This window comes from Thalassophryne amazonica, chromosome 2 (assembly GCF_902500255.1).
Source record: "Thalassophryne amazonica chromosome 2, fThaAma1.1, whole genome shotgun sequence".
Classification (NCBI taxonomy): Eukaryota; Metazoa; Chordata; class Actinopteri; order Batrachoidiformes; family Batrachoididae; genus Thalassophryne; species Thalassophryne amazonica.
Genome location: NC_047104.1, coordinates 109,882,860 through 110,027,038, shown reverse-complemented (window position 1 = coordinate 110,027,038; position 144,179 = coordinate 109,882,860). Strand labels below are relative to the sequence as shown.

Here is a 144,179-nt window from a genome sequence, read left to right as displayed (position 1 = left end):
GGGGAGGCTGAGGAGTGTGATCCCCCTATAGTTGGAACACACCCTCCGGTCCCCCTTCTTAAACAGAGGGACCACCACCCCGGTCTGCCAATCCAGAGGCACTGTCCCCAATCGCCACGCGATGCTGCAGAGGCGTGTCAGCCAAGACAGTCCCACAACATCCACAGACTTAAGGTACTCAGGACGGATTTCATCCACCCCAGCAGCCTTCCCACCAAGGAGCTTTCTAACCACCTCGGTGACTTCGGCCTGGGTAATGGATGAGTCCGCCTCTGAGTCCCCAGTCTCTGCTTCCTCTTCGGAAGACGTGATGATGGGATTGAGGAGATCCTCGAAGTATTCCTTCCACCGCCCGACAACATCTCCAGTCAGGGTCAACAGCTCCCCACGCGCACCGTAAACAGTGCTGGTGGAGAGCTGCTTCCGCCTCCTGAGGCGTCGGACGGTTTGCCAGAATCTCTTCGAGGCCGACCGATAGTCCTCCTCCATGGCCTCCCCGAACTCCTCCCAGACCCAAGTTTTTGCCTATGCGACCGCACGGGCTGCAGCACGCTTGGCCTGCCGGTACCTGTCAGCTGCCTCCGCGGTCCCATCTACCAACAAAGATAAGTAGGACTCCTTCTTCAGCTTGACGGCATCCCTTACTTCCGGCGTCCACCACCGGGTTCGGGGATTGCCGCCGCGACAGGCACCAGAGACCTTGTAACCACAGCTACGAGCGGCCGCATCAACAATGGAGGTGGAGAACATGGTCCACTCGGACTCCATGTCTCCAACCTCCCCCGGGATCTGGGAGAAGCTCTCCCGGAGGTGGGAGTTGAAGACCTTGCTGACAGAGGGTTCTGCCAGTCGTTCCCATCAGACCCTCATGATACATTTGGGCCTGCCAGGTCTGACCGGCTTCCTCCCCTCCCAGCGGATCCAACTCACCACCAGGTGGTGATCAGTCGACAGCTCTGCCCCTCTCTTCACTCGAGTGTCCGAGACACGTGGCCGAAGGTCAGATGATACGACTACAAAGTCGATCATCAACCTCCGGCTCAGGGTGTCCTGGTGCCACGTGCACTTATGGACACCCTTGTGCTCGAACATGGTGTTTGTGATGGACAAACTGTGACTAGCACAGAAGTCCAACTGAACACCACTCTGGTTCAGATCGGGGAGGCCATGCTTCCCGATCACCCCCATCCAGGTCTCACTGTCGCCGCCCATGTGGGCGTTGAAATCCCCCAGGAGAACAATGGAGTCCCCGGTCGGAGTGCTATCTAGTACCCCTCCCAGGACTGCAAGAAGGTCGGGTACTCTACACTGCCGCTCGGCCCGTAGGCCGAGACAACGGTGAGAGACCTGTCCCTGACCCGAAGGCGTAGGGACACGACCCTCTCGTTCACTGGAGTGTGCAATGCGACCCTAGCTCTCCGCCTCTCCCCGTGGGCAACGCCAGAAAAATTAAGCGTCCAGCCCCTCTCCAGGAGTTGGGTACCAAAGCCCAAGCTGTGAGTGGAGGTGAGCCCGACTATCTCTAGTCGGTATCTCTCAACCTCCCGCACAAGCTCAGGCTCCTCCCCCCCCCAGCCCAGGTGACATTCCACGTCCCAACAGCCAGGGGCTGTGAGCATGGGTCGGGCCGCCGGGCCACCCGCCCTTGACCGCCACTCAATCCTCTCTGCACCCGATCCCATGGCCCCCTCTGCAGGTGTGAACCCACAGGGGGGTGGGCCCACATCGCTCTTTCGGGTTATTATTAATAATAATAATAATAACAAAAAAAACACATCTGAACGTGCACAAGCCCAAATGTGCCAGTGCTGGTAATCATTAGGAACAATTACTCTGCTATAATTGCTGTAATTCGTGTCAAATTCTGCCAGAGTTTTGACACAAAGCAGAAAGATTGACCACATTACACCCATTTTGGCACCTCTTCACTGGGTCCCTGTCCCATTAAGATCAGATTTTAAGGTTCTGCTACTAGCCTATAAAATTGTTCATGGACTGGTACCTCCCTAACTAGCTGACCTAAATAAACCCTATGTACTAGCCCGGGCTTGCGTTCTCAAGGTGCAGGACTACTTAGTGTCCCTAGGGTGAATAAAAAATCTGCGGGTCACAGAGCTTTCTCTTATCATGCCGCTTGTTGTGAAAGTGTAGTGACACGGACCCACAACAGGGGGCGCAAATGAACGGTCAATAGATGAGCCAAAAAATAACAATTTAATGTTGTGAAGGTGCACAACGAACATACAATCTCAGAATATGATTACAGTCAATCCACAAAGGTGACGTGTGGGCAGGCTCGAGGATAGAAGACGTCTGTCCTGAGAAGAGCCGGAACCACACGATTTCCGCCGCCACCGAACCCGGTGAATACTGGAGCCGCCAAGTCCCGAATTCCCAGGTGATCACCGTCCCCGACTGTCGGATCTGGAACTGCTGGCGAAGAACAAAGACAGTCAAGTGTGGGTGTGTGTACACCCCGTAACAACAACGGTGGGAATGCCACCTCCACCTCTCACTCAATATTCTGTAGAGTACCGCAGTGATTCCTCAGGGGAAAAGCGTGCCGTCCTGCACTCACTCAGCTTCCACAGAAAGAGGAACCGGTACTCCTGCAAACACTCACAATATACAGATATATTGCAAAACACAAACGGCTGAGTCTATTACCTCCAAAGAAGTACGATATCTCGGCAACGAGGTGGAGATGACGTCTGGTCTTTATGGAGTGAGATGATGTAGTGTAGATGGGTGACAGCTGTCAAGAGATAATGAGTGACAGCTGTCACCCCCGGCTGTGTCCGTGGCGGCAGCACCCTCTCGTGCCTGACGCCCGCACTTCAGGCAGGGCGCCCACTGGTGGTGGGCCAGCAGTACCTCCTCTTCTGGCGGCCCACACAACAGGACCCGCCCCCTCAACGGGCGCCTCCTGGCGCCCGACTAGGCTTGTTCGGGTGACGGTGGTAGAAGTCGGCCAGGAGGGCCGGATCCAGGATGAAGCTCCTCTTCACCCAGGAGCGTTCTTCGGGTCCATACCCCTCCCAGTCCACCAAGTACTGGAACCCCCGGCCCATCCGACGGACCGTCCAAGCCGGCTCCCCGTCGATAATCCGAGCAGGAGGCGGCGCCGGTCCGGGAGCACAGAGGGGTGAGGTGTGGTGAGGTTTGATCCGTGACACGTGAAAAACCGGGTGGATCCGCAGTGAAGCCGGGAGTTGGAGCTTCACTGCGGCAGGACTGAGGACTTTGAGGATCTTGAATGGTCCGATATATCTGTCCTTAAGTTTCGGGGAGTCCACCTGGAGGGGGATGTCCTTCGTGGAAAGCCACACCTCCTGCCCGGGCTGGTAAGCAGGGGCCGGGGATCGCCGGCGGTCTGCATGGGTCTTCGCCCTCGTCCGGGCCTTCAACAAGGCAGAACGGGCGGAGCGCCACACCCGACGGCACTTCCGCAGGTGGGCCTGGACCGAGGGCACACCGACCTCTCCCTCCACCACGGGAAACAACGGGGGCTGATACCCCAAACACACCTCAAATGGGGAGAGGCCGGTGGCAGAGGACACCTGGCTGTTATGCGCATACTCGATCCAGGCCAGATGTTTACTCCAGGCCATCGGGTGTGCGGACGTCACACAGCGCAGAGCTTGCTCCAATTCCTGATTGGCCCGTTCTGCCTGTCCATTGGTCTGCGGATGATACCCGGACGAGAGGCTCACAGTAGCCCCCAGTTCCCGGCAGAAGCTCCTCCAGACGTGTGAGGAGAACTGGGGACCACGATCAGAGATGATGTCGATGGGTATCCCATGCAGACGGACGACGTGGTGGACCAGGAGGTCTGCTGTCTCCTGGGCTGTTGGGAGCTTCGGGAGGGCCACGAAGTGGGCCGCCTTGGCGAATCGGTCCACTATCGTGAAGATGGTGGTGTTGCCCTGGGACGGCGGGAGGCCCGTGACGAAATCCAGGCCGATGTGGGACCAGGGGCGATGAGGCACAGGTAGCGGCTGGAGAAGTCCTTGGGACCTTTTATGGTCTGCCTTGCCCCTGGCACAGGTGGTGCAGGCCTGGATGTACTCCCGGACGTCGGCCTCCATAGACACCCACCAGAAGCACTGCCGGACAACTGCCACGGTCCTTCGCACCCCTGGATGACAGGAGAGCTTGGAACCATGACAGAAGTCCAAGACTGCAGCTCTGGCCTCTGGTGGGACGTACAAACGGTTCTTTGGACCTGTTCCTGGGTCCGGGCTCCGTGCCAGGGCCTCCCGGACGATCTTCTCCACGTCCCAGGTGAGGGTAGCCATGATAGTGGACTCAGGCAGGATGGGATCTGGTGGATCCGACAGTGCGGTTTTGATCTCCTCTTCGTCTACCTGGGACAAGGCATCCGACCTCTGGTTCTTGGTCCCGGGGCGATAGGTGATCCGGAAGTCAAAACGCCCGAAGAACAGTGACCAGCGGGTTTGCCTGGGGTTCAGCCGCTTGGCGGTCCTGATATACTCCAGGTTCCGATGGTCAGTGAAAACCGTGAACAGCACAGACGCTCTCTCCAACAGGTGTCTCCACTCCTCAAGAGCCTCTTTCACCACAAGGAGTTCTCGATTGCCAACGTCATAGTTCCGTTCAGCCGGGGTCAACCTGCGTGAAAAGTAGGCACACGGGTGAAGAACCTTATCAGTCTCTCCGCTCTGGGACAGCACGGCTCCTATCCCTGAGTCAGAGGCGTCCACTTCAACCACGAACTAGCGGCTAGGGTCGGGCTGCACCAAAACTGGTGCAGTAGAGAACTGTCGTTTCAACTCCTTGAACGCGGCTTCGCACCGATCCGACCAGGTGAAGGGGACTTTTGGAGAGGTCAGGGCTGTCAGGGGGCTAACTACCTGACTGTAGCCCTTAATGAACCTCCTATAGAAATTAGCGAAGCCGAGGAACTGTTGCAGCTTCCTACGGCTTGTTGGTTGGGGCCAATCTCTCACCGCCTCAACCTTGGCCGGATCAGGGGCGACGGAGTTAGAGGAGATGATAAACCCCAGGAAGGACAAAGACGTGCGGTGAAACTCGCACTTCTCGCCCTTCACAAACAGTCGGTTCTCTAACAACCGCTGCAGGACCTGACGTACATGCTGGACATGGGTCTCAGGATCCGGAGAAAAGATGAGAATATCATCCAGATATACGAAGACGAATCGGTGCAGGAAGTCCCGCAAGACGTCGTTAAACAAGGCTTAGAACGTCGCGGGGGCGTTGGTTAGGCCGAACGGCATGACCAGGTACTCAAAGTGACCTAACGGGGTGTTAAATGCCGTCTTCCATTCGTCTCCCTTCCGGATCCGAACCAGGTGATACGCATTTCTAAGATCCAGCTTAGTAAAGATTTTGGCTCCATGCAGGGGGGTGAACACGGAATCCAACAATGGCAACGGGTATCGGTTGCAAACCGTAATCTCATTCAGCCCCCTGTAATCAATGCATGGACGGAGTCCGCCATCTTTCTTGCCCACAAAAAAGAAACCTGCCCCCATCGGGGAGGTGGAGTTCCGGATCAGCCCGGCAGCTAATGAGTCCCGGATGTAGGTCTCCATTGATTCGCGCTCAGGTCGTGAGAGGTTGTACAGCCTGCTGGACGGCAACTCAGCGCCTGGAACCAAATCAATGGCACAATCGTACGGACGGTGCGGGGGAAGGGTGAGTGCCAGATCCTTGCTGAAGACGTCAGCAAGATCATGGTACTCAACCGGCACTGCCGTCAGATTGGGAGGGACTTTGACCTCCTCCTTAGCCTGTAAACCGGGAGGAACCGAGGATCCTAAACACACCCGATGGCAGGTTTCGCTCCACTGAACCACCACCCCAGACGGCCAATCAATCCGGGGATTGTGCTTCAACATCCATGGGAAGCCCAAAATCACGCGGGAGGTAGAAGGAGTTACAAAAAACTCAATCTCCTCCCGATGGTTTCCAGACACCACCAGAGTTACTGGTTGTCTTGTGTGTGATTAAAGGGAGGAGGGTGCCATCTAGTGCCCGCACCTGCAATGGCGAAGGAAGCGCCACCAGAGGGAGCCCTACCTCCCTTGCCCATCTGCTGTCTAGCAAATTCCCTTCTGACCCCGTGTCCACCAGTGCTGGGGCTTGAAGGGTTAAATCCCCGCTCAGGATTGTAACTGGGAGTCGTGTGGCAATCTGTGTGTGTCCCACGTGAATGTTTTGACCCCCCCTTAGCCCAGTCTCTGAGGGCGGTTGTTGTTGTGGCCGTTTGGGGCAGTTTTTCTGTGTGTGCTCCTTTGAGCTGCAGAGAAAACACTCCCCGCGGATCAGCCTCCTCATTTTGGCCCTGTGCGTTTCCCTAACAATGTCAGCAGGGGGAGCTGTTGCCCCACGGAGCGCTGCGGCTGTGGAGTGTGGGGAGGGCGGCCCCTTTTCAAACCCGGAAGGGAGAGGGACGGCGCGTATCTGGCCACGTCCTTCGCCTCGCTCCCGACGGCGTTCCTCCAACCGATTGTCTAACCATATAACGAGATCGATAAGCCCATCTAAATCCCGCGGTTCCTCCTTAGCTACCAGATGCTTCTTCAGGACCGATGACAGTCCGTTTATGAAGGCGGCGCGGAGCTCAACGTTATTCCAGCCGGACCTCGCAGCCGCGATGCGGAAGTCGACTGCATATTCGGCTGCGCACCGGCGCCCCTGTCGCATTGACAGCAGCATTGTTGAAGCGGTCTCTCCTCTGTTAGGGTGATCACTGTTCTGAACTCCCCCACAAACCCAGTGTATGCTGATAACAACCGTGAGTTCTGTTCCCAGAGCGCCGTAGCCCAGGCGCGTGCCTTACCCCGAAGCAGAGCAATCACATAAGCTATTTTACTAGCATCTGACGCGTACATGATGGGACGTTGTGCGAAGACGAGCGAACACTGCATGAGAAAGTCCGCGCACATCTCCACACAACCTCGTACGGCTCAGGAGGGCTTATGTATGCTTCAGGGGATGCTGGGAGGGGTTGTTGAACCACCACTGGAACGTTCATATCCTGCACAGGGTCGGCAGGAGGAGGAGCTGCAGCAGCGCCCTGGGCGCTCGCCGCCACCTGCGCGGAGAGAGCCTCCACCCTGCGGTTCAGGAGGATGTTTTGCTCGGTCATTTGATTCAACCGAGCCGTAAAGGCGGTGAGAATGTGCTGCAGCTCACCAATCACGCCTCCTGCAGACGCCTGCGCTCCCTGCTCTCCCATTGGTCGTTCAACAGCCGGGTGACGCCCCTCGGAGTCCATGACGCTGGCCGAGATATCCTGTTGTGAAAGTGTAGTGACACGGACCCACAACAGGGGGCGCAAATGAACGGTCAATAGATGAGCCAAAAAATAACAATTTAATGTTGTGAAGGTGCACAACGAACATACAGACAATCTCAGAATATGATTACAGTCAATCCACAAAGGTGACGTGTGGGCAGTCTCGACGATAGAAGACGTCTGTCCTGAGAAGAGCCGGAACCACACGATTTCCGCCGCCACCGAACCTGGTGAATACTGGAGCCGCCAAGTCCCGAATTCCCAGGTGATCACTGTCCCCGACTGTCGGATCTGGTACTGCTGGCGAAGAACAAAGACAGTCAAGTGTGGGTGTGTGTACACCCCGTAACAACAACGGTGGGAATGCCACCTCCACCTCTCACTCAATATTCTGTAGAGTACCGCAGTGATTCCTCAGGGGAAAAGAGTGCCGTCCTGCACTCACTCAGCTTCCACAGAAAGAGGAACCGGTACTCCTGCAAACACTCACAATATACAGATATATTGCAAAACACAAACGGCGGAGTCTATTACCTCCAAAGAAGTACGATATCTCGGCAACGAGGTGGAGATGACGTCTGGTCTTTATGGAGTGAGATGATGTAGTGTAGATGGGTGACAGCTGTCAAGAGATAATGAGTGACAGCTGTCACCCCCGGCTGTGTCCGTGGCAGCAGCGCCCTCTCGTGCCTGAAGCCCGCACTTCAGGCAGGGCGCCCACTGGTGGTGGGCCAGCAGTACCTCCTCTTCTGGCGGCCCACACAACACCGCTCTTCTGTGGAATGATCTCCCTGCGTCAATAAAACAGCTTTCAAGTCCAGAGTTAAGATGCGCTTATTTTCCCTTTCGTATGGCTAACATACTGGCACAGTATGTTTCTATGCCTTTTACTCTTTAAATTCATTTTATTAGGAAACGGAGCATGCTACGGCCTCAAATTTATCTAAATTCTGGGTCTTTTAGTGAAGCTTAGGGCTAGTGGCAGGTGATTACCTTAGTATTTCTTCTGTTTTTCTTGTTGCTTAATGCTGACAAATTACGCTGCATTTGTTGTTTTTCTGATGCTTGATTCTGTTTTTTCTTTTCTGTCTATTTGAGGTGTGGTCCATCCAGAAATGGGTGTGGTATCTGTTCCGGAAACCGTCCGGTGCACCGGCAACATTTCCTGTATGTTCATTTTGTGAATTGTTTTGTAATTTGTGTCTGTAGCATGGCCCAAGCAGAGGGTCACCCCTTTGAGTCTGTTCTGCTTCAGGTTTCTTCCTCAGAGGGAGCTTTTCCTTACCACTGTTGCTCTGGGGGTTAGTAAGGTTAGACCTTACTTGTGTGTACAGGGCCGCTGCTAAGGTTTTGGAGGCCCTAAGCATAATTGGTCAGGGAGCCCCCCCCACCCCCCACCCCCCCCCCCCCACACACACACACAAGTTCTACTCAAACCGTTACTATTTAATGTTTTAAATAAAATATATATCATTAGTAATGCTAAACAAAAATACCAAAAACATTAAGATTTTTTGACAATTTTTTTTTTTTAACAAAATACCATGTTGTACCATTGTTCATAATAGGATAACAAGTGCATAAAATATGCATCAGTTTAGGTTTTCTGTTTAACTGTAAAACACTTCATTATATTATGTTATCTAGTATCCGGTGTATTCCATAATGATAGGAAAACTACATGAAACCATTATATTATATTAAATTATGGACACATACAAAAATACCTAAATATTAAAATGCTCAATACTACACATCAAGCAAAACAGTGGTGGCATTGTGAAACCATACACAACCACAACAAATGCTAAAGTTTACCAGCAGGTGTCACCCTTTCCTTACCCTAAGGGGGAATGGAGCACTCTACAGTGCACTCTACTCTCTCATTTATTGGACTGGAAATCGTCACATCTGGCAACCCTGGTTAGGCGGCACAGCGAACAGAGAAAGACGCAAACAGGGCTGTACCATTTCAGGGAATCTGGGCGGGGGTGGATGGGGGCTTTATATTAGGCAAAAAAACTGTTAATTTGCCCCAGTTAAGTAATGGGGTAGGGGCCTACACAATGTTTAAAGACAAAAACGATGGGCCGATTCATAAATAATTCATATTGATTTTGAAATATAATAATGTAATAATTTCAACACATTTTTCAGTCAGTTGGAGGCCCTGCAAACTAGTGCAACATGGTTGTTACTCCACGCAGGCTGCGTAGTCTGCTTATCAATCAATCAATCAATCAACATTTATTTATAAAGCGCTTTACAGCACCGACTGGTGTCCAAAGTGCTTAACATTATAAACACAAATTTACAAAAATAAAACACATATAAAATAAAATTTTAAAACAACACATAAAAAAGAACATAAAAATAACAGAACATGTCACCTCCCCACTAAGTGTTAAAAGCCAGTTTAAATAAATAAGTCTTTAACTTAGATTTAAAAAGTGCTAGGTCAGGAATAGTACGTAACTCAAGAGGTAGTTCATTCCACAGTCTCGGGCCAGCTACTGCGAAAGCATGATCACCCCAGCGTTTATATCTTGACCTTGGAACATCTAAGTAAAGCTGGCCAGACGCCCTTAATGTCCTACTGTAGGTGCGCAAAGTTAAAATTTCAGACAAGTAGGGAGGTGCAAGGCCATAAATAGCTTTAAAAACAAACATTAAAATTTTAAAATCAATTCTAAAACAAACTGGAAGCCAGTGGAGTGAGTACAGGATGGGTGTAATATGCTCACGTCTAAAAGTGTTTGTTAAAAGACGAGCAGCAGCATTCTGCACCAACTGGAGACGTGCAAGAGACGACTGATTAATGCCCGAATAAAGTGCATTACAATAATCAAGTCTGGAGCTGATGAAAGCATGAATGGCCGTCTCAAGATCACGTCTACTGAGAAAGTGCTTTATTTTAGCCAAAAGGTGAAGTTGGAAAAAACTAGCTTTGACAACAGAATTTATCTGTTGATCGAACCTCAAACAGCTGTCAAATATCACTCCCAAATTCTTGACAGGTGGTTTTACATAGTTAGCCAAAGCATCAAAATTTGGTGTTACCACATTTGGTATGCCAGTGCGCTCAAACACCATGATCTCAGTTTTACCATCATTCAGGTAAAGGAAGTTTTGGGACAGCCACTGCTTTACATCACGAATACAATTAAATAATGATGACAAAGCATCACTCCCATTAGTCCTCACAGGCAGATTTGCAGATCATCTGCATAACAATGAAAGGACAGGTTGTGCTGGGTTATAATTGACCCCAATGGCAGAATGTACAAAGAAAACAGAATCAGCCCAAGGACAGAACCCTGCGGCACTCCACAGCACAGAGGAGCAGTTGATGAGGAGAGGTCCCCAATCATGACAGAAAAGCTCCTTTCAGCCAAATATGATCTAAACCACTTAAGTGCAGTACCATGAATGCCAATAAATGTTCCAACCGGGAAACAAGTACTGTGTGATCCACAGTATCAAGGCTGCTGTGAGGTCCAACAGAACCAGCACAGCAGGATTCCCTGCATCCACCGACAAAGTGGACTCAGTGCTGTGTCGCGATCTAAACCCAGACTGGAATTTTTCAAGGATGAGATTGTCTTCTAAAAATGATTGTAACTGTAAAAAGACAAGCTTTTCTAAAACCTTAGATAGAAATGGCAGATGAGACACAGGTCTAAAATTGGATAAAACTGATGAGTCCAGGTGAGGTTTTTTAAGAAGAGGTCGAACCACAGCATGTTTAAAAGCAGCTGGAACAGACCCTGATCTAAGACAAGCATTGATAAAAGTTAGGAGACCCGCCCCAACAGTATTAAAAACCTCCTTCAGCACCTTAGCTGGAACAACATCTGAAGGACAACTTGTAGGTTTTATGTGTTTTACAACATCAGCGAGAGATGCAAAAGAAATGGGCTCAAACTGTTTGAGCACAGCAGAATGTGCACGAGGAGCAGACAACTCAACATTACAGCTCTGATCAGCGTTCTGTCTGACTGATGAAACCTTATCAATAAAAAACTGAAGAAACTCCTCACAGGTTGTGGTTGTAGCGTCCATCAAAACAGAGGTGTGTGGATTTAGAACTGAGTTTATAGTCTGAAATAACACACTGGGACGATGACAACTGCTAGAAATAATATGAGACAGATATTGTGCTTTTGCCTCCTTCACAGCCTTCTGATAGTCAGTTAGACTGTCCCTCAGAAAACCCAGAGACACCTGTAGTTTGTCCTTTTTCCATTTTCTCTCCGCCCGTCTGCAGCATTGCCTGAGGGCACGGGTCGTGGCATTTAACCAGTGGTCGGATTTTGATTTCCTGGATTTGCAGCGCTTCGGTGCAACAGAGTCCAAAATTAGTGTGCATGTGGAGTGGAAAGAAGAGAGGATGTTATCTGGGAGTAATGGAGAAACCAGTCCATTCATGGCATAAAACTGAGAGTCCATGAAGGCAGCAGCAAAGTCCCCCGCTGTCGAGGAGGTGACCAAACGGCGGCGAGAGACAGGAACAAGTGGCTTACTAGCAGATGGAGGAGAAATAAATTAAAAAATAACAGGAAAGTGATCTGAAATAGCAGCGTCTGATATGTCCTTAAGTGAAACTGAGAGCCCAAAAGAAATATCCAGGTCCAAGGTGTGTCCAAGATTATGTGTTGGTCCATCCACAACTTGTGTTAGACCAAAAGAGTTCAGGAGGCTTTTAAAATCATCAGCCAGCTGATTAGAAGGACAACAGATATGAATATTAAAATCACCACAGACCAAAAATGTATCATATTTTGGGATAAAATCTGCCAAAAACTCAGAAAACCTCTGAATAAAATCCTTATTAAATTTTGGTGGACGATAAACAACAGCACAGAGCACAGGACAGTCGAACTCCATCACAAACAACTGAAGTTCAAAAGTGGAGTAGACATTAGAAGATAAAAATCGGCATTTAAAGCTGTCTTTAAAAACCGTGGCCACACCACTGCCTCGACCTGATGCTCGCGGGGAGCTGAAAAATGAGCAGCCGGGGGGGAGGAGCTCAGAAAAGGCGCTATTTTCACCTGGTTTCAACCAGGTCTCCGTTAACAGGAGAAAGTCCAGATCACGACTGGAGAAAAACGGCGCACGTCAGTCTGCTGGGAGACACAACTGTGCAGGCGCAGGTTCAGCTGCATGCAGCCACGACTGCAGCTCCTCACAGGACGGAAGTGGAGACCCGGCACCCCGTACAACCGGCTGGAGCCACCGATAGCGAAAAGTCTGGGAACTCCGCACGTCGTAGCCGTCATATGGTGTGAAGAATCCGGCTATGAATTGTCGTGGAGCATGTCTGCAGGAAACAGCCAGGCACACTCTGAGCCGAACACGGACTCCTCCTCTCTTCCCGCGTCCTCTGCAGCGCAGACGCCAAGGCAACATGCCAAGCGGCCGGCGTAGAAAGTCCTGTACGGACGCTAAGACAGGCGGCAGGGGCAGCCGCGTCCCTGGCCGTCCGCCTGAGCCAGGAACAGTGAAATTCTCCAGCGAAGCCCGAACGCTGATAAGAGTCTGGCGATCATACACCGGGAGCGGTGACACATTCCATGCAACAAAGTGCAAAAACAAGAAAAACGACACTAAAAGAAGCGAGTGCCGACGGCAGGCCACATACAATGGCGCCATCTTCACTCATATGACTCAATGCTTATGCCGAACGGCGGCGCTGTGTGTGTAGCGCCTTGAGGCAACCTTGTTGTGATTTGGCGCTATATAAATGAAAATAAAGAAAAACTGAAATTACACAAATAAACTATTTAAACACCAAGCAGCCTTCTATTACACAACTTGCCAGCCTCTAGCATGTTCCCAACCTAACCCAAGGCATTTGCACATCACATATGATATAAACATTTTGGCTGGTTATCAAAATCGGCTTATGAGCCAATTATTGTCATTTGCAAATAAATCCTTGTGATCCCTGAATACTCGTTCAAGTCAGAGTGCACAATTTGCAAGGTCTTCTAACAACTCTAACACAGCCATTGTTAATACCATTTTCCTCACCACTTTGTGCATGCTTTTATATACACCCATATAATAATCGAAGTGTGCAATGCATCTGCGCATGCGTGGGTCAAACGGGGGCAAAAATCCCAACTACCACACTCACACTGCTCCCATTGAATTTCGTATACAGTAGCATTAGCGGACTGTAAAAGTTAAGGCTTACAGGGATTGTTTCAAAGGCTTTAAGCCTTAAGCGACGCATACAATAATGACATGGGCGCATTGTGCTGTTTTCAAATGCTCAAACGAAATTTATAGGCTTGAAAGTTGGCTGAAAACACACGATTGCAAAGCTCCGCCGAGTCCACACAAAGACGGAAAGAAGAAGAAATGTGATTGTAAACCTCCGTTCATTCTACACAATTTCGCCACAGGAAAGAAAGATCTATACGGACGTAAAAGACGGACTAAAATTGTAAGTTTCTTGCACACATTTATTTTGTCAGTATCCTGAAACTGTGCCGTCGTTTTCGTGCATCGGCTTATTGTAAAATTGACATGTTCTATAAACAAACTGCATGCATGCACATATCATTGTATGTCTATCAACTTTTCAAAACACACGTGACACCAAAGAGGTTATATGTGAGACCCACCTTCATAGTCGTCATTATGAAGCCGGCGGAGTAGCGATTTCTCATCCCTGCTTAGCAAATATTATGCAATATCCACAGTTTCAGTCTCTGGACTTCGTCTAACCATCCGTCAGTTGCCTTCAAGGGGTCAGAAATTTGTTTGTCTTCAACTATCAACAAGGACTGGTCATTTTCGACAGCGGCTCTCTATCTCTCTTCGGCACTAACGGTAGTTTCTGTAACAATGCAGCACACGCAAGGGCAGCCAGCTCTTCTTTCTGGTTCTGTCCACTGACGTACGTAGTCCTGGTTGTAACAGGCAATCCACGGAGCTTACAAAAACGCTTTAAATCATCAACTTTCCAGCGGTTGAAATGATCCAAATCACAGCACTCCTCGCTGCTTTCTGCCGCCATAGCTTGTGGGTTGGTAGTCGAAAAATTTAGCCTACCCATAATGCACAGCGCAGCCTGAGATGCGCACTTAGCTTACTGCAAACACATGGGTGTGTTAATTGTTCATAAGAGTGTCTGTGATGTGCACATCACTCTGATGACTTCACACTATTAACGGTTCCCAGCATGACCTTTATGTGACAGCAGTGGAACAATAGCTGTAGACACGTGCGTATGCCAGCCAGGATTTTTATGTGACACACCGCACATTTCTACGGTCATTTCACTTTTGATACATCTGAACGTTAGCATAGATACGGACGTACTCCACATTTTGGTACATACGCAGGCTTTGTACAAGAGGTCCCTGATCTTTATTGTGTAACCATTTGTGTTGGAATTGCCATCTTGAAGGATCTTTTCTCATTTTGTTGTCTCTGTAAATCACATAGCATGGGGCATTATCCGAAATTACTGTATTATCATAGGAGCAATCAAAAATTTTGTATTGTAATTCCATAGAAAATAATCTATTCTGGAATAAGTTTGAAATGTACTCGAATAACAGGAGTAAAATATAGAATCTGGATTTCTTTCCCTCCAAATATCTAGCAGTTCTAATCAGCAGCTACAATCTATAGATTGTAGCTTTACAGTTACTATGAGTTTGGTCAACACCAGTGGATCTGTCCATGCTTGGGTTAAATGCACAGTTTAGTTCTCCTCTGATTAAATGTAGCCCCTTAAGTGATGACAAAGTTAAAAAGAGATCATTGTATAATCTACTATCATCGGCACTGGGACAATAAATATTTGTCAAAATTACATTTTTTGACAAGAGGGAACCTTGGAGAATTAGGTATCTTCCTTTTATGGAATTTTGAACCTGAAATGGGACTAGCGTCATCACTCCTCTAGATTGGGATGTAAACAGTGCGGTAAATATGTTACCCCTCCATCCCCTCCTTACTGTCAAGTTATTTTCATCAAGAAGGTAAATTTTCTGCAGAAATACAATTTTAGAGTCCATTTCATTCTGTCTATTCATGACCTGCTTAATCTTTTGAATTCGCTGGAGGCCCCTACAATTCTAAGAGATTAATTTAAATTTACCTCCTTGGGACATTTGACAATTTGACAAAGTGAGTACTCAATATGGTTAACAATTTCTCTCTTATAGGCACATAGAATCGGTTGCACAAAAAGCAACCAACAATTATAACTCAAACATTTCTCCTCCCAACCATTTCAATTTCTGGAAAACCCTCCTTTTATCACCTCATAAGTGTGCGGGGAACTCTTGAGAGCCAAACCTCAGTTGACTAATTTACGCTTTTTATAACCCATTTTCTACTATCAAAATTATTAATAAGAGCAAAAAGAATAGTAATAGTAATGATCAGAGGTGGGACGAAGTCGCTGTCAAGTCATTCTCAAGTTATCAATCTGCAAGTCCCAAGTCAAGTCTCAAGTGAGCTTGCAAACAATTGGTGGTCATTATGACTCCACACTTGACTTGGGACTTGCTGAATCATGCCTTGAGACTGACTTTATGGTGACTTCGTCCCACCTCTGGTAATGACACCAGCAATAACTTTTGAGCCAGTAACAAATATAGGTACCAACAGAGGTAGCCCCAAGTCTTGTAAAATAACATCATCATATGAATATTATTAAAGTTAGAAGTTATAAACCTTCCAAACATAGGATTATTTTACAAAATCAAATTAGGAGTCATAATTAATGTTTGCAATTTCAACTGTATATATATATATATATATATATATATATATATACACACCCACTTTAGCAAGCTTTTTAAACAGAATAAGACCGTCACATTATTCACTGTCTTATTGCTTTCAAAAACACCTGAAATCCTGTTTCACTGCCGCACTTAGCTTGTTTTTCAGGAAGATAAAATCAGCAGTAATTGCGTTTCTCATCTCTGTCTTTCTAAAATCTGAAATGTCGGCTTTAAGTGAAAAGCAGGATTTCCAATTTCAGTGGCTCTGCACTCAGCTCTGGGCCGGAGTCCATCGGAGTTGTAGGTAGCATCAAACCTATGCTAGGTTTAGCTTAGCCGGGCCATCACTCTTGTTTTTACGCTGCTTGGTAGCCATTTGGGTTCCACTTCTTGTCTATTTTATATCAATCAATTTTTTCAATCAATTTTTTTATATAGCGCCAAATCACAACAAACAGTTGCCCCAAGGCGCTTTATATTGTAAGGCAAGGCCATACAATAATTATGTAAAACCCCAACGGTCAAAACGACCCCCTGTGAGCAAGCACTTGGCTACAGTGGGAAGGAAAAACTCCCTTTTAACAGGAAGAAACCTCCAGCAGAACCAGGCTCAGGGAGGGGCAGTCTTCTGCTGGGACTGGTTGGGGCTGAGGGAGAGAACCAGGAAAAAGACATGCTGTGGAGGGGAGCAGAGATCGATCACTAATGATTAAATGCAGAGTGGTGCATACAGAGCAAAAAGAGAAAGAAACATCATGGGAACCCCCCAGCAGTCTACGTCTATAGCAGCATAACTAAGGGATGGTTCAGGGTCACCTGATCCAGCCCTAACTATAAGCTTTAGCAAAAAGGAAAGTTTTAAGCCTAATCTTAAAAGTAGAGAGGGTGTCTGTCTCCCTGATCTGAATTGGGAGCTGGTTCCACAGGAGAGGAGCCTGAAAGCTGAAGGCTCTGCCTCCCATTCTACTCTTACAAACCCTAGGAACTACAAGTAAGCCTGCAGTCTGAGAGCGAAGCGCTCTATTGGGGTGATATGGTACTACGAGGTCCCTAAGATAAGATGGGACCTGATTATTCAAAACCTTATAAGTAAGAAGAAGAATTTTAAATTCTATTCTAGAATTAACAGGAAGCCAATGAAGAGAGGCCAATATGGGTGAGATATGCTCTCTCCTTCTAGTCCCCGTCAGTACTCTAGCTGCAGCATTTTGAATTAACTGAAGGCTTTTTAGGGAACTTTTAGGACAACCTGATAATAATGAATTACAATAGTCCAGCCTAGAGGAAATAAATGCATGAATTAGTTTTTCAGCATCACTCTGAGACAAGACTTTTCTAATTTTAGAGATATTGCGTAAATGCAAAAAAGCAGTCTTACATATTTGTTTAATATGCGCTTTGAATGACATATCCTGATCAAAAATGACTCCAAGATTTCTCACAGTATTACTAGAGGTCAGGGTAATGCCATCCAGAGTAAGGATCTGGTTAGACACCATGTTTCTAAGATTTGTGGGGCCAAGTACAATAACTTCAGTTTTATCTGAGTTTAAAAGCAGGAAATTAGAGGTCATCCATGTCTATGTCTGTAAGACAATCCTGCAGTTTAGCTAATTGGTGTGTGTCCTCTGGCTTCATGGATAGATAAAGCTGGGTATCATCTGCGTAACAATGAAAATTTAAGCAATACCATCTAATAATACTGCCTAAGGGAAGCATGTATAAAGTGAATAAAATTGGTCCTAGCACAGAACCTTGTGGAACTCCATAATTAACTTTAGTCTGTGAAGAAGATTCCCCATTTACATGAACAAATTGTAATCTATTAGACAAATATGATTCAAACCACCGCAGCGCAGTGCCTTTAATACCTATGGCATGCTCTAATCTCTGTAATAAAATTTTATGGTCAACAGTATCAAAAGCAGCACTGAGGTCTAACAGAACAAGCACAGAGATGAGTCCACTGTCCGAGGCCATAAGAAGATCATTTGTAACCTTCACTAATGCTGTTTCTGTACTATGATGAATTCTAAAACCTGACTGAAACTCTTCAAATAGACCATTCCTCTGCAGATGATCAGTTAGCTGTTTTACAACTACCCTTTCAAGAATTTTTGAGAGAAAAGGAAGGTTGGAGATTGGCCTATAATTAGCTAAGATAGCTGGGTCAAGTGATGGCTTTTTAAGTAATGGTTTAATTACTGCCACCTTAAAGCCTGTGGTACATAGCCAACTAACAAAGATAGATTGATCATATTTAAGATCGAAGCATTAAATAATGGTAGGGCTTCCTTGAGCAGCCTGGTAGGAATGGGGTCTAATAAACATGTTGATGGTTTGGATGAAGTAACTAATGAAAATAACTCAGACAGAACAATCGGAGAGAAAGAGTCTAACCAAATACCGGCATCACTGAAAGCAGCCAAAGATAACGATACGTCTTTGGGATGGTTATGAGTAATTTTTTCTCTAATAGTTAAAATTTTGTTAGCAAAGAAAGTCATGAAGTCATTACTAGTTAAAGTTAATGGAATACTCAGCTCAATAGAGCTCTGACTCTTTGTCAGCCTGGCTACAGTGCTGAAAAGAAACCTGGGGTTGTTCTTATTTTCTTCAATTAGTGATGAGTAGAAAGATATCCTAGCTTTACGGAGGGCTTTTTTATAGAGCAACAGACTCTTTTTCCAGGCTAAGTGAAGATCTTCTAAATTAGTGAGACGCCATTTCCTCTCCAACTTACGGGTTATCTGCTTTAAGCTACGAGTTTGTGAGTTATACCACGGAGTCAGGCACTTCTGATTTAAAGCTCTCTTTTTTAGAGGAGCTACAGCATCCAAAGTTGTCTTCAATGAGGATGTAAAACTATTGACAAGATACTCTATCTCACTTACAGAGTTTAGGTAGCTATTCTGCACTGTGTTGGTATATGGCATTAGAGAACATAAAGAAGGAATCATATCCTTAAACCTAGTTACAGCGCTTTCTGAAAGACTTCTAGTGTAATGAAACTTATTCCCCACTGCTGGGTAGTCCATCAGAGTAAATGTAAATGTTATTAAGAAATGATCAGACAGAAGGGAGTTTTCAGGGAATACTGTTAAGTCTTCTATTTCCATACCATAAGTCAGAACAAGATCTAAGATATGATTAAAGTGGTGGGTGGACTCATTTACTTTTTGAGCAAAGCCAACAGAGTCTAATAATAGATTAAATGCAGTGTTGAGGCTGTCATTCTCAGCATCTGTGTGGATGTTAAAATCGCCCACTATAATTATCTTATCTGAGCTAAGCACTAAGTCAGACAAAAGGTCTGAAAATTCACAGAGAAACTCACAGTAACGACCAGGTGGACAATAGATAATAACAAATAAAACTGGTTTTTGGGACTTCCAATTTAGATGGACAAGACTAAGAGTCAAGCTTTCAAATGAATTAAAGCTCTGTCTGGGTTTTTGATTAATTAATAAGCTGGAATGAAAGATTGCTGCTAATCCTCCGCCTCGGCCCATGCTACGAGCATTCTGACAGTTAGTGTGACTCGGGGGTGTTGACTCATTTAAACTAACATATTCATCCTGCTGTAACCAGGTTTCTGTAAGGCAGAATAAATCAATATGTTGATCAATTATTATATCATTCACCAACAGGGACTTAGAAGAGAGAGACCTAATGTTTAATAGACCACATTTAACTGTTTTAGTCTGTGGTGCAGTTGAAGGTGCTATATTATTTTTTCTTTTTGAATGTTTATGCTTAAATAGATTTTTGCTGGTTATTGGTAGTCTGGGAGCAGGCACCGTCTCTACGGGGATGGGGTAATGAGGGGATGGCAGGGGGAGAGAAGCTGCAGAGAGGTGTGTAAGACTACAACTCTGCTTCCTGGTCCCAACCCTGGATAGTCACGGTTTGGAGGATTTAAGAAAATTGGCCAGATTTCTAGAAATGAGAGCTGCTCCATCCAAAGTGGGATGGATGCCGTCTCTCCTAACAAGACCAGGTTTTCCCCAGAAGCTTTGCCAATTATCTATGAAGCCCACCTCATTTTTTGGACACCACTCAGACAGCCAGCAATTCAAGGAGAACATGCGGCTAAACATGTCACTCCCGGTCTGATTGGGGAGGGGCCCAGAGAAAACTACAGAGTCCGACATTGTTTTTGCAAAGTTACACACCGATTCAATGTTAATTTTAGTGACCTCCGTTTGGCGTAACCGGGTGTCATTACTGCCGACGTGAATTACAATCTTACCAAATTTACGCTTAGCCTTAGCCAGCAGTTTCAAATTTCCTTCAATGTCGCCTGCTCTGGCCCCCGGAAGACAATTGACTATGGTTGCTGGTGTCGCTACCTTCACATTTCGCAAAACAGAGTCGCCAATAACCAGAGTTTGATCCTCGGCGGGTGTGTCGTCGAGTGGGGAAAAACGGTTAGAAATGTGAACGGGTTGGCGGTGTACATGGGGCTTCTGTTTAGGACTACGCTTCCTCCTTACAGTCACCCAGTCGGCCTGCTTTCCCGGCTGCTCGGGATCTGCCAGGGGGTAACTAACGGCGGCTAAGCTACCTTGGTCCGCACCGACTACAGGGGCCTGGCTAGCTGTAGAATTTTCCACGGTGCGGAGCCGAGTCTCCAATTCGCCCAGCCTGGCTTCCAAAGCTACGAATAAGCTACACTTATTACAAGTACCGTTACTGCTAAAGGAGGCCGAGGAATAACTAAACATTTCACACCCAGAGCAGAAAAGCGCAGGAGAGACAGGAGAAGCTGCCATGCTAAATCGGCTAAGAGCTAGTAGCTGCGCTAAGCTAGGGGATTCCTAAAAACACGCAAAGTAAATAATGTGTAAATAATTTAGAGGTGATTCAGCAGAAGGAGTGCTTTAGTTAAGGCACGTAAAGATTACACTGGAAAAAAAATCGTAATCTAGATAACTAGATCAATCTAACTGCGCAGATTAAACAGCTAACAGATACAGCAAAACACCGCTGTGCTCCGGAACAGGAAGTGATACAATACCGCAGTGAGAGCCAACCACCAGTAGAGGCCAAGGTGTATATAAAGGTGTACTTACAACAAAGATTTGTTGATATTTCTTGAGTAAAAGCATGTATTTAAATTCAAAACAAGAGGTTTGATGGGAGCCTAAAATGTCCTACTCCATAACCTGCTCAACAGCCACCCCAAGGAAATTCATTTTATTCCTCAAAAATCTACACACAAAACCCCATAATGACAATGTGGAAAAATGGCTGTTTTGTTTTTTGTTTTTTTAATTTTTGCAAATTCATTAAAAACAAACAAATCACATAAATTTTCACAGCCTTTGCCACGAAGCCCAAAATTGATATCAGGTTCCACCTGTTTCCACTGATCACCCTTGAGATGTTTCTGCAGCTTAAATGGAGTCCACCTGAGGTAAATTCAGTTGACTGGACATAATTTGGAAAGGCACACACCTGCCTACATTTGAGGTCCCACAGTTGACCTCTGAGACAGGATTGTCTCAAGACACAAATCTGGGTTAGGGTGCAGAAACATTTCTGCTGCTTTGAATGGTCCCAGTGAGTATGGTAGCCTCCATCATCCTTAAATAGAAGAAGTTCGGATCCAAAAGGACTCTTCCTAGAGCTGGCCGCCAACTAAAATGAGCAATCGGGCTGAAGGGCCTTAGTCAGGGAGGTGGTTAAGAACCCGATGGTCACTCTGTCAGTGGACAGAGGAGAACCTTCCAGAAGGACAAGAATCTCTGCAGCAATCCACCAATCAGGCCTGTATGGTAGAGTGGTCAAATGGAAGCCACTCCTTAGTAAAAGGAACATGGCAGCCCACCTGGAGTTTGCCAAACAAAATTCTCTGGTCTGATGAGACAAAGATTGAACTGTTTGGCGTGAATGCCATGTGTCACATTTGGAGGAAACCAGCCACTATCCCTACAGAGAAGCATGGTGGTGACAACATCATGCTGTGGGAATGTTTTTCAGGAGCAGGAACTGGGAGACTAGTCAGGATTGAGGAAAAGATGAATGCAGCAATGTAGAGACATCCTGAATGAAAAATTTCTCCAGAGCGCTCTTGACCTCAGACCAGGGTGACGGTTCATCTTTCAGCAGGACAATGACCCTAAGCACACAGCCAAGATATCAAAGCAGTGGCTTCAGGACAACTCTTTGAATGTTCTTGAGTGGCCCAGCCAGAGCCCAGACCTAGATCCGATTGAACATCTCTGAAAATGGCTGCTCCCCATCCAACCTGATGGAGCTTGAGAGGTGCTGCAAAAAGGAATGGGCTAAATTGCCCAAAGATAGGTGCGCCAAACTTGTGGCATCATATTCAAGACGAATTGAGGCTGTAATTGCTGCCAAAGGTGCATCAAGTAATGAGCAAAGGGTGTGACTACTAATGTGCATATGATTTCTTAGTTGTTTTCTTTTTTTTATAAATTTGAAATAAAAACTTTTTCATGTTGTCATTATGGGGTGTTGTGAGTAGAGTTTTTAGGGAAAATGAATTTATTCTATTTTGGAATATGGCTATAACATAACAAAATGTGGAAAAAGTGAAGCGCTGTGAATACTTTCCAGATGCACTGAAAAATATATAAGCACTGGCCATATGTCTTCAGATATAACTGTACCCCTCAAGTGTTGATGATTACAAAACAGACTGTGAGGGGGCATTCACACTCTGACTATTAGCCCAGCATTTGCCAATAGAGAGTGAAAAGTTGTTTAATGTTGATCAGCGCCAAGGTCCGCCAGACTCCACAGGAGTTAAGTCAGTGTCACTCAGCTTATGCTGATGTTCATTGGGATCCTGAAAAAATTTTCAACATGCTTAAAATCTTTGACGTTCATGCTAAAATGCCAGCAAGGGTTGAGCTCCGCTACCACTATGTGACGTCCTCTAGTACACCAGTACTCTTCTGTTCCCCTCCACTGGCCAACGTTGGAGGCTTGACTGGGTGTACCTTCTCTGGATCACTTGGACATTAAGAAATAGAAATATGAATACAAATAGGGTGCCTCAGATGATCTGCAAATGTTGTCTCACATCATCTAACATACTGACTGCCATCACTTCTTCCTCCCAACTGCAGCTCTCTTTGGTTTCTCCCCATCATCTCGCTCCTTTTCATCAGTGCAATAACTGAAGCAGAGAATTTGTGGAAGCAAAAGAACTGCAGCGTGTATTTGCATGCAGCCAGAAACAGAATACAGGTGGCTCAGTATCTGCTGATTTATCTCAGTTCACTTTTCTTCAGCCCTAAGCACGGTGGGACACGCATGACAGCACACAGCCTTGCAGCTTTAATATGAAGAAAATATGCTGATGTTTGCCACCCCTGCAGCGTTTGCTTCCATTTGCATTTCAATGGCCGAGGCTCCACATGCAGCTTCAGAAACCGTAACGTCTGTCAGGTGCTCTGTTAAAGCGCTGTTCCAAAGTCCTTCCTGTCTTCGTTTTTCCTCGGATGCTAATAGAGACACTTTACTGTCAGAGTGATCAAGTAATTCAGCAGCGGTGGAATGTTGCAGAGTTGTCGCCTCTGCTCCGTATCTATAAACATTCATAATTACAAAGTGTGCTCGCTCGCACTGCGTGGCTGAGCTGAACATTGATTTGAAAATGTTGTAGGAAATGAAAATGTGTCTCTTTTTTGCAGCTACTTTGGGGTTTTTAGTGTCGTGTCTTTTTTTGTTTGTTTGTTTCTATGAGTGCATCGTTATTGTCTTTTTTTTTATTAATCTTTTCTGTTTATATCACTCCAGTATCACTCACACTCATACAATTAAAATACAAACAAATGCACACAGTGTTTAATATTCCAATGGACAATTGCTGATTTCCCCCCTAATTTACATGGTAATAACAAATGAAAAAGATCAGAGATTTCTGATGTCCTCCAATCCGGATCCAGATCACCTCCAAAATTCAGTGGAGTCTTCCATGCCCTAATACCAGTGATGCCGGTAACGCATTACTCTAATCTGACCACTTTTTTTAGTAACGAGTAATCTAACGAGTTCATCTTTCCAAATCAGTAATCAGATTAAAGTTACTTCTCCAAGTCACTGTGCGTTACTATTATTTTTGCATTGTGGGTCGATAGCAGCATTAAATTTGGTCCGTTGGCAGGAGGTCGGAGTTCGACTGAACTGCCCACTTTAAGCGGACTGTGAGCTTTTCATCCGTCCTCACATCTTAAAGCACAGTGACAACAGCACACCTGCACTGAGCTTTACAAAGACATTTTTATGCTTTTTTTTTCTCCTTTATTTAGAATTCTGAGCCGAGCCGCTCCGTATCTGCTCGTTAAAAACAGCTGATCCTCCGCGATGCGTCAACAACTAACACTATTTTCCACTCAAATGCACCTAAACTCTCTGAGGACCACATGATGTGAAAATGCAATAAAACTTTCTTACCTGTAAATCTGGTCATGTTTTCTGCATAAATAAATGTTATTCATTCTTTGTGCTCAAACACCAAAGCAGGGGCGAATCCAGATAGAATGGGGGCGTGGGGCAAGGATGTGCCCACCCCCCCCCCCCCCACAACACCCCTAGATTAAAGATCCAGTTTTGAAGCCTTTTTTTACTACAACTACTAATACTACTTATAATAATAATAATTTTGACAAGTAAAATGTTTAGAGAGAATTTAAATGTTAGAAAAATGTTAGAAAGAATTTAATAGTTACATTTATAAACAATGTAGGTTAGAAATTGCAAGTTTTACTGTTACAGTGCTGTCAACAGTTAAATATGAGGTCAAGAAAGAGGTCTTTATTTTACTTTTTATAAAACAAGTATTTATTTTCATTGAAGCCAAGAAAGGGTGACTATAAAGTGAGTTTGGGCAAAATAAGTATCACTGTCATGTTGAGGTGGCAGAGGGTTGTTGTCGACAGCTGGGGAAAGTAACTAAAAAAGTAACTAGTAATCTAATTTAGTTACTTTTGCAATTGAGTAATCAGTAAAGTAACTAAGTTACTTTTTCAAGGAGTAATCAGTAATCAGTAATTGGATTACTTTTTCAAAGTAACTGTGGCAACACTGCCTAATACCTATCTGTGGTGCAAATTTGATGAGAATCCGTGAAGTAGTTTTGAAGTAATCCTTCAAAGCCTATATAAAGTGAAATGTTGATACAGCATCCAGATCCAGATCACCTCAAAAATTGAATGAAGTCTTCCATGGCTTAATATACGAGGTCTGTTAGAAAAGTATCCGACCTTTTTATTTTTTGCAAAAACCATATGGATTTGAATCACGTGTGATTGCATCAGCCAAGCTTGAACCTTCGTGCGCATGCGTGAGTTTTTTCACGCCTGTCGGTTAAGTCATTCGCCTGTGGGCAGGCTTTGAGTGAGGAGTGGTCCACCCCTCTTGTCGGATTTTTATTGCGAATAAATGTCTGAACGATTTGGAGCTTTGCTGCATCAAATTTTTCCAGAAACTGTGAGAGACCTCCAGGTGGACACCATTCGGAAAATTCAGATGGCTTTCAGGGACGATTTTATGGGGATTACACACATTAAGGAGTGCTCCAGCCGGTTTAAAGACCGCCCACAGCGTCTGACAGCGCGGCGCACTCCGAGCACCAATCAACAAGCTGGAACCCCGCTGAATAAGGCTAGGTTTCAAACGTTTCACAAAGAATGCCTCCTTGACCCCTCTCTCAAACCATTTCTTCTCTCTGGCTAATATTTTAACTTCCTTGTCCTCAAACATGTGGTTAGTGTCTTTAAGGTGGAGATGAACTGCAGACTGAGGTCCACTGGCGCCCTTTCTGCGGTGCTGGTATAGCCTTTTGTGTAAAGGTTGCTTAGTCTCACCTATGTAGTGTTCATTACAGTTTTCCTGACATCTGATAGAATATACTACATTGCTCTGTTTGTAACTAGGGATCCTGTCCTTAGGGTGAACTCATTTCTGTCTCAAGGTGTTAACCGGTTTAAAGTAAACTGGGATTTTGTGCTGTCTGAAGATCCTCTGTAGTTTTTCCCCTACTCCTGCTAAATAAGGGAGAGACACTCCTCTTCTTCTTGTCTCTGTCTCCTGTCTATCTGGTCTCTTTGTTCTCTGGGACTTCTGCACTTTGTCCAGGGACCATCATGGGTACCCACATACTGTGAGGGCTTTCCGGACAAGTTGTTCTTTAGCCCTTCCCTCTGTAGTTGTGGGCACCTGTAGGGCTCTGTGTTGAAGCGTCCTGATCACCCCGAGCTTGTGTTCAAGGGGGTGGTTTAAGCCAAAGAGCAGATATTGGTCAGTGCGAGTTGGTTTTCTGTAAACCCCTGTCTGGAGCTGCCTGTTCTCTCCAATCGTAACATCACAGTCCAAGAAGGCTAAATGGTTGTTTCTGGCATCCTCACGTGTGAACTTGATATTGGCGTCCACCGAGTTGATGTGTTCTGTAAAGTCCTCAACTTCCTGTTGCTTGATTTTAACCCATGTGTCATCAACATATCTGAACCAGTGACTGGGAGAGATGCCCATGAAAGACGTCAAGGCTGTCTTCTCCACTCACTCCATGTACAGATTGGCCACAATGGGGGATACCGGAGACCCCATTGCACAGCCATGAATCTGCCTGTAGTAATTCCCCCTAAACAGGAAATACGTGGTGTTAAGACAGATCTCCAAGAGCTGGCAGATGTGGTCTGGTGTGAGTTTGGTCCTTTCAAGTAGAGACACATCCTCCAGCAGTCTCTGCCAGTCTCAGCTGTGAGGCAGATTCTTTTAACATGCTCTGAGGATTCCTTACCAAGCCACTTGATGAGGAGATCTAACTCCTGGCTGTACGAGAGGTCAACATCTCCAGTTGCGCTCAAGAATGATGACTGCCATGCTCTAAAACTTTCAGGGGTGTCATCAAACTTAAAGAGCCCTGTTGTGATTAGCTCTCTGCGTGCAAGGAACTTAGCAAAGTCTGCCATAGGTGGGTCACTACTGTGAGAAGCGTGGTTACTGTTTTGCTTGACATAGTCTCTTGGTGTGTCAAAGGTCTCATGTTTTACATATGCTTTCTTTAGCATGGGTGTGAAGGGAGTTCGCTCAGATCCCCTTGGAGTGAATGAATGCACCTTTGGTGCTGGTTGGACAAGAGGTGTCTCTTCATCAGCCGACTGTGACTTTAGCTGGGTTTGGTGTTCTCTGGCTGACGACTTGTGGTGGGACTGCACTTTTTACACTTCCTCCTTCGTTTTGATCAGCAGCTGCAGCAGCTTCTAGAACTTCTGCTTTTGCGATAGCAGCCACAGCTTCTTTCTCTATCTCCAGCATCTCCAAATCCGGAGCTAGATCTGCTTGTTTCTTTTTAATTTCTAATTGTTTCTTACTGTATGAGGCTTTAGCGTTTGTGGCTTCTGCAGAGGCACGTGCAAAGATGGCTGCTTCAAATACACTGGACTTTGAGGATGACCTGGAAGATGAGTGTTTGGAGCTGGAACTAGCTTTTGATGACGATTTGGCTTCAGAGTTAGCCTTTTTTGCTTGAGCTTTGTCCATCGCTGTATCATTTGTTTTATCTTCCAAACACTGCTGATACGGCTTTTCACTGTACTGTTATCACTATGTGTTAGATACACCATGTATGTTAACGCAGATCAACAGCAAGCCAAACTCGTATTTCATGAGTCCAGAAGCTGAGCGTCTTGCTCCTTTATTACGGTCCTTTTCACAGCTTACAATTTTCAGAATTGTCTTGAGAAGCTCAATGAAAAGCCAGAGTGAAACTAAAATTAAAAAAAGGAAAAAAACTGCATCAGCTCTTTGCTTAGAAAATAAAGCATCAAAAAGTGGCCAGAACATTAATGCAAAGTCAACCTTAGCTGCCACCAATAACAAACAGCAATTTTCATGATCTTTTCATGTTGATTAGAACATTAGCAGCATTGCTACACTAAAACTCAGTGCTCTAAGCTGAACAAGCTGGGATGTGGCTAATTCCTGGTAACAACACATTCACAAAACGATTTCTAAATGAGAGCCTATAAAACTTATAAAGTAACCAAAACACACATTGAACTTACAGCCGTTGCTTTCGAAGGTGTATTTAACGTTTAGTACATGGGAGGTAATGTCTGAGCATAGACAGACAGGCTTTCTGTGACGTTTTTCCTGTTGACTAGCTGCCACTCCTGCTACCCATAATGCATTGCGACTACTGACTACACCAAAATAAAATAGAGGTAAACCAATGCTGACTGAATGTAAATATTTTCTGTTTTTAACCAAATTACCTTTTTAACATGAATCATGACATACTTATCACTAAATTATGAAAAACAATTTTAACCCTTCATAAAACACATTTTTACTGTGGGCAGAACAGTCCATGTCTGCCGTATTGGTAAACAGAGCCATGCTGCGACACATTTACTCTCATGACGTCACATCCGTCGCAGCGAAAAAGTAGGTCAACTCGGAGGTGGTAAATTCAAATTCTCAGACGGGTAAAGAAACGTCTAAATCCTTGTTCAGTGTAATTTTATGGTAAAAAACAAAGACAACATGTAGAAAAAGCTTTTTTTATTCTTCAAGAATATGTAAAAATGTCATGGCATGGCTGGGACCCTTTAAGTGGTCTGAAGACATTTGGGTGTGCGTTATGGAACATTCCAACAACTACTAATGTAAGTGTAGCAAGATGAAAGTCCCGGGTCCCAATTGAAAAGATGTTCCTGCTAGCTTGGCTAACGGGGAGTTCCCCTTTGGCTGACCTGGTAGAGGAACGGTCTTTTGTGCGAGCCGTGTGGGTTCGATCCCCGCTGTCGTCCCGGCCACGAAGGTCCTGCTGCTTCAATCTGGCGTCAAGAACAGGATGTGGACCACAGAGTATGCTAACATGCACCTGTGACTTCGGGACAAAGTCAAATATGGTGGGGAGATGTGTAGCAGGATGAAAGTCCCGGGTCCCAATTGAAAAGACGTTCCCGCTAGCTTGGCTAACGGGGAGTTCCCCTTTGGCTGACCTGGTAGAGGAACCATCTTTTGTGCGAGCCGCGTGGGTTCAATCCCCACCGTCATCCCGGCCACGAAGGTCCTGCTGCTTCATAAGCAACAGGTTGGTCACCGTCGTCTGTGTCCCCGTATCCCATACTCAAGGTTCTTGAAATGGAATAATATCTGTTCCTGCTGGACATGTACCATTAATACAGATACAACATAGTGTTGCCAAAAGCTCTAGTGTTGTATAGTTTTGTGTCAGCTCCACTCTGGTGGTGTACAGAGGAAAACCTAACAATTTTTTGCCAAATAATAATGTCCATTACATTCAATGCCTCTAATTCAAAGAAAGAACAAAGCATCCTAACTGTGTCTCTTTAAGAATGTGACCTTCTTTGAATTTAGTCTTGTATGGTCACTACTACAATTTTGAAAAGTGTTTGCGTGAACTAGAGATGTGAAGAAAAGTGCAGAATAGTGGAGGTTTGGCAGTCAAGTTACTCTTGTCTTATCTGGTGAAGGTCAAAGCTGAGTAACAGCGCTCGCTCTTCTCTCTCTCACTCCATTCCCCCTGCTTCAAGGTAATGTCGCTCAGCGTCGCTCTTCCCTGCCGGCAGTCTGGCTGTCCCCTCTTGACTTCCATCAAATTGCCAGGCTGCTGCCGATATGTACCGGCCAGCACTCAGATCAATTCACTTTCTTCTGCTTTGACACTAATGAAAGAGGACCAGGCGCCTCCTCAAACACAACATAGAAGCACTGCCATTTATCAAACAAAAGCTTTGGAGAATCTAATTTGACTTCTCTGTACATGAAATACAAATACTGCAGTCTTTTAACAATGTGTCGGGGATATTCTTCAACGTATGCAGCTTTAGTGGTGCGTGTGGGACCAATTACACTGTCACTGTCACGGCCCATTAATCACTCACTGTTTTTCTGTCACATCAAATTCAGTCGTACTCTCAGAGGATCTCAATCAAATCGCCTGTCGATGGTAATTTACAGTCTGTTTCACGTAGGTTTTTCCGAGTTGTAAAATAATGCAACTTTTATTTGGACTCCTACATGAAGCCATTTTTGTTGTGCCAGCAATAGAATCTTTATTCTGGATTGTTTCCTCAAGGTAAGCAGAGGTCGCGCTGCCACTCTCGAAGGTAATAAAAGAGGCTCTGACAAACTGTGGCCTCTGACAATTGGAAATCCATCATGATTATCTGATCAGCATGACCCAGGGATTACATAACCTTGTTGTAGAATCAATTGGCCCCACACTGGAGAAGGAGAGGAATTGAACCAGTTTTGGCCCCTTGGATGCTGAGCCACACAGAACACTAAAAATCAATTAGAAAAATTAAAGGACAACAAAGCAAAGGTAAAGGAGCACTGCCGATTAATTACGACCTCAATTTCCATAAGTGACTGTAGTGGCAGGTCAGTCAGGGTGCTCAGTTAGTAATCATGGTGCTTGACCGCATGACATCCATCTGTGATGACCGAGCAATTTAACCATCTACACAAAGGAACAGCTGTCTGGTGTTATTCCAGAGCACCATCATCTGCGGTTGTCGGATAATGGAGGGACCAAGTGCCTCAGTAATTACGGTAAACACACAGTGAGAGAAAATGTGGAGAGAAAGGAGAATAATCTATTGTCATTATTGGACTGAGTCCAGGTGCTTAGCAGTAGGTTAACTGAGGTGAGTTAAAGGCTACAACGTGGAAGGAATGTAAAAGAGGATATCACCCTCACTGCACTGAGAACATTCGTACATCACTCAGAAAGGGACTTTACAAACAGTATGATGTATTGACATGCTTAAACTCCAGGTCCATTCATAGATTCCACAACCCTTAAACCTAAAGGCTATACATTTAAATAGCGTAAAACGGCCCGAGCTCGGTGACATGCCTTAGGGCTCCTTCACACATAGTATGAATATGTACAACTCAGAGCGACTCACGTCAGAACAGCTCGGATGAGCGAACCACGAAACATCGCGCCGACGGGCAGGCGTGCATGATGCCGCTGCGACAGTTCGTGATTGATTGATGATTTACCTCCAAACGCCGGGAACATCCACACCGACCACCCTGCACGTGGCAACCAGGAAGTCAAGATGAGATGACATCCATAAGTCCCATAAGTTTTATGTGATCCCAAGGGTATCCCCAAATATGGAACTGCCCTCAGGGGTTGTTAATTATAATCAGCATGATATTTTCCACCCAGCTACATATGTCTCAGTCCTGCCAGGGTTGTCTTTAATGGCATATACCCATCTTCTCCCCCACTGCATTTTTACTGTCCCTGAGTAGCTGTCAGTAAATGCTAGAGTGTACCTAAAGCTCGAGTGCTGCCTTTGTCCTTTCTTCTGGCTCTCTATTTCAGGTCTGAATGAATGTCCCTTTTAAGCATGTCTCACAATTTGGACTAGGTTTTTTTTTTTTTTTTTTTTACCCTTAATTTTCATGCCCTCAGTTACATTTTCTAACTTTGACAAATCTTCAAACTTACAGTGACCAAGAATTTTGTACAAAGTTTCAATATCATGACACCCATTGCATTCATTGTTGTCAACCTCTTTGCCACTGTTACCAGTACTAAGATAGCAAAGTCTAACACATTCTTCATTGTCAAATTTTGTACCATCCTTGTGGATGAGCCGGTTGCACCCCTTCTTGAAGGTGATTGAGGCTACTTTGGCTGTGGCTGCTTGGACAGAGAAGATGTCCTGTGGGTATGAGGGGATGTAGAGTGCTCCTTCCAGCATTGCCTTTACAATGTCTCGCAAGTACAGCCCAATTCCTATGAAGTTGAGACGTTGTGTGAAACGTAAATAAAAACAGAATACAATGATTTTCAAATCCTCATCAACCTATATTCAATTGAATACACCACAAAGATAAGATATTTAATGTTCAAACTGAGAAACTTTGTTTTTGTGCAAATATTTGCTCATTTTGAAATGGATGCCTGCAACACATTTCAAAAAAGCTGGGGCGGGGCAACAAAAGACTGAGGAAGTAGATGAATGCTCAAAGAACATCTGTTTGGAACATTCCACAGGTGAACAGGTTAATTGGAAACAGATGAGTGTCATGATTGGGTATAAAAGGAGCATCCCCAAAAGGCTCAGCCATTCACAAGCAAAGATGGGGCAAGGATTACCACTTTGTGAACAACTGCGTGAAAAAATAGTCCAACAGTTTAAGAACAATGTTTCTCAACATTCAACTGCAAGGAATTTAGGGATTCCATCATCTACAGTCCATAATATAATCAGAAGAGTCAGAGAATCTGGAGAACTTTCTACACGTAAGTGGCAAGGCCGAAAACCAACATTGAATACCCGTGGCCTTTGATCCCTCAGGCGGCATTGCATTAAAAACCGACACCATTGTGTAAAGGATATTACCATGTGGGCTCAGGAACACTTCAGAAAACCATTGTCAGTGAACACAGTTCGTCGCTACATCTACAAGTGCAAGTTAAAACTCTACCATGCAAAGTGAAAGCCAAACATCAACAACATCCAGAAACGCCGCTCATTTGAAATGGACAGACACAAAGTGGAAAAGTGTGCTGTGGTCTGATGAGTCCACATTCCAAATCAAATCAAATCAATTTTATTTATATAGCGCCAAATCACAACAAACAGTTGCCCCAAGGCGCTTTATATTGTAAGGCAAAAGCCATACAATAATTACAGAAAAACCCCAACGGTCAAAACGACCCCCTATGAGCAAGCACTTGGCGACAGTGGGAAGGGAAAACTCCCTTTTAACCTCCAGCAGAACCAGGCTCAGGGAGGGGCAGTCTTCTGCTGGGACTGGTTAGGGCTGAGGGGAGAGAATCAGGAAAAAGTCATGCTGTGGAAGAGAGCAGAGATCAATCACTAATGATTAAATGCAGAGTGGTGCATACAGAGCAAAATGAGGTGAATAAAAAGAAACACTCAGTGCATCATGGGAACCCCCCAGCAGTCTAAGTCTATAGCAGCATAACTAAGGGATGGTTCAGGGTCACCTGATCCATCCCTTACTTAGCAAAAAGGAAAGTTTTAAGCTTAATCTTGTCATGTATCATGTTTATGTTGGGGTTTTTGTTTGTTCCCTTTTGTGGCTGGGTGGTTTGTGTTTGGGTTTTTTGGGTCTGTATGTCTCTTGGCTGCCTTCACTGTGCTTGGTGGGGGCGGTGCTCGGTGAGTGGGTCACGCCCTGTTCTGGGCCTTTCTACACTTGTTCCGGGAGTATTTAGACGCCACTAGTTGCACCAGGTGTTGCCTGATCGTTGTGCCCTGTGCCAGTGCATCAAGCTCAGTACTACGTTTTGTTAAGCTGTCTCTTGGTGTTTTGACTGCCTGCCTGTGTTTTTGTCTACGCCTCTGCCTGATGTTTCGGTTTTGGTTGCTCTTCTTGGACTGTCTGCTTGTGTACCGAACCTTGCTAAGCACCTCAGTAAAAGCCTCTCTGAACCAGAACTGTTCCAGTGAGTCCTGCATTTGTCTCCTGCCTTCCTCGTCTGACAAGCGTGATAGAACGATCAGGCCAACAATGGAGACAGCGGACTCGGATCCATTCCAGCAGGCCGTTCGCTTCCATAGCCGCCAGCTGGCCCAACAAGAAGACCGCATCACTGCTTTAAGCACCAATATAGCCGACCTGGCCACAAGACAGGACGCCTTCATGTCCTCTGTCAGCTCTCAGATCAACCAGCTCGTAACCTCTCTGACGCCACAGACACCGTCTGCCTCTGCAACCACCAACCAGCCACCGATGGGACCGAGTGCGGCCCCGCCGGTACCCACTGCTGCTCCTGATGTCTGCAATCAGCTATCTCGACCTGAACATTTCTCTGGTGAATCCGGAGATATCAAACCGTTCCTAACACAATGTGACCTGCACTTTGAGTTGATGTCAGCCATGTTTCCGTCCGACCGGGTGAAGATCGCCTTCATTATTACTCACCTCACCGGCCGGGCCGCGGCATGGGCCTCGGCAGAGTGGAGCAGACAGTCCACGGCGTGTAGTACTCTCCAGGCGTTCCAGACCGCTCTCCGCCAAGTGTTCCAGCATAAGTCACCGGGCCGTGAGGCAGCCCATTCCCTGATGCGCCTCCGGCAGGGTAACAGAAGAGTTGCCGACTACGCCATTGACTTCCGCATCCTCGCGGCAAAGAGCGAATGGAACCCGGCCGCACTCCATGACGTGTTCTTTCAAGGTCTGTCTCCGCAGATCCAGGACCAGCTGATTGCCATCGACCTCCCGGAGCAACTCGACGAGCTAATCGTGTTAGCCATCCGCACCGATCGCCGGCTGGCGGATCGGCCCCGGCGGGACGTGCGAGCCTCGTCCCAGCACGCTGAGTCCGCTCTCCACGTCGGGTCCTCGGCGTCCTCCTCCAGCTCGCTCCCGGCTGCCGCTGATGAACCGATGCAGCTGGGATGAACCCGATTGACCATCGAGGAGCGGCAGCGTCGGAAAGATCAGGGCCTGTGCTTCTATTGTGGTCAGGCAGGGCATGTGGTCACGGAGTGCCATGCCAGGGGCGCCCCCGTGCGGTCACAACGGGTACGCCGGGTGAGTCAACATTCCATTCTTTCCGTCTCTCCCCGAAACATGGTCACTGCCAAGTTAATATCCAAGCATACGTCATGTTCTGTTCTGATTTTTGTCGACTCCGGTTCAGATGCTAATTTGATGCACTCCTCCCTCGCTAGGTCTTTGCACCTCAAACTTCACCGTCTTTCACGACCGTTGGGTATACATGCCGTGGACGGTCACGTACTGGGTCACATCACCCACCGCGCGGAGACCGTTCAATTAATCATAGCCGGTACTCATTCCGAAACAGTTTTCATGTCTTCGATGAAATGACTCACTCCGCCATTTTGGGGCATCCCTGGTTACATAAACATTGTCCATACGTAAACTGGTCCGACGGGCAGATCACTTCCTGGGGTTCCGCTTGTACCGGGCACTGTTTTGCTATGACCATCAGGGACGGCAAGGTCCCTAATCCTGAGTTGGCGGGTGTGCCCGCGGAGTACCACGATATTGCCGACGTATTCAGCAAGGTCAAGGCAAAGTCGCTGCCACCGCATCGTGCATACGACTGTGCCATTGAGTTATTGCCGGGCACGAGTCCCCCGCGGGGAAAACTGTTTTCTCTGACTGGTCCTGAACGTGTCGCTATGAACGACTACATCCGGGACTCTTTGGATACGATACGATACGATACACTTTATTGTCCCCTCAGGGAAATTTGTCTTGGACTCATGCTAGGTGCCTTACAAGAAAAGAGAAAACAAACAATACAGATAAAAACACAACCACATCCATAACAAATTAACATGACAAGAGTCAGGAGAAACACCATAAATATTGCATAATTCCAATTTTAAACATTATTGTTTAACAATTTAATAGACATGGGGACGAATGAATTTTTAAATCTATTCAGTCTACTCCGAGGAACTCTGTACCTTCTCCCAGAAGGAAGGAGAGTGTACTCTGCGTGAAGAACATGAACTGAATCCATCAGTATCCTCTGAGCTGCTTTCAAAACAGACTCTTCATAGAGTGAACTGAGGGACTGATATTGTTTCTTTCCGATTATCTTCATTGCATCATCAATTTGTCTGTTAAGTTTCGTTTTAAATTGTACAGAAAGATTGCCGTACCAGGCAGTCATGCCATACCTAACTAGGCTTTCTAACACTGCCTGGTAAAACAACAACATAATTTTCTGATTGACTCCATACAAACGAAGTCTACGAAGGAAATAAAGTCTTTGATTGAATCGGGAGCACAAACTGTCCACATGTGCAGTCCAGCTGAAGGTATTGTCTATGTGCAGCCCCAAGTACTTGTATGAGTTGACCTGGTCAATGGGAATACCATGTATGACCACAGGAGTATGGTCCCCAACAGTCCTTGGATCCAGAATCATTTCCTTGGTTTTATCGACATTTAAAACCAAGTGATTGTCATCACACCACTGCACAAAGTGTTTCACTTCAAGGAAGTACTTTGTTGGACTTGAATCTTTGTGCAGTAGGCTCAAAATAGCTGTATCATCAGAAAATTTAAAAACAAAGTTATTGCAGTAGTTATTTGTACAGTTATTAGTATAAAGAGTGAAGAGAACAGGAGAACTGACACAGCCTTGTGGTACACCTGTATTTGATGATTTGAGTACCGAAAGAGCTTGATTAACTCTAACTTGTTGTAATCTATTAGTTAAAAAGGAATGATACCATCTGATTAAAAGTGGGTTAACATTCATTTCCTTTAACTTGGACAACAACAGGTATGGCTGTAATGTATTAAAGGCTGAGCTGAAATCAACCAATAAAATCCGTGCATAAGCAGTAGGATCTTCCAAGTGCTTAAGTGAAAAGTGGGTTAAGCTGTTAATGGCATCGTCAGTGCCTCTACTCTGCCTATAAGCAAATTGGAATGGATCAAGTACAGGGTTAACAACCGTCTTAAGGAAAAATAGCATAATCTTTTCAAAGCACTTGCTTACAACAGATGTTAAAGCTATTGGCCTATAGTCATTATTTCCAAGTGAGCACAATTTTTTGGCGATTGGAACAATAATGGATCTTTTCCAGAGGGTTGGTACAGTATGAAGGTCTACGGACTGCTGGAAGACAGGACACCAAGCAAGGGCCAGTTCTTCTGCACATGCTTTTATAAGCATTGCAGAGATGCCGTCTGGGCCGGTGGATTTTTTTGTAGACACCTTCTTAAAGATTGATTGAACTCTCCATGAGTCGACTGCAATCCTAGTATTTTGATCAACAGGAAGATTTTCCAGAATATTCTTACAATCATCAGAAAAATCTTGTGTTTCAAACCTCAGAAAAAAATCATTTAACTCATTTGCTTTTCCTTGATCATCATTTGTTGCAAGTGTCTTTTTAGCTGGATTCGTGTTTGTTATTATCTTGATGTTATCCCACAGCCTTTTAATGTCTGATTCGCTAAAGTTCTTCTCAATAGTTTCCCTGTGTAATATCTTGGCCTTTTTCAGCAATGTATTAAGTTCTCTTTGCACCACTTTCACACTCATTCTATCTTTGTTCTTAAATGCTATTTTTTTTCCTATTAATACACTCTTTCACCTGTTTAGTTATATACGGCTTATTATTTGGGTACACTGTAACTTCTTTCTTACTCATAACACTGTCTACACAAAATTTAATGTAATCTGTTATTGCTTCAGTGGCTTCATTTATTTCCATTTCATGAAATATTTCCCAATGAGTGCAGAGAAAGGATCCTTTAAGTATCTCCATATTGTCTTTGTCCCATAAAATCACTGTCTTTGTTTGTGGCTTACTTCTTTTAAGAGCAGTCTTATAAAGCGGGATCAACTGGACAATATTATGATCCGAATTTGAAAGTGGAGGCTTTGATTTGGCAGTGTAAGCATTTTTCACACTGCCATAGCATTTATCCAACACTTTGTTTCCACGCGTTTCGCATTTTACATATTGTTGAAAACCAGGAAGAGATAATTCTAATTTACAATGATTAAAATCACCCAAGACAAACACTGGGGCCGCCGGTGTACGTTGCAACTGTTTATGAATGCATTCAGCTATAAGGCTTGCTGCTCTTACTGCATTCCCACTAGGTGGAACATAAACAACACAAATGATTATATTCCCAAACTCCCTCGGGAGATAGAAGGGCCTCAGTGACAGACACAATAATTCTACATCGCCGGGTTGATCCGCCCATCGTCGTCTCCTGCGGGGGCGGGGTTCTTTTTCGTTGAAAAGAAGGATAAATCACTCCGTCCCTGCATCGACTATCGCGGGCTTAATGATGTCACAGTAAAGAACCCTTATCCTCTGCCCCTAATTGCCTCCGTGTTCGACCTGCTAGAGGGCGCCAAACTCTTCACCAAACTCGATCTCCGTAATGCCTATCATTTAGTGTGAATCAGACAGGGTGATGAATGGAAGACCGCTTTTAACACCCCCACTGGCCATTATGAATAGCTAGTCATGCCTTTTGGTTTAACCAATGCACCCGCAGTGTTTCAAAACCTGATTAATGATGTACTACGGAATGTCTGGGAAAATTTGTGTTTGTGTACCTCGACGATATCCTGATCTTCTCCCCGGATGCGGAAACACAAGTCCGTCATGTCCGTACAGTGCTTGAGACCCTATTACGCAATCAGTTGTACATAAAGGCAGAAAAGTGTGAATTCCATAGGTCCTCAGTGACCTTTCTGGGATTCATCATATCGCCTGGGTTTATCCGGATGGACCCAGCCAAGATAGCCGCAGTGCGTGATTGGCCTGTACCTAAGAACCGCAAGGAAGTCCAGCGGTTTCTTGGTTTTGCCAACTTTTATCGGAAGTTCATCCGTAATTTCAGCTCGGTGGCCGCGCCTCTGCATAACAGCACGTCCGTACACCGGCCCTTTTCCTGGACGCTGGACTGCGAGGAAGCTTTTCGAAGCCTGAAAAGACGGTTTACCACGGCCCCAGTGTTGCTCCTCCCCAACCCCGCTTTACAGTTTGTAGTCGAAGTTGACGCCTCCGACGTAGGGATCGGGGCCGTCTTATCCCAGATCCAACCCTCAGACCAGAAATTACATCCCTGTGCGTTTTTGTCCCGAAAACTGACGCCGGCAGAGCGCAATTACCACATCGGAGACCGCGAACTGCTGGGGGTTAAGGTGGCCCTGGAAGAGTGGCGACACTGGTTGGAAGGGGCACAATTACCGTTTTTGGTATGGACCGACCATAAAAATCTAGAGTATCTCCGTTCTGCGAAACGACTCAATGCCAGACAGGCTAGATGGTCCATCTTTTTTAGCCGTTTCAACTTTGTGATATCCTATCGACCGGGTACAAAGAACGGTAAACCCGATGCGCTCTCCCGTCGGGGCGAACCTGTGGCTGTGCCGGCGGACCCTGGTCCGGTCTTGCCCGCGTCCTGCTTCCTGTCAGTCCTCACCTGGGACATAGAAACCAAGGTCCGGTCCGCAACGCGCGGTGACCCTGTGCCGCGGGACTGCCCTCCGGGGAGACTGTACGTCCCAGAGGCTCTTAGGGGGGAGGTGATAAGGTGGGCTCATAACAGCCGTTTTTCGTGTCATCCCGGAATTGGGAAGACAGCCACGATCATCCAGGGAAGATTTTGGTGGCCTCGGTTACTTCCTGATGTCACAGCTTATGTGGGGGCGTGCATTGTCTGCGCTATGCACAAGTCAACCAACTGCTCACCGTCCGGCAAGCTCCACCCATTACCCGTCCCCACCCAACCATGGTCACATATCTCGGTGGATTTCGTTACCGGGTTGCCACCATCCAAGGGGCATACTGTCAGTGGTGGACCGTCTGTCTAAGATGGCCCATTTCATTCCGCTACCGAAACTCCCATCAGCTAAGGAAACCGCAGAGGCCCTGTTGCACCATGTGTTTAGATTACACGGTTTCCCGCAGGACATCGTGTCCGATCGTGGGCCACAGTTCGTTTCACACTTCTGGGGAGAGTTTTGTCGACTCCTGGGAGTCACCTCGAGTCTCACCTCCGGGTATCACCCTCAGGCGAATGGGCAGGCTGAGAGGGTCAATCAGGAATTGGAAAAGGGGTTACGTATCCTCGCCTCCCAGCACCCTGCTTCCTGGTCGTCACAATTAGTATGGGTAGAGCTCGCTCACAATAGTTTACCGTCTGCCTCCTCTGGTTACTCCCCAATGCACGTGTCACATGGGTATCAACCTTCTTTGTTCTCTCCTACAGTCTTAACCACACGGGTGCCTTCGGCCCTTTCCTTAATCCGTCATTGTCGTCTAATCTGGGAGCGGGCCCGACGAACGTTACTGCGCTCTTCAGCGATCTACAAGGCTGCTGCCGACAGGAAAAGGACCCTAGAACCACATTACTCCCCGGGACAGCGGGTTTGGCTCTCCACCCGGCACCTTTCCCTCCATGGTCTGCCACGGAAACTTGCTCCTCGGTTCGTGGGGCCATTCCCCATCACGAGGGTGATCACTCCGGTCTCTGTACGCCTTCGTCTGCCCCGGACTATGAAGATACATCCCACCTTCCACGTCAGCCAGGTCAAGCCTGCTCGGTCCTGTGTCTTATGCCCGGTTTTTACTGTGCGCCGCCTTGTGGGGTCCCGGCGGCGTGGGCGGGGGGTGCAGTACTTGGTGGACTGGGAGGGTTACGGGCCTGAAGAACGCTCATGGATTCCTTCTCGTTTCGTTTTGGATCCTGGACTGATCGCGGACTTCCATGCTCGGCATCCTGGGTTCCCCGGGCCGTCAGGTGCCGGCCGTTGAGCGGGGGGTCCTGTCATGTATCATGTTTATGTTGGGGTTTTTGTTTGTTCCCTTTTGTGGCTGGGTGGTTTGTGTTTGGGGTTTTTGGGTCTGTATGTCTCTTGGCTGCCTTCACTGTGCTTGGTGGGGGCGGTGCTCGGTGAGTGGGTCACGCCCTGTTCTGGGCCTTTCTACACTTGTTCCGGGAGTATTTAGACGCCACTAGTTGCACCAGGTGTTGCCTGATCATTGTGCCCTGTGCCAGTGCTTCAAGCTCAGTACAAAAAATTTTGTTAAGCTATCTCTTGGTGTTTTGACTGCCTGCCTGTGTTTTTGTCTACGCCTCTGCCTGATGTTTCGGTTTTGGTTGCTCTTCTTGGACTGTCTGCTTGTGTACCGAACCTTGCTAAGCACCTCAGTAAAAGCCTCTCTGAACCAGAACTGTTCCAGTGAGTCCTGCATTTGTCTCCTGCCTTCCTCGTCTGACAAGCGTGATAAATCTTAAAAGCAGAGAGGGTGTCTGTCTCCCTAATCCAAATTGGGAGCTGGTTCCACAGGAGAGGAGCCTGAAAGCTGAAGGCTCTGCCTCCCATTCTACTCTTACAAACCCTAGGAACTACAAGTAAGCCTGCAGTCTGAGAGCGAAGCGCTCTATTGGGGTGATATGGTACTATGAGGTCCCTAAGATAAGATGAGACCTGATTATTCAAAACCTTATAAGTAAGAAGAAGAATTTTAAATTCTATTCTGGAATTAACAGGGAGCCAATGAAGAGAAGCCAATATGGGTGAGATATGCTCTCTCCTTCTAGTCCCCGTCAGTACTCTAGCTGCAGCATATTGAATTAACTGAAGGCTTTTCAGGGAACTTTTAGGACAACCTGATAATAATGAATTACAATAGTCCAGCCTAGAAGAAATAAATGCATGAATTAGCTTTTCAGCATCACTCTGAGACAAGACCTTTCTAAGTTTAGAGATACTTTGCAAATGCAAAAAATCAGTCCTACATATTTGCTTAATATGCGCATTGAAGGACATATCCTGATCAAAAATGACTCCAAGATTTCTCACAGTATTACTGGAGGTCAGGGTAATGCCATCCAGAGTAAGGATCTGGTTAGACACCATGTTTCTAAGATTTGTGGGGTCAAGTACAGTAACTTCAGTTTTATCTGAATTTAAAAGCAGGAATTTAGAAGTCATCCATGTCTTTATGTCTGAAAGACATTCCTGCAGTTTAACTAATTGGTGTGTGTCCTCTGGCTTCATGGATAGATAAAGCTGGGTATCATCTGCATAACAATGAAAATTTAAGCAATGCTTACTAATAATACTGCCTAAGGGAAGCATGTATAAAGTGAATAAAATCGATCCTAGCACAGAACCTTGTGGAACTCCATAATTAACCTTAGTCCGTGAAGAAGACTCCCCATTTACATGAACAAATTGTAATCTATTAGATAAATATGATTCAAACCACTGCAGCGCAGTGCCTTTAATACCTATGGCATGCTCTAATCTCTGTAATAAAATTTTATGGTCAATAGTATCAAAAGCTGCACTGAGGTCTAACAGGAAAAGCACAGAGATGAGTCCACTGTCTGAGGCCATAAGAAGATCATTTGTAACCTTCACTAATGCTGTTTCTGTACTATGAAACAGCAAACTGTACTATTTCAAATTGTTTTTGGAAATAATCAACATTGTGTCCTCTGGACAAAAGAGGAAAAAGACCATCCAGATTGTTACCAGCGCAAAGTTCAAAAGCCAGCATCTGTGATGGTATGGGGGCGTGTTAGAACCCATGGCATGGGCAACTTACACATCTGTGATGGCACCATTAATGCTGAAAGGTACATCCAGATTTTGGTGCAACACATGCTGCCATCCAAGCAACGTCTTTTTTCAGGGACGTCCCTGCTTATTTCAGCAAGACAATGCCAAGCCACATTCTGCATGTGTTACAACAGTGTGTCTTCGTAGTAAAAGAGTGCGGGTACTAGACTGGCCTGCCTGCAGTCCAGACCCTGTTGCCCATTGAAAATGTGTGGCGCATTGAAGCACAAAATACGACAACTGACACCCCGGACTGTTGAACAACTGAAGTCGTACATCAAGCAAGAACGGGAAAGAATTCTACCTACAAAGCTTCAACAATTAGTGTCCTCAGTTCCCAAATGCTTATTGAATGTTGTTAGAAGGAAAGGTGATGTAACACAGTGGTAAACATACCACTGTCCCAGCTTTTTTGAAACATGTTGCAGGCATCCATTTCAAAATGAGCAAATATTTGCACAAAAACAATCAAGTTTATCAGTTTGAACATTAAATATCTTGTCTTTGTGGGGTATTCAGTTGAATATAGGTTGAAGAGGATTTACAAATCATTGTATTCTGTTGTTATTTACACTTTACACAACATCCCAACTACACTGGAATTGGGGTTGTAGACCTCTGTGGGGAGGTTTTGGAAACCTTCTTGTGCATGCTTGAATTTTTTTCCCACCCACAGAGCACATCAGTCCCTAGTAGTCAGCCATTAGAATGAACATGTGTACGGAGCACCCATTGACTTCTCATTTGCTATAACATGATGGAACAACTTGAGAAAAGAAACTGCGTAAAATTGTGGCAAAAGCTTGCTGATACCCAAGTGAAAATCATTCACATGATTTAGCAGGCTTTTGGCGATGATGCCAACGAGTATAATGTAAATATATATAATTGTATAACTGCTTAAAAAATGGGTGTACATAAGTGGAGAGTGAAGCTTGTTCTGGTAGGCCATCCACAAGCCAAAATGACCAAGTGCTTGACAGAATATGAACTTTGGTCATCATAGATGACCATCATTATCTCAAACAAAAACTTGGGGATGAAATGGGGGTAAGCACAAGTGCATTCCATTCCAGTCTGATAGATGATTTGGGCAAAGCTGCTAATTGGGGAGCAGAAGCAGCTGTATCTGGATGTTTTGCCATTCTGCTCAGCTGATCCAGGCTTTCTTGGCCAAACACAACACTCCTGTGACAAAAGGGAGTTGATTTGAGTTGTGAGAAGACATCATGTAGAACCCGACAGGCTAGCTGGACACTATTCCAAGACACCTTCCAGAAAGGCTTCCAACAATGGTAGAAGTGTGTGCAGTCCCAATGAGACTACTTTGAATTATGATTTCAGATCCCCAGGTGAGTAATTGTATTTTTCATGGCCAAAGGTTGGATACTTTTTGAATGCACCTTGTACTTATATTTGTATATGTACTTTTGTTGCCTAAAAATAAATTAAATCAAATCAAATCATGATGACATAAAATCAAGCAGGTCAAACACAATATTTGCTATATGTCAAAGACAGTTTAGAATATTTATCATCTGTACATCTGAAGACAAGTGTTTTATTGAGTTAAGAAAATATGACAAAGTATTTTGTGTTTTAGGATTTTATGACAGTGAGACAGTGAACGGAAAAAAGAAAAGTTTTGGGCCAACTTTAAAAAAAGATTTAAGTTGGTGAAAATCAAATGAATTAGGCTGATTCAATTAAACTTCTTTAAAAAAGTAATATTGATTCCAACCTGTTTATTTAATTTTGACAAATTTTAATTCATTTGAGTGTTAGTAGTTGAAGCAATTTCTTCCTGTTTTTCAGTGGAAAAGATCAAATGTGTTGTGTGGGCCGCCCGAAGAGGAGGTACTGCTGGCTCGCCACCAGAGGGCGCCCTCTGGTTTCAGGCACCAGAGGGCGTAGTTGCCTCACAGGAGCCCCAGGAGCCCGGAGCTGACAGCTGTCAGAGATCAGTCATCATCCTCACTTTCCATAAAAGCCTAGAAGAGACACCACAACTCTGCAGAGTTATCAGCTTACCCGTCAGGTAACCTACTCAGCCGCTTTGTGCCATTCGCACATTTATTGCTACTGATTATTGCAGTCGTAACCTTTGGTATACTCGCAGCTTGGAGCTGGGTTTGTGGAAGTTGGAAGGAGTTGCTGTTTCCACTCCTCACTTTCCTTATCACTAAGTATACTGTTGGTACTGCACGTTCTCAGTGTTCCTGTTTTCTGGGAGTGGTGGATTCTTCCCTCAGGAGAGGAACTGAACTTTTTTTGCTGACTGTTTGCTGGGTGTACACACACCCACCTATAACCTGTGTCTGTTCCTGCCAGCAGTACCGGATCTGACAGCTGGGAGCAGTGGCCACCTGGGGACTCAGGACTTGGCGGCTCCGGTGTATTGCAGGTCTCTGTTGGCGGTGGAACCTCGTGGGTCCCGGCTCTTCTCTGGATAGGCGTCTCCTACCCTCGGGCCTGCCCACGCGTCACCTTTTTGTGTAGATTGATTGACAGACTAAAAGCATATTGGGTTGTTGTGCACATTTGCAGAATAAATTATTTATTCGGACTTCCTATTGGCTGTTCATTTACGCCCCCTGTCATGGGTCCGTGTACTTCACTTTCCCAACAGGATAACTCAGCCACGTCATGGACTCTGAGGGGCGCTAACCACCGTTTGAACCACCAATGGAACTGCAAGGTGCGCAGGCTCGACCAGGAGGTGAGTTGGGTGAGCTGCAGCGCATCCTCACAAACTTTATGGCTCGGTTAGATCTGTTGACCGAGCAGGATATTCACCTCACCCGCAGGATGGAGGCTCTCACCGCTCAGTTAGAGGCGCGTGCGTCAGACGCGGCTGCAGCCACCCCTCCTGTGGGCCTGTTGCTTAATAATGATGATCCAATGATAGTTCAAAGGTCTCCCCCCCCTTCTCCCGAAGCTTACATTAGCCCCCGGAACCGTACACGGGCTGTGTCGAAACGTGCGCGGACTTTCTGATGCAGTGCGCGCTCGTTTTTTCACAACGCCCCGTGATGTACGTGTCAGACCACAGCCGGGTGGCTTTTGTGATTAATTTGCTTCGAGGCAAGGCACGCGCCTGGGCTACGGCGCTCTGGGAGCAGAACTCACAGCTCCTGTTGACGTACACTGAGTTTATCAGGGAGTTTCGACAGGTGTTTGATCATCCATACAGAGGCGAATCCGCTTCAAATGTGCTGCTGTCAATCCGACAAGGGCGCCGAAGCGCCGCTGAGTATTCAGTCGACTTCTGCGTTGCGGCAGCAAGAGCCAGCTGGAATTCGGTAGCGCTCTGCGCCGCCTTTATAAGGGGGCTGTCTCCGGCCCTAAAGGAGCACCTGGTGGTGAAGGACCAGCCGCGGGATTTAGATGGGCTTATCGACCTGGTTATACGGTTAGACAACCGATTACAAGAACGTCGACGGGAGCAAGACGAGGGGCGTGACCAGGCACACGCCATCCCTCTCCCTTCCGGGTCTGAAGCAGCGCCGTCCTCCCCCCGCTCCAAAGCCAGAGCGTTCCGCGTGACAAAAGCTCCCCCTGCTGACGATGTTAGTGACACGAGCAGGGTTGAATTGAGATTGAATGACAGACAAAGGAGGCTGGCATGCGGAGAATGTTTTTACTGCGGCTCGAGTGAGCATTAGCAGAAAAACTGCCCCAAGCGGTCAAAACGACAACGCTTGCCTTTAGAGACTGGGCTAAGGGTGAGCCATCATACTCATGAGGGAAAAACACAAAAATCTGCACGAGTCCCAGTTATGATCCTCTGTGGGGATTTAACCCTTCATGCCCCAGCACTCATCGACACGGGGTCAGAGGGGAATCTGCTTGAGAGCAGATGGGCTAAGGAAGTAGGGCTCCCTCTAGTGGCCCTTCCTTCACCATTGAAGGTACGGGCACTAGATGGCACCCTTTTTCCATTAATAACACACCAGACACAGCCCTTAACACTGGTTGTGTCTGGAAACCACAGGGAGGAGATTGTGTTTTTTGTAACACCTTCTACCTCCAGAATTATTTTGGGTTATCCATGGATGAGTAAGCACAATCCCCGGATCGATTGGCCGACTGGGGTTGTGGCTCAATGGAGCGAAACCTGCCACCGGGAGTGTCTAAGATCCTCGGTCCCACCCGGTGCGACTGCTAAAGAGGAGGTCCATGTTCCCCCCAATCTTGCGGCGGTGCCAGCTGAGTACCATGATCTTGCTGACGTTTTCAGCAAAGATCTGGCATTCACCCTTCCCCCGCACCGACCGTATGATTGTGCCATTGATTTGATTCCGGGCGCTGAGTATCCCTCCAGTAGACTGTACAACCTCTCACGCCCTGAGCGCGAATCAATGGAGACCTACATCCGGGACTCTTTAGCTGTCAGGTTAATCCGGAACTCTTCCTCCCGTTAGGTGCTGGTTTCTTTTTTGTGGGCAAGAAGGACGGCGGACTCCGTCCATGCATTGATTATAGAGGGCTGAATGAGATTATGGTTCGCAACCGATACCCGTTGCCTCCATTGGATTCAGTGTTCACTCCCCTGCATGGAGCCAAGATGTTCACGAAACTGGATCTTCATAATGCTTATCACCTGGTTCGGATCCGGAAGGGAGACGAATGAAAGACGGCATATAACACCCCATTAGGTCACTTTGAGTACCTGGTCATGCCGTTCGGCCTCACTAACACCCCCGTGATGTTCCAAGCATTGGTAAATGACATCTTGCGGGACTTCCTGCATTGGTTCGTCTTCGTATATCTGGATGATATCCTCATCTTTTCCCCGGATCCTGAGACCCATGTTAAGCATGTACGTCAGCATGTACGAACCGGCTGTTTGTGAAGGGCGAGAAGTGCGAGTTCCACTGTACTTCTTTCTCCTTCCTGGGGTTCATCATCTCCTCCAACTCCGTCGCACCCGATCCGGCCAAGGTAGCGGCGGTGAGAGATTGGCCCTAACCGGCAAGCTGTAGGAAGCTGCAACAGTTCCTCAGCTTCGCAAATTTCTACAGGAGGTTCATCAAGGGCTACAGTCAGGTGGTTGGTCCCCTGACAGCCCTGACCTCCCCAAAAGTCCCCTTCACCTGGTCGGATCTGTGCGAAGCTGCGTTTAGGGAGTTGAAACGCCGGTTATCGACTGCTCCAGTTCTGGTGCAGCCCGATCCTAACCGCTAGTTTGTTGTTGAAGTGGATGCCTCTGACTCAGGGATAGGAGCCGTGCTGTCCCAGAGTGGGGAGTCCGATAAGGTTCTCCACCCTTGTGCCTCTTTTTCCTGCAGATTGACCCCAGCAGAACGGAACTATGATGTCGGCAATCGGGAGCTCCTGGCGGTGAAAGAGGCCCTGGAGGAGTGGAGACACTTGTTGGAGGGAGCTGTGGTTCCATTCACGGTTTTCACTGACCATCGGAACCTGGAGTACATCCGGACCGCTAAGCGTCTGAACCCCAGGCAAGCACGTTGGTCACTGTTCTTTGGACGCTTTGACTTCCGGATAACATACCGCCCCAGGACCAAAAACCAACGGTCTGACACAGTGTCCCGGGTGCATGAAGAGGAGGTCAGAGCAGAGCTGTCGGATCCACCTGACACCATTGCTGCGGTCCTGGACTTCTGTCACGGTTCCAAGCTCTCCTGCCACCCAGGGGTGCAAAGAACCATGACAGTGGTCCGGCAGTGATTCTGGTGGGCATCAATGGAAGCAGATGTCCGGGAGTATGTCCGGGCCTGCATCATCTGTGCCAGGGGCAAGGCAGTACACCAAGCAGAGAGAGGACTCCTCCAGCCGTTGCCGGTGCCTCGACGCCCCTGGTCCCATATAGGCCTGGACTTCGTCACGGGTCTCCCTGCGTCCCAGGGAATGACTACCATCATGACGATAGTGGACCGATTCTCCAAGGTGGCCCACTTCGTGGCCCTCCCGAAGCTCCCGACGGCCCAGGAGACTGCAGACCTCCTGGTCCACCACATCGTGCGTCTGCATAGTATCCCCACGAACATTGTCTCAGATCGTGGTCCCCAGTTCTCCTCGCAAGTCTGGAGGAGTTTCTGTAGGGAACTGGGGGCAACCGTGAGCCTCTCGTCTGGGTACCACCCACAGACCAACGGACAAGCAGAGCGGGCTAATCAAGATCTGGAGCAGGCCCTAAGATGTGTGACCTCCGCGCATCTGACGGCCTGGAGTCAACATCTGGACTGGCTCGAGTACGCCCACAACAGCCAAGTCTCATCAGCGACCGGCCTCTCCCCCTTCAAGGTGTGCTTGGGGTACCAGCCCCCATAGTTTCCGGCTGTGGAGGGAGAGGTTGAGGTCCCCTCGGTCCAGGCCCACCTCGGAAGGTGCCGTCGGGTGTGGCGAACAGCCCGCTCTGCCCTTCTGAAAGCCCGGACGAGGGCGAAGGGCCATGCAGATCGCCGGCCAGGAGGTCTGGCTATCCACAAAGAACATTCCTCTGCACACGGACTCACCGAAATTGACGGACAGATTTATCGGACCCTTTCCCATCATCAAAATCATCAGTCCAGCCGCAGTGAAGCTTAAACTCCCAGCTTCACTGCGGATCCACCCAGTATTTCATGTCTCCAAGATCAAGCCCTGCCACACATCCAACCTCTGCACCCCCGGACCAGCGTCGCCTCCTGCCCGCATCATTGACGGGGAGCCTGCATGGACCGTAAGAAGGCTCCTTGATGTTCGCCGGAGGGGTCGGGGGTTCCAGTATTTGGTGGATTGGGAAGGGTACGGACTCAAAGAGCGCTCCTGGGTGAAGAGGAGCTTCATCCTGGATCTGGCCCTCCTGGCCGACTTCTACCAACGACACCCCGACAAGCCTGGACGGGCGCCAGGAGGCGCCCGTTGGGGGGAGGGGTCCTGTTGTGTGGGCCGCCCGAAGAGGAGGTACTGCTGGCTCACCACCAGAGGGCGCCCTGCCTGTCGTCGGGTTTCAGGCACCAGAGGGCGTAGTCGCCTCACAGGAGCCCCAGGAGCTCGGAGCTGACAGCTGTCAGAGATCAGTCATCATCCTCACTTTCCATAAAAGCCTGGAAGAGACACCACAACTCTGCCGAGTTATCAGCTTACCCGTCAGGTAACCTACTCAGCCGCTTTGTGCCGTTCGCACATTTATTGCTACTGATTTTTGCAGTCGTAACCTTTGGTATACTCACAGCTTGGAGCTGGGTTTGTGGAAGTTGGAAGGAGTTGCTGTTTCCACTCCTCACTTTCCTTATCGCTAAGTATACTGTTGGTACTGCACGTTCTCAGTGTTCCTGTTTTCTGGGAGTGGTGGATTTTTCCCTCAGGAGAGGAACTGAACTTTTTTGCTGACTGTTTGCTGGGTGTACACACACAGACCTATAACCTGTGTCTGTTCCTGCCAGCAGTACAGGCTCTGACAGCTGGGAGCAGTGGCCACCTGGGGACTCAGGACTTGGCGGCTCCAGTGTATTGCAAGTCTCCGTTGGCGGTGGAACCTCATGGGTCCCGGCTCTTCTCTGAATAGGCATCTCCTACCCTCGGGCCTGCCCACGAGTCACCTTTTTGTGTAGATTGATTGACAAACTAAAAGCATATTGGGCTGTTGTGCACATTTGCAGAATAAATTGTTATTTATTTGGACTTCCTATTGGCCGTTCATTTACGCCCCCTGTCGTGGGTCCGTGTACTTCACTTTCCCAACACAAATGGGCTTTTACCTGTATTAGGCCAGGTGCAGGATAATCAGGATTTGCAGACAAGAAAAAGAAAAGGAAAATCTGCACACTGCTATAAAGCTCCCAAAATCTATTTATTGACAAAACAAAAAAAAAACGTTTCGACCACGAAGGTCTTCTTCAGTTGCCTGAAGAATATACGTATAGTTGCCTGAAGAATATATAGTTGCCTGAAGAAGACCTCAGGGTCGAAACGTTGCTTTTGGTCATTTAAAGGAGACCTGCATTGAAAAAAATGCAGTCAGATTTTTTTGAACAAAAAAATGACTTACATTTACACATGAGATCCTTCTGAATGTAATAAAGTAAATCTGCAAGCCCAGATCTGTCATTCAACGGAGAAATCTTCATTTGAAAATGACAAATTTACAGCTAACATTTAGCCCTCCGCAAATTGTCCCTCTCATCATGGACGCTGCAGAGACGTCACGGACAAGACCCTCTCCCAGCATGCATTGCGCCAATTGTAATTTGTGGATTTACATCAGTTTGCATCTGCACCTTTTTCTTGTCTTATACGGAAGGATCTACTTTTTTTAAAACTTCATATTGTCTTGCGGCACGTTTGGTGAGTACACATTTGTTTTATTTGTGCTTGAAAATTATTTTGTGGGACTTTTTCATACGCCCGTTTGATTGAGTGGTGTCGCAATGAAAATCTGTCTTTCGCCTCCGGTACCATCGCAGGATATGGAGGTGAGACCCGCAAAGAATCCCAGTCATTAAAAATACATAAACCTCTCTCAGCATCCATGGAGCTCTGGGGCTCCGATTGCCAAGACGTGCGGTGCTGTGGATTTTGCCGCAAGAAGTCTGTCCTTGCAGCAATATGTGTACCGGCCGCTTCGCATTAAATCAGCGAGCGTAATCTCAGGACTTGTGCCAAGTGTGCTGCAGCTCCATTCAGTAGACAGAGAGGTGATGCCGGTGTTGTGCGCTGAATCTGGCACAACACTGGCTGCAAAGCAGACACGGGCAGTGTGAGTGGCCCGCGTCGGCAGTTAACGAGCTCGTTAACGAGCCTGTAGACTTAATAAGCGCAGCGGGGGCAGAGAGCGGGAGAGGAAGAACGGCGCCTGCTGTCGATGTCGCCGCTGATCTGAGCATGCAGAGCTGTATCTCACATTCATTGCAGCTTACTTTTGGATGCTGAAACCAGGACGTGTATAAGTAACATTACTAACAGATAAAATCAATTTCAATGCGGGATCGGACTGAAGGCGGGAGTGCGTTGTCTTGTCCCTGACGTCATGGAAATGATACGGCTGTACAAACTGTTTTCACGGAGGGCTAAATTTTAGCTGCAAATTTGTCATTTTTAAACGAAGATTTCTCCGCTGAATTACAAATTTGGGCTTACAGATTTACATTACTGCATTCACAAGGGTCTCATAAATACATATCAGCTATTTCTTTCTTTACCGGTGTGTGGATTTTCTTTCCTTTTTTGTTAAAAGTCTAAATTTGACTTTTTCCATGCATTTCTGGAATGTAGCAGCTGCCCACCATATTGAAAAAAAAAAAATCAACGACTATTCTGTGAGTAGTGAGTATTTCTGTCTCGCAAATCTTTCACAGGGCAGTGTATAAATGGACCGAAAAGCTCAGAGCACAGAGGGAGTGTTGCTTCAGTCTCTGCACAGGACATCATTAAGACACGAAATATTCACACAGAAAATAGCTGTTGGCTACCACATTAATCTTTAGAATGGCATTCAAAGCAAATTTAGTCCTCTGTAATTTAAGCAGAGGAATTCATAGATGGGTTGGTGGCCCTATTAGGTTTAATTTAACCATGGCAGCAGGTGAGTTTTATCATGTGCAAGACAAGGGTCACATGACAGGTCTTGGGAAAAACAGCTGTGCTAAAGAGGAAAAGATGAAACTGATTACACCCATGCACAGGAGCAGCATATGTGGAGGAATTGGTTTCAGTCCTGTCTGTCCACCCGTTTGTGTTTGAAAAATATAGAGTTTTGAACAAATTTGGACCAAACTTGGTGACATGAATGACAGACCAATGTCAAAATTTGTGTGTAATGCTTAGATATAGGGGATATTTTTGAATAGGTATTCTGAGGAATTAGTATGATGAAAACTTTGCTTTAATAAAGAGATTTCACCTAGATTTCTGACTGACGTTTGACTTTGCCAGGGCAATTCTGGAATCCACTTAAGTGTGTACCACATCTGGTCCATATTGGGTTGAAAATCAAGTTACTTGGTCATGACCTTTGCCAAAATGAAATTTTTAATGGCAATTTTGGGGCCAGCTATCACTGACATACCAAGTGTGGTAGAAATCAGAAAAAAGACATGTGAAGAAGAGGCCTACAAGTAGAAAGACAGACATGATCTTGACCCCAATGACTGACCTCTGCCAGATTTGATCTTGCTGGGCAATTTTGGAACCCATCCCCATATGTGTGCTAAGTTCAATGCATATTGGGGTGAAAACCTAAATTCTGACCTTTAACCCCAATGATCTTTTGCCCAAAGATTGACCTTTGGCATGATGTTGCCCAGGCAGGTTTGGTGGACATCAGCATGAAAATCATGATTTTGTCTTTGAACCCAATGACTGTCATCCACACGTTAGGTGGCCAGGACGTGTGCACAGTATGTCTGATAATCGACTGCCAAAGACACTGATGTATAGCGAGCTAAAGGAAGGCAAGCAGCCTTGAGGAGATCAACCAAATGCTTCAAGAACACTCAAAAGGCCTCCTAAAATGCTGTAACATTAGCTGTGAATCCTGGGAAGATGCAGCACAAAAGTGTTCTTCCTGTTGTTCTGCAGTGCACAGTGGGATATCAGATGTGGAAATTAGGCAAGTGAAGGAGGCAGAGCACAAATGTTAGAGGAAAAGTAGGGCAATCACCGCTTTTCAGTCAAGCTCGCAAGTGGCAATCAAACGCCTGCCCACAGTGCAATAGACAGTTCAGAGTGAGAACTGGTTTAATCAGCCATGTTGACACAAAGAACCAGTAGAAAAATAAAGAAATAGAGAAATAAAGAAATAAAATACATTATGGAATGATGGGAGCCGAGGCCATCTTTGCTTTTTTACCTTTGACCCCAATGACCTTGACCTTTACCAAAAGAAAAAAAGTTTAAGGGTAATTCTTTGGTCAACTTTCATGGACACAGGAGGTTTGGTGGAAATTGCTCCAAGAAGAGGTAGTGGAGCAAACACACACAAACGTTTCTCAAATTTGAGTACGGTTTTTTTGTTAGAGTTAAAATCTTTAACAAAATCAGAAAAATCACAAGACCTGTTTTTTTTCTTTTTTTTTTTTCTTGTAAAATTACAGTGTTGAAAAAATAGAAAACTTGGGAAAAAAAAGCTCTGTTCACCAAAACACTCCTTTATGTTCAGGAGTAATAATATGTTTTTGGAGGAATGTCATTTAGGAAGAAATTACTCAGAAGCACCCATTTGTCAGAAAGAGTTAAATGTTGATCCAAGTAAATACTAATGTGATATATCGCAGTATTACTGTAAAATACACCTGGATTTGCACATTTATATATATATATATATATATATAGTAGTGTTCAGAATAATAGTAGTGCTATGTGACTAAAAAGATTAATCCAGGTTTTGAGTATATTTCTTATTGTTACATGGGAAACAAGGTACCAGTAGATTCAGTAGATTCTCACAAATCCAACAAGACCAAGCATTCATGATCTGCACACTCTTAAGGCTATGAAACTGGGCTATTAGTAAAAAAAAAAAGTAGAAAAGGGGGTGTTCACAATAATAGTAGCATCTGCTGTTGACGCTACAAACTCAAAACTATTACGTTTAAACTGCTTTTTTAGCAATCCTGTGAATCACTAAACTAGTATTTAGTTGTATAACCACAGTTTTTCATGATTTCTTCACATCTGCGAGGCATTAATTTTGTTGGTTTGTAACCAAGATTTTGCTGGTTTACTAGTGTGCTTGGGGTCATTGTCTTGTTGAAACACCCATTTCAAGGGCATGCCCTCTTCAGCATAAGGCAACATGACCTCTTCGAGTATTCTGACATATCCAAACTGATCCACGATACCTGGTATGCGATATATAGGCCCAACACCATAGTAGGAGAAACATGCCCATGTCATGATGCTTGCACCATCATGCTTCACTGTCTTCACTGTGAACTGTGGCTTGAATTCAGAGTTTGGGGGTCGTCTCACAAACTGTCTGTGGCCCTTGGACCCAAAAAGAACAATTTTACTCTCATCAGTCCACAAAATATTCCTCCATTTCTCTTTAGGCCAGTTGATGTGTTCTTTGGCAAATTGTAACCTCTTCTGCACATGTCTTTTATTTAACAGAGGGACTTTGTGGGAGATTCATGCAAATAAATTAGCTTCACACAGGCATCTTCTAACTGTCACAGCACTTACAGGTAACTCCAGACTGTCTTTGATCATCCTGGAGTTGATCAATGGATGAGCCTTTTCCATTCTGGTTATTCTTCTATCCATTTTGATGGTTGTTTTCCATTTTCTTCCATGCGTCTCTGTTTTTTTTTTTTTTTTTTCCATTTTAAAGCATTGGAGATCATTGTAGATGAACAGCCTATAATTTTTTGCACCTGCGTATAAGTTTTCCCTCTTCAATCAACTTTTTAATCAAACTACACTGTTCTTCTCAACAATGTCTTGATCGTCCCATTTTCCTCAGGCTTTCAAAGAGAAAAGCATGTTCAACAGGTGCTGGCTTCATCCTTAAATAGGGGACACCTGATTTACACCTATTTGTTCAACAACAATTTGTTCTCACTGACTGAATGCCACACTACTATTATTGTGAACACCCCCTTTTCTACTTTTTTTTACTAATAGCCCAATTTCATAGCCTTAAGAGTGTGCATATCATGAATGCTTGATCTTGTTGGATTTGTGATAATCTACTGAATCTACTGGTTCCTTGTTTCCCATGTAACAATAAGAAATATACTCAAAACCTGGATTAATCTTTTTAGTCACATAGCACTACTATTATTCTGAACACTACTATATATACACACTCAACAAAAATATAAACGCAACACTTTTAGTTTTTCTCCCATTTTGTATGAGATGAACTCAAAGATCTAAAACTTTTTCCACATACACAATATCACCATTTCCCTCAAATATTGTTCAGAAACCAGTCTAAATCTGTGATAGTGAGCACTTCTTCTTTGCTGAGATAATCCATCCCACCTCACAGGTGTGCCATATCAAGATGCTGATTAGACACCATGATTAGTGCACAGGTGTGCCTTAGACTGCCCACAATAAAAGGCCACTCTGAAAGGTGCAGTCTTATCACACAGCACAATGCCACAGATGTTGCAAGATTTGAGGGAGCGTGCAATTGGCATGCTGACAGCAGGAATGTCAACCAGAGCTGTTGCTCGTGTATTGAATGTTCATGTCTCTACCATAAGCCGTCTCCAAAGGTGTTTCAGAGAATTTGGCAGTACATCCAACCAGCCTCACAACCGCAGACCACGTGTAACCACACCAGCCCAGGACCTCCACATCCAGCATGTTCACTTCCAAGATCGTCTGAGACCAGCCACTTGGACAGCTGCTGGAACAATCGGTTTGCATAACCAAAGAATTTCTGCACAAACTGTCAGAAACCGTCTCAGGGAAGCTCATCTGCATGCTCGTCGTCCTCATCGGGGTCTCGACCTGACTCCAGTTCATCGTCGTAACCGACTTGAGTGGGTAAATGCTCACATTCGCTGGCGTTTGGCACGTTGGAGAGGTGTTCTCTTCACGGATGATGCGAAGGAGATGTGTTGCACTGCATGAGGCAAATGGTGGTCCCACCAGATACTGCTGGTAACCCCCCCCAATAAAACAAAACTGCACCTTTCAGAGTGGCCTTTTATTGTGGACAGTCTAAGGCACACCTGTGCACTAATCATGGTGTCTAATCAGCATCTTGGTATGGCACACCTGTGAGGTGGGATGGATTATCTCAGCAAAGGAGAAGTGCTCACTATCACAGATTTAGACTGGTTTGTGAACAATATTTGAGGGAAATGGTGATATTGTGTATGTGGAAAAAGTTTTAGATCTTTGAGTTCATCTCATACAAAATGGGAGCAAAACCAAAAGTGTTGCGTTTATATTTTTGTTGAGTATATATAATATGCCATCCCACCACAACAAAGGGGGGAAAAAGGGAACAGGCAGCTTGTGAAGAAGTGGCCATTGGAAAGAGATAAAGAGGAGAAAGATTAGAGGTCAGACAGCTGGAAATAAAGAATTACAGGCTGCAGTCAGTTGAGACTGATGTCCAGTCAGTATTCAGGTCAGTATCGTGGCTGCAGGGCTGCAAGACAATCAGTCCGTAGTTCCCGAGTGTTCCAAGGGCAACAAGGGCAAAATGAAAAGCTTTGCAAGTAATCTTTAAGATAATAGACTCCTGCTCTAACCAGGGGTGGATCAGTGGTGGGTTAGGCTAAAAGAGAGACATTTTCCTTCTTCATCTGGTGGATATGGTGCCACTTGCATCTTAACCTAGTCCATTATGGCGAGCAGCACATGGGCGGTGCAACGAAACAGCTTCAGTCTCTCTGATATCACTCTCAGGCTGGAGTTCATTGTCTCGCTCTGTCCCACTCTCTCCGTCTCACAGCCGAGATAGATGGAAAGTGTATAAAGAGGACCACTCACTTATGAGAGTTCATTATCTTACACACAGAGGCAGGCAGGAAGGGAGAGAGAGAGAGAGAGAGAGCGAGCTTCACTGGGACGCTGAGCCGCCACGGATCCCAGGGTGGAGGATTGTCCGAGTTCTAAAGAAGGGCATTGGGGGATGCTGGTCTAAACAAATACAGTTCAAGAGTGTCAGAACAAAAAAACAACAACACTATGTTCATAGCGGATAGACAACTCCACAACGCCAGAGAGGAAGGAGAAGTGCACTTTCTTGTTCAAGCAACTGTTCCAGTGTTATGGAAATGCTCATTTAAAAAGGTGAATTGTTGGTTTTGTGTCCTCCCTGACATGCACTTAAAGCGAGCAGCCGCAGAGTTGTTCTGTGTGTGTGTGTTCGACGAGTGTTACAGTGTTGGTGTCTGCGCGGGGATGTGTGTGAGTGTTTGTCCCCTATCAGTATGCTGCCAATTGTCACACTGGAGGCTGGTCTTTCAAATCAGCAACAAAAGCCTCTTTTCCCAAAATGTTCACTCCACAGATACACGGTGAAGCAAAGACAAAGCGTGAATAAATGAGGCAACACAAGAAGGATTTATTAACTCGTGTAAGCGGCGCTATCTCGAGAGGTGTGAAGAAAAGAGTATGATCAGGCAGCGTGGAGCATTCAGAGGCGGGTGAGTGTGCGGAAAGAAAGCGTGTTGCTGTAAGGAGAGAGGCCAAACGTTCCCATGGACGCTTGGTTTGTCTGAGCACAGTTGTTCCCACCGCCACAGCTATTCTGATATGGAGCCGAGTCCTAGCTGAGGTCCGTGTGGCTGTTGTTAAAGTGTGACCCAGTCCAGATGGCCTCTTCTCTCTCCTCTGTGTCTGCAACACACTGCTGCAGCTACGACACATGCACAGTGCAGCTAATAGCCCGCATGGACTGCTGACAGCAAATGAGACAGATGGAGAACATAGAACAGAGAGTAAGACAGGTGCTTCCTGTCTTACTGTAGTTCTAAGAACTGGACATTAACCAGTGACCTAAAGCGAAGACTGGATGTCTTTGGAACCTGGTCACTTGGGAAGATTCATAACTGGACTCATTTTGTGTCAAATCCACAGATTTATATGGAGGCTCAGATGAGTACTATTACTTGCATGGGGAGGCAATGGGGAGGTAATGGTCTAGTGGTTAAGTGTTGGGCTTGAGACCAGAGGATCCTTGGTTCAAATCCCAGCCTGACCAGAAAATCACTAAGGGCCCTTGGTCCTTAATCCCCGAGTTGCTCCTGGTGTGTAGTGAGCAAAGCACTTTGAGCATCTGATGCAGATGGAAAAGCACTATATAAATGCAGTCCATTTACCATTTTGTATAGTGAAGCTCCAACATTTTAATCATATGGCAAGTGTCTCTGTTCATAAGCCAGGTTAACCTGCGTTGTTGTGCCCTTAGTAGGTACAAAATCACAGGCACCAGCACGGAAGGCAGGCATTCAAACCACCAGCTTAAAACCTAAGGACTTTAGTGTTTGTTACCAGGCTCCGGTTTCATAAAGCAGTCTACTTAGGGAATAACCTTGTGTGTCTGATGATTTGCGGACATTCATGCTTGTTATACGGTCACAAATTGAGCTTTAAGATATTTGCCACCGTATAACAGCATGAAAACAGCATGTTTGCAAATCATCAGACACAAGGGGGTTATTCCCAGTATAACCCAATTCCATCATTTGCACAGTTTATTTTTCTGTAGGTAATTCAGTCGGTGAGGCTTACCGTCGAGGCAGCGTCGCTCCAACAGCAGTCAGGGCACGGAGTAATCCATCAAACGTGAAAATCCATCACATCCATCAAATGTGAAACGGTAATTCTGTATCAGAATCCACATTGATACTTTCGTATTGTACCTTAATTTCACCCATTTTGGCGGCAGCGAAGGTACGTGACTTTCTCTTGCTCTCAGTTAACAGTGCTAACACCTAGCAGTGCGCAGCTGGTGTTCTGTCAAATCGTGCATCTCACATAAATGATATTCAACAGGAATGACATCTTGTCAAAACACCGGTCAGGGCGCAGAGTAATGCATCCAAATGTGAAATGGTTGAATATTTTGCCACCGTTACCCTGACATTATACGGTCTGAAATCTCACATGATTAACTACGTAATCAGATTCGTGGAAAAATGTCATTGGATTAGAATCTTGTTTAGTCAACTAAACTCACTTAGTTGACTCATTTTTTGATGTTAGTTGTTGCACAAAGCACTTAGTCAACTAAAGTTTTGCGTTACAGAACTAAACTTTTTAGCCTGGTACAGAGGAGGCTAATCTTATTTTGTTGACAAAACTTCAGTGTCTTACCTCAAAATGGCAGCTATCATGTACCAGCACACCCTTACGTCACTTGTATTCCTCCAAAAGGAGAACTTCCACCGCTTTTGGCAGTGGTTGCAGCAGATGACGATCATGAAGTGGTTGTGACAGTTCTCACATTAGCCAGGCTGAGCAGCTTTGTGTGCACAAAAAGGCTTGACGGAAGTGTAGAAGAAGAACTGGTAGGCTAAGAGCTAAGCTAAATGTTAATAAAGCCAGTTAACGAAACAAAGGCTGGATAGTTCATGATAACGACCAACCCAGAAGTAAACAAAACTCTTGTTGGAGGTGTTTCTTGGCAATGGCGCTTGCGAGGCCATTATGCCTGTGAAAAGCATTGACTAATGTAAGACAGCTAATCTACAAGTTTAGTCGTCAATGTGAAACGGAGATTAGATGGATAATGTTGGGTGACTAACCGTAGTCGACTAAGTAAGTTTAGTAGACTAAAATATTAGAGTACTTTATGAAACCGGGCCCAGAACATCTCTTGGCATTAGTGAGTGAGGTTTTACTTCACTGTACAGCACCTTCTGCTGTAGTGAGGACCCCAGCAACAGGGGAAAGACCGGGAGATGCACATGTTTCATCTGGCTGCTGCAGGTAGATGGTTACTTTTGAGATCCTGGGATGGACCGGTTGTCTGTCTGAATGGTTGCCATGCCATGCCATGGTAGTTCCATGGTGTGGTGGATGTGGTGACACATGGCACCAATGCATGTTTCCAGACTTGTTGTGACTTGTCATGATGGAGGAGGAGATTCAAACAATCACAACATGAAGTCTGAGCTTCAACAATTATATGCAGATTGATGCTGTGTCAGGTGATTGAACTTCACCCAAATCTCTGACAGCAACAAAGCGACTGGCTGTCACAAAGGACAGCTTTGTATTTCATCCTCTGACCAACTATTCGTCTGACAGGTGTTCCTGTCTCCGTGCAATACACAGTAACACCAGCGCCCTGCACCCAGTCCATCTAGTCACTGATTAAGCATCCTGCCCTACAAGTGCAAGTGCGTCCATTATCACTGGCGGACACGTCGCTATGTGGTCAGTAACAGCTTTCCAACGACATATGGGACCCCCTCTGTCCCTCAGATTGTGCTGCTCATTTCTCCAAGATAATATATTTTCCCCCCATTTAATTTCTCACTGATGCTTCAGTCTTCACTCATCATTGGCATTCTGTGTCCCATATCTGAGCCATTCTACTCTAAATTTGAAAGCCCCATCAATTCTGTTGGAGATACTATCTTTGTAATCTATTACCTCACATAACATATTTCTCAAGCACAGTAAAGAGGAAAATAAAAGCTCATTAACAGCTGCAGCACTGTTGATATCGCCATGGCCACAATGTTCTATATCTATTGCTCTGTTCCAAGTCTGAAAAATAAAAGGCTTTTCCCACTGCGGTTGGAATTCAATGTCAACAGCTCGGGCAGGTTCTGCCAAGCCCTGGTACGTGTTATGAGGTCACAATCAACGTGGCCTTCTACAAAGTGGACAGAAAGAGCTGTTACAACTGTATGTTTGTTTGTTTCTTAATTGCTAAATGTATTTTCTGCTTGAAATTGTTGCGATGAATCAAACGTAATTAGTTTCAACTGCTAGCTATCACACCTTCATAGATACAGTATATGTACAGTAGTTGACTAAAACCTCACTTTGCTTAAAACATTCATGTACTCGAGCTGGAACTGATGTAAGTGAAAACACCATTTTTTTTATCAAGTAAATAAAACAAGTTATCTATACTCAACAAAAATATAAACACAACACTTTTGGTTTTGCTCCCATTTTGTATGAGATGAACTCAAAGATCTAAAACTTTTTCCACATACACAATATCACCATTTCCCTCAAATATTGTTCACAAACCAGTTTAAATCTGTGATAGTGAGCACTTCTCCTTTGCTGAGATAATCCATCTCACCTCACAGGTGTGCCATATCAAGATGCTGATTAGACACCATGATTAGTGCACAGGTGTGCCTTAGACTGCCCACAATAAAAGGCCACTCTGAAAGGTGCAGTTTTATCACACAGCACAATGCCACAGATGTCGCAAGATTTGAGGGAGCGTGCAACTGGCATGCTGACAGCAGGAATGTCAACCAGAGCTGTTGCTCGTGTATTGAATGTTCATGTCTCTACCATAAGCCGTCTCCAAAGGCGTTTCAGAGAATTTGGCAGTACATCCAACCAGCCTCATAACCGCAGACCACGTGTAACCACACCAGCCCAGGACCTCCACATCCAGCATGTTCACCTCCAAGATCGTCTGAGACCAGCCACTCGGACAGCTGCTGAAACAATCGGTTTGCATAACCAAAGAATTTCTGCACAAACTGTCAGAAACCATCTCAGGGAAGCTCATCTGCATGCTTGTCGTCCTCATCGGGGTCTCGACCTGACTCCAGTTCGTTATCGTAACCGACTTGAGTGGGCAAATGCTCACATTCGCTGGCGTTTGGCACGTTGGAGAGGTGTTCTCTGCAACTCTATGCGACCATCATTTGCATGAGGCAAATGATGGTCACACCAGATACTGACTGGTATCCCCCCCCCCCAATAAAACAAAACTGCACCTTTCAGAGTGGCCTTTTATTGTGGGCAGTCTAAGGCACACCTGTGCACTAATCATGGTGTCTAATCAGCATCTTGATATGGCACACCTGTGAGGTGGGATGGATTATCTCAGCAAAGGAGAAGTGCTCACTATCACAGATTTAGACTGGTTTGTGAACAATATTTGAGGGAAATGGTGATATTGTGTATGTGGAAAAAGTTTTAGATCTTTGAGTTCATCTCATACAAAATGGGAGCAAAACCAAAAGTATTTGCAGTTGCTGATTGTTCATTTAAATTACAGGAGTAATTACTGAAATCAAAATGTCGTTCTGCACAGTTGATGGTTGTTGCGACCGACCATTCACAGTAAAAACCAACAATGGTCAGAAAATTCGCAACAACGTCTTTGAGTAATATCACACAGAATACACTCAAATGTGTGCTTGAGTCATTTCACATTGATACGCTATTGCATTTGTATTCTGTTGCTAACAGGGTTGTCGGAAAAAATCGATTCACATCTGAATCGTGATTCTTGTTTATTACGATTCTGAGTCGATCCAAAATGTCCAAGAATCAATTTTTAAAAAGCATTTTATTAAACATTTCCTTGCTTACTCGCTGCGTGTACTGTTTGTCAGGCAACAGCTTCCGTACTACAGCGTCTACGTGAGGGGCGGGGGGGTCCGGCGTGCTTCAAACGTTCGTGAGCTGAAGCTTAGCATGGCGGATGAAGAGTTAATTCAGCCAGCACCGTCTTTGCTGAAGGCAAATGTTTGGGCGCATTTTGGATTTTATTATTTGCTGCGTAAGAAGGAGCTTGACATGACTTATGCAGTGTGCAAAATCTGCAAAATGAAAGTTAAGTACTTCGGAAACACTTCAAATCCGCAAGCCCACATGCTACGTCATCACCCAGAGCTAAAAGGAACGGAGCAGTGGTCTCTGCCGACTACTGACCAGCGCTTCGCTAAACTGCCAGTCAGCTCCAAACGAGCAAAGCAGATAAGTAAATTTACATCTAGAATCACTTGATTAACCTTGTAAAGCTGCATTTTGTTAAACATAAACATTTTTTAAGTAATATAACTATTTCTCAGAGCTCTTTGAATCGAAAATTGATTCTGAATCGAATCGACAATCAATAAATCTTACATGACAAGTTTATATTTATTAATTTTCATTTGTTTGTTTGATTGTTTTGGGGTTTACAACCTTGTTACATCTGGGTGTCACCTTTAACAATTGTGTCATCTACAAGAAATCCATTTTTCCACAAATTAGTGAAAAGGAAATATGGTACACGGGTATCAATTCCACCTTCAGCAGAGTTCTGAATTAATTAATTTTATGAGTCTTAACACTAGAACTACCAGGGTAGTCAATTTGATGGTTTTGAAAGTTTGACCTGTCATAACTCTGGTTAATTAAAACCATTCTGTTCATGGCATCCTGACTTTGCCTAAATCTTTGTCCTGTTTGTTCCTGTGTCTCTATTTTTAAAAAAGGAACAAGAAGATATAAGTATTTCTACCTCTAACTACCGCAGCTGCTATTTTGACGGCCCTATTATTTGCATTGTATTTTTTTTCCGCAGCTTAGTGTGGACGCAAGTGTCAGCTAGCAGCCACCGCTCTGGTGTACTGTTTGAGACGGAGACAGCTAGCAATTAATTCTAAATGGCTTCTAGATGACAAAGCATTGGAAATGCTACAAAATTTAGATGATGGGGATTCTGGGGGTGAGGGGGATTCGGACAACTCTTGGTCTGTCGTGACACCAGTGACAGTGAGTCGGAGAGTGAGTCTCCCCCGGCTAAAAAGAGACGAGTTGTCCCGTCTGCTGGAGGTAGGGTGATGACACATTTTTTTCAAGGTAGTAAAAGAGTAAGAATGCTACCCGTCAAATTGACGGCCTTGGCAGTTCTAGTAGTGTTAAAGTTCTGGAAGTCCTAGTGTTAAAATTGGAACATCCATCCATCCATCCATTTTCTTCCGAGGTCGGGTCGCGGGGGCAGCAGCTCAAGCAAAGCCGCCCAGACCTCCAGATCCACACACACCTCCCCCAGCTCCTCCAGGGCAACTCCGAGGCATTCTCAAGCCAGCTGTTGTGTGGGCCGCCAGAAGAGGAGGTACTGCTGGCCCACCACCAGAGGGCGCCCTGCCTGAAGTGCGGGCTTCAGGCACGAGAGGGCGCTGCCGCCTACAGGAACAGCCGAGGTGACAGCTGTCACTCATCAACTATGACAGCTGTCACCGATCATCTGCATCTCACCCGGGATAAAAGCAGGATGACACCTCCACCACATCGCCGAGATATCGACTTCTGTGAGAGGTAATATTCTCTGCCATCATTCAGTAATTTCAAGAGCTATTGTGTTGCAGCTGTCCACCAGAGGACTGGCGTGGGTCGCGACTGTTTCATCCTTCGTCTCGTCAGATAAGTGGTTAAACAGACGCTGCACGAGTGTGTGTTAAAGGTGGAGGTGGAATTCCCACCATTATTGTTACGGGGTGTACACACACCCACACTTGACTGTCTTTGTTCTCCGCCAGCAGTACCAGATCCGACACGCTGAGACGGTGGCCACCTGGGGACTTCAGGACTTGGCGGCTCCAGTATCCTTCGGGTTCGGTGGCGGTGGAAATCATGTGGTTCCGGTTCATCTCCAGACGGGCGTCTCCTATCGTCGAGCCTGCCCACACGACACCTTCATTAATTGACTTGTATTCATTCTGTAATCTGCTGTGTGTGGTTGTGACATTCACAACAGTAAAGTGTTCTAATTTAACTCCCTCTATTGTCCATTCATTTACGCCCCCTGTTGTGGGTCCGTGTCACTACACTTTCCCAACAGGATATCTCGGCCCTAGAAACTGGGCTTAGGGTGGGCCAAGAAATTCACGTGGGACACACACACATTTCCACATGGCTCCCAGTTACAATCCTTAGCGGGGATTTAACCCTTCAGGCCCCAGCACTGGTAGACACAGGGTCAGAAGGGAATCTGCTAGACAGCAGATGGGCCAGGGAGGTAGGGCTCCCTCTGGTGGCGCTTCCTTCACCATTGCAGGTGCGAGCACTAGATGGCACCCTACTCCCTTTAATCACACACAGGACACTACCAGTAACTCTGGTAGTGTCAGGGAATCATCGGGAGGAGATTGAGTTTTTTGTGACTCCCTCTACCTCCCGTGTGATTCTGGGGTTCCCTTGGATGCTAAAACACAATCCCCGGATTGATTGGCCCTCCGGGGTGGTGGTACAGTGGAGCGAGACCTGCCATCGGGTGTGTTTGGGATCCTCGGTTCCTCCCGGTTCCCAGGCTAAGGAGATTGAGTTTTTTGTGACTCCCTCTACCTCCCGTGTGATTCTGGGGTTCCCTTGGATGCTAAAACACAATCCCCGGATTGATTGGCCCTCCGGGGTGGTGGTACAGTGGAGCGAGACCTGCCATCGGGTGTGTTTGGGATCCTCGGTTCCTCCCGGTTCCCAGGCTAAGGAGCAGGTCAAAGTTCCCCCCAATCTGTCGGTGGTGCCGGTTGAGTACCACGATCTTGCTGACGTTTTTAGCAAGGATCGGGCACTCACCCTTCCCCCGCACCGTCCGTACGATTGTGCCATCGATTTGATGCCAGGCGTGGAGTTCCTGTCCAGCAGGCTGTACAACCTCTCCCGACCTGAGCGTGAATCGATGGAGACCTACATCCGGGACTCCTTAGCTGCCGGGCTGATCCGTAACTCCACCTCCCCGATGGGAGCAGGTTTCTTTTTTGTGGGCAAAAAAGATGGCGGTCTTCGTCCATGCATTGATTACCGGGGACTGAACAAGATCACGGTTCGGAACCGATACCCGTTGCCTTTGTTGGAGTCGGTGTTCACCCCCCTGCATGGAGCCAAAATCTTCACAAAGCTGGATCTTAGGAACGCATACCACCTAGTTCGGGTCCGGAAGGGAGACGAATGGAAGACGGCATTCAACACCCCGTTAGGTCATTTTGAGTACCTGGTCATGCCGTTCGGCCTCACAAACGCCCCCGCGACGTTCCAAGCTTTTTTTAATGACATCTTGCGGAACTTCCTGCACCGATTCGTCTTCGTATATCTGGACGATATACTCATTTTTTCTCCGGATCCTGAGACCCATGTACGGCATGTACGTCAGGTCCTGCAGCGGTTGTTGGAGAACCGGCTGTTTGTGAAGGGCAAGAAGTGTGAGTTTCACCGCACCTCTTTGTCCTTCCTGGGGTTTATCATCTCCTCCAACTCCGTCGCCCCGGATCCGGCCAAGGTCGCAGCGGTGAGAGACTGGCCCCAACCTACGAGCCGTAGGAAGCTGCAACAGTTCCTCGGCTTTGCAAATTTTTACAGGAGGTTCATTAAGGGGTATAGTCAGGTAGTTAGCCCCCTGACAGCCCTGACCTCACCAAAAGTTCCCTTCACCTGGTCGGATCGGTGCGATGCCGCGTTTAGGGAGTTGAAACAGCGCTTCTCGACTGCACCCGTCTTGGTGCAGCCCGATCCTAGTCGCCAGTTTGTGGTTGAAGTGGACGCCTCTGACTCAGGGATAGGAGCCGTGCTATCCCAGAGCGGAGAGACCGATAAGGTTCTTCACCCGTGTGCCTATTTCTCCCGCAGGTTGACCCCAGCAGAGCAGAACTATGACGTGGGCAATCGAGAGCTCCTTGTGGTGAAAGAGGCTCTTGAGGAGTGGAGACACCTGCTGGAGGGAGCGTCAGTGCCTTTCACGGTTTTTACTGACCATCGGAACCTGGAGTATATCAGGACCGCCAAGCGACTGAACCCCAGGCAAGCCCGCTGGTCACTGTTTTTCGGCCGTTCTGACTTCCGGATCACTTACCGCCCCAGGACCAAAAACCAGAGGTCGGATGCCCTGTCCCGGGTGCACGAACATGAAGTCAAGACCGAGCTGTCGGATCCACCGGAACCCATCTTACCGGAGTCCACTATCGTGGCTACCCTTACCTGGGACGTGGAGAAGACCGTCCGGGAGGCCCTGGCACGGAGCCCGGATCCCGGAACAGGACCAAGAAACAGACTATACGTCCCACCAGAAGCCAGAGCTGCCGTCCTGGACTTCTGTCACGGGTCCAAGCTCTCCTGCCACCCAGGGGTGCGTAGGACCGTGGCAGTGGTCCGGCAGCGCTTCTGGTGGGCGTCTCTGGAGGCTGACGTCCGGGCTTATATCCAGGCCTGCACCACCTGTGTCAGGGGCAAGGCGGACCACCAGAAGGCACAGGGACTCCTGCAGCCACTTCCTGTGCCTCATCGCCCCTGGTCCCACATCGGTCTGGATTTCGTCACGGGCCTCCCGCCGTCCCGGGGGCACACCACCATCCTCACGATAGTGGACCGGTTCTCCAAGGCGGCCCACTTCGTGGCCCTCCCGAAGCTCCCATCGGCCCAGGAGACGGTGGATCTCCTGGTCCACCATGTCGTCCGGCTGCATGGGATACCAACAGACATCGTTTCGGATCGCGGTCCCCAGTTCTCCTCGCAGGTGTGGAGGAGTTTCTGCCGGGAACTGGGGGCCACCATGAGCCTCTCTTCTGGGTATCACCCTCAGACTAACGGACAGGCTGAACGGGCCAATCAAGAGTTGGAGCAGGCCCTGCGTTGTACAACATCCGCACACCCGAGGGCTTGGAGTGAACACCTGGCCTGGATCGAGTACGCGCATAACAGCCAAGTGTCCTCTGCCACCGGCCTCTCCCCGTTTGAGGTGTGTCTGGGGTACCAACCCCCTTTGTTTCCTGTGGTGGAGGGAGAGGTCGGTGTGCCCTCGGTCCAGGCCCACCTGCGGAGATGCCGTCGGGTGTGGCGCACCGCCTGTTCGGCATTGTTGAGGGCCCGGACGACGGCAAAAGCCCATGCAGACCGTCGACGGCCCCCGGCCCCCGCATACCAGCCCGGGCAGGAGGTATGGCTATCTACCAAGGACATACCTCTCCAAGTGGCTTCCCCGAAGTTGAAAGACCGCTACATAGGGCCGTTCCGCATCCTCAAGGTCCTCAGTCCCACCGCAGTGAGGCTCCAACTCCTGGCCTCACTGCGGATCCATCCAGTTTTTCACATCTCCAGGTTGAAACCACATCACACCTCACCCCTCTGTGCACCCGGTCCGGCGCCGCCTCCTTCCCGTATCATCGACGGGGAGCCGGCTTGGACAGTACGCCGGCTCTTGGATGTCCGTCGAATGGGCCGAGGCTTTCAATATTTGGTGGACTGGGAAGGGTATGGACCCGAAGAACGCTCCTGGGTGAAGAAGAGCTTCATCCTGGACCCGGCCCTCCTGGTCGATTTTTACCGACGCCACCCGGACAAGCCTGGTCGGGTGCCAGGAGGTGCCCGTTGAGGGGGGGGGTCCTGTTGTGTGGGCCGCCAGAAGAGGAGGTACTGCTGGCCCACCACCAGAGGGCGCCCTGCCTGAAGTGCGGGCTTCAGGCACGAGAGGGCGCTGCCGCCTACAGAAACAGCCGAGGTGACAGCTGTCACTCATCAACTATGACAGCTGTCACCGATCATCTGCATCTCACCCGGGATAAAAGCAGGATGACACCTCCACCACATCGCCGAGATATCGACTTCTGTGAGAGGTAATATTCTCTGCCAGCATTCAGTGATTTCAAGAGCTATTGTGTTTCAGCTGTCCACCAGAGGACCGACATGGGTCGCGACTGTTTCATCCTTCGTCTCGTCAGATAAGTGGTTAAACAGACGCTGCACGAGTGTGTGTTAAAGGTGGAGGTGGAATTCCCACCATTATTGTTACGGGGTGTACACACACCCACACTTGACTGTCTTTGTTCTCCGCCAGCAGTACCAGATCCGACACGCTGAGACGGTGGCCACCTGCGGACTTCGGGACTTGGCAGCTCCAGTATCCTTTGGGTTCGGTGGCGGTGGAAATCGTGTGGTTCCGGTTCATCTCCAGACGGGCGTCTCCTATCGTCGAGCCTGCCCACACGACACCTTCATTAATTGACTTGTATTCATTCTGTAATCTGCTGTGTGTGGTTGTGACATTCACAACAGTAAAGTGTTCTAATTTAACTCCCTCTATTGTCCGTTCATTTACGCCCCCTGTTGTGGGTCCATGTCACTACACTTTCCCAACACCAGCTGTGAGATATAGTCCCTCCAGCGTGTCCTGGGTCTTCCCCGGGGCCTCCTCCCGATGGGACGTGCTCGGAACACCTCTCCAGCGAGGTGTCCAGATGTATTTGTGCATTTTATGATTACTTACAACATATTCCTGGTGATATTATTACATTTCTTTGGAGACTATTTACCCCCATGGTACTCCAACAGTAAATGTCATCTCAAGATTTTGCATCAACTTGTTTGGTCACTGTTCAATAAGAAGGAGTAGAATTAAGACCTATACAGGCCCCGAGGCCCACTGGTGTCAGTGCTTATCATGGATTCTGTAATGTAACACAGATGAGTCGGTGACATCAGTCCTTCTCAGGTTACTTCCTCAGCCAAGGCCGGCGCCAATTTACAGCTGGGTGGACTAGTATAATGCAAATTAAGTGTCTTGTCCAAGGACACAGACAGGTAGTACAGCCAGGTGCTGATCTACCTAAGGAAAAAAAAGTATGTTAGCTGGGCCCACTTACAGTAAACGAACTTTACTCAGAATGTAATTTAGGTTTTACAAGTGTTATTTAAATGGGCAAAAAAAAAAACCTGCATTCTATTGTTTACTGTATGTTATTAATATACACTCAACAAAAATATAAACGCAACACTTTTGGTTTTGCTCTCATTTTGTATGAGATGAACTCAAAGATCTAAAACTTTTTCCACATACACAATATCACCATTTCCCTCAAATATTGTTCACAAACCAGTCGAAATCTGTGATAGTGAGCATTTCTCCTTTGCTGAGATAATCCATCCCACCTCACAGGTGTGCCATACCAAGATGCTGATTAGACACCATGATTAGTGCACAGGTGTGCCTTAGACTGCCCACAATAAAAGGCCACTCTGAAAGGTGCAGTTTTATTTTATTGGGGGGGGGATACCAGTCAGTATCTGGTGTGACCACCATTTGCCTCATGCAGTGCAACACATCTCCTTCGCATCATCCGTGAAGAGAACACCTCTCCAACGTGCCAAACGCCAGCGAATGTGAGCATTTGCCCACTCAAGTCGGATACGACGACAAACTGGAGTCAGGTCAAGACCCCGATGAGGACAACGAGCATGCAGATGAGCTTCCCTGAGACGGTTTCTGACAGTTTGTGCAGAAATTCTTTGGTTATGCAAACCGATTGTTCCAGCAGCTGTCCAAGTGGCTGGTCTCAGACGATCTTGGAGGTGAACATGCTGGATGTGGAGGTCCTGGGCTGGTGTGGTTACACGTGGTCTTCGGTTGTGAAGCTGGTTGGATGTACTGCCAAATTCTCTGAAACGACTTTGGAGACGGCTTATGGTAGAGACATGAACATTCAATACACGAGCAACAGCTCTGGTTGACATTCCTGCTGTCAACATGCAAATTGCACGCTCCCTCAAATCTTGCGACATCTGTGGCATTGTGCTGTGTGATAAAACTGCACCTTTCAGAGTGGCCTTTTATTGTGGGCAGTCTAAGGCACACCTGTGCACTAATCATGGTGTCTACTCAGCATCTTGGTATGGCACACCTGTGAGGTGGGATGGATTATCTCAGCAAAGGAGAAGTGCTCACTATCACAGATTTAGACTGGTTTGTGAACAATATTTGAGAGAAATGGTGATATTGTGTATGTGGAAAAAGTTTTAGATCTTTGAGTTCATCTCATACAAAATGGGAGCAAAACCAAAAGTGTTGCGTTTATATTTTTGTTGAGTATAGTTTTTTTAAGGACTTACAAGGCAAAATTTGTGTCACGAGTGGTAAACAAACTGACCAGTGTCAATGTCAAAGACTGACAGAGGGTTGTTCAAGGAAAAATGCCCTCATCTAATTTACTTCAAAGCATTTTTTCCAATGTTGCACCAGTAAAGTAACAACAAAGTGGATTGGCAATATTATTTGGAGAGTAGAATGGATATTTGTGCATCTTCACTCCCATTCATTCTTTTCAGAAGTACTTTTTCAGTACAGGATTTCTCACAAACAAAGCAGTTGTCAAAGGCAAGTAGATCGCTGAGGCTTGACTGCTAACATTAGTAGTAGGATCATAAAAAATGCAGCTGTAAAAACGATAGTCTACTGCTTTCAGTTTTGAACATGAAAGTAGCCCTTATTCCTTGCTGAGTTCGATAACAGTGATTTCCCGAGAAGCGCGTCTGCGGGGCTTGTGTGTGTCTTTGGAGGACGTCGGCATGCTGCTCACCACACATCATCACAACTCATGAAAGCTTGCTTAGACCCCCATCACACATAACACGAATGAGGCCGAATGGCATCAGAATGACAAGTCGGCCGATGAGTGTCGAGGTGCAGTCTGAAAACGTCGGACAGCAGTCTCAGAGCCTTCTACATGGGTGGGCCCATTCGCACAGCTGCTTCGAATGTTTTGCACAGTCCATTCCAGGTGGGACATCCATTGAACGACAGTCTATGTGCAGTCTGAGAGCAATCCCACTGCAATCTACATATTCGTATGGCGTCATTAACAGCAGTCGGAAGAATCTGATCGTGGTTGGGGGAACTCTGATATGGATTAGGCACATCAGATCCTGCCGGCGTGTCCCGCTTGTGCCACGCACATGCACCTCCACTGGATCCCGTTCAGGGAGCACAAGGATATGTTGATATGCAACATGTATGTGGCATGCATTCATCATGTGCAGTGGATGTGAACATTGCGCAATCAAACAGTAAGCACCATCTGTCACTGCAAGCCCATGCATCATTGTGAGCATCAGAGGCTCGGTGCGAAGCCCACAACGCAGCTGAAAAGGATGTCACCCCCCTAATACACAATCTAACACGTATTTACCATCTAACTCTGTCAGAGGAATGACAGTGAACTGTTTCACCAGCCCATGACATCATAAATATACATGTGAACTCACCTCCAGTACAGCCTCAGATGCGTTTCACAGCGTAGGGCAGACAACAGCCAGGGAAGCCCCTCTCGTGCCAACTGCACGGTGTGCTGACGACATCGGCTTACAAATGCCCCATCCACTATGTCAGCCGCAGTCCTGCACCGTGCCGCACGCCAGTGAACCGACCGGTCAATGCGGCGCACAGTTCTTCCATGCACTCAGTTTACTGACAACACCAGCTCACATTATTATCTCATAGGTTGTAAATGCCTTTTAATTGCTAGCAAGCTAACAGTAACTTGAGGAAGATGTTACCACTCAAGGGAAATGAATGCCTGTTTGGGTAACCCTATTTGTCATCCCATGAGCTACTCGACCATAACTGATAGCTTAAATTCAGCACTCACAAGTCTGTTAGATTGAATTGTTCCATCTACTATAAAATCCTGTCATCCGAGAGTGCACATACCATGATTTAATGGTTGTTCACACAATCTCAACCACAAGTATAGGATGGAGCACAAAAGGCGTAGCTCGAAACTAAAACTTTTTCATCTTGCATGGTGTGGTGCTCTTGGAATATAAGCCTTCATTACTGGCTACAAATAGGGTTGATTACTCTCACTTAATTAGCAAAAACAAGCATAACTCAAAGTTCTTGTTTGACACTGTGACTATATTAAAGGGCAACCACCTGTAAGTCATTCATCATTTACTGCTCAAGAATTATTAGATTATTTTGAAGAGAAAACAGAGGATATGAGGTCAAAAATACCCCAGCATGCTTCAGTCACACTGCTGGGTCCTGCAACTGATGTAGGCACCTTCTCTGCTCGGAAGTCAAGATGTTCCAATTCTGACACTATTTTTTCTGGATTCGTTGCCGTAGCGTGTAAATGCTAAAAGGATAACTTCTGTTTCTATGTTTTCTATCCATAGTGATCAAACCTATTCTTAATAGACTTAGATCCATGTTCATTGATAAGTTGCAGACCGATATCAAATCTATCCTTCCGCTCTAAAATTCTTGAAAAGTGGTTTCACAGCAACTTGTGGATTATCTTGCTGATGATGTCTATAGGATGCATTTGTAATGTACCACTGCATAGAGACAGATCTTACCAAAGTGGTGAATGATCTTCGGCTTGCGATGGATTTGGATACCACCACAGTGCTGCTATTAGACCTTAATGCTGTGTTTGACATGGTCGATCATTACATTTTATTGGATAGGCTTGGGAGTTACTTTGGTATTACTAGCCATGTTCTGTAATGGATGACATCATAAATCCAGTCGATCTCATTGTGTCTTGTATTACGGCGTTACTTTATATCTTGTTCCAGTAAAAATATGGGGTACCACAGGAGTCTGTATTAGGCCCTCTCCTATTCTCTCTCTATATAGTACCTCTTGGTCAGTCACTCTTGACTACTTAGACTGGGACCAAATGTTATCCCGGCAGAGTATATTTGACTCAGCAAAATTTACTGTGTAGTCCCTATGTGGAGTCGCTGGATGTTAAATTTTTGTGATGAACTGTGGATCATACTACCCACGATAATCCATCTCAGGGACTTCCAATGTGGTCGTTCATTTTTATTTGCATATTTCAGCGTTCTTTGTTGTATTTTGTTCACCTGATTTTTGTTATTGTTAGTATAAAACTGAACCAGATGGTCACCCCTCTGAGTCTGGTCTGCTTGAGGTTTCTTCCTCAAATAGGGAGTTTTTCCTGACCACTGTATTAAGTTGCTTGCTCAGGGTGTTTGGTAAGGTTAGATCTTACCCTTGTGAAGTGCGTTGGGGTGACTTGTGTTGTGATTTGGTGCTGTATAAATAAACAGAAATTGTTTTCTTTGAATAATGTTTCACTTATGCCTGTGACATGTCGTAAGTACATTTTTCTGCTGCATCTGGATGTTCTTTGTCTTTACAGCTCGTATATGACCATCAAGCTAAAACACATTATGGCAAAGCAAATCTGCAGCAAACATTTTAATTGGGTAATTAAGTAGAACCAGAATGAAGCTTTTGCTGTCCCTGCTGAGAGCAGAATTGCTCATTAACCTGTAATTTTCTTGCGTGTGAGCATTAGTTATGTGTAAAGGATCTATAGAGAGACCAGTTAATTACATCTATTAGTGACACACACCCACAGCAACACACATTTATATGAACATAAGCACACACGTACGTGTCTTATCCTCTTTCTCCATGATGTTCGGGTGCAGCAGCGACTGACTTATAGCAATTTCATAAGGAAACAACTGCCCATTTTGCTCAAAGAAATGAAGAAATTAATGCAATTCTTCTGAACACATTTCTTCTCACTGGCTATGCCAGTGTTGACCTTTAAAGTCCAGCCTGCTAACCTTTAAAAGTCATTACGATTTAATGTGAGTCTAGTTTCTCAGAGAACAGCTGGCCGGTTGTGGGCTGCCTTTTGTTTTTACCAAGCTCCGTATCTGCAGGGATGATTATGATTATTTTATAATGATTATTTTATCATTTTTTCTTGATCAATGAACCTCATTGTTGAGCTCATTAGTGGTGTGGTTTGAGCACTTTGGCAACACAAATAAAAAGCACAGTGATACCTAAATATCACTGACTGCTTAATGCTGACAAATTATACTGTATTTGTTGTCTTTCTTCTGCCTGATTCTGTTTTTTTTTCTCTCTCTCTCTCTGTTTGAGGTGTGGCTCCATCCAGAGATGGGAGTGGGTGTCTTCTCCTGCAGACCTCCCATCCTGTGCACCAGCATGGACTCCCAAAATTTCCTATATATTCGTATTGTCAATCATCTCAGTAGCATGGCCCAAGCAGTGGGTCACCCCCTTGAGTCTGGTCTGCTTGAGGTTTCTTCCTCAAATCATCAGAGGGAGTTTTTCCTTACCACTGTCACCTCTGTGCTTGCTCTACGGGTTGGTAAGGTTAGACCTTACTTGTGTGAAGTGTCTTGAGGCAACTTTGATTTGGTACTATAAAAATGAAATAAATAAAAAAAATGACAGGTTGTCATCAATTATTAAAACAGTAAAGTAAGTCCTTTCAGCTGCTCCCTCGTTTACACTCAGGGTCACCACATCAAATCCAAGGTGGACCTGCATGTTGAACAGTGATGCCGGTAACATGTTACTTAGTAACGCATTACTCTAATCTAACCACTTTTTTTTAGTAACGAGTAATCTAACACAATCTTTCCAAATCAGTAATCAGATTAAAGTTACTTCTCCAAGTCACTGTGCGTTACTATTATTTTTGCATTGTGGGTCGATAGCAGCATTAAACTTGGTGCGTGGGCAGGAGGTCGGGGTTCGACTGAACTACACACTTTAAGCGAGCTGTGAGCTTTTCATCCGCGGTTTTCTGCAGCAGCTATGACTTGTCCTCACCTCTTAAAGCGCAGTGACAACAGCACACCTGCACTGAGCTTTACAAAGACATTTTTATGCTTTTTTTTCCCTCCTTTATTTATTTGTATTCCATGTATATTTTTGTACTTTATTTTTGCGTAGGCTTACTGTATACAAGTGCTAAATGCACAGGGTTTTGTACTGTACAAGTGCTACGTGTAAATGCACAGGATTTCTGTTTTTGCACTTTTTTTACTATGTACAAGTGCTAAATGCACAGGTTTTTTTTGTTTGTTTGTTTTGCAACATGCATTTAGCCTACAATGAACAATAAACATTTAGTTCTTCAGCTTCATGTCCTGAACATTTCATTTTCTATGTTGTAGTGGTTTTAATTTTGATTGATTAATCGATTTAACAACATAGTTTAGTTTGGAGCACAGATTGAACTGTTTTGAGGTGATAGTTTGATTTTGATAGAAGAGTCTGGGGATTTGTGAATCTAGTTGGAATTTTTTTGATTTGTGTTTAAGGTTTTTAGAAAATGGGTCGAGGTTTCAAAAAACGTGTTTCAGCAATTGGGAAAAACTGTAAATGCAAGTCTTGACAATATAATGTTTACATTAATTTTCTAATTTTCTAAAGCATTAATTTTCTATTTGCCACCTTTAAATGTAAAGTATAGAAGGTTGAGAGCTGAACTGTTACACAGTCCAATCACCATCACAAAACAACTAAATAATATCCTGGAGTGAATCATTTTCAATCAATCAATCAATCAATCAATCAATCAATCAATCAATCAATCAATCAATCAATCAATCAATCAATCATTTTTATTTATATAGTGCCAAATCACAACAAACAGTTGCCCCAAGGCCCTTTATATTGTAAGGCAAGGCCATACAATAATTACGTAAAAAACCCCAACGGTCAAAACGACCCCCTGTGAGCAAACACTTGGCGACAGTGGGAAGGAAATTTTGAACTTACATGTTCAGCTTTTGTTTTGTTTTGTTTTTTTGTTATTTTTTATTATGAGGATCAGAACCAGGTCACCACTAGAGAGCAGCAGTGCTCTCTCAGCTCATCAAAAGCAAAGACTGATGTAAATGTCAAATTGGTTGTTCACAGAAACTCAGATTTCCGCAGACAGCTGGGTTTGCTTGAGGGCTGTGTTGGGGCTCCTATGCAGGTTTGTAATATTTGGCACAGCACACAGGTTTTTCAGAAAAGAAATGAGGTATCAGAAGTACACAGATGAGGATAAACTTTTACAGTGATGATTAAATAAATACTATTTGGGATGACAATATAAAAGTTGAAAGCACAGAGTAATCATGGAGAAACTGCAGCAGACGAGACAACACAAGCAATTTACTGTGAAATATTCTCCTACAAGCCCATAGAGCACTAAAATATACACTACTAGATTCATATTAAAGCTGTATTTCTTTAAATGCATTAACGTGTAGACTAAACCATTTGCTCCCAACACAGATCCGTCTGTGTTGGAATCACATTTTTGGTCTGAGTCTCTTGGTCTGATACAGATTACTAACAGATGTTGTATCAAAGTGAACACAACAGTAAACTTTATCTCTCTGGCCTGTTCTGATTCACATCACAAATTAGTGCTGTATCGCTGTGTGTAATACTTACATAACATTAAGTGTGTGCACAGATCAACAACCGAGTTTATGGTTTCCAAAAAAGTCTAATTCAAACCAGGTTTTAAACAGGAATTACAGGCAGAAACGTGACATATCAGTGGAACAATGAAAGTTCACGACCACACTTAAACATGTGGTTTAAAGCACACAAACCCACTTGTAGCCACAAATATTCAAGGACATGTCTCATATTGTTTGACGTGCCGTACAATAACTCAACATCACAGTATTCATCATGCACATGTGATTAGGATCAGTGGTCACTGAAGGACTTTACTGCTACTTAAACGTCTTGTTTAAATGCATTTTTGTAAAACTTTGAACTTGACATTTGTACGTGGGTGACGTGAGTCTGAGTAAAGACAACAAGAGCAAGTCACACAACCATTCAATAAGACAAACAAGAGCAATCAGAGATTTCTAATGTCCGCCTCCCTGGATCCAGATCACCTCCAAAATTCAGTGGAGTCTTCCATGCTCTAATATCTACCTGTGATGAAAATTTGGTGAGAATCCGTGAAGTAGTTTTGACGTAAGTAGTTTTGACGTAAGTAGTCTTGACGTAATCCTCCAAAGCCTATATAAAATGAAATCTTGACCCAGATCACCTCCAAAATTTAATGGAATCTTCCATGCCCTAATATCTACCTGTGGTGAAAATTTTGTCAAAATCCGTGCAGTAGTTTTGACATAATCCTGTTAAAAGACAGACAAATAAATAAATAAATGCAGATGATTTTATTGCATCCTTGGCGGACTTAATAACAGCACAATGGTCATCACAGACCTGAATAATGAAACGCTGTGATGATTTAAACTTTTAAAGCACCAGTCGACCGCGATCAGGTGTGATCCTGATGTGAGACCTGAATGAATTGATCTGATGATCTGTCGGTGTGCTGATCACTACACTGACAGATTACACAGACAGCGACTGCACTTTAAAAGTTTACATCATCACAGCGCTTCTGTGTGATCAGAGCAAGACACCAGCATCCTCTGAGAAACGCTCCTGCAGCAGAAAAACCACAGACGGACTTGCTTTAAAACACTATGTTTCCAGCCAAGACAAGGAATTAAAGTATTTTCAGATGTCATTTTCGAAAATCAGGAGCTTTATGTGGATACGTGTCCGTCAGGCTGTGATGGTGAACTGGACTGAAATGAACAGGTAAGAGTTTATATATACTCCGTGTTTCAATGAAAAAGTCTTTTGCATGAGGACTGCAGGTTTCAGCCAATTATTGACCAGCATTAATGGACATATTTAGACTTATGAGTAAATTACAAGAAATGTGTGCCAACAATCACAAATCCTACCTACAACTTATGTCTCCTGCATGTGCAGGATGTATGAGTCATACGCTGGCACTCACTGAAAATTTTCAGCATGACCAAAATTTTTCAAAGAGCTCAGCGTATTAGGATATACTTCAGCGACCTTCAACATGCTCTTAACTTATAAAAAAACTTACCCTTATTAGACTTATGCCAGCGTTTTTTTAATACGATTGGCATACGCTGGCTAAATCGTCATGGTGTGACAGGGCCTTAATGGTCAACTTCCATGAACAACTGGAAAAGGTCCACAGCACCACAGCAGGCCTTGAACTCCTCCTTGCTGTAGATAAGACTGAGCTCTTTCTTTAGCTTGCTTCTGCTGAGTAGGCCCTCAAGGTGCTCCTGAGGGCATCTTCAGGAAACATGGTGTGGTAATATGTGAACCCGTCTCCCTGCAGCAGAGTGTCACTGATGAGATGGTTGGTGAAGGAGAACCGTTCCCTCAGCGACACCTGGAGAGGGGTGATTGGGTGGAAGAGCCTTCCCAATCTAAACCTAAATGGTTGTTTGTTATTGGACTTCTGTGCTAGTCATGGACTGTCCATAACGAACACCATGTTCGAACATAAGGATGCTCATAAGTGTACATGGTACCAGAGCACCCTAGGCCGAAGGTCGATGATTGATTTTGTGATCGTATCATCTGATCTGAGGCCGCATGTTCTGGACACTCGGGTGAAGAGAGGAGCAGAGCTGTCAGCTGATCATCATCTGGTGATGAGTTGGATCAGAGGGTGGAGGAGGACTTTGGACAGACCTGGCAAGCCCAAACGGATAGTGTGGATGAACTGGGAACGTCTAGAGGAGCCCACTGTCTGACAGCTCTTCAACTCACACCTCCAGCGGAGCTTTTCTAGCATCCCTGTGGAAGTTGGGGGCATTAAACCAGAATGGGCAATGTTCAAAGCTTCCTTTGCTGAAGCTGCAGTGGGGAGCTGTGGCCTGAAGGTCTTAGGTGCCTCAAGGAACGGCAACCCTCGAACACCGTGGTGGACACTGGTGGTTAGGGAAGCCATCCAACTGAAGAAGGAGTCCTTCCAGTATATGTTATCTTGGAGGACTCCGGAGGCAGTTGCAAGGTATCTACATCCCCGAAGGCAAAGCAGCAGGTGTGGGAGGAGTTTGGAGCAACCATGGAGAAAGTCTTTCGGTCTGCACCAAGGTGCATCTGGCGGACTGTGAGGCACCTCAGTAGAGGAAACGAGGGAACCATCCAAGCTGTCTACAGTAAAGATGGGACTCTGTTGACCTCAACTGAGGATACAATCTAGCGCTGGAATACTTTGAGGAGCTCCTGCATCAAACCGAAGCATCCTCTACAGTAGGGGCAGAGCTGGAAGCTGATGGAGGATTTTCATCAATTTCCCTGGTGGAAGTCACTGAGGTAGTCAAACAACTCTGCAGTGGCAAAGCCCAGGGGGTTGATGAGATCCATCCAGAAATGCTGAAGGCTCTGGGTGTGGAGGGACTGTCTTGTATGAGACGTCTCTTCAACACTGCGTTGAGGTCTGGGACAGTGCCTAAGGAGTGGCAAACTGCGGTGGTGGTCCCCATATTTAAAAAGGGGACCAGAGAGTCTGTGCCAATTACAGGGGCATCACACTACTCAGCCTCCCTAGAAAAGTCAATTCCAGGGTGCTGAAAAGGAGGGTTCGGCTGATTGAACCTCAAATTGAAGAGGAACAATGCGGGTTCCGTCCTGGTCATGGAACAACTGACCAGCTCTTCACTCTCACAAGGATCCTGGAGGGTGCCTGGGAGTATACCCATCCAGTCTACATGTGTTTTGTGGACTTCGGGAAGGCGTATGAGCCGGTACTCTGGGTGATACTGTGGGAGGGGTAGTATGGAGTGAAGGGGTCCCTTTTCAGGGCCACCCAATCTCTGCACTCACAAAGCGAGAGCTGTGTTCCGGTGCTTGGCAGTAAGTCGGGCTTGTTTCCGGTGGGGGTTGGCCTTTGCCAGGGCTGCGCCTTGTCACCAATCCTGTTTGTGATATTCATAGACAGGATATTGAGATGTAGTCAGAGGGAGGAGGGTTTCCAGTTTGGTGGGCTCAGGGACTCATCACTGCTTTTTGCAGATGATGTGGTCCTGTTGGCTTCATCGGTCTGTGACCTCCTACACTCACTGGATCTGTTCGCAGCTGAGTGTGAAGCGGCTTGGATGAGGATCAGCACCTCTAAATCTGAGGCCATGGTTCTCAGCAGGAAACTGATGGATTGCCTACTCCGGGTAGGGAATGCAGTCTTGCCTCAAGTGAAGGAGTTCAAGTACCTTGGGGTCTTGTTCACAAGTGAGGGGACAATGAAGTGTGAGATTTGCCGGAGAATCGGCGCAGCAGCGGTGGTGTTGCATTCACTTTGCTGTACTGTTATGACGTAAAGGGAGCTGAGCCAAAAGGCAAAGCTCTCGATCTCCTGATCAATCTTCAATCCTACTCTCACCTATGGTCATGAGGGTTGGGTCATGACCGAAAGACCTAGATCGCGGCTGAAATGGGCTTCCTTAGGAGGGTGGCTGGTGTCTCCCTTAGAGATAAGGTGAGAAGCTCAGTCATCCGTAGGGAGCTCAGAGTAGAGCCGCTGCTCTTTTGTGTTGAAAGGAGCCAGCTGAGGTGGTTCAGGGATCTAGTAAGGATGCCCCCTGGGCACCTCCCTAGGGAGGTGTTCCAGGCACGTCCATCTGGGAGGAGACCCCAGGGAAGACCCAGGACTAGGTGGAGAGATTATATCTCCATACTGGCCTGGGAACGCCTCAGTATCCTCCAGTCCGAGGTGGTCAATGTGGCCCGGGAAGTCTGGGGTCCCCTGCTAGAGCTGTTGCCCCACGACTCGATCCCGGATAAGCGAATGAAGATGAGTGAGTGAGAGTAAAGCAGCTTTTAGCACCAAAACAACCAAAGTTTAACCTGCTCCCATTAAAAAAAGCTTTACTCTGTCATTTTCACCAGTTTAAAACATTTCTTGTGTTAATGTGATGTCTCATGGATCAACATTCTAAGTACAAATATAATGTTCTCTTCAATTAAAATGATGTTACAAGCGTAATGGTAAAACTATACAATCCATTTTTTGTGAAGATTTACAGCAAAAAAAGTACAAAACAAAACAAAATTACCTGCATGCACCACAAGAAGGCATATGGCTCACACCAGCCGACCTGTTATCACAATAAAAATGGAGGCTGTCAACCTGAGAATACTGATTTCTTTTTTAATACAATCTCACCTCTTCTGCGATCTTCTGATGGTTCTCTGGACTCAGGACCTGATCTCTTTTTTGTTTGATGGGAGCTGCTGCTCTCCAAACTGGTTAGCTCAACCATCGACAGGAGAGAAATGTCTGCATTTGACAAAATATTTACAAAAATAACAAAAAATAATGAGGATTGATAATAAAGGCAGAAAGTGAATAATAATAATAATAATAATAATAATTGTAAGAAAATTATTATTATTATTATTATTATTAATAATAATAATAATAATAATAACCTTATCAGTTGGATGTCCTGTTAATGAATGAATGAATGAATTTATTCGGCGCACACACACAAATCTGAAAGAACAAAAACATAAAAATAACATGAATATTATATAAACAAAGCCTGTGAGTCCGAAAGGGTGTGGGCAGAAGCAAAGCTTATCACCGCCCACCCCAGCTAGTACAAGTCCAACAATTATAACAGTCATAATAACATAAACACAAATTCACAACACACTACATATCAACACACAGACATACACCTCAATATTCAATTACACTTCAATTCATGTATAATTATATTATGTATATATATATATATATATATATATATATATATATATATATATATATATATATATATATATATATAAAGCGCGAAATCACAACAAATTTGGCCCAAGTCACTTAATCAAATAAGGACTAACCTTACCGACCGCCAGAGCAAGCACTAGGCAACTGTGGTGAGGAAAAACTCCCTCTTAGGATGAAACCTCAAGCAGACCAGGCTCTAGGGCAGGGGTGGGCGTCGAGGGCCGAGACACTGCAGGTTTTCCGTGTAACCAATCACCTCAGCAGGTGGGTTGCTGATGAGCTTCTGCTCTGAACATAAACACCTGGTTGTCAATGAAATCACCTGCTGAAACACCTGATCTTTAATGAAATCACCTGCTGAGGCGAATGGTTGCATGGAAAACCTTTAGTGTCTCGGCCCTTTATGGCACATGATTGCCCACCCCTGCTCTAGGGGATGACCCTCTGCTTGGGCCGTACCATATATACGTACATATATACATTAACATACACATATATACATTTATACACACACATATACACACTCACATATATACCTATATACATACCCACTAACATAAATAAATATATATATACATATACCTACATACCTACACATACATATACATACATATATACATATACACACACATAATATATATATATATATGTTGTGTGGGCCGCTGAAGAGGAGGTACTGCTGGCCCACCACCACCAGAGGGCGCCCTGCCTGGAGTGCGGGCTCCAGGCACCAGAGGGCGCTGCCGCCTAACAGGAGCAGCCAGGGTGACAGCTGACGCTCATCATCCTTGACAGCTGTCACCACTCAACAGGATCAGCATTGGTATATCAGCCAGACGACGTCTCCACCTCTTTGCCGAGATATCGTTCTACCTTGAAGGTAACGTACCTCAGCTGGTTGTGAGATAATAACCCTTTGTTGCTTGAGCGTTTTTTGTGAACTCTTTATTCGACGAGAGGAGGAGGTGGTTTTCCACCGTACGTATTGCTGGGTGCACACGCACCCACTCCTAACTGTGTTTGCTCCTCGCCAGCAGTACCAGATCCGACACACGGAGGCAGTGGCCACCTGGGAGTTCGGGACTTGGCGGCTCCAGTATTCCCGGGGTTCGGTGGCGGAGGAAATCGTGTGGTTCCGGTTCGACTTCGGACTGATGTCTCCTATCTTCGAGCCTGCCCACATGACATCTTGTATTTGACTCACTATTGTAATCTGTTGTTGTTGTTGTGCATTTTCACAACAGTAAAGTGTTGTATTTGGCTTTATCCATTGTCCGTTCATTTGCGCCCCCTGTTGTGGGACCGTGCTCCTACACTTTCCCCAACAGGATATCTCGGCCAGCGTCATGGATCCCGAGGGGCGTCAACCGGCTGTTGAACGGCCAATGGAAGAACAGGGCGTGCAGGCGTCCGCAGGAGGGGTGATCGGTGAGTTGCAGCGGATCCTCACCGCTTTCACGAATCGGTTGGATTTGATGACCGAGCAGAACGTCCTCCTGAACCGCAGGGTGGAGGCTCTCGCCGCGCAGGTGGAAGCGCGCCCTCCGGGCGCCGCTACGGCTCTCCCTCCCGTCGACCCTGTGCGTAACAGTGACGTTCCACTGGTCGTTCAACGACCCCTCCCACCTTCCCCGGAAGCATACATAAGCCCTCCAGAGCCGTACGGAGGCTGTGTGGAGACGTGCGCGGATTTCCTTATGCAGTGTTCGCTCGTCTTCGCACAGCGTCCCGTCATGTACGCGACTGATGCTAGCAAAGTAGCTTATGTGATAAATCTGCTTCGTGGTGAGGCACGCGCTTGGGCTACAGCGCTCTGGGAGCAAAATTCACGGCTCCTTCAGACATATGATGGGTTTGTGAGGGAGTTCAGAACAGTGTTTGATCACCCAAATAGAGGAGAGACCGCTTCAGCCGTGCTGCTGTCAATGAGACAGGGGCGCCGGAGCGCAGCTGCCTATGCAGTCGACTTCCGCATCGCGGCTGCGAGGTCCGGCTGGAATAGCACTGCCCTCCACGCCGCCTTTGTAAACGGACTGTCATTGGTTCTAAAGGAGCACCTGGTGGCTAAGGACGAACCGCGGGATTTAGACGGGCTTATCGATCTCGTCATACGATTAGACAATCGGTTAGAAGAACGCCGTCGGGAACGAGACGAAGGGCGCGGCCGGGCACGCGCCGTCCCTCTCCCTTCCGGTTCCGATCGCGTTCCGCCCTCCCCACGCTCCACGGCCCCCGCGCCATGTGTGGTCACAGCTCCCCCTGCTGACGAAGCTATGGACACGAGCAGGGCCACATTTAGGGCACCAGATAGACAGAGGAGGCTGGCCCGCGGAGCGTGTTTTGTTTGTGGCTCGATAGAGCATCAGCTAAGAGACTGCCCCGAGCGGTTAAACACCAACGCCCGCCCCTAGAAACTGGGCTAGGACATTCACGTGGGACACACCCACATCGCAACACGACTCCCAGTTACAATCCTTTATGAGGATTTAACCCTGAAGGCCCCAGCACTGGTGGACACGGGCTCTGAAGGGAATTTGCTAGACAGCAAATGGGCCAGGGAGATAGGGCTCCCTCTGGTGGCGCTTACCTCGCCTGTGCAGGTGCGGGCACTAGATGGCTCCCTACTCCCTCCAATCACTCACAAGACACCACCAGTAACCCTGGTGGTGTCTGGAAATCACCGGGAGGAGATCGAGTTTTTTGTAACTCCGACCACCTCCCGTGTGATTCTAGGGTTCCCTTGGATGTTGAAACACAATCCCCGGATCGATTGGCCGTCCGGGGTAGTGGTTCAGTGGAGCGAGACCTGCCATCGGGTATGTTTAGGTTCCTCGGTTCCTCCCGGTTCCCAGGCCAGGGAGGAGGTCAGAGCCCCGCCCAATCTAGGGACGGTGCCGGTGCAGTACCATGACCTTGCGGAGGTGTTTCGCAAGGATCTGGCGCTCACCCTTCCCCCGCACCGCCCGTATGATTGTGCCATTGATTTGGTTCCAGGCGTTGAGTTTCCATCCAGCAGGCTGTACAACCTCTCACGACCTGAGCGCGAATCAATGGAGACCTACATCAGGGACTCTTTGGCTGCCGGGTTGATCCGGAATTCCACCTCCCCGATGGGTGCGGGTTTCTTTTTTGTGGGGAAAAAAGATGGCGGACTACGTCCATGCATTGATTACAGGGGGCTGAACGAAATCACGGTTCGTAACCGATACCCCTTACCCTTGTTGGATTCTGTGTTCACGCCCCTGCATGGAGCCAAGATATTCACCAAGCTTGATCTTAGAAATGCGTATCACCTGGTTCGGATCCGGAAGGGAGACGAGTGGAAGACGGCATTTAACACCCCGTTAGGTCACTTTGAGTACCTGGTCATGCCGTTCGGTCTTACAAATGCTCCTGCGACGTTCCAAGCATTAGTTAATGACGTCTTGCGGGACTTTCTGCACCGATTCGTCTTCGTATATCTGGACGATATACTCATCTTTTCTCCAGATCCTGAGACTCATGTCCGGCATGTACGTCAGGTCCTGCAGCGGTTGTTGGAGAACCGGCTGTTTGTGAAGGGCGAGAAGTGCGAGTTTCACCGCACTTCTTTTTCCTTCCTGGGGTTTATCATTTCCCCTAACTCCATCGCTCCTGATCCGGCCAAGGTTGCGGCGGTGAGAGACTGGCCCCAACCCACAAGCCGTAGGAAGCTGCAACAGTTCCTCGGCTTTGCTAATTTCTACAGGAGGTTCATTAAGGGCTATAGTCAGGTAGCTAGCCCCCTGACAGCCCTGACCTCACCAAAAGTCCCCTTCACCTGGTCGGATCGTTGCGATGCCGCGTTCAAGGAGTTGAAACGGCGCTTCTCGTCTGCACCTGTTCTGGTGCAGCCCGATCCTAGTTGCCAGTTGGTGGTTGAAGTGGATGCCTCGGACTCAGGGATAGGAGCTGTGCTCTCCCATAGCGGGAAGACCGATAAGGTCCTTCACCCGTGTGCCTATTTTTCCCGCAGGTTGACCCCGGCCGAACGGAACTATGACGTCGGCAATCGAGAACTCCTTGCGGTGAAAGAGGCTCTTGAAGAGTGGAGACATCTGTTGGAGGGAACGACCGTGCCATTCACGGTTTTCACTGACCACCGGAACCTGGAGTATATCAGGACCGCCAAGCGGCTGAATCCCAGGCAAGCCCGCTGGTCACTGTTCTTCGGCCGTTTTGACTTCCGGATCACCTACCGTCCCGGGACCAAAAATCAGAGATCGGATGCCTTGTCCCGCGTACATGAAGACGAAGTCAAAACGGAGTTGTCGGATCCACCGGAACCCATCATCCCGGAGTCCGCTATCGTGGCCACCCTCACCTGGGACGTGGAGAGAACCGTCCGGGAGGCCCTGGCACGAAGCCCGGACCCTGGAACCGGGCCGAAGAACAAACTATACGTCCCACCAGAAGCTAGGGCTGCAGTCCTGGACTTCTGTCACGGCTCTAAGCTCTCCTGTCATCCAGGGGTGCGAAGAACCATGGCAGTTGTCCGGCAGCGCTTTTGGTGGGCGTCCCTGGAAGCCGACGTCCGGGATTATATCCAGGCCTGTACCACCTGTGCCAGGGGCAAGGCCGACCATCGCAAGGTATCGGGATTGCTACAGCCGCTGCCCGTGCCTCATCGCCCCTGGTCTCACATTGGCCTGGATTTTGTCACGGGCCTCCCGCCGTCCCAGGGCAACACCGTCATCCTCACGATAGTGGACCGATTCTCCAAGGCGGCCCACTTCGTGGCCCTCCCGAAACTCCCAACGGCCCAGGAGACAGCGGACCTCCTGGTCCACCACGTCGTCCGGCTGCATGGGATTCCAACAGACATCGTCTCCGATCGCGGTCCCCAGTTCTCCTCGCATGTCTGGAGGAGCTTCTGCCGGGAACTGGGGGCCACGGTCAGTCTCTCTTCCGGGTATCATCCCCAAACCAACGGGCAAGCAGAACGGGCCAACCAAGAGATGGAGCAGACCCTGCGTTGCGTGACAGCCGCGCACCCGGCGGCCTGGAGTACCCATCTGGCCTGGATCGAGTATGCCCACAACAACCAAGTGTTGTCAGCCACCGGCCTCTCCCCTTTTGAGGTGTGCCTAGGGTATCAGCCCCCGTTGTTTCCGGTGGTTGAGGGAGAGGTCGGTGTGCCCTCGGTCCAGGCCCACCTGCGGAAGTGCCGTCGGGTGTGGCGAGCCGCCCGTTCTGCTTTGCTGAAGGCCCGGAGGAGGACAAAGGCCCATGCAGACCGACGGCGGGCCCCGGCCCCTACGTATCGTCCAGGGCAGGAAGTGTGGTTGTCTACCAAGGACATACCCCTGCAAGTGGACTCCCCTAAACTTCAGGAACGATACATAGGACCCTTCAAAATTCTCAAGGTCATCAGTCCAGCCGCAGTGAGGCTGCAGCTTCCGGCCTCGCTGCGGATCCATCCCGTCTTTCACGTGTCACGAATCAAACCACATCACACCTCACCCCTCTGTACTCCGGGTCCGGCACCACCTCCTGCCCGGATCATCGATGGCGAGCCGGCTTGGACTGTGCGCCGGCTCTTGGATGTCCGACGGATGGGCCGGGGCTTCCAGTATCTGGTGGACTGGGAGGGGTACGGCCCCGAAGAACGCTCCTGGGTGAAGAAGAGCTTCATCCTGGACCCGGCCCTCCTGGCCGACTTCTACCGCCGCCACCCGGACAAGCCTGGTCGGGCGCCAGGAGGCGCCCGTTGAGGGGGGGGTCCTGTTGTGTGGGCCGCTGAAGAGGAGGTACTGCTGGCCCACCACCACCAGAGGGCGCCCTGCCTGGAGTGCGGGCTCCAGGCACCAGAGGGCGCTGCCGCCTAACAGAAGCAGCCAGGGTGACAGCTGACGCTCATCATCCTTGACAGCTGTCACCACTCAACAGGATCAGCATTGGTATATCAGCCAGACGACATCTCCACCTCTTTGCCGAGATATCGTTCTACCTTGAAGGTAACGTACCTCAGCTGGTTGTGAGATAATAACCCTTTGTTGCTTGAGCGTTTTTTGTGAACTCTTTATTCGACGAGAGGAGGAGGTGGTTTTCCACCGTACGTATTGCTGGGTGCACACGCACCCACTTCTAACTGTGTTTGCTCCTCGCCAGCAGTACCAGATCCGACACGCGGAGGCAGTGGCCACCTGGGAGTTCGGGACTTGGCGGCTCCAGTATTCCCGGGGTTGGGTGGCGGAGGAAATCGTGTGGTTCCGGTTCGACTTCGGACTGATGTCTCCTATCTTCGAGCCTGCCCACATGACATCTTGTATTTGACTCACTATTGTAATCTGTTGTTGTTGTTGTGCATTTTCACAACAGTAAAGTGTTGTATTTGGCTTTATCCATTGTCCGTTCATTTGCGCCCCCTGTTGTGGGTCCGTGCTCCTACACTTTCCCCAACATATATATATATATATATATATATATATATATATATATATATATATATATATATATATATATATATATATACACACACACATACATACATATACACATACATGCACCTACATAAATATACATACATTCAAATATACACATACGTACCCATTTCTAATTTAAACAGTCCCTGTAAATCAAATCATATTATTATCTTTTTGATACCTAGACATGATGTTCTTTTTGAGCAGTTTCTTGAATCATGCTAAGGTACCACACATTCTAATCTATGTTAAACATTTGTTTCATTTCTTCACCCCAACCACAGACACACAAAAACCCTTTACATTTGTTCTTACTGATGGTTTCATAAAAAGTGCACAACCTCTTGAACTATAACTGGGTTCCCTCAATCTGAACAGATTCTGGACACGTCTCGGTAAGGCTTGGTTTTTCGCATGAAACAAAGTTTGAATTGTGATATAATCGACCAAATCTCTGAATTTTAATAAATTTAAAGACACAAATAAAGAATGAGTTGGATCACGATAATGTTTATTGCAGATAACTCGTATGGCTCGTTTTTGCAAAAGAAATATTACATTGATGTTTGATTCGTGTTTCCCCACGAATCAACACAATATGTCATATATGGTACCATCAGAGAACGATATAAGGTAAGTAACCCTTCTTGTGGCAGTGCATCTTTGGCTTTATACAGAATGACAATAGTTTTTGACAATTTTGATTTAACATAATTTATATGTGATTTCCAGCTAAGTTTATTATCAATTACAACACCTAAAAATTTGTTCTCTTTTACTAGCTCAATTTCCTTGTTGTTTGTGGTTAAAGTTTTACATTTGGGTGCCTGTTTATTTCCAAATATAATACATTTGGTTTTCCCAAGGTGGAGTGACAACTCATTAGCATCAAACCAAGCCTTAAACTTTTCCAGTTCTTTCTCCACCATGTCCAGAAGCTGTTCAAGATTATCACCACTGCAAAACACAGTGGTATCATCTGCAAAAAGGACACATCTCAGTGATCTCGACACCCAACTTATATCATTTATATACAATATAAACAACAAAGGACCCAACACTGAACCCTGCGGCACCCTACATGTGACTTCCCTGAGCTCAGAGTTTGTATTATTAAACTGAACATACTGAAATCTGCCATGTAAATAACTAGTTATCCATTCATATGCCAGACCTCTGATACCGTATTTCTGCAATTTAGTTAATAATATTCCATGGTTAATCGTGTCAAACGCTTTCTGCAAATAAAAAAAAAACACCTACTGTGTATTGTTTATTGTCAATTGCAGTTGCTATATTTTCCACAAAGTCCATCAAAGCCTGTGATGTAGTTTGAAACTTTCTGAATCCATATTGTTCTTCACTTATTATGTCCTGCTTCAATAAATAATCATTCAATCTTTTAAAAAATATTTTTTCCAAAATTTTGGAAAATTGTGGCAGGAGTGATATAGGTCTATAATTAGAAAAGGTGTGTTTGTCACCAGTTTTAAATAGAGGTATTACTTTGGCTATTTTCATTTGAGAGGGAAATTTACCAGTACTAAGAGACATATTGCAAATGTAACTGAACGGTTTTACTATACAATCAATACTTTTTTTAATAAAGCCATATCCAAATTATTGAAATCAGTCGATTTCTTACTTTTTGAACCATGAACCAGATAAAGTATTTACCTTTCATCAGTACCACCAATAAACATTGAAACAGACTTGTTAAATGTTGAATTATTTACCCAGAAGTTATTAGTCGATGAATCAATTTTACTTGCAAGATTTTTACCCACATTAATGAAGTATTCGTTAAAGTTGTCAGCAATGGACTTGTTATTATCAACTGTGATGATGTTATTAATATGAAAAAATGAAGGATAATCTCTAGTAGTTCTATTCTTATTTATTATTTAATTTTAAATGTTCCATGTATTTTTGATGTTATTTCTACTTTTGACAAGTAACTCACTGTAATATCTTTTCTTATTGAGTCTCATGATGTTGGTTAACTTATTCTTATATGTTTTATATTTACTTTCAGCTTCCTTAGTTCGTAGATTTATGAATTGTTTATACAGTAAGTTTTTCTTTTTACATGCCCTCTGAAGTCCCTTAGTTATCCATGGTTTATTGCTGTATTGACTTTTCTACACTTTGTCAACAAGAGGACAGTGTTTGTCATATAACCTGGAAATAATGGAAATAAAAGCATCATATGACCTGTCAACATCAACAACAAAAACATCTGACCAGTTCTGACTTGATAAATCCTCCCTTAAATTTTCAATTGATTCAGGTGTTACTTTTTCTACTCATGATTTTAGTATTACTTTGATACTTATAACAGACCTCCAATGCAAAAACTGAGAAAACAGGCAAATGATCAGTAATATCACTGACCAGTAGTCCTGCACTAAGATTACCGGATACAGCGTTGGTTAAAATATTGTCGATAAGAGTTGTTGACTCCATAGTTATTCTGGTAGGATGAATGATGGTTGGAAACAGTCCCAAACAGTACAAGGTGTTTATAAATGAGGTGATTTGTGGATGATTGTGAGGATTTAAAAAATCTATATTGAAATCTCCACAGACAAATAAGTGTTTATTTCTGTTAATTTTGTTATACATTCCCAAGACAACGTCTTCAAAGGTGTCAATATTTGCCCCAGGAGCTCTGAAAATGCAAGTAACAATCATGTTTTTGGAGTTTAGAAATGTAATTTCTACGGTAACACATTCCATGATGTTGTCCACTGAAAATGACATGTTGCTAACTAATTTACAGTTGTAATCTGATCGTACATACAATGCAACACCTCCGCCCCTTCTCGTCTGCCTATTAAGCAGGAACAGTTCGTAACCATCAAGATATACTAGATCTTTATTATCCTCAGTTCACCATGTTTCTGAAATTGCAATAACTGAAAAACTTTTTTTGGATGTTTTCAAACAATCATTAATACTGGACATATTATGAGAAAGACTTCTACTGTTGAAATGTATAATTGAAAAATCTTCATCGTTGATTTTATAATCTTTGAATTGTTCTGTGAAATATTTGCACTGTTGCATGATATTCTCACAAAAAAAAAAAAAGAATCTGGATCATTGGCAAAGCTTCTGGGGAAAACCTGGTCTTGTTAGGAGAGACGGCATCCATCCCACTTTGGATGGAGCAGCTCTCATTTCTAGAAATCTGGCCAATTTTCTTAAATCCTCCAAACCGTGACTATCCAGGGTTGGGACCAGGAAGCAGAGTTGTAGTCTTACACACCTCTCTGCAGCTTCTCTCCCTCTGCCATCCCCTCATTACCCCATCCCCGTAGAGACGGTGCCTGCTCCCAGACCACCAATAACCAGTAAAAATCTATTTAAGCATAAAAATTCAAAAAGAAAAAATAATATAGCACCTTCAACTGCACCACAGACTAAAACAGTTAAATGTGGTCTATTAAACATTAGGTCTCTCTCTTCTAAGTCCCTGTTAGTAAATGATATAATAATTGATCAACATATTGATTTATTCTGCCTTACAGAAACCTGGTTACAGCAGGATGAATATGTTAGTTTAAATGAGTCAACACCCCCGAGTCACACTAACTGCCAGAATGCTTGTAGCATGGGCCGAGGAGGAGGATTAGCAGCAATCTTCCATTCCAGCTTATTAATTAATCAAAAACCCAGACAGAGCTTTAATTCATTTGAAAGCTTGACTCTTAGTCTTGTCCATCCAAATTGGAAGTCCCAAAAACCAGTTTTATTTGTTATTATCTATTGTCCACCTGGTCGTTACTGTGAGTTTCTCTGTGAATTTTCAGACCTTTTGTCTGACTTAGTGCTTAGCTTAGATAAGATAATTATAGTGGGCGATTTTAACATCCACACAGATGCTGAGAATGACAGCCTCAACACTGCATTTAATCTATTATTAGACTCAATTGGCTTTGCTCAAAATGTAAATGAGTCCACCCACCACTTTAATCATATCTTAGATCTTGTTCTGACTTATGGTATGGAAATTGAAGACTTAACAGTATTCCCTGAAAACTCCCTTCTGTCTGATCATTTCTTAATAACATTTACATTTACTCTGATGGACTACCCAGCAGTGGGGAATAAGTTTCATTACACTAGAAGTCTTTCAGAAAGCGCTGTAACTAGGTTTAAGGATATGATTCCTTCTTTATGTTCTCTAATGCCATATACCAACACAGTGCAGAGTAGCTACCTAAACTCTGTAAGTGAGATAGAGTATCTCGTCAATAGTTTTACATCCTCATTGAAGACAACTTTGGATGCTGTAGCTCCTCTGAAAAAGACAGCTTTAAATCAGAAGTGCCTGACTCCATGGTATAACTCACAAACTAGCAGCTTAAAGCAGATAACCGTAAGCTGGAGAGGAAATGGCGTCTCACTAATTTAGATCTTCACTTAGCCTGGAAAAAGAGTCTGTTGCTCTATAAAAAAAAAGCCCCCCGTAAAGCTAGGACATCTTACTACTCATCACTAATTGAAGAAAATAAGAACAACCCCAGGTTTCTTTTCAGCACTGTAGCCAGGCTGACAAAGAGTCAGAGCTCTATTGAGCCGAGTATTCCTTTAACTTTAATTAGTAATGACTTCATGACTTTCTTTGCTAATAAAATTTTAACTATTAGAGAAAAAATTACTCATAACCATCCCAAAGACGTATCATTATCTTTGGCTGCTTTCAGTGATGCCGGTATTTGGTTAGACTCTTTCTCTCCGATTGTTCTGTCTGAGTTATTTTCATTAGTTACTTCCTCGAAACCATCAACATGTCTATTAGACCCCATTCCTACCAGGCTGCTCAAGGAAGCCCTACCATTAATTAATGCTTCGATCTTAAATATGATCAATCTATCTTTATTAGTTGGCTATGTACCACAGGCTTTTAAGGTGGCAGTAATTAAACCATTACTTAAAAAGCCATCACTTGACCCAGCTATCTTAGCTAATTATAGGCCAATCTCCAACCTTCCTTTTCTCTCAAAAATTCTTGAAAGGGTAGTTGTAAAACAGCTAACTGATGATCTGCAGAGGAATGGTCTATTTAAAGAGTTTCTGTCAGGTTTTAGAATTCATCATAGTACAGAAACAGCATTAGTGAAGGTTACAAATGATCTTCTTATGGCCTCAGACAGTGGACTCATCTCTGTGCTTGTTCTGTTAGACCTCAGTGCTGCTTTTGATACTGTTGACCATAAAATTTTATTACAGAGATTAGAGCATGCCATAGGTATTAAAGGCACTGCGCTGCGGTGGTTTGAATCATATTTATCTAATAGATTACAATTTGTTCATGTAAATGGGGAATCTTCTTCACAGACTAAGGTTAATTATGGAGTTCCACAAGGTTCTGCGCTAGGACCAATTTTATTCACTTTATACATGTTTCCCTTAGGCAGTATTATTAGACGGCATTGCTTAAATTTTCATTGTTACGCAGATGATACCCAGCTTTATCTATCCATGAAGCCAGAGGACACACACCAATTAGCTAAACTGCAGGATTGTCTTACAGACATAAAGACATGGATGACCTCTAATTTCCTGCTTTTAAACTCAGATAAAACTGAAGTTATTGTACTTGGCCCCACAAATCTTAGAAACATGGTGTCTAACCAGATCCTTACTCTGGATGGCATTACCATGACCTCTAGTAATACTGTGAGAAATCTTGGAGTCATTTTTGATCAGGATATGTCATTCAATGCACATATTAAACAAATATGTAGGACTGCTTTTTTGCATTTGCGCAATATCTCTAAAATTAGAAAGGTCTTGTCTCAGAGTGATGCTGAAAAACTAATTCATGCATTTATTTCCTCTAGGCTGGACTATTCTAATTCATTATTATCAGGTTGTCCTAAACGTTCCCTGAAAAGCCTTCAGTTAATTCAAAATGCTGCAGCTAGAGTGCTAACAGGGACTAGAAGGAGAGAGCATATCTCACCCATATTGGCCTCTCTTCATTGGCTTCCTGTTAATTCTAGAATAGAATTTAAAATTCTTCTTCTTACTTATAAGGTTTTGAATAATCAGGTCCCATCTTATCTTAGGGACCTCATAGTACCATATCACCACAATAGAGCGCTTCGCTCTCAGACTGCAGGCTTACTTGTAGTTCCTAGGGTTTGTAAGAGTAGAATGGGAGGCAGAGCCTTCAGCTTTCAGGCTCCTCTCCTGTGGAACCAGCTCCCAATTCAGATCAGGGAGACAGACACCCTCTCTACTTTTAAGATTAGGCTTAAAACTTTCCTTTTTGCTAAAGCTTATAGTTAGGGCTGGATCAGGTGACCCTCAACCATCCCTTAGTTATGCTGCTATAGACTTAGACTGCTGGGGGGTTCCCATGATGCACTGAGTGTTTCTTTCTCTTTTTGCTCTGTATGCACCACTCTGCATGCACCACTCTGCATTTAATCATTAGTGATTGATCTCTGCTCCCCTCCACAGCATGTCTTTTTCCTGGTTCTCTCCCTCAGCCCCAACCAGTCCCAGCAGAAGACTGCCCCTCCCTGAGCCTGGTTCTGCTGGAGGTTTCTTCCTGTTAAAAGGGAGTTTTTCCTTCCCACTGTTGCCAAGTGCTTGCTCACAGGGGGTCGTTTTGACCGTTGGGGTTTTTCCATAATTATTGTATGGCCTTGCTTTACAATATAAGGCGCCTTGGGGCAACTGTTTGTTGTGATTTGGCGCTATATAAATAAAATTGATTTGATTTGATTCTGGCAATGTCGACGTTTCGCTTGGTCAGATGTTCATTGATGAAAACATTTGACCCTTTCAATTTTCTTTCTTGTTTTAACAGTGCGGTTTTGTGTTTTCTGTTAATAAATCTCACGATGACGGCTCGTTTGTCACCGTCATCTCTCCAGGGCAGAGGGTGGCACGCTTCAATATTGCTCAAATCCATCTCTATACCTTTGGATTGAAGGAAGTCAGCCACCTGTTGCTCCACAGAGCTGACCTCCTGCTCACTGGGCTCCCCTCCGCTCTCATCTATCACCGCCCGTGCATAGGACCGTGGTTTGATGTACAAACCTGTGATGATGATGTCACTAATTCTGGTGTATTGTTCCAATTAGGCCACTCGATTTTCCAAATGAACCAGACGCCGGTCTTTCTCGGTGTTCTGGAGCCATAACGCCTTTACCTCCTCCACCAGATCCATGACTGATTTCTGCTGCAGTTTCACAACAGAAATCTCCTCCGATAAAAAGTCCAGAGACTTTTTAATGTCATCACCCTCCTCTGCCGTCAGAACCTTCTTAGGCCCCATGGTCGACTTGTGGGCTGCTTGTTGGCAATCGCCGAAGTTATCTGCCTGGGTTGTTGGTCACCGCGAGCCAGGATGAATCTGCGCTGCGCTGGTGGCGTGCGGCCTCGGTGTATCCGCGCTGATGGATCCGCGGTTGCTGCTCGAGGCCTCGTGGAAGCTGCGCTCGTGACCCGCGGCTTGCGTGGTGGAAAAAATAAATCCTCTTTCCTCTTGCTGCTGACCTTTCCACAAAAGCCTCACTGCTTTCGATCTTATTTCATCATAGTGTCTCCAAAGTACATTCCCATCAGGAAAAAAGTATATTTCCAGTGTTTCGTACGATATTCCAGCGCCATGGCCCTGCCATCTGCGCACCGAGCCGAACTGCATCAACTAGCTTACAGCTGCATCCTGCATCCTGTTAACTGGAACTGCAGCCATTGACATGGACCGAATCAATGGTTTTCTTTTGTAGTTTGGCATAGATGAGGTCCACATGTGGCATGATGCAATTCAAAACTTGCAAGAACTTGAAGTCCAGAGGATGTTAGCCTGCTCCACTTAGCATAACATAGAAGCCCCAGGTGTAAGATTAATAACTTGCCTGCTACTACTGTAAGTCGGGGCAGTCAGTTCCACTTTATCTCCCTTTTCTCTTCCAGTGAACACCTTGAGAACTGTTTATTTTGTAATGAAATAGCCAAGTTTTCTGCGGATCCACTGGTGGACACCGGTAAGACAGAGAAAGGGATTCTTCTTCTTTCGAGCTTACTAGCGGTTTGCAAACAAAGACGGTGCATTACCGCCACCAACTGCCATGTACGATCATTGCGCATGAGGAAATGACCTGCTGTGGTGATGACATGTATATGATTGAGAGTGTTAGTTGTCCAGCCACATGAGGAAAAGAAACACTAAAACAATACAGTTCGCTGCCAATAAATAATGGGGGTGTCTGGGTCACAGTTCTGTGCGCCCCAAAGATAAAATTGAGGCGGCCAATCAGAGAGAAGCAGCAGGTCACATGATGGGCAAAAGTTCAAGGCTTGGCATTGACTGCTGTCAACCCATCTTGGATCTGCTGTGATGACCGTAAGTGAAAACAAGGGAGCAGCTGAAGGAGGTAAAAGCATAGTGTTTGAATTAAGTAAACACTAACAGGATCGATTGTTGAAGTAGTTCCCTGGCTCAGACTCCTAGAGTCGGGCTCCATAGCACAACCCAATACAACGCAGCAAGCCCAATTTGCATCTGCTGTGAAGACAGGGGTTCGTACCTCTGCTGTTCATTTATTCATGCATTCATTTTCTCCCACTTACCTGGGTCCAGGCCACAATGGCAACAGATAAAACAATGTATCCTACACTTCCTTATCCTCAGCCAAGTCTTCTAGCTCTTCCTGGGAAATACAATCCCTCCAGTGTGTCCTGGATCTTATCTGGGGCCTCCTCCCATTTGAACGTGCCTGGAAGACATCCTTAGATTGACAACCTGAACCACCTCAACTGGCTGCCAAGAAGCAACGGCTCTACTCTGAGTCCCTCCTGGATTGTCAAGCTTCTCACTCTATACCTCTTCTGCTGTCTGCTGGAAAAACTGTAGCAGTTTTTCTCTTTGTTTTACATCAGCAAGTTTTCTCATAAATGCCCAGTGCAATGTTGAAATCTTCTTCACTGTTATTACCGTACTGTCAAAAAAGAATCACTTTGTGACAAATGTGTTCATTTTTCTTCTCCCTTACTGCTGTATCAGGTAATAACAAGTGGAAAATGTGCAATAGAAACTGTAAGTCATAATTATCCTTTATTCTGAACAGGAAACCTCACCACAAAGCTGAATTTAACTTCACAACACAGACACCAAACACACACACACACACACACATCGGGGACACTTAAGACAGCGGCACAAACAAATGGAGATATGAAGCTGTTCAGATGGCTTCCATATGGGTTCTTCACATTATTTTTCCTCTAAGAATTCATGGGAAGCACTATTGTGCCCTTTTCACGTGAATTTCAAAATAAACATCAGGCTAGAGAGGAGGTTAACAGTCCTTGTGCAATTCATCTTCATCTCTTCTACAGTTATGTTACATTTGAATCAAGGTAGGAACACAGGCATTTGAAAATCACTGATCTGTCCTAATCTCCGTGCGTTCCTTTATTGTAGCAGCTGAAAGACACAAAGGACCATGCACAATGGAAGGATTACTTCCTCAATGTGTATGAAATCATGTGAGTCTTCCTATAATGTGAATTATATCCTGTACAAAAAAAAGTGTTATAAATCAACTGTCAAATGACCTGAGTGACCTTGTTTCCAATCCAAACTTTTATTCTGCGTGACGTCATGCTTTCCTGTGGTGCAGAGGGGCCAAGAATCCTCCTGTATCTACATTAATGTGTCTTTGCTTTTGGAAATTGGTCACATTATGTCATTTCATAGATCATCATGTTACCATCTGCTGTTGACAACAGCAATGAGCGATTCTGAAAGTCCCCTTTCTTGTCCATCCTTGAGTCCAGTCACACGGCTGTTCCAGAAGTCAGTTGATGAAGGATTCTGCTGTCAACTGTCCAACAACAAAAATACCTGTGATAACACACTCTTTGATAATGTCTGTTTGTCCAGTTTCCCTTTGGATGCTGCCCCTGGGCCTCTGGCTCTGCCAGCTGCTGATGAAAGTGCTTCATCGTAGCTTCCATTTTCTTCTTATCGTGGACTTCCACTGAGGTCTGTTTGTGTTTTTTTTGTTTGTTTGTTTGTTTGTTTTTCCCAAATGAGCAGGTTTGACCTTTAGATCTTAGTGGTGTCGGTGCTCTATCTCCAGGAGATGACTGTCCTTGTTCTCCACAATTACCAACAACTGTTGATGACCAAGAAAAGTCATCTCCAAGAGAAAAAGCAGCAACACCACAAAGATCTACAGGTTGAGTTTCATCTCTCTAAAAGCTGAACTGGTGAGTGACTTGGTTTTTCAGATGTTCCAGCTCTCTGTGCTGTTTCCTGGATCACAGCCTCGGTCTGGTTTTCTTTCATAATCCTACAGCTTCTGAGCTCTGCGTAGGTCTCTTCCAACTTATGTTTTGCTGATCCATTGTCTTCTGTATCTTCTCTACTTCAGCTGGGTCCTTGCAGATGTTCTCTTCCTGTTCCTGACTAACAGCAAAAGGATCACCTTCATCAGGTAGACAATGGTCACCTGCCTTCTGTGGGAAACAAAAAAATGATCAGTGATTATTATACTAAAGATGCACCATGGATCCTGATCGGCAAGCACTGGTCAGTCTTCTCTTCCTGAAAGTAGCCATCTATCTGCTGCAGTCTGGTGGCATGTGGCCATGTCCTTGGCCTTGTCCAATTCTTGCGGTCCTCAGTACTGAGGTACCTGCATACTGGATCTGGTTCAGGCGTGACTCCCTCTGAAGCATGATCAGACAGTGGTTTCCTCAACTGGTTTTACCAAAGTCTTCTTTCCAAATTGAACTGTGACAACTAATAATACACAGTATTATTATTCCAATCCAATTCCAATTATTCTCGTCAATAGTTTTATATCCTCATTGAGGACAACTTTGGATGCTGTAGCTCCTCTGAAAAAGAGAGCCTTAAATCAGAAGTGCCTGACTCCATGGAATAGCTCACAAACTCGCAGCTTAAAGCAGATAACCCGTAAGTTGGAGAGGAAATGGCGTCTCACTAATTTAGAAGATCTTCACTTAGCCTGGAAAAAGAGTCTGTTGCTCTATAAAAAAGCCCTCCGTAAAGCTAGGACATCTTACTACTCATCACTAATTGAAGAAAATAAGAACAACCCCAGGTTTCTTTTCAGCACTGTAGCCAGGCTGACAAAGAGTCAGAGCTCTATTGAGCCGAGTATTCCTTTAACTTTAACTAGTAATGACTTCATGACTTTCTTTGCTAATAAAATTTTAACTATTAGAGAAAAAATTACTCATAACCATCCCAAAGACATATCATTCTCTTTGGCTGCTTTCAGTGATGCCGGTATTTGGTTAGACACTTTCTCTCCGATTGTTCTGTCTGAGTTATTTTCATTAGTTACTTCCTCCAAACCATCAACATGTCTATTAGACCCCATTCCTACCAGGCTGCTCAAGGAAGCCCTACCGTTAATTAATGCTTTGATCTTAAATATGATCAATCTATCTTTATTAGTTGGCTATGTACCACAGGCTTTTAAGGTGGCAGTAATTAAACCATTACTTAAAAAGCCATCACTTGACCCAGCTATCTTAGCTAATTATAGGCCAATCTCCAACCTTCCTTTTCTCTCAAAAATTCTTGAAAGGGTAGTTGTAAAACAGCTAACTGATCATCTGCAGAGGAATGGTCTATTTGAAGAGTTTCAGTCAGGTTTTAGAATTCATCATAGTACAGAAACAGCATTAGTGAAGGTTACAAATGATCTTCTTATGGCCTCAGACAGTGGACTCATCTCTATGCTTGTTCTATTAGACCTCAGTGCTGCTTTTGATACTGTTGACCATAAAATTTTATTACAGAGATTAGAGCATGCCATAGGTATTAAAGGCACTGCGCTGCGGTGGTTTGAATCATATTTATCTAATAGATTACAATTTGTTCATGTAAATGGGGAATCTTCTTCACAGACTAAGGTTAATTATTGAGTTCCACAAGGTTCTGTGCTAGGACCAATTTTATTCACTTTATACATGCTTCCCTTAGGCAGTATTATTAGACAGCATTGCTTAAATTTTCATTGTTATGCAGATGATACCCAGCTTTATCTATCCATGAAGCCAGAGGACACACACCAATTAGCTAAACTGCAGGATTGTCTTACAGACATAAAGACATGGATGACCTCTAATTTCCTGCTTTTAAACTCAGATAAAACTGAAGTTATTGTACTTGGCCCCACAAATCTTAGAAACATGGTGGTCTCAGAGTGATGCTGAAAAACTAATTCATGCATTTATTTCCTCTAGGCTGGACTATTGTAATTCATTATTATCAGGTTGTCCTAAAAGTTCCCTGAAAAGCCTTCAGTTAATTCAAAATGCTGCAGCTAGAGTACTGATAGGGACTAGAAGGAGAGAGCATATCTCACCCATATTGGCCTCTCTTCATTGGCTTCCTGTTAATTCTAGAATAGAATTTAAAATTATTCTTCTTACTCATAAGGTTTTGAATAATCAGGTCCCATCTTATCTTAGGGACCTCATAGTACCATATCACCCCAATAGAGCGCTTTGCTCTCAGACTGCAGGCTTACTTGTAGTTCCTAGGGTTTGTAAGAGTAGAATGGGAGGCAGAGCCTTCAGCTTTCAGGCTCCTCTCCTCTGGAACCAGCTCCCAATTCAGATCAGGGAGACAAACACCCTCTCTACTTTTAAGATTAGGCTTAAAACTTTCCTTTTTGCTAAAGCTTATAGTTAGGGCTGCATCAGGTGACCCTGAACCATCCCTTAGTTATGCTGCTATAGACTTAGACTGCTGGGGGGTTCCCATGATGCACTGAGTGTTTCTTTCTCTTTTTGCTCTGCATGCACCACTCTGCATTTAATCATTAGTGATTGATCTCTGCTCCCCTCCACAGCATGTCTTTTTCCTGGTTCTCTCCCTCAGCCCCAACCAGTCCCAGCAGAAGACTGCCCCTCCCTGAGCCTGGTTTTGCTGGAGGTTTCTTCCTGTTAAAAGGGAGTTTTTCCTTCCCACTGTCACCAAGTGCTTGCTCACAGGGGGTCGTTTTGACCGTTGGGGTTTTTCCGTAATTCTTGTATGGCTTTGCCTTACAATATAAAGTGCCTTGGGTCAACTGTTTGTTGTGATTTGGCGCTATATAAATAAAATTGATTTGATTTGATATTAAACACAGATACACACCACGTTAGCTCATTGGCAAACACAGCAGTAAAATAACACAAAATGAAAGTAAACTACAGACAAAATACCTCATTGGATACATGCTATAAAAGGAAATCATCTTTGACCTTTCTTATCTTCGTGTATACTCGTACACATTTCTCTTCTTCATTTTTAAATTGTACATAACTCGTTTGACCATCACATGCACATTGTACACACTGCCTGCAGCTTCTGACTAACTGTGCCAGCTCACTGTTGCAAGATGAGTTTGTGAGAAGGCTGACGGGCTACTTTTTAAGTTTCACGGATGTAAACAAGAAGACATCCAATATGGCGGACGTTACCGGTAACCGCTAACGTTTAGTACTGACTCGGTACACTGTTGGCTACTGATAAGCCAGTTTTGAGTTTAAGCACCACAGGGGCTGCTGGGTAAATTCAAATGTTATCACAAACACAAAACGAACACACGAAAAATTAATAAATAAGAAATAAAACCCAAAACACTGTCATCAAAAGCAGTAAATCGCAGTATTAGAAGTCACAGTTTATATTATATATTTATAAACCAGTAAGGGAGCTATGGCTCACCCTTATTGTGTTCACAAACACAAAACAAATGCACGAAAAATAAATAAATAAAAATACTGAGTTTTGAGATGCTTACATACCATTTTTGTCCACAGTGTAACATCTTGTCTCTTTAGGCGGGAGCGGGCCACGGCCTCAACTTTATCTAAAGTCTTTTAGTGAAGTTTTGGGCTGGTGGGTGGCCGGCGATCACCTTAGTATTCTTCTGTTTTTCTTGTTGCTTAATGCTGACAAATTATACTGTATTTGTTGTCTTTCTGATCTGTTTGAGGTGTGGCTCCATCCAGAGATTTGACTCCAGTCTGCTTGAGGTTTCTTCCTCAAATCATTAGCAGGAATTTTTCGTTACCACTGTCGCCTGTGTGCTTGCTGTGGGGGTTGGTAAGGTTAGACCTTACTTGTGTGAAGCACCTTGAGGTAACTTTGTTGTGATTTGGTGCTATATAAATGAAATAAATTGAAATTGAATTCTTACCAGCACTTGTGTGCTTTGACCTGTGAACCAGAATTGTTTGCTAGCTTTCTGCATTCATAAACAGGAGCTAAGATGTATGATTTTAGGGTTTACAAACATTTACAAACACCGTTAAATTTACTTTACCAGCAAAAACAATATTAGCAGACTGAAAGTTAATGGAAACAATTGGTCCACTGATGGTTTTCAAAGTTAGCTGAAAAGCTCATCCGTTAACAAAAACATTAGCCTTGCTAATTAGCGATTAGCAGAACTGTGCCCACCACTGCTCATTTGACAAAACGTCATTCCAGCAGCACCCAATGATTCTCCAGAGTGACCTGTTCCAGTCATCCTCTTAGTGTCCTCTTACCACTGCACTTAGCAACATACTCAACTTTAGTTTTTGTTGATCTGTACCGCAAACTCTTTCTCTTTCTACATGATATCAACACACCAAAGCTGCACTTGACCGCTCCTTTGTGGGGGGTATGGTTATGGTTAGACTTAAGGTTAAAAATAGTAAGCAAAATTTAACCGTGTCACGAAAATGTGATGCATCTCATGACGTTATCACAACAAAAAAGGTGAATAAATATGAGACTGGACCTCCACATTGAAAGGAGCCAGCTGAGGTGGCTCGGACATCTTTTCCAGATGCCCCCTGGACGCCTCACTGGAGAGGTGTTCCGGGCACGTCCCATTGGGAGAAGACCTCGGGGAAGACCCAGGACATGCTGGAGGGACTACGTCTCTCGGCTAGCTTGGGAATGCCTCGGGGTTCCCCCGGAGGAGCTGGGGGAGGTGTGTGTGGATCGGGAGGTCTGGGCGGCTTTGTTTGAGCTGCTGTCCCCCACGACCTGACTCCAGATAAAGCGGAAGAAAATGGATGGATGGATGGATGGATGGACTGGTTTTTGACTGTGTGACATCATCATATGACTTCTGTGTGACTTCATTATGCATTCTTATGAATCATAAATTTTGCTGATCAACATATGCTTTAGATCATCCATCTAGGCTTCTTGCTTTTTGAGATGTACAAAACAGGTGTCTTTTAGACCGTGTTTTCCTTCCTTATCATCTGTAGACATCTATCCAAGTAATATTCCCACCATGTTTGATCCATCTAGGTTCTTGGTTGGTGAGATATACAAAAACAAGATGCACCGCGTAAACGTTCACCACTAGTTTCCAATTTCACAAAATTTTACCTTGGAACAAATTTTCAAGGTCAAAGTCCTGTTATCATAAGATAAATTACATGTGATCAAATATCAGGAGTATGTATTTAATTCATGCACTTGACTTGAGGTTTTTGTGGTGTTGTCAGGGGTTTTTTTTTTTTTTTTGGTTTCTGAATTCTTTTTCAGATCATTTTCACAGAACCTTGGTTATTTCTGCTATGCACAATTTGTCATTGCTTTTTGGCACTTTGTTTCTGACTGATAAGATAGACAAACAGGCATAAAATTGGAACCTCTATCCAATTTTGTTGGTGTAGGTAAATGCATAACAGAAAAATGACAGTGACTGAGGCACTTTTGATTAAGATATAATGTAAAATATACATTAAATGGGGGTTTCAGTGTTAAATTTAAATGGCCACAAAATCTGTAATCTGGATCAGATCTGGATCAAACTTTGTCAGGTGATAGTGAGTGCCAGACAACACCTTACTTTCAAATATGAGAGTGATTGGAGCATGTTTGATTAAAATATAACGTTAAATATACATTAAACGGGGTTTTCAATGTTAAATTTAAATGGCTACAAAATCTGAAATCTGGATCAGATCTGGATCAAACTTTGTCTGTTGATAAATTTTAGTTTTTTTTATTTAACCTTTATTTAACCAGGAAAGTCCCATTGAGATTACCAATCTCTTTTTCAAGGGAGTCGTGGCCAAGACCGCGGCACAGATCACACCAATTCAGGACATTACAAACAATTTCATAACAATTTCATAAGAGTATTTAAAAACTTTACAATCCATGGCTTTCGTTTCCAAACCTTTGAGCAAAAGTTTAAACTGGCCTATTGAAAGCAGTTTCTTTAATTTCCAGTCTTTTTGTAAATTGTTCCATGTTGTGGGGGCAGCACCGCTGGACTGATAATATTGCACACCGGGCATTTGTCCGCTGGCCTGATGGCCTACTGGCCTGCGGATTTTTTTTTTTTTTTTTTTTTGTAGCAGCTACGACTCGTCATCACCTCTTAAAGCGCGGTGATAACAGCACTGAGCTTTACAAAGACATTTTTATGCTTTTTTCCTCCTTTATTTAGAATTCTGAGCTGAGCTGCTCCGTATCTGCACGTTAAAACAGCTGATCCTCCGCCACACGTCAACAACTAACACTATTTTCCACTCAAATGCACCTACACTCTCTTTCTGGGGAGCGCATGATGTGAAAACGCAATAAAACTTTCTGACCTGTAAATCTGGTCATGTTTTCTGCATAAATAAATGTTATCCATTCTTTGTGCTCAAACGCCAAAACAGGGGCGAATCCAGATGGAATGGGGGCGTGGGGCAAGGATGTCCCCCCCTCACAACACCCCTAGATTAAAGGTCCAGTTTTGAAGCCTTTTTTTACTACAACTACTAATATTGCTTAAAATAATAATAATTTCGACAAGTTAAATGTTTAGAGAAAATTTAAACGTTAGAAAAATGTTAGAAAGAATTTAATTGTTACATTTATTAATAATGTAGGTTAGAAATTACAAGTTTTACTGTTACAGTGCTGTCAACAGTTACATATGAGGTCAAGAAAGAGGTCTTTATTTTCCTTTTTTAAAACAAGTATATATTTTCATTGAAGTCAAGAAAGGGTGACTATAAAGTGAGGCAGGGACCACTACGGCCAAGTGAAGGTTAACTTCAGCTTTAACTGATGAACAGCAACCTAACTTGTTCATAAATCAGACATCTGTGTGTGAGAGAGACATTCTGATCTTCTGGTCAGACGTCCCTGAGCCTGGTTCTGCTGGAGGTTTCTTCCTGTTAAAAGGGAGTTTTTCCTTCCCACTGTAGCCAAGTGCTTGCTCACAGGGGGTCGTTTTGACCGTTGGGGTTTTTCATAATTATTGTATGGCCTTGCCTTACAATATAAAGCGCCTTGGGGCAACTGTTTGTTGTGATTTGGCGCTATATAAAAAAAAAAGTTGAAGTTGAAGTAAAGTGCTGTCTAACTGGGTCACTCAGATATGAATTAAGGTTGGATATTATTTTCGTTCGTGCTAACTCTGCCAGTCACGTAACCTAGCCTAGCAATGTAACCTGTGCAAATGGTGTGCATGGCTAGCTACCATGCTGTCGCCGCCAGGTTGTTTCTTTATTCTTTATTCTATTTGTGTGACGGTCGTGTGTCGGTCATACGTCCCTGTCTAAAATGTATTTTCCCAAGTCCTGGCATAATTTCACCTACCTAACATTTTACTTTAAATTGAGAGTCATTCTCTAAGTTGATTAGCAACACAAATTGGTAATAAAAGAAATCCTTGATGTTACTTGTAGCTTGTAGTGAGATAGACAACTGTCTCCATCTTGTGGCCTTTTTGTGTATTGCAGTTTCAAAAGTTCAACCTTTGTATCCACTCATTGATCCAGTCATCCAGTCATTTCTTGCTTTATATGATGACTTTTATCACACAAGTAATTATATATTATTTATAGTATAGCCTACAGTATTTCTATAACAAATGTTTTTATATAATTTCTATTTCTAAATTTAAGTAACAAGGCTGAATGAAATGACGGCTTATTATGTCTAAAAAGTAATGTGACCTACTGTCAATAGATCGTACTTTTGATAAGCCTATGATAACTGTATTTCGGGAGAACTTTTCATAATGCTTCTTATAGTGTTAAAATGTATGTCTCCTGGTGCACATTGATCGGTTAAGGGACGAAAAAAGAAAAAAAAAAAAACACACTGTCACAGCAGGCTTAATTTTTTCGATACCTGAAAAAATGCCCGGCCTGAAAAATTTCCCCAGTCCAGCCCTGGGGGGCAGAATACTGAAATGCCACCTTACCAGCTTCTGTACGGACACTTGGTACAGACAATAGCAGTGCATCTTGTGAGCGCAAAGAATACAGTCCAACCGCTTTTGGTTGAATATATTCACACAAATATGAAGGGAGCAGGCACAGAATACCCTTATAAATAAAGGCATACCAGTGAGTGAGTCTACGATTATCCAATGCTGGCCAGCCCACACATGCGTAAAGTTCACACTGGTGTGTGCGAGGCTTACAGTTTGTAATAAACCGCAACGAAGCATGATAAACAGAATCCAGTCATTTCAATACTTGAATTGGGGCATTAATATAAATGAGGTCACCATAATCCAGAATGGGTAAAAATGTTGCAGCTGCAAGTTTCTTTTTTGCATTGAAGGAAAAACATAGCCTATTTCTGAAGTAAAAACCAATTTTCAGCCTCAATTTCCTAACCAAATGTTCAACATGTCTTTTAAAGCTAAGACTGTCATCAACTAAAATACCTAAATATTTAAAAGATTTAATTCTTTCAATTTCTGTCCCTTGAAGAGTGACAATTGGAAGATTTATCTGCAGATTGCTCTTTGTTTTGGAAAATAGCATCAACTTGCTCTTATTTGCGTTTAAAGAAAGATCCAGTTGTAGAAACATGTTTTGAACTATATTCAAAGCATTTTGGAATGTAAAAACACTAGCACTAAGAGTTTTTGCAAAACTATAGATAACCATATCATCAGCATAAAAATGGTAATTAGTGCCCACAAGATCCTGGCCAACAGTTCACATAGATAGTAAATAGGAGTGGCCCCAAAACGGAGCCTTGGGGCAGTCCTTTAGTTAATGAAAGAATATTAGAACAAATATTATCTGATTTAACACATTGGGACCTGTCAGTGAGATAATTACAGATCCATCCAACTGCCTTTTTTCAATATTGATCAATCTCTCTTTGAGTAAAATATGATTTACAGAGTCAAAAGCTTTTGACAAATCAATAAAAAGCACTGCATAATGTTGCTTATTGTCAAGAGCTGTCAAGATATCATTGATCACCTTTAATGTTGCTGTTATGATACTATGACCTTTCCTAAAACCTGACTGGAATTTCTTTCAGCTGTTCATTTATTAAGGATTCCAATTTTTTTTGATGAGATGCAAAGTTTTGAAATTGGCCTGTAATTATTTAATATTGTTGGGTCACCACCTTTGAATAATGGTGTGACAAAAGCAGATTTCCGAATTTTGGGAATTTATATAAAGGATAAATAAAATAAAGGATACCATCTTACATAATGCTCTCAAATATAAAACAAATTTGATCTTTTTTTTTGACAGTTATGAATTTTTTAACATTCTTTCAGTGATATTCAGTGAAATATTTCCAATATTTTTCCTGACTTTGACCTTTGACTTATGACCTTGAAAACTGAATTAGTTCTTGCCTTCAGTAAAAGTTTCATAACTATATGTGAAAAATTGTGGGCTCCAGGCTGTTCACAAACAGACAAACTAACAAACAAACACACAAGGGTGGAAACATAACCTCCTCCAACTTTGTTGGCGGAGGTAAAAAGGTGTCTTTGGGATCATACTTTACTCTGAGCTTTGACCAACCTACTCCAAAATCTAATCACCTGTACATATCTATCAAAGTAATATTCTCACCAGGTTTGAAGGAAATCTGTCCAGCCATTTTTGATTTATCTTGTCTGCAGACACACATGCCAGTGAAAACAGTAACCTGCTTCACCGCTTCCCCAACACGCAGGGCAACAAGGTTTGACACATGACTTAAAATTATATAAAAACGCTAAATTTGGTGTCATCAATGAATTTCTATAAATTTGCTGTGTTCCAGGAGTAGTCGCTTAAGTTGATACCGCACAGAGCATGTCTGTCTCACAGTGAGACACATTCTGCTGAGAGGAGCAGGACCTCATGTGGCAGCTGTTGTTCTCACGTCTAAAGGTGTTGCAGAGACATGACACATATGAGCATCAGCAAAAATGAAGTTGGCAGATTTCTTTATGAGATATTTTCCTCTTGGGGCACTCTGGGATTCAAACCAATTTCTTTCTTGATGTGCAAACCCTCCCCTGGTAAAACAAACTTTCTGCTTTCAAGAGACTTTCCATTTTTGTATGCTACAAGATGATGTACCATCCAAAAAGTCAGAACATGTTGACACCTGAATGTCTTAGTTATTTCCTGTGAAACGTATTTTGTTTGTTGTTGTTGTTGTTGTTGCAGACCTACAGGAAGCAGGACGGGGTTTCTGTTTCCTCCATCTGTGTGTTGTCGGGCCCCTAATGGCAGAAGCAGAAGCTGCTCTGCATACTTTCACTGGTAGAGACATTACATTAATGTCCTCCTCTGCCGTCGATGGACATTCTGGTTGTATTGTCTCACGGTGATACAAAGATACTCCATGTGCGTTGTTTTACTAATCCACAGCTCTGCTCATTGTATGTTTTAATCCCGTCATTCTGCTATAATTACCTCCACCACTGAAGTTGGATGAAGATTATGTTTTCACCACTGTTTGTTTGTTTGTTTGTGAACAGCCTATAACCCACAATTTTTCATATGTAGTTACAAGACTGTTACTAAAGATTCATATCTTGATAAGCAAGAACTGATTCAATTTTCAAGGCCACAAGTCAAAGGTCAAAATCTTGGAAAATTGGGAAAAATCCCTATACTTTAACATTGAATTAATTTTCAAAAATTCATAACTGTCAAAATCAATTTTCGTTCATATTTGACAACATTATGTAGAATAGTATCCTTTATCGACTGACAAAGTTTGTTCTGGATCTGATCCACATTACAGATTTTATTGCCATTTAAATTTAACATTGAAAACCCCATTTAATGTATTGTTTACATTATATCTAAATCAAACATGCCCCAATCACTCTCATATTTGAAAGTGAGGTGCAGACTGGCACTCACTATCACTTGACAAAGTTTGATCCGGATCTGATCCAGATTACAGATTTTGTGGACATTTGAATTTAACATTGAAAACCCCATTTAATGTATACGAGGTCTATCAGAAAAGTATCCTACCTTTTTATTTAAAAAAAAAACTATATGGATTTGAATGACGTGTGATTACACCAATCATGCTTGAACCCTCGTGCGCATGCATGAGTTTTTTCACGCGTCGGTGACGTCATTTACCTGTGGGCAGGCCTTGAGTGAGATGTGGTCCCGCCCTCTCGGCTGAATTCCTTTGTTTCACACGCTGCTCGAGACGGCGCGCGTTGCTTTAGCAAAATTTTTTCTGGACCTGTGAGGAATATCCGAGTGGACACTATTCGAGAAATTAAGATGGTTTTCGGTGAAAAGTTTAACGGCTGATGAGAGATTATGGGGTGTTTCTGTCGGTGTAAGGACTTCCCACGCAGCGGGACGTCGCGCAGCGCTTCCAGGCGCCGTCGTCGGCCTGTTTCGACCTGAAAACATCCTAATTTAAGGCTTAATTCACCCAGGACGTCGTGAGAGAACAGAGAAGATTCAGAAGAGGCCGGCATGAGGACTTTATGCGGACATTCCACTGTTTAAGGACATTTTGTAATGAAAGACGTTTCCGTGACAACTCGGCGAATCTGTGTGCGCCGCGACAGGAAAAACACCTCCGTGTTGAAAACCATTTGTAAAATTCAGGCGGCTTTTGATGGCTTTCAACAAGTGAGTAACTGAGAAATTGCTTAACAGCTTGGGCATGTTCCAACTTGCCCGTTAAGGTTTCCAACGGAGGTGTTTTTCCTGTCACGACCCCCCGCGGTCGGGTCCGGCCCGACATGCGACTCTGCCCGCACATTCTTTCATTAAAAAATGTCCATTAACAATGGAATGTCCGAATAAACTCCTCATGCCGACTTCTGAAAGTTCTTTGTTCTCTGACGACTTACTGGGTCAACAGAGCCTGAAATGTGGAAGTTTTCAACTTGAAACGGCGAGACACTGCCGCCTCGAAGCGCAGATCGCCGTCAGGCGCCGTGGGCCGTCCTTACGGCAACACTACCAGACCAAAATCTCTCATCAGCTGTTAAAATTTTTACTGAAAACCAGCTGAATTTATAGAATGGTGTCCACTCAGTTGTGCCTTACAGTTTTGAAAAAAATTTGATCAAACAAAGCAGCAGTCTCTGAGCCATTCCTAAACAATGAAAAAAACAACGAGAGGGTGGGCCACTCCTCACTCAAAGACTGCCCACAGGCGAATGACGTAACCGACAGGTGTGAAAAAACTCTCGCATGCCCGCGAGGGTTCAAGCATGTCTGATGTAATCACATGTGATTCAAATCCATATGGTTTTTGAAAAAAATAATAAGGTCGGATACTTTTCTAACAGACCTCGTATTTTACATTATATCACTAGCAGTAAATCAACAGGGAAACAAAGAGATTACTAAGCCCTGTGCGTCACTACAGGTGGTGATGGAAGGTGATGGTCTAGTGGTTAAGCAAGTGGGCTTGAAACCAGAGGATCCTTGGTTCAAATCCCAGCCTAACTAGAAAATCACTAAGGGCCCTTGGGCAAGGTCCTTGATTCCTTAGTTGCTCCCAGTGTGTAGTGGGGCCCTTGCATGGCAGCAGCCTAACATCAGGGTGAATGTGAGGCATTGATGTGTAAAGCGCTTTGAGCGTCTGATGCAGATGGAAAAGCACTATATAAATGCAGTCCATTTACCATTTAGGAAAGATAGTTCCATACTACACCAGTATGCCAGCAGGGGTGGTGGCCAAGTGGTTAGTGTGTTTCAGTGTGGAAGGTTCCCGGTTCTATCCCCACCCCTGCTACATTTCTCCATGTAATGTGGAGTTGCTCCAGGAAGGGTATCCAGCATAAAACGTATGCCAAATCAGCATACAGATATCCACCTTGGATCTGCTGTAGTGACCCCGAATGAAAACAAGGGAGCAGCCAAATGGATTTAATCGTATACACCAGTATGCTAGCCATACGAGAGGGAGAATAGATGCGTCTTTATTCTGAATTTGAATATCTCTATGAAATTTGACAGTTTTTATCTCTGCAGGGAGATAATTCCACAAGACAGGCACATGAGAAGGCCCTGTGGCCTGCTGACTTTTTTTTTAATCTTAGGGAAACAAAGTAGCCCTGCCCCCTGGGAACACAGAATGCGGGCCGGTACATAGGGTGCAATTAAGTCAGCTCGGTAGGGAATAATTTTATAAGTTAGTAACAGAACCTTAAACTCAGACCTCACAGAGACAGGAAGCCAATGAAGGGAGGCAAAAGTCACTGTATTGTGTTCAAGCTTTCTGTTTCTTGTTAAAATTGTGACAGCAGCATTTTGAACCAATTTGAGACCCCAAATGCTGGACTGCGGTAAACTGAAGAATAGAACATTGCAGTAGTCCAGTCTAGAAGAGACAAATGCATGGATCAAAGTCTCTGCATCAGCCATAAACAGGATGGGATGAATCTTCACTACAAAGGTGGAAGAAAGCAGTAATGTGATTTTTCTGATGTGCAGGTCAAAGGACACTGTGGGGTCGAAAATCACCTCAAGGTTCCTCACTTTGTCAAGTATCATGTATGACACACGAGTCTAAGTTAAACATTAGCTGGTCAAACTGATGACAATGTCTTGCTGGACCAAGGACCATCATTTCACTCTTCTCCGAATTTAAAATTAAGAAATTTCTAGAATCCAGCTTTTCACTGAAGCAAGGCAATCCTCTAAAGTCTTTATATGTACGAAATTACCAGCAGTTATTGGCATGTACAACTGAGTATCATCAGCAAAGCAGTGAAACGTATTCTCATAACATTGCGGTATATGCCCAAGGGGTGCTATATAAAGGGAGATGAGCAGGGGGCCTAAGACGAATCCCTGTGGAACCCCATATTTCATCAGAACAAGGTTTGAGGTGATGTTACTGTACAGGACACAGTGAAAGCAACTGGTTAGGTAGGATGTCAACCATACAAGGACATTCCCAGCAATTCCAAAGTGATTCTCCAAACTATCGAGTAGTATATGATGATCCACCGTGTTGAGCACAGTGGTAAAATCTAACAGTAGCAGAACCGTGGTGGTGTCACTCTAAATCCATTGAAAGCAGAAGCACATTAAACAATTAGAGCTGTCTCCGTGGAATGATGTGATCTAAATGCAGACTGCAGTGGCTCAAAGAGGTTATTCTCAGTAAGGTGGTCCATAAGCTGTTGTGAAACTACTTTTTCAAGGAGTTTGGAACAAAATTATAGATTTGATATTGGCCTATAATTTTTCAGGAGACCAGGGTCAAGGTTCGATTTCTTAAGTATTGGTTTAATCACTACAGATTTAAAGCATTTAGGAACAGATCCTGAAGTTATTGACAGGTTAATAATTCCAGTACAGTAGGCCCAAGTGTAGGCCACAGTTCGTTAACAGTTTAGTTGGTATAGGGTCAAAAAGACATGTGCATTTAGCAGAAATTACAAGTTTCATCAGTGTTGGTACTATGAATGATGTGCAGAGTGGAGGCAGAATCTGAATGGACTGGGATCATGTGTAGACCTGCAACTGTGCTGATTAGCACATGATCCCAGTCCTGACCTGACCTCAAGATGTAGGATGCACTGGTCCATCATAACATTTGTCCATCTTTCTGTCCAGTCATCTATCCATCCATCCATTTATTCATTCATCTATACTCTGTGGATTTGCGCTATGCATCTTAGAGTGTGCGCCATAGAGCATCAAGATAGGGCCCATAATGGTGAAATGTTGCAAGACTTCCTTGTTTTCTAAATAATCTGAACCAGAAGCTTTATTTATTGCCAAAAAATTACAGCTCAACTTAGGTCTAGATAAAAATCTGACTATGTGCTGAGTTTTTTTTTTTAACCTTTTTAATAATGGAGTTAAACTTGGCATCACAAAGCATGCGGCACTGCCTGTCTGTGACATACTGACTCTGTTGTTCACTTATAAACTCGTGTAACAGAAAGGTTAATTAAAAAGCAGCGGACATCAGCATTAATCTTGAAAACCGAGGGTGGATTTAATAACGCCAGCTTTTGCTATAAGTGTCCTTCCTACAAATGTAAGTGATCTAAAAACCATTTGGTGTCATGTTGGTACAACGAAGGAGATGGATTAGAACAGTGCAATCAAAAGATACTTCGGCAGAGTCAGAGGAAGGAGGGCTTCAGGAGAGGAGTGTCTTAAAAAAGAGGGAGGAGAGAGAAATGTGAGGCAGACATAAAGAAATGCAAAGTTCCCATCAAAATCTGCACAAATATTTAAAGCAGGATACTTCACGAGGTAAGAAAATGTCCATCTTTACAGCAGTCAAACCTTATAGAAAATTAGCAGATGAAAAATGTTTTAGTGCATGTATCATTAAAACAGGTTCAGTAATGTCTGGATTTAAGATTAATTTTTACACTACAGCTTTTTCCACTTTTTTGCTTTCATGTGAGAAATAATACTTCAATGTAATATATTTTGACCAGTTCTAAATAGTGTGAGTTATTTTACAAATGCTCCATCTTTACTGTAAAACTTTGAAAAGTTAAAGTGAAAACATGAAAACCTTGCGTGGGTGTCTGGATTTGTCCGACGATGCAGAACTGTTTGAGCGCTCCCCTGACATTTGCTGATAGGGAACACAGATGTGTAATCTGACCACGGCTCCATCCAGCTTTGTTGTAGACACGGAGATCTCAAAAAAAACAAAACAAAAATGTCTACTATTCTCCCAGATTCTTTATTGGAGGAGGTTATGTTTATTTGGAGGTTATGTTTTTACCCCTGTTTGTTTGTCTGTTTGTCTCATTATGAACAGCCTGGGGCCCACAATTTTTCATATACCGTTATGAAATTTTTAGTGAAGATTCATATCCTGATAGGCAAGAACAGATTAAATTTTCAAGGTCATAGGCCAAAGGGCAAAGTTAGGAAAACTTGTAAATTTGGGAAAAAAATCCCTATCTTTAACATTGAACGAATTTTCAAAAGTTCATAACTGTCAAAAAAGATCACATTTCTTTCATATTTGAGTGCATATGTAGCATGGTATCACTCTCATATTTGAAGATGAGGTGTAGTCTGACACTCACTATCACCTGACAAAGTTTATTCTGGATCTGATCCAGATTACAGATTTTGTGGCTATTTAAATTTAACACTGAAAACCCCATTTAATTCATACATTATATCTTAATCAAACGTGCCCCAATTACTCTCATATTTGAAGATGAGGTGTGTAGTGGGGCCCTTGCATGGCAGCAGCCTAACATCAGGGTGAATGTGAGGCATTGATGTGTAAAGCGCTTTGAGCGTCTGATGCAGATGGAAAAGCACTATATAAATGCAGTCCATTTACCATTTAGGAAAGATAGTTCCATACTACACCAGTATGCCAGCAGGGGTGGTGGCCAAGTGGTTAGTGTGTTTCAGTGTGGAAGGTTCCCGGTTCTATCCCCACCCCTGCTACATTTCTCCATGTAATGTGGAGTTGCTCCAGGAAGGGTATCCAGCATAAAACGTATGCCAAATCAGCATACAGATATCCACCTTGGATCTGCTGTAGTGACCCCGAATGAAAACAAGGGAGCAGCCAAATGGATTTAATCGTATACACCAGTATGCTAGCCATACGAGAGGGAGAATAGATGCGTCTTTATTCTGAATTTGAATATCTCTATGAAATTTGACAGTTTTTATCTCTGCAGGGAGATAATTCCACAAGACAGGCACATGAGAAGGCCCTGTGGCCTGCTGACTTTTTTTTTAATCTTAGGGAAACAAAGTAGCCCTGCCCCCTGGGAACACAGAATGCGGGCCGGTACATAGGGTGCAATTAAGTCAGCTCGGTAGGGAATAATTTTATAAGTTAGTAACAGAACCTTAAACTCAGACCTCACAGAGACAGGAAGCCAATGAAGGGAGGCAAAAGTCACTGTATTGTGTTCAAGCTTTCTGTTTCTTGTTAAAATTGTGACAGCAGCATTTTGAACCAATTTGAGACCCCAAATGCTGGACTGCGGTAAACTGAAGAATAGAACATTGCAGTAGTCCAGTCTAGAAGAGACAAATGCATGGATCAAAGTCTCTGCATCAGCCATAAACAGGATGGGATGAATCTTCACTACAAAGGTGGAAGAAAGCAGTAATGTGATTTTTCTGATGTGCAGGTCAAAGGACACTGTGGGGTCGAAAATCACCTCAAGGTTCCTCACTTTGTCAAGTATCATGTATGACACACGAGTCTAAGTTAAACATTAGCTGGTCAAACTGATGACAATGTCTTGCTGGACCAAGGACCATCATTTCACTCTTCTCCGAATTTAAAATTAAGAAATTTCTAGAATCCAGCTTTTCACTGAAGCAAGGCAATCCTCTAAAGTCTTTATATGTACGAAATTACCAGCAGTTATTGGCATGTACAACTGAGTATCATCAGCAAAGCAGTGAAACGTATTCTCATAACATTGCGGTATATGCCCAAGGGGTGCTATATAAAGGGAGATGAGCAGGGGGCCTAAGACGAATCCCTGTGGAACCCCATATTTCATCAGAACAAGGTTTGAGGTGATGTTACTGTACAGGACACAGTGAAAGCAACTGGTTAGGTAGGATGTCAACCATACAAGGACATTCCCAGCAATTCCAAAGTGATTCTCCAAACTATCGAGTAGTATATGATGATCCACCGTGTTGAGCACAGTGGTAAAATCTAACAGTAGCAGAACCGTGGTGGTGTCACTCTAAATCCATTGAAAGCAGAAGCACATTAAACAATTAGAGCTGTCTCCGTGGAATGATGTGATCTAAATGCAGACTGCAGTGGCTCAAAGAGGTTATTCTCAGTAAGGTGGTCCATAAGCTGTTGTGAAACTACTTTTTCAAGGAGTTTGGAACAAAATTATAGATTTGATATTGGCCTATAATTTTTCAGGAGACCAGGGTCAAGGTTCGATTTCTTAAGTATTGGTTTAATCACTACAGATTTAAAGCATTTAGGAACAGATCCTGAAGTTATTGACAGGTTAATAATTCCAGTACAGTAGGCCCAAGTGTAGGCCACAGTTCGTTAAACAGTTTAGTTGGTATAGGGTCAAAAAGACATGTGCATTTAGCAGAAATTACAAGTTTCATCAGTGTTGGTACTATGAATGATGTGCAGAGTGGAGGCAGAATCTGAATGGACTGGGATCATGTGTAGACCTGCAACTGTGCTGATTAGCACATGATCCCAGTCCTGACCTGACCTCAAGATGTAGGATGCACTGGTCCATCATAACATTTGTCCATCTTTCTGTCCAGTCATCTATCCATCCATCCATTTATTCATTCATCTATACTCTGTGGATTTGCGCTATGCATCTTAGAGTGTGCGCCATAGAGCATCAAGATAGGGCCCATAATGGTGAAATGTTGCAAGACTTCCTTGTTTTCTAAATAATCTGAACCAGAAGCTTTATTTATTGCCAAAAAATTACAGCTCAACTTAGGTCTAGATAAAAATCTGACTATGTGCTGAGTTTTTTTTTTTTAACCTTTTTAATAATGGAGTTAAACTTGGCATCACAAAGCATGCGGCACTGCCTGTCTGTGACATACTGACTCTGTTGTTCACTTATAAACTCGTGTAACAGAAAGGTTAATTAAAAAGCAGCGGACATCAGCATTAATCTTGAAAACCGAGGGTGGATTTAATAACGCCAGCTTTTGCTATAAGTGTCCTTCCTACAAATGTAAGTGATCTAAAAACCATTTGGTGTCATGTTGGTACAACGAAGGAGATGGATTAGAACAGTGCAATCAAAAGATACTTCGGCAGAGTCAGAGGAAGGAGGGCTTCAGGAGAGGAGTGTCTTAAAAAAGAGGGAGGAGAGAGAAATGTGAGGCAGACATAAAGAAATGCAAAGTTCCCATCAAAATCTGCACAAATATTTAAAGCAGGATACTTCACGAGGTAAGAAAATGTCCATCTTTACAGCAGTCAAACCTTATAGAAAATTAGCAGATGAAAAATGTTTTAGTGCATGTATCATTAAAACAGGTTCAGTAATGTCTGGATTTAAGATTAATTTTTACACTACAGCTTTTTCCACTTTTTTGCTTTCATGTGAGAAATAATACTTCAATGTAATATATTTTGACCAGTTCTAAATAGTGTGAGTTATTTTACAAATGCTCCATCTTTACTGTAAAACTTTGAAAAGTTAAAGTGAAAACATTGCGTGGGTGTCTGGATTTGTCCGACGATGCAGAACTGTTTGAGCGCTCCCCTGACATTTGCTGATAGGGAACACAGATGTGTAATCTGACCACGGCTCCATCCAGCTTTGTTGTAGACACGGAGATCTCAAAAAAAACAAAACAAAAATGTCTACTATTCTCCCAGATTCTTTATTGGAGGAGGTTATGTTTATTTGGAGGTTATGTTTTTACCCCTGTTTGTTTGTCTGTTTGTCTCATTATGAACAGCCTGGGGCCCACAATTTTTCATATACCGTTATGAAATTTTTAGTGAAGATTCATATCCTGATAGGCAAGAACAGATTAAATTTTCAAGGTCATAGGTCAAAGGGCAAAGTTAGGAAAACTTGTAAATTTGGGAAAAAAAATCCCTATCTTTAACACTGAACGAATTTTCAAAAGTTCATAACTGTCAAAAAAGATCACATTTCTTTCATATTTGAGTGCATATGTAGCATGGTATCACTCTCATATTTGAAGATGAGGTGTAGTCTGACACTCACTATCACCTGACAAAGTTTATTCTGGATCTGATCCAGATTACAGATTTTGTGGCTATTTAAATTTAACACTGAAAACCCCATTTAATTCATACATTATATCTTAATCAAACGTGCCCCAATTACTCTCATATTTGAAGATGAGGTGTAGTCTAGCACTCACTATCACCTGACAAAGTTTGTTCTGGATCTGATCCAGATTACAGATTTTGTGGCTATTTAAATTTAACACTGAAAACCCCATTTAATGCATACTTTACATTATATCTTAATCAAACGTGCCCCAATTACTCTCATATTTGAAGATGAGGTGTAGTCTAGCACTCACTATCACCTGACAAAGTTTGTTCTGGATCTGATCCAGATTACAGATTTTGTGGCTATTTAAATTTAACACTGAAAACCCCATTTAATGCATACTTTACATTATATCTTAATCAAACGTGCCCCAATTACTCTCATATTTGAAGATGAGGTGTAGTCTAGCACTCACTATCACCTGACAAAGTTTGTTCTGGATCTGATCCAGATTACAGATTTTGTGGCTATTTAAATTTAACACTGAAAACCCCATTTAATGCATACTTTACATTATATCTTAATCAAACGTGCCCCAATTACTCTCATATTTGAAGATGAGGCGTAGTCTAGCACTCACTATCACCTGACAAAGTTTGTTCTGGATCTGATTCAGATTACAGATTTTGTGGCTATTTAAATTTAACACTGAAAACCCCATTTAATGCATACTTTACATTATATCTTAATCAAACGTGCCCCAATTACTCTCATATTTGAAGATGAGGTGTAGTCTGGCACTCACTATCACCTGACAAAGTTTGTTCTGGATCTGATTCAGATTACAGATTTTGTGGCTATTTAAATTTAACATTGAAAACCCCATTTAATGTATACTTTACAATATATCTTAATCAAACATGCCCCAATTACTCTCATATTTGAAGATGAAGTGTAGTCTGACACTCACTATCACCTGACAAAGTTTGTTCTGGATCTGATCCAGATTACAGATTTTGTGGCTATTTAAATTTAACATTGAAAACCCCACTTAATGTATACTTTACATTATATCTTAATCAAACGTGCCCTAATCACTTTCATATTTGAAAGTGAGGTGTAGTCTGGCACTCACTATCACCTGACCTAGTTTGATCCGGATCTGATCTGGATTGTGGATTTTGTGGACATTTGAATTTAATATTGAAAACCCCATTTGGTGTACATTTTGCATTATATCTCAGTCAAAAGTGCCTCAATCACTCTCATTTTTCTGTTATGGATTCACCTACACCACCAAAATTGGATGGAGGTTCCAGTTTTACTGGCTTATTCTCATTGCTCAACTTTGAAATCCTTAAAGAAAAATTCTTCCTAGAAAGACAAGACTTTTTCTCATATTTACAAATGTGGAACATTGTTAATAAAAAGAGAACACATCTAGCTGGAGCAAGTACGTATATTCTGTAAGTAATCATATTATGCAAGAACATATTAATAACTATGCTTTGTAATTTGGAGATTCAGAAAAATGTGGCTCAACTTCATACAGGTCTCTTGTTTTTTTCACAGCAATTTGTAGAATTTTGTCATGTGATGCAAATGTCAAAGATGAGCAGAGCTGTCAGTGGTCTGATTACCTATAATGGGCCTCATAAAAGAACATTTTCATAAGATTTTCAAGTGTACCATGTCAGACTCAGGAAACAATCACAGCTTCAGATAATTGTGTAAATGAGTTGTCAACACTCTGAATTCCACCACTGAGGACAGTGAAATAGTATCAACAACATCCCAACAATACTGTACAGTGGAACCTCGGTTTTAGAACTTAATTGGTTCCTAAATGTTGTTCTTAAGCAGAGTTGTTCTTTAACCAAAACAAATTTCCCATAAGAAACAATGTATCCATCCATCCATTTTCTTCCCCTTTATCCGGAGTCGGGTTGCGGGGGCAGCAGCTCAAGCAAAGCCGCCCAGACCTCCCGATCCACACACACCTCACCCAGCTCCTCCGGGGGAACCCCAAGGCGTTCCCAAGCCAGCCGAGAGATGTAGTCCCTCCAGCGTGTCCTGGGTCTTCCCCGGGGCCTCCTCCCAGTGGGACGTGCCCGGAACACCTCTCCAGCGAGGCGTCCAGGGGGCATCCGGAAAAGATGCCTGAGCCACCTCAACTAACTCCTTTCGACGTGGAGGAGCAGCGGCTCGACTCCAAGCTCCTCCCGAAACAATGCAAGAAACAATGTAAAATGTATTAATCAGTTCCTAGCCCCAAAAGATACTGTTTTTACCTTTTTTAACAGCAGTTCATGCATAAAAGGCAGACAAAATACAAATAATATGCATAGTATCTTACGCAACATAGTATACTGTACAGTAATTGTAATAAAATAGACCATTTAATTTCACCTTACCTGTAAAGAAGAGACCATAAGAACATAAGGTAACTGAACTTCTGAACAGATCAGACACCTGTGTTGCAGTGAAACTCTGGTCGGATTTAATGTTGCACGCTAACAGCATTAGCACTTTATCTGTCGGTAGCTTCACCTGTTAGCTTCACTTAATGTATGATGATTGGAAAAATATGTGGCTCATAACTTTTAATGTCCACAACAAAGTAAACCATGAGGAGAACCACCACACAGTACCCAAAAACATTTCATTTTCATTTATTTATACTGTGTCAAATCACAACAAGCTGCCTCAAGGCGCTTCACATAAGTAAGGTCTAACCTTACCAACCCATAGAGCAAACACACGGGCGACAGCAGTAAGGAAAAACTCCCTCTGATGATATTGAGGAAGAAACCTCAAGCAACCCAACACGGTGCATGACTGCTGCGGCGAAGGTGTTCGTGAACCAAGACTTTGTTCGAAAAGTGATGCATTTTTTGTTCAAAAAATATGTTTGTGAACTGATTTGTTTGTAAAGAGAGCCGTTCAGAAACCGAGGTTCCACTGTATAAGGCTCTGACCATCAGGCCCATATGTCAGAAGTTGTAGCTCAGGACACTGACAGCAGAGATGTCCAACTTTCCCAGTTCTACAACAGAACAGTTTGCCATGTTTAACAACATAAACAGTGGGGGTTAAGGGACCTGCTAAAAGTAGAAAATCTTAATAAAGAAATTCTTTTAGTCCCATGTCAATGGAGCACTGAAAGGAAGAAACGGTTAGAAATGCAAATGTATTTTTAAAAAGTCTCACCGCAGCACAGTGAGTAGTAACCGGAAAGAGGCCAAGCATACGACTCCATCACGGAGATCAACGAAATAATACAATATTTGGTTTTATCGCTTCAGGTGAAAATGCTGAAAACTTTTGTCATACATCCAGTTTGTTCTTTTGCAGCAATTTGGTGCAAAATGTCATAATATAGAGTATATGTCAGTGTCTTGGTGTTTCTTCTTTTGGTATCTCTCCCTTTATCTTCACACCACTGAGGCTCTGCTGGACTCCACCTTCATCTGAGTTCCTGGTGTGAAAAGTCAAAGGTCAAAGGTTAGACGTAGCGGCAGAGTGCCAGAATGTCAACGTGTCTTCTGCTTGTCGTGGGAATCACTGCAGCTGCTCTGGTTGCAGCTGAAGGTATACAGAGTCCTGATGGTCTCCACACACACACACACACACACACACACACACACACACACACACACACACACACTTCAAAACGTGACAATATGCACGCTTGAAAAAGCCGATGTGCACTACTTAATTAAATGCTTGGTATTTCTATAGCAGTTTTCCATCTGATGCAGACGCTCAAAGCTCTTTACAGTGATGCCTCAAGTTCACACAAACACACACACACACACACACACACACACACACAATCACACACACTAATGCTTTGCAAGTCACTCAGATGCACTCTGGGAGAAACCTGGGGATTAAGGAACTTGTTCAGGGCACCTTAATAATTTTCCTGTGTGTGAGGATTGGTCACATGCTTGTTTCTCTGACCTTTAGGTCATCACCTCCCAAACTACAACATTTGACCAAATGAAACTTGAAGTGCTTAAAGTGTTAAGAGTTTATTACAGTGCAAGGTTGTTTTCTGAACATATTATACAAATGCTCGATGAGCAAAGACCTACCCAGGTACCAGCGACACCTGCTGTAGGTGCAAACAATCACCTGCAGACCATACCCAAACGTTCTGGACCTGTATTCACGAAGCATCTCAGGGTCCTCTCAAAGAGCTCCTAACTTAGCCTAAAGATTCCTGGCAAGGAATCTTAGCATAAGAGTGATCCAGGACGTGTCTGAGAGCAAGTCTGAGCAAAGAGTGGACAGAAACTCTTAGCTTTCTAAGGAGGCGGGGTTGACCCCATTGATAGGTATGATGCAGTCTTCTCAGAGCTCTAAATGGTTGTATCAAAAAGGGAAAGAGAGAAAGAAAAACAAATGCGCTCCACGCTCTTCGTTACGAATGAGCAGTAAAATCAATGATCATATAACCTGAACTGCATTAAGAAATGTGTAATTGTGAAAATAATTTAATGTCATGATGATGAAATTCAGCAAAATTAACCCTCTGGGGCCGACGCTGTCGTATACGATGGCTGGGACCAAGCTTTACTAAATTATAAATAACTTTTTAATGATATAAAACACATGGACCATTTTGTATATATTGTTCAAAATGTGCATTTGTGTTCATTGTTTGAACTTTTTTTGTCCAGTCTTTCACACAAGACCTCAAATTACCTTTACAAAATGTCAAAACAGTTGTTTATTATAGTTTGCTGTGTGTTTTGAATAAATGTGTGTGGAAAATAATTTTCCGCTTTTTTTTTTCCTTTATTTCTGATTGTAAACCTTTATTACACTTATAAAACACAACAAAAGCATATATATTATGAAAGAACAGGTTGCCCTGAAAAAACGAGACATAAAACTTGATTGTGAGATGCAGGGAGAGCTGTTAACAGCAGTAATAATAATAATAATAAAACATTTATGCCAGGCGAGTGAACTGTCCAAAAAATGCCCTCGGACCCCAGAGGGTTAAATGAATTGCTACACAGTTTCAAAATGTTTGAACATACCTCATTCACATGCCAATTATTATATTGATTAGCTTATCATTATGTTTACTCCATGCTGGTAATTGTGCACAAGCAGCGAGTGTGAGAAGCACGTGCCCGTGACCTTCGATCCCTCAGGCGTCACTGCATTAAAAACAGACATCATTGTGTAAAGGATCTTACTGCATGGGCTCAGGAAACTTCAGAAAACCATTGTCAGTTAACACAGCTCGTCTCTACATCGACAAGTGCAAGTTAAAACTCTACCATGCAAAGTGAAAGACATACATCAACAACATCCAGAAACACCGCCGCCTTCTCTGGGTCCAAGCTCATTTGAAATGGACAGACGCAAAGTGGAAAAGTGCTGTGGTCTGATGAGTCCACATTTCAAATTGTTTTTGGAAATGTGTCCTCCAGACAAAAGAGGAAAAAGACCATCCAGACTGTTACCAGTGCTAAATTCAAAAGCCAGCATCTGTGATGGTATGGGGGTGTGTTAGTGCCCATGGCATGGGCAACTCACACATCTATGATGGCACCATCAATGCTGAAAGGTACATCCAGGTTTTGGAGCAACACATGCTGCCATCCAAGCAACGTCTTTTTCAGGGACGTCCCTGCTTATTTCAGTAAGACAATGACAAGCCACATTCTGCACGTGTTACAACAGCATGGCTTCGTAGTAAAAGAGTGCGGGTACTAGACTGGCCTGCCTGCAGTCCAGACCTGGTGTCCATTGAAAATGTGTGGCGCATTATGAAATGCAAAATATGACAACGGACTGTTGAACAACTGAAGTCATACATCAAGCAAGAATGGGAAAGAATTCCACCTACAAAGCTTCAACAATTAGAGTCCTCAGTTCCCAATGCTTATTGAGTGTTGTTAGAAGGAAAGGTGATGTAACACAGTGGTAAACATACCACTGTCCCAGCTTTTTTGAAACGTGTTGCAGGCATCCATTTCAAAATGAGCAAATATTTGCACAAAAACCAAGTTTATCAGTTTGAATATTAAATATCTTCTCTTTGTAGTGTATTCAATTGAATATAGGTTGAAGAGGATTTACAAATCATTGTATTCTGTTTTTATTTACATTTTACACAACGTCCCAACTTCATTGGAATTGGGATTGTATGTTAATTTACATGAAATTTACATTACCGCAGCCAGGTATCGCAGTGTTATCGCAATGATGTTGTGATCTCAGGTGTTATTACTTTACTATGCTGGGTGGGAAAAGTAAGTTCATTCCTGATGAGGTCAACAACAAGCAATAGAATGATGTCACTGAGCTACCTTTAGCCTTCAGATGCTTTGTGAATACGGGCCCTGGTCATGCTCATTCTCAGAAGACTTTTGGCAGAAAATATTCAACACATTTGGGAGTTTATGGCATGAATTTTAGTCCTGAACTGCCTATTTGGAGTCCTTCTATTAGCTGCATTTTTTATTTTTTTGCAATCTGCTTCTTCCATAATGATGGATTATGTAAAAGTTGTAGTGTGTTGCCCATGGGGATCCATGGGCTCTAGACTGGGTAGTGTTTATAAAATAGGTAGCTGACATTTTTCAAGTTTCTATAATGATTTGGAATGGATTATGAGTACAGAATGTAATTCTCAAAGCCCATTGTTCACTGTTGTTAGCTAATATCTGTAGTTTCTCCAAAAATATTAGTCCTATCAATGTTCCGTTTTCGCAGTATTCATCCTGACTCAAAATACATAAACATACCAAACAGCAAATGTCAGCTCTCCCCAGTTTATCCATGTTCAAAGGTGGACACAAGCACAAAATAACCCAAACCCTGTCTTGTCTGAAGAAAACTGGCAATAAAATTGATTATTTACAAGTATTATACCAAAGGGACCCATTACTTATGCAACCCATCATTTTGCCTTTTATATTTTTAACTAGCTGGGGTACCCAGCGCTGCCCGGGTTAACCTGTTTTAGACATAAGCCAAATGCCATTCATTTTAATCAAATCATTTTAATCAAAACAATTGCCCAACATTTGCTTTTGTAATGCTGATGTCTTATAAATATAATAGTTAATGGGCTAAAGTTTGTCCAGCAGAACTACAAGAAGTGGACTCCCCAAACTAAGTGGAAATACTTGGTTAAAAGACAAACACATTTGAAGTCCTTCATGCAGACTTTGTTTTGCAATCAAATTTATAACAAAATTACACACAAAAGGTAGGTAACAGTAAATGTAAATATCAATGAATCAAAACTGAGGTAGGGGTGTATTTCACTGTTTTTACATTGCAATTTTACAAACATAAAATGAATGTATTCAGACAGGAAGGCAAACTGGGTTGTACAGGACAGTCAAGTGCTTAACAGTTGAGAACATAAAGTAGCTGAAGGAAGGGATTAAAGAAACAGAGATGGCCAACACATATACAGGGCTGGAAATTTGAATCTGCCTGGTCATACCCACAGCCTCAGCCTAAGCATGTTGTTGTTTTGCTGAGTGTGCTGTGGCTGTGCTGTGTTGAGTGTGCTGTAGAAAAGGATTAACTAAACATAGATGGCCAACACATATACAGGGCTGGAAATTTGAATTTGCCTGGTCATTCCCACAGCTGGCTATTTTGGGGGGTAATTTTCAGTTCAACTTTTTTTTAAAAATGGTACCAGTTTGTTCCCCATGTCATGAGGATTCAGAATATATATAGTTTTTAGGGTTACATATTATAGTTTGGGAGTTTATCCCAGACAGACAGACAGACAGACATGTATATAGATTAATTTATATCAAGTTGTAGATTTGCTTTCAGTTTGAGTCTAAGGAAGATCATTTTAGAAATTTTTATATTGAGAAGCCTGATTTACTTTTTGTATTTATACTTGTTTATGGCATAAACAAATTCAAATGTCTGAAATACCAAGGGGCTGAATACTTTTGCAAGCCACTGTAAGCATACCAAACAGCAAATGTCAGCTCTCCCCAGTTTGTCCATGACTGAAGCCATACATACACATGCACGCATACATGCATACATGTACACAGAGGCCACTTGGCTTTAATATATAGATTAGCACTACATTGCTCTTGCGCCTTTATGCCATAACTGCCTCTGATGTACAGTAGAGAACATGACATCACTGTGTGAACAGGTGAACTGTAAAGAGCATCTGTCCTTAAACAGAGAACATATTACATGGCAGAAACAGCCTATTTTTTTTACCATTTAAGACAGTAAAATTACTCTACTAGATAGAATAACTATAAATAATATATAATTATTTGAGTTTCACTGACTTATATGAAGAAAACACATTGATGATGGTTAATAAAATTAATAAATGTACAATTAAAATGTGTAAAAACAGAAAAAAGTCACAGTACATGTAAAATCATGATTATAAGATAAGATAAACTTTATTGATCTTACAGAGGAGAAATTCACGTTACATCAGCTCTTAAAAAACACACAAGATGGGTGCAAGTAGATGAAAATTATCATGCTTATTATCTATTTCACATATTTGGACATGCACCCTCACAGATGCTTCATCATGACTGCACATCTTGCATCAAGTTTGAACCACATTTATTTGGTTCATGTTGTAAATCTCATCCAGATAACACTGACTGCCACCCATTATCGAATAGTGGCCTAGAACACCTATACTTGCAATATGTTTATCAGTCATATTTGGTGAAGCTAGAGGCGCCATTGATAAACTTGATCAAACACTTTGATAATTATATTTCTCACCCCAAACCTAATTCATCTCCAACCTCCCAGCATGATGTGTGCAATTCCAGTTAGCAAACTGTCTCTTGATGGCCAGTTGGTCGAGTCTACTACAACTGTATCTGAAATTGTTGCAAATGAGCTGCTGTAAGGTCGTTTTATATTTTGTCACAGACAGGCCATGTTGGATGATGATGTCATACAGAGAGAGACAGTGTCCTCTCAAATCTAACTAATCACTGCTACCAATAACCAAAGAAAGCCAGTAGTAGTCAGTAGTAATGGTATAAATACTCTGGACAGACTGGACAGTTGTATTTGTGGCTCGTTTAGGAGGTGTTTTGTGTGGCTTTGATCACACAGAGCTCAACACAGTATCTGAGTGCCGGCTCCTGTTTCTGTACTTTACGTGTAGAAAACCATGTGTGGACCACATGGTTTAATGTTGATCACCCTGGAGGTCTGGGAGACTATGAGCAGCTAGACGCCATCCGATTCTATTACCGCACACGAGTGTGTGACGCACCGCGGGCACTTGAAGCCCGAACAACTGAATGGATCCCAGCTCGTGATACTGGGGAGAAAGTCCACGCAGACCCCACTGTGGGCTTCTGGTGCCTCAACGACGAGCAAGGTCCCAAACGCAACTGCTCCAACTATGCAGTCCGTTTCCTCTGTCCCAAAGGTTTGGACTCACAGATGTATGTATGTATGTATGTGTGTGTGTGTGTGTGTGTGTGTGTGTGTTATGTATGTTGATTTTGCCTTGCCTCCACTTCTCAGATCCACCCAGCTGATCTGCGGCACCTGCCAACTGATGCCCAGCTGGGAGTATAAAAGTCCAGCGTGCCACATGTTTGAGATCGTCTGGGTTTCATCTGCTGCAGCGTGTTTTTTTTGTTAACCTTTCATTATAATTTTTTTCTTTTTATGTTTGTTAATAATAAAGTGTTATTATAATTTTCTGAGCATCTCCCACTCGCTCCTTTTTGTGTATCTGTCAGTTGCGTTGCCAGTGACCTAGACAGTGGCATGTAACAGATTTGGGGGCTCGTCCGGGATTTGAACCCAGGACCTCTCGCACCCGAAGCGAGAATCATACCCCTAGACCTAGACAGTGGCACGTAATAGTGTGTGTGTGTGTGTGAGAGAGAGTGTTTAATTCATTTAGCAGAGTTTGATTTTGATGGGATAATGACTGATGTATTTTTTTTGTTAGATAACAGTGTGAACATTCAGGCGATGTGGGGTCTATGGTCAGAATGGAGTGCATGTCCAGCGCTGTGTGATCAAGTGGGAGTGCAGATTCGCTCTAGAACATGTCAGTCCCGTTCTATGACATGCACTGGCCCTAAAGTAGAAGGTAAAGCATGCAGCGGCCCTGCCTGCCCAAGAACAGGTGAGTTAGCTGCCGACTCTTCTTCTGCAGTTTGCGTTTACTCAGATTTGATTGTTGATGTCCTTTGGCCATATATTGCTGTTTTGCTCTTTAGATTGCTCTCTTCAGTGTGTGATGGGGAGGGTCAATGCAGAATGTGACAGATGCACATGTGAAGAACACATCCTGCTGGGGGCAGTCCGTGGTGCCGGAGGCCTCGTGGCTGCCGGAGCGGTTATCGTTCGCTCTGGACAACTTATTACCCTCACTGACCACAATGGACATTTCCGAATTCCCGGTTTCTGTCCTGATGGCAACAATTCCCTGACCATCAGCCTGCAGGGCCATGCCACTGTTAACATTGTTGTCCCTCACACTGTGGAACATACATCTGTCGTGAGCATCCAACTGAAAAGAGCAGGTATAAAACGGTTCATTTGGAGGTGTAGATTTCAGAGCAAGAATTTGGTGTCACAAAAAATTTTTTGTGTGTGTATGTGTGTTAGAGAAACTTCATGTGTTGAGTAGTCCTGAAAGCAAGGTCAGGAGGGAGGGACAGAGTGCTGCCTTCTGTTGCAAAGTGTCAGGAACGCCGCAGCCGGACAAGTACCAGTGGTAGGACAGATATTACTGATAGTCCATGGGCCAAGCAGGTTTTCAGTACCACTTAAGGTGACAAAACAACACTTAGAATCCAGCCTCAGTGTACCATGGCCTACACAAAAATGTATCACAACGATCCCAGGGTGGCAGTTATAGCCAGGTAGGGGTCAATGAAGAATTACACAGAATGTAAAATGCTCCAATCATGTTAAAAAATTATACCACATTATTTGTCTGATCATAACAATTCCAAAAAGGTATAGTTTGGACTATCTATGACTGAATGTTCTGGAGTTATGAGGTAAAAACAGCAAAAATGGGGAGAAAGGTCAGTTAGTGCAGCGGCTAAGAGAATATTTAGAGCAAAATTGTGCAAATGGTGATACTAGCACCAAAGTTGGCACAAATACTTCTTACTCTTTTGAAAAAACTGACTGGCCACTTCAATTTTCAATAGGCGGCAAGTAGGGGACAGTTGAAGAATTACACAGGGGTCAAAATTAAAAATGCTCAAATCATTTTGAAAACTACACCACATTATTTGTCTGATCGTAAAGATTCCAAAAAAGTATAGTTTGGACTATCTATGACTGAATGATCACGAGTTATGGGGTAAAAACAGCAAAAATGGTGACAAAGGTCAGTGTCAGTTTGTACAGGGGTCAAACGTTGCTCCAGTTTTGGTAAAAAAATTATGCAAATTAGTCATTGAGTTAATAGGGTTTTAAAAAGGAATAGTTTGGACCATGTATCATGCTTAGTTATGTTACGGGGTAACATATGTCACATGTCATAGAATCCAATGGATGTTGACCTTGTTTGACCTTTACTTTGGAGACCAAACATTCAACACAATCAAAACTATTCCATTTATTAATCCTACTAGCTCAACCAATCATTTACATCACTTTTTACCAAAACTGAAGGAACTTTAACTTTTGACCCCTGTACAAACTGAAACTGACCTTTGTCACCATTTTTGCTGTTTTTACCTCGTAACTCCAGAACATTCAGTCACAGATAGTCCAAACTATACCTTTGTGGAATAGTTATGATCAGACAAATAATGTGGTACAGTTTTTAACATGACTGGAGCATTTTTACATTCTGTGTAATTTTTCATTGACCCCTACCTGCCTTTAACTTCCACCCTGGGATGGTTATCATACATTTTTGCGTAGGCCATGGTGCAGTAAGGCTGGATTGTAAGAGTCGTTTCGTCACCTTACGTGTTACCGATTAGGTCAAAATTGATGACTGGCTCTTTGATGAACATGTTCAGTGTTTTTGCCTATGCTGTCTTTTCTTCGTGGTCCAACAGGTTTTTTAACAACAGTCTCCTGGAGAAACAGTCTGAGAGTAACTTGGTCTTAAAAGATCTGCACTTTGAGCAGGCAGGGGAGTACTACTGCAGAGCAAGTGGACCATCTGGAGCTATAAAGACAAAACCAGCCACTCTAAAAGTCATTGGTGTGTACTGGCTGAACACAGCAACACAAAATGTGGACTTTTATGGAACCAAATTAACATTTTGATTTTCCTTACACAGGTAGAGACGAGCACTCATGTAACTCCAAACCTGAATCCCACCTTATCCGTCTTCCGCATGACTGCTACCAAAACAGCACTAACTCATTCTATTATGATGTGGGCAAATGTCCAACAATCACATGTGCTGGACAGCTGGACAACGGCATCAGGTGTAAGGACAGCATGGATTACTGCTGTGGCGTGACAAAGATGCAGCAGAGGCAGTTGACCTGCCAAGGCTACCAACTACCGACAATGGTGGTGACCGAGTGCGGCTGCCAGAAATGCGTGGACACCAAGGCTATTGTGCACGGTAGAGCCATTGCTGCAGACAACGGTGAGCCGATGAGGTTCGGCCATATCTTTATGAATGGCGTCAGAATCAGCCGCACCGGCTACAAAGGTACTTTTTCCATCCAGATCCCTCCACAAACAGAAAGGCTCGTTCTGACATTTGTGGACAACATGCAGAAATTTGTCAACACCACAAAGGTACTCCCATTTAACACCAAAGGAGGTGCTGTTTACCATGAGATCAAACTTCTTAGGAAGAAAGATCCTGTGACCATCAATGCCGCACAAACCAATACTCTGAAGCTCGGAGCAGCAGACGATCAGGAGCCAATGGTTCAAATAGAGATTCCTCCCTTTTCCTTTTACACACAACACGGAGAGGTCTTCACCGGCAACGTAGATGCTAGTGTGACTTTTCTTGACCCCCGAGATATTTCTACTGCTGCAGCAGCTCAAAGTGATCTAAGCTTTGTGGGTAATGATGGAGATACTCTACCACTGAGAACCTATGGTATGTTTTCACTTGACTTCAGAAGTGAGGAAACCAATGAGCCCCTCAATGCAGGTGAGGTGAAAGTGTTCCTGGATTCCACCCAAGTAACGATGCCTGAGCACCTAAATACAATGAAGCTGTGGTCATTGAATCCGGAAACTGGCCTATGGGAGGAAGAGGGAAATCTGCAAATGGAAAAGAAAAGAAGAGGTAAGAGAGAGGAGAGAACCTTCCTGATCGGCAACATGGAGATCAGAGAGAGACGTCTGTTTAACCTGGATGTCCCGGAGAACCGTAGGTGTTATGTCAAAGTTAGGGCCTTTCGTAGCGATCGCTTCATGCCCAGCGAGCAGGTGGAAGGAGTTGTAGTAAGTCTCATAAATATGGAGCCCACTGCTGGCTACTCCACAAACCCCCGTGCCTGGGGCCGTTTTGACAGTGTCATCACTGGCCCGAATGGGGCGTGTCTTCCTGCCTTCTGCGATGAAGAAAAAGCTGATGCATACTCTGCCTACATCATGGCCAACCTTGGAGGAGAAGAGCTAGAGGCTGTTTCATCTACTCCCAAACGTAATCCTGGCCTCATTGGAGTTCCTCAGCCCTACCTGGGGAAATTAAACTATCGGAGGTCTGACCATGAAGACCCCAAAGTGAAAAAGACAGCAATTAGCATCAATGTGGCAAAACCAAGTCCCAACACAGCTGAAGAAGGCAATGGACCCGTGTACGCTGTGGAGAACTTAAAAGAATGTGAGGAGGCCCTCTTCAGTGCTGCGCACTTTCGATTCTCAAGAGTAGAAGGAGATCGCTATGATTATAATACAGTACCATTCAATGAAGATGACCCGATGAGCTGGACAGAGGACTACCTGAGTTGGTGGCCAAAGCCTATGGAATACCGGGCCTGCTATATCAAAGTCAAAATCTCAGGCCCACATGAGATCAATGTACGGTCCAGAAACATGGGTGGCACCCATCCTAAGACTGTGGGTCAGCTTTACGGTCTCCGTGACACTCGCAGCATTCGTGACATGGACCAGACCACTGTGTCAGCAGTCTGCGTAGAATTTAAGTGCAGTGGAATGTTGTATGATCAGGATAGAGTGGATCGCACCCTGGTAAAGGTGATTCCACAGGGAAGCTGTAAGAGAGATCACGTAAACGTGATGCTCCAGGAGTACCTGACCAACCACCTGCCTCTAGCAGTTAATAATGACACCAGTGAGTTCACCATGCTAGCACCCCTTGACCCTCTGGGCCATAACTACGGAATTTACACAGTAACGGACCAGGACCCACGCACAGCCAAAGAAATTGCACTTGGACGCTGTTTTGATGGGACTTCAGATGGCACATCTCGTGTCATGAAGAGCAATGAGGGTGTAGCGCTGACATTCATTTGTGGAGATCGTGAAGTGACACATCAGAGTGTCTTCCAAGCCGTGCAAAGCTCTCAAGGTCAGGTAGTAACAAGTGTGATTAGAGGAGAAAGCAGGCAGAATCGGCGTCAACGGGGAGGAGGAGCAAACACACTTCGCAGCAGCCATAGACGTAGCACCAGAAACAGACGCCCACAAGTCACAAGCTAAACGGATGGACAATACTGAAGGTGAAGGTTCTATATTGGACCAACACCCATATAATATAATATAATATAATATAATATAATGACCTGTTTATACTAAACTACAGCACACTATGCTTTTCCTAGACTTCGGTTTTAAATTAAATTAAGCTATCTACTAAAACATGCTTTGCTTTTACAGTTCCTAAACCAAGGAATATTTGCATTTTTCATCATTTCCATTTTGAACTACACTGTCATAAATTTTTACATTTAACTGTGAAGAGTATTTATTGACCTAAGTTACAAGCATAAGTAATTGTGCATATATTTGGGGGTTTCTTTTATTTTCTTTGCACATACCACAGTAACCTTGGGCTGGTTGAAAACCAAAAAAATAAAAGTCACAGCTTCAGAACTCAAAAAATACAGAAAATGTCAATGAAGACAAAAACATAAATTTGACAGGTGGGTGGAAGTAGGAGGGGTGGCTGAGAAGTTTTGAGCTTGACCCAGAAAAAGTAGGATGTGGTTCTTCATCTCTGGCAAACTGAGAAATCAACATTTCTTACAAATGTGTGAAATTTTTACTTACTGGGTGCAATGTTGATAAATGTCCAGAATGCAAAAGATGGAGAACATGCCCTAGTTTGTCTGGGTCAAGCTCAAAACTTCTAAGCCGCCCCTCGTAAAGAAGTCCTGTGTAGACCCTGAGGCCGATCTGACTGGCGCTTATCCCCAGATACATTAACATGAAGCGAATGAGTCCATGATGTTACACGAATCATGTGCATGTTCACAGCCAAGGTTGGTCCCCATTTACAGCTGCGTTGACACAAGCCTGAAGCACACAAAGGGAATTTAACCCTGGTCTATAGGTTGGTGCCACAGAGCCACTGGCTCTACGATTGCAGTAATCTCCTAACCCAAGTCACAATAGGAATCTACATGTGGTGCTTAGTGTTAGTGTGCCTTTTCTTTGTGTTCTTAGAATACAGCTGAATTATTGAGGAATAAAATACAACCCCTGGCAATAATTATGGAATCACCGGCCTCAGAGAATGTTCATTCAGTTGTTTAATTTTGTAGAAAAAAAGCGATCACAGACATGACACAAAACTAAAGTCATTTCAAATGGCAACTTTCTGGCTTTAAGAAACACTATAAGAAATCAAGAAAAAATAATTGTGGCAGTCAGTAACGGTTCCTTTTTAGACCAAGCAGAGGGAAAAAAATATGGACTCACTCAATTCTGAGGAATAAATTATGGAATCACCCTGTAAATTTTCATCCCCAAAACTAACACCTGCATCAAATCAGATCTGCTCATTAGTCTGCATCTAAGAAGGAGTGATCACACCTTGGAGAGCTGTTGCACCAAGTGGACTGACATGAATCATGGCTCCAACACGAGAGATGTCAAGTGAAACAAAGCAGAGGATTATCAAACTCTTAAAAGAGGGTAAATCATCACGCAATGTTGCAAAAGATGTTGGTTGTTCACAGTCAGCTGTGTCTAAACTCTGGACCAAATACAAACAACATGGGAAGGTTGTTAAAGGCAAACATACTGGTAGACCAAGGAAGACATCAAAGCGTCAAGACAGAAAACTTAAAGCAATATGTCTCAAAAATCGAAAATGCACAACAAAACAAATGAGGAACGAATGGGCGGAAACTGGAGTCAACGCCTGTGACCGAACTGTAAGAAACCACCTAAAGGAAATGGGATTTACATACAGAAAAGCTAAACGAAAGCCATCATTAACACGTAAACAGAAAAAAACAAGGTTACAATAGGCTAAGGAAAAGCAATCGTGGACTGTGGATGACTGGATAAAAGTCATATTCAGTGATGAATCTCGAATCTGCATTGGGCAACGTGATGATGCTGGAACTTTTGCTTGGTGCCGTTCCAATGAGATTTATAAAGATGACTGCCTGAAGAGAACGTAAATTTCCACAGTCATTGATGATATGGGGCTGCATGTCAGGTAAAGGCACTGGGGAGATGGCTGTCATTACATCATCAATAAATGCACAAGTTTACGTTGATATTTTGGACACTTTTCTTATCCCATCAATTGAAAGGATGTTTGGGGATGATGAAATCATTTTCAAGATGATAATGCATCTTGCCATAGAGCAAAAACTGTGAAACATTCCTTGCAAAAAGACACATAGGGTCAATGTCATGGCCTGCAAATAGTCCGGATCTTAATCCAATTGAAAATCTTTGGTGGAAGTTGAAGAAAATGGTCCATGATAAGGCTCCAACCTGCAAAGATGATCTGGCAACAGCAATCAGAGAAAGTTGGAGCCAGATTGATGAAGAGTACTGTTTGTCACTCATTAAGTCCATGCCTCAGAGACTGCAAGCTGTTATAAAAGCCAGAGGTGGTGCAACAAAATACTAGTGATGTGTTGGAGCATTCTTTTGTTTTCATGATTCCATAATTTTTTCCTCAGAATTGAGCTTACTGTGAACAACCAACATCTTTTGCAACATTGCGTGATGATTTACCCTCTTTTAAGAGTTTGATAATCCTCTCCTTTGTTTCAATTGACATCTCTCGTGTTGGAGCCATGATTCATTCCACTTGGTGCAACAGCTCTCCAGGTGTGATCACTCCTTTTTAGATGCAGACTAAGCGAGCAGATCTGATTTGATGCAGGTGTTAGTTTTGGGGATGAAATTACAGGGTGATTCCATATTATTCCTCAGAATTGACGTGAGTCCATATTTTTTTCCTCTGCTAAAAAGTAACTGTTACTGACTGCCACATTTTTTTCCCCCTAATTTCTTATAGTCTTTCTTAAAGCCAGAAAGTTGCCATTTGAAATGACTTTAGTTTTGTGTCATGTCTGTGATCTGCTTTTTTTTCTACAAAATTAAACAACTGAATGAACATCCTCTGAGGCCGGTGATTCCATAATTTTTGCCAGGGGTTGTATACACAGACCCATACTTGCAAAAAGAACAACAAAGTAATCTAAACGTAACATTACGATTCCAATTAATGTGGTGCAAGTCAGTGATGCCGGTAACGCGTTACTCTAATCTGACCACTTTTTTTAGTAACGAGTAATCTAACGCGTTAATCTTTCCAAGTCAGTAATCAGATTAAAGTTACTTATCCATGTCACTGTGCGTTACTATTATTTTTCATTGTGGGTCGATAGCAGCATTAAACTTGGTCTGTGGGCAGGAGGTCGGGGTTCGACTGAACTGCCCACTTTCAGTGAGCTGTGAGCTTTTCATCCGCGTTTTTTTGCAGCTGCTCGACTCGTCCTCACCTCTTAAAGGGCGGTGATCAGCACACCTGCACTGAGCTTTACAAAGACATTTTTATACTTTTTTCCTCCTTTATTTAGAATTCTGATCTGAGCTGCTCCATATCGTCTCGTTAAAAACAGCTGATCCTCCGCGACGCGTCAACAACTAACACTGTTTTCCACTCAAATGCACCTAAACTCTCTTTCTGAGGACCACATGATGTGAAAACGCAATAAAACTTTCTTACCTGTAAATCTGGTCCTGTTTTCTGCATAAATAAATGTTATCCATTCTTTGTGCTCAAACGCCAAAGCAGGGGCGAATCCAGATGGAATGGGGGCGTGGGGGAGGGATGTGCCCCCCTCACAACACCCCTAGATTAAAGGTCCAGTTTTGAAGCCGTTTTGTACAACTACTAATACTGCTTAAAATAATAATAATTTCGACAAGTAAAATGTTTAGAGAGAATTAAATGTTAGAAAATGTTAGAATTGAATAGTTACATTTATAAACAATGTAGGTTTGAAATTGCAAGTTTACTGTACAGTTGCTGTCAACAGTTTAAATATGAGGTCAAGAAAGAGGTCTTTATTTTACTTTTTATAAAACAAGTATTTGTTTTCATTGAAGTCAAGAAAGGGTGACTATAAAGTGAGTTTTGGCAAAACAGGTATCATTGTCATGTTGACATGGGTTGTTGTCGGCAGCTGGGGAAAGTAACTAAAAAAGTAACTAGTAATCTAACTTAGTTACTTATACAATTGAGTAATCAGTAAAGTAACTAAGTTACTTTTTCAAGGAGTAATCAATCAGTAATCAGTAATTGGATTACTTTTTCAAAGTAACTGTGGCAACACTGGTGCAAGTACACAACATAGTAACATCATCGACATGCTTAATACTGTAGATGTCTGTGTGCTGTAGACCATTTTATAAAGTACTTATCCATGTACCAAGCGCACACAGGCAGTTAGGCCCAGTTGTGGCAAGGTTTCCTGGAGCTGCTATCGTCAGGCTTTCTTGATATTTAGTTATATTATTCCTCATTTACAATCAATCTTAGCAATTTTATATGCAATCACTGAAAAGCCAAATGTGGTTTTCGTACACCAAGTATGATGGCTGCCACATGGTATCCTGCTATTCGGTCAGGACTGGGAGTATGTGCTGCTGCTGCTGCACGTCAGCCAGTGCCGGCTCATCCCTTAGGCAATATAGGCAAATCCTAGGGGTGACCCATAGGTGTGCCCTAAATAAGGGATTTTTTTCTTAATCTTCCACATTTTTTTTTTTTATTACTAATACTATGTCAGTATTATTACTGGAGCATTTCATTATTAACATTACAAAAAAAATATAAAACTAAAAAAAAGGGAAAACAACCCGAAACTTCTTTGAATCATAAACTATTCCAAAACACTGGGTGGCGAAACAAACCTCCTGTTTGTTCATAGCTATTCCTAATAACGAAGAAGCGAAGGTCTGTGGCCGCATCCTTTGAAGGTTGTGTTCTATGAAAACCTGACCCTACCATTCCGAGACTGTCTAGCCTATGGAGCATTTTGCAGTTGTGTCATTAGCTGATCTCATCCCCAACACGTTCCTGAACAACCTTGACAGCTACATGGAACAAGCAAACATAGTGGAGGTAACCTGAACTTGAGTAATCATTTTTAATACTTATACTTTACTTACTTATAATTGGACATACTGTATAGAGCCCAATATTTTCCTTTTGTTTATTACCAAGCATTTGGGGTAATTGCACACTAACTCCTGGGATTGTTTGCACCATGATAAACCTGTTGCATCCTTCATTTTTATGTGAAAATAGGCCATTCCATTAAGCCATCAAAATGGAACATTCTAGTCACCTATGATGTATGCAGTCTACGAATGCAACATTCAAAGGACGTGGCCCCTGAATTTTGTCAGCCTGGAAAATGCAGTTTACACTCAGTGTTGAATGCAGTTTCTTCATTTTGACATCACAATCGCTGATCTACAAAATTTTAACAAGTTCACCACAAGAACCAGCATAAAACATTTTCAAATGTTTAACTCATTGAAACAGTGAGGTATTAGCTCTTACAATCTCAATATTTTCTTTCCTAACATCTCTGAGGAACTTTTTGTGATTTACCTATGTAAAAATACTGCATGTGGAGAAAGAATGCACAGACAGTTCCACTTATCTGGAATTAATTGACCAACATGATGATCTGAGGAGCCAATACAGGCCAGTTTGCAATATTTATTGCACTCAAAGTGCATTTAACATTATTTTGTAATATCATTTTCTAAAATATATACAGTAAAACTTGTATATAATGGATTCTGGTGGACCACCTAATTCTCTCCATTATAATCGAAATCTGCTATATATATATATATATATATATATATATATATATATATATATATATATATATATATATAAAATGGACAAAATCTGTTATATGTATGTAAACAGATTAGCGACAGGAGGCACCGAATGATCTACGGGGAATCCCCAGCACCAATTAGGCTTGTGTATTTCCTTTATTAAACGCTAGACCTTGAATAGTGGCCTGCCTCATTTACTTCATCTGAAAAAAATAAATGCCTGCCTTAAATAAATGTCGGGCATTATGTGCATTAAAAAGATTACATTTAGTTGAGTGACTCTTTTTTTCTAACTCTACTGCGGGGTGATACCTTAAAGTGCTAAAGCCTGATTTATGCTTCTACAAGTCCGTAACTCCGTGGCCATGCAATGATGTCGATATACGTGAACCTTGTCAAGTTCTCTGTCGCATTGGTGGGTGTCTTACTGCAATTTGCCGCAATGGCTTTTTCTGGATCAGTTTGTCCCTCAGTGAGCGCCACATCTTTATTCAATCATCAACGTCCAAACTAATGTTACGGTAGGTGCAATTTCTCTCCATGAATTGCAGGTCATTTGAGCGTCTTTCTAGTTTTTATACTCAGTGTTATAAATGTAGTAGTCAGGTGGAAAATATAATGCAGATTATAATTAACGCCACCTGAGGGTATTTCCGAATTTGGGGTACATCATGGGATTACGCAAATCTTGGGGCTATATAAGAGGCCATGAGATTCAGGACGTCGTCTCATCTTCCTGATTGCAACACGCATCTGGTATGAATGTCCCCAGAGTTTTAAGGTAAATCAACAATCACTGCATTGGTTACGGGAAACATGCAGTTGTATGCATGTGAAAGGGTTCACTGTGTATATATGTCAATGTTGTGTGTTCCAAGATGACCGTAGCCAGTGGATGTGCTGAGGGACACATAGGACTGTTGGCAGCGGCAGCGTGCACCCGTCGTTTAGGCTGAGGGCCCATGTTATTGGTAAGATGTTTATCCTGCATGTCACAGAACTTTCATGTTAAGTTTCATATGGAGTGTGTGTGAACATTTATAAATGCTAACAGCAGACTGTTTTGCTCTTTAAAGGAGAGCCACTACAGTTATTTCTTTTTCCCTACATTTCACTTTTTTCTTTTTGATAGTATTGCCATTTTATACTACATAGCTGTATTTCTACAAGTTTGGTTTAAAGGACAGTTTGTGGGTGCCCCAAGTTTGCACCGTAACCTTCCAGAAAAGTACAGTTTCATGTTAAAGATGAGGAGTCTGTATCATGGAGTAAAAAGGTTTCATGACCTTTCCCTGGTTTTATTTAATTTAATCATTTTGTATTTCCACGTTATAAGAAATTGTAACCCATCCACCGATTGATCTGTTCAGAATAAAGAACCCAAAAGATACTTCTTGTGTCATGTACAGGGTTAATTCCAGGCTACATAAAGTTGGTCATATTTGCGGACTTTTATGCCAAACGTATTTGTTCCGTGATCAAAATGTTATTGGCAAGGTTACTGCAAAAACCTTTAAGATATGACAGGAATTAGCGAAACCACAAAAGAGACCAATTACAGTCCTCGCGGTCAACGTCGTTTTGATGGGGTCATGCAGAGGGCTCCGATCTAAAGCAGTTGTCTTTGGTTCGCCACACCCAGGGATATGTATGAAACTTAACACCATATTACAGTGGGGGCAGCAATCAGCATTTTGTTAAATAATCATGGGCCTTGAATAAAGGCTGCCGGTCTGACCACTGTTTGAAAAAATACTGTGCACCCAGAAAGTATTCACAGCGCTTCACTTTCTCCACATTTTATGTTATTTTGCAGCAGATAACAATATTTACAAAGGAATCCTTCAAATGGTGATACAACAACCAAAGTTTGCACAAATACTCCTTAAATAAATAACCGAGTAGCCACTTGAATTTTCAATAGGCAGCCAGGTAGGAGTCAAGTGAAGAATTACACAGAGGTCAAAATTAAAAAATGTTCCAATCATATTGAAAGCTATACCACATTATTTTCAATTTACCAGGGCGTTGCAGGGCCGGTATCATAGATTTACGTCGACGCTATCTGGCTATACCCACCCGCTGTGCGTAAACAAATGACAGCGCGCAGCCCAAGAACTGTCCGCAGAGGAAAAAAAAACTGTCCGTAGAGGAAAAAAAAACTGTCCGTAGAGGAAAAAAAAACTGTCCGTAGAGGAAAAGACAAAAAGGCGAGAAGTGTGTGTTGGTCCCAATATGGATATTCCGGATGATTTTCTCATGGATAGTACGACAATGAACAGCAGCTAAAGCAACCAGCTTGATGAGGGCACACTGCCGAATTTGGAGAGCAGCGAGTGTGCCAACCGACATGACAAAAGTTAAAGTGAGCCAACTTTTTATGTATGCGTTACGTGTTGTGTATCTCAGTAAAGTGATAATAATGCAATTAGCATGCTGTTGTCGTGCGGTATGCATTTTTCTGAGTCCCTCCGTCCATGCCCTGCCGCCCAAAATGACAACTATTCGCCCGAGTTAGACTGGGCATGAACGGAGGGACTCAGAAAATGCATAATGCCCTCTATAAGCATGTTATTGTATTATTTGTCTGAACTTAAATATTCCAAAAAGGTATAGTTTGGCCCATCTATGTCTGAATGTTATGGTGTAAAAACAGAAAGATGTGTCGGCATCAATTAATAGTCTCTGGTCCCCTCCCCTCCCGGGGTAATGATGAGGCGTTTAGCAGGCTGACATCATTAAATAGTTGGCTGGCGCAATTTTGTAGACAGCAAGGCTTTAGTTTTATTGATAACTAGTCTTCATTCTGGGGCTGCTTTGGCTTGCTGATGACGGACGGCCTTCACCCTACTGGGGAAGGCGCCGCCATCTTGTCTGCAAAGATATAGAGCTCTACAGGGAAGGTAACATTAGGACTAGGGATGAGCGAGTACACCACTTTCTGTATCTGTTCAACCATCCAAATTATCTGTATCTGCATCTGGAGTGGGCGGGGCCTAAACAGGAGGTGGGTGTGGTTTAACCAGAAATGGGTGGGGCTTAAATCACCATTATTTTATGTCTGAAATTGATATGGATTGATCAGAAGCTGCTATATTTCTTTATTTGAAAATATTTACAGAACAGCCTCAAAATTGAGAATCAAATCAATGTTTTTGATCACAAAAGTAAGAACTACAGTGAGGAAAATAAGTATTTGAACACCCTGCGATTTTGCAAGTTCTCCCATTTAACAAATCATGGAGGGGTCTGAAATTTTCATCTTAGGTGCATGTCCACTGTGAGAGACATAATCAAAAAATAAATAAATAAATAAAAATCTGGAAATCACAATGTATGATTTTTTTTAATAATTTATTTGTATGTTACTGCTGCAAATAAGTATTTGAACACCTACCAACCAGCAAGAATTCTGGCTCACACAGACTTGTTAATTTTTCTTTAAAAAGCCCTCTTATTCTGCACTCTTTACCTGTATTAATTGCACCTGTTTGAACTTGTTACCTGTATAAAAGACACCTGTTCACACAATCAATCACACTCCAACCTGTCCACCATAGCCAAGACCAAAGAGCTGTCTAAGGACACCAGGGACAAAACTGTAGACCTGCACAAGGCTGGGATGGACTACAAGACAACAGGCCAGCAGCTTGGTAGAAGACAACTGTTCTGATTATTTATTAGAAAGTGGAAGAAACACAAGATGACTGTCAATCTCCCTCGGTCTGGGATTCCATGCAAGATCTCACTTTGTGGGGTAAGGATGATTCTGAGAAAGCTCAGAACTACACAGGAGGACCTGGTCAATGACCTGAAGAGAACTGGGACCACAGTCACAAAGATTACATTAGTAACACATGACGCTGTCATGGTTTAAAATCCTGAAGGGCAGCAAGGTCCCCCTGCTCAAGTCAGCACATGTCCAGGCCCGTTTGAAGTTCACCAGTGACCATCTGGATGATCCAGAGGAGACATGGGAGAAGGTCATGTGGTCAGATGAGACCAGAATAGAGCTTTTTGGAATCAACGCCACTTACCATGTTTAGAGGATGAGAACAACCCCAAGAAAACCATCCCAACCATGAAGCATGGGGGTGGAAACATCATACTCTGGGGGTGCTCTTCTGCAAAGGGGACAGGACAACTGCACCGTACTGAAGGGAGGATGGATGGGGTCATGTATTGCGAGATTTTGGAAAACAACCTCCTTCCCTCAGTAAGAGCATTGAAGATGGGTCATGGCTGGGTCTTCCAGCATGACAATGACCCCAAACACACAGCCAGGGCAACTAAGGAGGGGCTCCGTAACAAGCATTTCAAGGTCCTGGAGTGGCCTGGCCAGTCTCCAGACCTGAACTCAACAGAAAATCTTTGGAGGGAGCTGAAACTCCAAACCTGAAATATTTGGAGAAGATTTGTATGGAGGAGTGGACCAAAATCCCTGCTGCAGTGTGTGCAAACCTGGTGAAAAACTACAGGAAACATTTGACCTCTGTAATTGCAAACAAAGGCTACTGTACCAAATATTAACATTGATTTTCACAGGTGTTCAAATACTTTGTAGCAGTAACATACAAATAAATTATTAAAAAATCATACATTGTGATTTCCGGATTTTTTTTTTTTTTTTTTTTGATTATGTCTCTCACAGTGGACATGCACCTAAGATGAAAATTTCAGACCCTCCATGATTTCTAAGTGGGAGAACTTGCAAAATCGCAGGGTGTTCAAATACTTATTTTCCTCACTGTATAATCAATCAATCAATTCAATCAGTTTTCGTATATAGCGCCAAATCACACAAACAGTGCCCCAAGGCGCTTATATTGTAAGGCAAGGCCATACCATAATTATGTAAAACCCCACGGTCAAACGACCCCCTGTGAGCAAGCACTTGGCGCAGGTGGGAAGGAAAAACTCCCTTTTAACAGGAAGAAACCTCCAGCAGAACCAGGCTCAGGGAGGGGCAGTCTTCTGCTGGAGACTGTTGGGCTGAGGGAGAGAACAGGAAAAAGACATGCTGTGGCGGGAGCAGATCATCCTAATGATTAAATGCAGAGTGGTGCATACGAGAGCAAAAAGAGAAAGAAACCAGTGCATCATGGGAACCCCCCCAGCAGTCTAAGTCTATAGCAGCATAACTAAGGGATGGTTCAGGGTCACCTGATCCAGCCCTAACTATAAGCTTTAGCAAAAAGGAAAGTTTTAAGCCTAATCTTAAAGTAGAGAGGGTGTCTGTCTCCCTGATCTGAATTGGGAGCTGGTTCCACAGGAGAGGAGCCTGAAAGCTGAAGGCTCTGCCTCCCATTCTACTCTTACAAACCCTAGGAACTACAAGTAAGCCTGCAGTCTGAGAGCGCAGCGCTCTATTGGGGTGATATGGTACTCTGAGTCCCTAAGATAAGATGGGACCTGATTATTCAAAACCTTATAAGTAAGAAGAAGAATTTTAAATTCTATTCTAGAATTAACAGGAAGCCAATGAAGATGAGGCCAATATGGGTGAGATATGCTCTCTCCTTCTAGTCCCCGTCAGTACTCTAGCTGCAGCATTTTGAATTAACTGAAGGCTTTTAGGGAACTTTTAGGACAACCTGATAATAATGAATTACAATAGTCCAGCCTAGAGGAATAAATGCATGAATTAGTTTTTCAGCATCACTCTGAGACAAGACCTTTCTGATTTTAGAGATATTGCGTAAATGCAAAAAGCTAGTCCTACATATTTGTTTAATATGCGCTTTGAATGACATATCCTGATCAAAAATGACTCCAAGATTTCTCACAGTATTACTAGAGGTCAGGGTATAGCCATCCAGAGTAAGGATCTGGTTAGACACCATGTTTCTAAGATTTGTGGGGCCA

General features: G+C 44.0%; 1 protein-coding gene across 4 annotated transcripts; it reads left to right on the top strand.

The window, feature by feature from the left end:
* The first annotated feature begins 57,062 nt into the window (after positions 1–57,062).
* On the top strand, positions 57,063–132,927 carry cilp (cartilage intermediate layer protein, nucleotide pyrophosphohydrolase). Of its 4 annotated transcripts, XM_034191552.1 has the most exons (9): positions 57,063–57,201; positions 108,531–108,626; positions 121,487–121,630; positions 127,206–127,475; positions 128,010–128,189; positions 128,284–128,589; positions 128,675–128,783; positions 130,093–130,241; positions 130,321–132,927. In XM_034191552.1, exons 3-9 carry the CDS (start codon positions 121,570–121,572, stop codon positions 132,675–132,677), a joined length of 3,432 nt encoding a protein of 1,143 aa, XP_034047443.1. In that variant the 5' UTR covers positions 57,063–57,201; positions 108,531–108,626; positions 121,487–121,569; the 3' UTR covers positions 132,678–132,927. The 4 variants fall into 4 exon arrangements, with proteins under 4 accessions (XP_034047443.1, XP_034047458.1, XP_034047466.1 ...); XM_034191567.1 differs by lacking the exons at positions 57,063–57,201; positions 108,531–108,626 and adding an exon at positions 113,555–113,576; XM_034191575.1 differs by lacking the exons at positions 57,063–57,201; positions 108,531–108,626 and adding an exon at positions 116,990–117,234.
* The last annotated feature ends 11,252 nt before the right edge of the window (positions 132,928–144,179 follow it).

Bases quoted from the DNA above. Each gene is read 5' to 3' on its own strand.
- cilp (XM_034191552.1), top strand. From the start codon at position 121,570: ATGTCAACGTGTCTTCTGCTTGTCGTGGGAATCACTGCAGCTGCTCTG. The intron at 128,190-128,283 runs GTGAGTTAGCTG...TTTGCTCTTTAG, and splicing joins CCCTGCCTGCCCAAGAACAG to ATTGCTCTCTTCAGTGTGTG. The intron at 130,242-130,320 runs GTGTGTACTGGC...TTCCTTACACAG, and splicing joins AGCCACTCTAAAAGTCATTG to GTAGAGACGAGCACTCATGT.